General features: G+C 35.0%; 2 protein-coding genes across 7 annotated transcripts; both read right to left on the reverse strand.

Annotated features, from left to right (window-relative positions):
- Window positions 1-6319: 6319 nt before the first annotated feature.
- On the reverse strand, window positions 6320-89596 carry LOC149533062 (autophagy-related protein 18g-like). Of its 6 annotated transcripts, XM_089807194.1 has the most exons (12): window positions 89442-89551; window positions 89242-89334; window positions 87760-87999; window positions 84738-85202; window positions 84188-84631; window positions 83504-83749; window positions 82571-83401; window positions 82305-82480; window positions 8195-8379; window positions 7679-8068; window positions 7364-7531; window positions 6320-7265 (listed from the first exon to the last, which is right to left on the reverse strand). In XM_089807194.1, exons 3-12 carry the CDS (start codon window positions 87952-87954, stop codon window positions 7261-7263), a joined length of 3105 nt encoding a protein of 1034 aa, XP_089663320.1. In that variant the 5' UTR covers window positions 87955-87999; window positions 89242-89334; window positions 89442-89551; the 3' UTR covers window positions 6320-7260. The 6 variants fall into 6 exon arrangements, with proteins under 6 accessions (XP_089663320.1, XP_089663318.1, XP_089663321.1 ...); XM_089807192.1 differs by having other exon boundaries at window positions 7364-8068; window positions 89471-89596; XM_089807195.1 differs by lacking the exons at window positions 89242-89334; window positions 89442-89551 and adding an exon at window positions 88375-88529.
- On the reverse strand, window positions 46544-50518 carry LOC149533063 (uncharacterized). The gene is made up of 6 exons (XM_089806914.1): window positions 50048-50518; window positions 49051-49813; window positions 48607-48905; window positions 47719-48457; window positions 47421-47608; window positions 46544-47325 (listed from the first exon to the last, which is right to left on the reverse strand). Exons 2-4 carry the CDS (start codon window positions 49149-49151, stop codon window positions 48162-48164), a joined length of 696 nt encoding a protein of 231 aa, XP_089663040.1. The 5' UTR covers window positions 49152-49813; window positions 50048-50518; the 3' UTR covers window positions 46544-47325; window positions 47421-47608; window positions 47719-48161.
- Window positions 89597-144179: the final 54583 nt, after the last annotated feature.

Raw genomic sequence — 144179 nt, forward strand, 5'->3', positions numbered from 1 at the left:
ATGCCTAAACTATAGATGGACACATGGAATACTATTCATTCAAAGTAAATTATCACTGAAGATCTGGCAACTAATATTTTCTCCAAGACTTCTACCAAAGTGAAGTTTGTAAGTTACTAAAGAAAAACACTTTAGTGAGAGAGAGCCTCATCATCAATGGTTACCTGAGATGTACTATAATGCATCCTTCTCTATGAGAGAGAAATTTGAGTTGAGAGATTTTGTTCTACCCTCTGAAAATGCTCATGGCGGATGTCATGTGAGTTACTACATGACTTTGTGGAAACATCATGGAAGGTGGTGATCTTTCATTGATGTTTGTTTATGGTTGCTATAATAAGGTGATGATCTTACAATAGTCTAACCTTCTATCATGATGCATATCATATGGTTGATATCTAAGCAAATCACGATAGATTATATCTTGTAAATCAATATCAACTAAGAGATAGATGTCCCCATATAGATATCTATGAGTTGTAATGTATAGATATGTCATGGTGGATTTAATATTTGTGGAGAAGCCATGACTTTAATATTCTTATGATAAGTATAACAGGGTGATATGTGTGCACATACCTTATGAACAGATAAATACTTGGTAAATATCATGAAACTTGATATTTGGAGGCCATACTTGATGAATACAACAAGTCTTGTTACTTTCAGGTCACTGCTCTTAACATCATTAGATAATGGTAGATGCCTTGTAATAAGATATATGTGGATATACCATTCCATCTAATGATCAGTATGATGGATATGTCAAGATATTTGTGGATATGCCATACATTGTGGTAGATATCTTGCAGTAAGATATTCGTGGATATGCCACACTATGTTGGATATCTTGTAGAAGATATCTGTGGACATACCATATTATCTAATATCACATTAAGATTGATATATTTATTACCTTCCTTAGCTAAGAGGGAGTGTTAGTGATTTGCAACTTTAGTCAGATAAATATAATATGTAAATATTGATGAGACATAATAAAGAATATTTATTTATTATGTGTTTGTGTTAGTAAAGAAGTTGATATTAATAATTATGGAAATTAATTGTGTGTGTGTGTGTGTGTGTTAATCAATTAATAACTAGGTGGTCACATGTCTTGGAAAGGATAGTAAGGAGGCACACACAGGAATAAGGCACATCCATTCATGGGCATTTCTCCCCATGTCCAATCTCCCTATCAATATATGGTCAGAAGAAGAGTAATATCCACCATCGAACACATAACACTACTACATGAAACTTCACACACACACACACACACACACACACAATCTTCTTTCAAGTTCAATATAGTTAGAGAACTTCTCTAAGATTATTGTGAGACTTTTAAATATATTCTCACACTAGTTAAATAAGATTGTAATTCTAATACAAATCTAGTCACTAAGATTTAAGAGTTCCAAATAAAGTTGTAAGAATGCTAAGCACAATTTAGTGTAAAACCCCTAAAATATGAGGACATATATCTATATTTCTTTTCATCCATATGTAACAATGAAAGATGGTTATTGACTCAATAATACTTATCTCAAAATATACAAGTCAAAACATTATTAAAAGATATAGATGTTCATTTACTAAATATCATAGCTATAATATCTAGACAACTCATTGGAAATGTGCCTTGGATTTCTCAAGTCAATTATTGCTCTTGTAATTATTATAATTATTTGTATGATGTCAAACTCACAACTTGTTAAATGAAAATTACAATAAAAAAATCTACAATCAATAATTGGTGATAGATCTAATATCATACTACAGATATGTTATTAGTGATTAATGAACACTATAGTGGTACTACAAGAATAGTAGAAGTGTGGTTGGCATGAATAATAGTTGAACCTTCTTGTGGGAACTTGTGGCAAAATGGTATTTAAAGTCAATTTATTTTCCCTTTTCAAATTCAATATACTTGCAAATTTATTTAATTTTTAGCTCTATCATTGTACTAGTGGACGTACTCAAGGCTACAATCTTTTGAAAATCATAATTTAGAGAATTAAAAAGCCTTTCAATGTAATGGAAAAATTAAAATCTTCTTGTCTCTTCTTTTGTTGTGCCAAAATAAGAAATATAGAGTTTAATGTCTATTCTGATAAAGAACAATCAACAAAATTCTGAAAGATAACTATTAATAGAACATTCAATAAGAATTGTATAAAAAATTGCATCTACAATATGATGGTTTATGATGTAAATTACTACACATGGCATGGATAATGCATATGCAAAAGAAAAAATGTGGGTGAATAAACATTTCCATTGAACTTACAAAATCTTGCACAATATACAAGATGATGGTCCATTGAAGTATGGTATTTAGTAATCTTAGTTGAATGCAGGTATGGATATGGGTACCAGGTATGCCCATATAGGAAATGCTTTTGCCCTTGGTTACTATATGTTTCAAAATATAATATATATAATTTGAAAAATACCATAATCAAGGGTGAAACAAGGACGCAAAGCGTCTAGTTCCTGCCATAGTGTATTGAAGCTTGTAGTGTTAAGATAAAGTTACTTGTTACAGCTTATTTGTTTGCAAGGATTATTTTTCCACCATTGAGATGCCAATTTAAGTGTTAAGTAATAGTGTGGTAGAGGCATTTTGCAAGAATTTGACATTAGGAATTACTTACAGCCCTCATAAGCAACATAGATAAGATATTAAAAAATGGAAAATAAACTCAAAGAAGGGCAACAAAAAATGTCCAATAAAAATTAGATATAATAGTAATTTGTAGCTGTTTGTATCAAATTTCTTGTAAGAAATAGAAGTATAATTTAGAGTGTAAACTTTAAGATTTTATAATTACCATAGCATTTATGTCACTATAATTTTAATACGTAGTCATTGCACATTTTTTACACTGATATTCACAAATAGTCTTCTAACATCTCAACATCATTTCATATTCTGCTGAACTATGTTCCTCGCCAAGTTTTTCAAATTTTGGGAGCAGATCCGCAAAAAACAATTGATGGTAGACACACTGTTTTTTAAAGAGGAACCAAAATTCTTTACAGAATTGAATGTCTATTAGAAATCTGTAAATATGTCAGACAATATTTGGATTCTTCAAATCTCAACTATGCTGATTGGTGATATTTTCCAAAATAAATGTAATAATATTATTGTGAAGGCAATAGGATCTGTCAGAGAAGTACTCTTTAATCGCCAAGTTTTGAAGGACAAAAAAAAACTGGAAAGATGTGAACGATTTGATGAAATGGGACAGCTGGTTTGATGTGGGGAAGTGACGAAAATATGCAGACTACTTGGAAGGGGACATGCAGTTGTGATAGGCAAGGTATTTAAATTTTTGTAAAAACCTTAGGAAAAGTGTAATATGCATCATCATCAAGTTTTCAACGAGGCAAAGTGCTTTCCTTGATTGATGAGAAGATGTCTGAAGATAGAGATCACCAAGTCTGTGTGCAATGAAGATGAAGATGAAGAAATAAATCGAAATGATATAATAGTAGAAAACTAATATCTAGTCAGATCTCTGTTCAGTTAACACAAAACATTCCTACCTTCCTGCACCTTCTTATTCTTACTATGATAAGTAGATTTAAAAACTGTCAACGTAAACGTACTGATGTGAGAGCAATTTAACCATAAAACAATAGAAAACAAAACATAAGCTACAATAAATCTCTCATGATTTACTATTGGATTTCGGAGGTTCATTTCATGCACTTAGATGAGGTGCTTGGTATACTTGAGCAATATTCCGAATGAGAGTTTTGATTTCCTGAAATTTTATATTTGGGATATAGTGTCCAAAATGTTAATGCAGATGAGGAGAATCACTACAATCCAAAATTAGGCCAGGAAATTTGACACATCTAAGAGGATTTGTAGGACTTTGCAGCTATTATAGAATATTTGTAAAAGGGATCTCACAACTTGCAGATCCTTTGACAAATTTGACAAAGGTAGGAACATTGTCTTGGAATGCAACAGCCCAACAATCTTTTGATAAGGTTAAAGATGTAGCAAGTTCATGTCTTGTCTTAGCAATTCCAAATTTCACACTGCCTTTTGTTCTAGAGTGCAATGCTTCAGGAGAAGGTGTTGGGGCTGTCTTGATGTAACATTAATAATCCCATAGCATATGAGAGTAGGAAACTCAAGGAGGCTGAACAAAAATTTCTCTAATTAAAACAAAGATGTTGGCTATTATGCATGATTTAGCCAAATCTCAAGAATGCTTGGTTTGTGCGAAGTTTGTAATCAAAGACTCAAAACATATCATAAAAGTCTGAAATTCTTCCTTGACCAAAGGTATTATAAAGATAGGCAGCAAAAACGAGTAGCCAAAATTCAAGTCCATGAATTTGATATAGAATATGTAAAGGGGAATAATAATGTGGTGGATGATGCACTTTCTAGGAAGCCTTATCTTAATTCTATAAATGATATATCTATTGATTGGAAGTATTTTATAGTGGCTGAAAACGTGAAGAAACTAATGACTAACAATCTTTTGGAATGACAATTGCAAGATTATAGGTTTAAGGTGGTCAATATGTTCATTTTTTACAAAGACCAGGTGTATCTCATACCTGAATCTAAGATGGAGACGATTTTGAAGGTATGCCATAACATGACTTGCTGGTCATCTGGATTTCTAGAAGAAATACAATGAAGTGAGAGAATGTTTCTCATGGAAAGAGCTTAAAATGATGAGCTGCAACATGTGAGAATGTAAGGGAAGCCAACAAAACAAAGCAGAACATGTCTTCTCAGCTGGTTTATTGCAGCCCCTACCAATCCTAAATCTTAAAGATATAGAATACAAGGAAAGCAGATACGAAGCAGAAAACCATCTAAATCATGATGATATATACTGGAAATCTAAAAAGAGAATCAATGTTCATTTGAGATCATAAAGCAAAAATTAGAGATAATAAATAAGTGCATGCGACTGCCAAATACAGTAAAATAACAATAAAGTTGTATATTAAAATTACCTGAATACTCGAGGGTCGCAGCTATCCTCCCTACAAATTGTACAGTTGAATAATTTTCGAAAAATCGAAAACATCATGGATTTTTCTGAAAATTTCAGCATTTGATCTTCATGATGAGCATAGTTTGTCGTCAAAAACAACAACAAAATTGGAAAAAAAATCACTATGTTTTCGTGAATCTGGAAAAAAATAAAAATTGGACTTTGTTTTGTCTTTATTGCATTTTCTCTGGAGATCAGCCTGTCCCATACTTGAGTGCCGAGGGCTGACCAACTTCTCATCCCTCCGAATTCTTGCTATTTTTAATGTCATTCAAAGGCCCCTAGACAAGTCCAATATGTAATCTCCAATTCCGACTGCTGGTGCACATTCAATGCGGATAGATTTTCGTAGAACACTATATTAAATTTTGACACTGATAACTGCACAAAGTAGCAAATATCTCCTGTCAAGGCACATCGATGGAAGCAACAAATCTCCAGTACAGATCTTTCCTAACCCTTTCAAATTACGTGTCCCCATACTGCATTGTGCTATACGTGGGCGCAATAAAGTTCAAAATAAATACTTCATTGTCTGACCAATCAAAAGTTTTGAAAAAAAGTGTTCACGGTACAAATTTATATATTCACAAAGTTCATATATATAAACAAACATTATATCGGAACAGGAACAGATAAAAATTCAGAAATTTGATTGGCTGAATAAAAGTTAAGTAAAAGCATCTAGTGGATGCTATAGTATCCTGCCCGTGGGCAGGAACTAAATACTTGCACCAATAACTAAGATAATAAAGTACCATGATTTGCATAATAGACCATCATCTTGTATATTGTGCAAAATTTTGTGAAACAATAGTGGAGGGATATTGTAGTTCAGCACATATTTAATCTCACAAACTATATATATTAGGAAAAAGAAAGTGAAAAGAGGAGAATGGTCTTTGTATTTGATGAAATGATGCTTTTAGGAGCATTTGTTTCTGGAGAAAAAGGTCAAAAAATGTCTTTATTTTTTTGTTACTTTTTGGCATTCAGTACCTATGGCTATGTCTGACTATGCCTGGCACACATCCAGACGTACCCTATCCCCCGGGCCAATCCGGGGCAGATATGGGTGCAAGTGCCCAAATCACCAGAAGCGCGTACCCTGCAACTTACCAACTTCATGAATACATAAAAGTTTTCTCTGAATAAATATTTCCATTAAACAAGAATATTGCAGTACTTTTAGAAGTATTTATTTGCACTGATGTCTCATCATCCGTGTTCAGATATTCCTGCAATTAGCTATGCTTAAAAATTTATAGAAATAATTTAGCTTCAAAAGAAAATTGCTGATTGCACTTTAAAACATACAATGTCATGGCTCCACTTCAAATGAACTGTCTTAATTCAGCAATGTAACTGCAGCTCCAAGGATAATCATCTCATCCCCATAGAGGCAAAGCACATGAAAATGTGTGCAGTTGCCTAATACGCCACTTGAACTACTAATCACACTTGTTTTGGATGCCGTTTGTTCAATTACATGAATAGGTTTGGCTTATAATAAATGCACAAATCTTATATATAATTGACGCTAAATATAATTTAGGCAATGATGAGTCATTTTGCAAGTGCCATGAATGTCCAAAAAATCACTGCACAATTAAATTATTTACAATATACAAGCAATAAAGTTCACAAAGGTCATTGGTTTCCCTTTGTAATATATAATCGGAGCATCATTTTCTTGCTTTGCTCTTCAACTAGTATGAACTTGTTTAATTTTTTTTTTTTTAGATGCTTCCAATGATGATTTGAGCTTGAAGTATTCAGTACAAGCTGAAAACCAATTTGATGAGAAGGATCTATACAAATAATTAGCCCTTCCATATGACACACATCTTTCTCCCATATTCTTCTCCACAGTATAAACTCTCAAGTCATTTCCAACACAGATCCGATTATATAGAGAAGCTAGTCTCCAGAAAATGAAATATCAAAACAGCTTGGTTGGAATTAAGACCCAAAGGTAGAATTATGCCAAAATATGAACCACGGTACCCATAAGAGGTATTCTTCGAGATGAAGTCAAAGATGATCCCAAAACACTAAGTTGACAATCATCTTCATGCTGTTACGAGAATATTTTTCCAGTTTTCAGTTGTTCTATAGATTGAAACCTCTTCTCTTTAGAGTATTATCAGTTACAAAATAACAGCCTGCCATTAATTGCATAGATGCCAGCACAAATTCTTTCACAACCATGTGCTCAATCTGCTCAGAAAAGATAAAATTTATCAGGTGCATTACAATTAGCCTACAAGACGAATTAACAATAAAATATAAAGCTCAAGTTTCAATCAAAAGATTACCTTCTTCACAGAAAGGGAAAATGCTTCCTTCCCAGCCAATTTCATCCTGTTCCTTTATAGGATTGACCATCCTGCTACTGAATTCAGTACCCTTGATGGTCAGAAAAGGATCTTTCTTATTTACTGGCTCAATACCTAAATGTCCATTTTGCATAGGGTACCTACAGTCTGCATTTACACCATGCATTGGGATACTAGTATCATATAAATTGGGAGATAGAGAATAAGTTTTCCCCTCTGAATTTACAGCCCAATCATTTTTCTTAAAAAGCATTGAACTACTGTCACAAGTCAAGTGTGGTTTAATAAGCAAACCTCCTTGGGAAACTCTGCTATTTGCTATATGTCCCCCAGAAATAAGCCAAGGATAATCATTGACATCATGTTTGGTTGGATGTTTCTTGTTGATACCAGGCTCGTGCATGGAAAAACTCTTCAAGCTACCAGCCACTCTGACTTCTTCAGATATCTGCATGTTGAACACAACCTCATTTCCACCCACAGCAATGTCCATGGGTGGAGACCCCATACTTTTAAGTTTTCCTGTTTGAGAATGGTATTTCCCATTAAATTCCCGATTTGGGAGCTTTAGCTTCCTTAAAGATATAGATATTTCTTCTATGTCTGTTGATGTTGGACCATGTTTCAGATAGTGTCCAGATAGAGAATCTAAAAAAACCATGCCTTTCATATGTTCTTCAAAATCTGAACAAATGCATCAACTAGCTTAAATGATAAAACAATTCCAGATATACAACTTGAAAAATAAATTAGATACAAAATAGCACAAACTAATATTAAATCTTGATAAATTTCAGTTAAAGCATGGACCTGGATTAGCATGAAAAAAGCCATTCCTCGTCATTGGGTTCTCATGAAAACCACCTTGAGAATCATAACTACTTCCACTGCTTGAAACTTGTAAATGATCATCTATGCTATCTTGTATGGATCCATCTTTCACCCACTGGAATTGCAAAGGTGAAACAACTGAATAGACTTCTGACTCAGGTTCTCTGCAACACACGAAAATATTGGTCAGAAATCCACATATAAATCTGAAAGACAATATCATACTACTGTCTATTCTCATAAAATATCTAATTAGAGTAATAAATTTTCATTCTCATCATCAACATGGTGGAACAATTTTCTTTTTAAAATTCTCACACAAAAAATTCAAAGCCTTTGTGATTTTCAAAACACATTGAAAGTTTGAACATGATTATCAAATGAGTAGAAGGCTCCCCTCTAAAAAAAAAAAGTTCATAATCTATTTTAAAGCATAACAAAATCCAAATGGTCTGAGAGACTGCAAATCCCAATGGAGTTTTGTTCAATACGTCCTTACTGGTGACTTTGAATTTCAAGAATACAACCCCAAATGATACTATCTTCAGAATTTGAGAGGTCAGAAATTTCAGGTCATTCTACATATCATGCCATTTTCATAGGAAAATATTTTACTTAAGAAAAAGCTATTGTTCTTCTTACTTGAGAGTAGATGAATGATAAATTACACTCTTGACCTAACTCAAATATAGTTCACAATTCTTTATCACAAATATAGTTCACAGTTCTTTATCATATATTAAGTTCCATAAGTCATTTTTCCTTAATAGAAGTACTACATTTTTGTTGTAGAGTTTGCAAAGGGAAGTAATTCTTAAATTCTGAGTAAATAAGTTTATTTCTGTTTTATATTGACATAGTGGTGGACCTTTTCAACCAGCACACAAATAATAATTTGTTTAGCTAGAAAAAATATAAATATTCATATATTTGGCAAAATGGCAAAGCCCTTTCCTCAGAAACATTGAACTAAAGAGTCATATAATGATGAAAAGATACTTATCAATACTCCATCCAGATAGCAGAAAGAAATACATGAGACCAACTTTGCTTGTTATAACTCATATTGAGTGTTCTTCATAGGCCCAGAAAATTTGGATTATAGCTACAAAAGTAACTAGATTTGGTCATCACTCAGACTAAGCAAGGCAAAGCAAATGAGACAGACTTAGACACAACAAGATGGTGACCTAATAGATGTACAACCTAACTAAACAAAATTTGCATGTGTTTTGATTCTTAAAACCAAAACATGGTTGCAGTTCCCTTATTTCCCTTGTGTGTGTTTGGGTTTTTGTAATAAATACCCTATAATTTTTTAAAATATTACAATGAAATGAATTGTATGTAACGTCCTTATCACATTTTGATCACCTAGTTCCTGAGATGGGCAAGGTGAGACCGTGAGACAAAACACACTTAGCAGAAAACAACTTCCTTTCTAGGGCAATTCCTGATTGGGCTTCCTGCATAGGTGCAATTCAATAAGTAGGCTACAGGGAGGCTTCAGAAACAAAAAGACCCTGCAACAGCTTTAAAGAATCACAGGTCATTATAAGTTCATGGTGTTGAAGCAAGTTGGTACCAGGTCGACAGATGCTCAGAAGTGGAATTGAGATCATATAAGTTGAAGACACAAAGTTGCAGAAATTTCTTGTGCCTCTAAATGCATGCCCATAATAGATTCATTACCATCAATACATATCAGACAAAGGGACTGGGTGTGGAGATTAATCATTTTCACCCTCACATTCTACAGAGATTGATACACAGCTCAGTCAATGCTACATAAGTTCATCCCATATATTCTAGGTAGTTAAAAGTGTCTGTGAACTCTGATTGTTTTCCATAAGTTTGAACACCTGAGCCATGTACAGATTTTCTTTTTCGTATTAGAGATTACAACTGGAAAATGAAAGGATTGGATTGCATCTGAAAAAACCATACTGTAACTTCTGTTTGTCTCCTGTACTGATACATTGATGATCCAAGGAATTATTTATGAGTTTATGATTTTATTCCTAATTTTAAAAACCCTATTCTAAACTCTGTTGTTATTAAATATGCAAGTTATTTTTAATAAGGAAAAGGTATGAAGACAGAAAAGATATTCAGAGCACCATTTCAAGAAGATCGTTATCCCAACTTTTGATGGATCTGTCAGATCATCAGCAAGGGCTTCATTGCAGAAATTAGACACACTTCTCATTGAATCTTGTGTTAGTAGAAGAGGCTATCGAATTAGCCACCTTACATCTTGAAGGGATAGCTCATGAATGGTGGTGGCTGTTGGTCTTGAGTGATTCGATTACTGAAAGGGGGGGTGAATCAGTAATCGGCCAAACAATTAACTTTTTCAACTTCTTAAACCTTTAACAGATAAACAACTGAATAAAAGCAAATAATAACATCCATCATATGAAATCATTCACACATTTGACACAAATATTTTGGTTACATGGAAACTCAACTTAAATAAAAAACGCGGTGGGGATTAGTACCCACAAATAATGTACTCTTTTGAAGTATGCCCTATCAGGAGCTTTACCATGTTAGGAATTACAAAGACACTGTTAGGTGCCACCTTGTTACGAGATTTACCTCTAGCCTTGCTAAAAGACTTTGAACACTAGCTAAAGTGTCACCCTGTTAAAGGATTTACAATAAGGACCTATAAGGATCCACTTGATTAAGGGATTTCACTTGTTGCAACTATTAGGGAACAACAAAAAGAATGATCTACGTAACAACATTGCCTTTGCCTAGTCAGATCCACTTAAGCTCAAACTGACTTCTCAACACTCTTCACTTCTTCCTGGCTGGATTGCACCTTGCACTTCTTCACCGCACTTATTATTGGACCATGATCAACAACACAAAATTGTTCTTCTTTTATCTGTTTATACCAATTTACCATCTCCTTTGACTTAACTGAACCCTAAACATATTAATGTTATGAAATTCAAATATTCTGCTCAGATCCAACTACCATAAGACAATATCTTATGCTCTATAACACTTTACACGATTGTGCCAACTCATAGAATTTCGTGTTAGAGGTCAAATATATTTTGACCAACCACTTGCTTCCTCTAGAATCTTCTCCACAAGTGCTCTTGATCAATGTAATGCCAAATCATCACTTCCACATGTACAACCACATCATTGGATCATGACTGACTCATCCAAAGTCACTGCAACCTTCTTACCAGCTGCCAAACATCATCTAACTCACTGTCACTCAAAACTCATTCTTCTTTATCCTGTTCATTGAACCTTCATAGCTTCACTGATCACCTAACACTGCTTCACCAATCATCTTTCCCTCCTCAAAATGCTTTTACCGATAATAAGAATGAGTTCCTATCGTAACTACATCAACTTCACTAACTTCTTCACATCATCCTGTGATCACTTTACTTCATTCAACATGGATTTGACAAACCAATCAAATCACCTATCATTTCTCACTAATTGTTCTAGTAGTTGCACAGTTGCACTATGAATTCACCGATCAATTTACTCTTCTCTTCAACAATAACGCTCAAGATATACTCTTTAGGAAACATCCCCAATGCTCTCTTGACGATCGCATCCTTACTGCAACACTCTATTCACCATATTATGCTCAGCAATATACTAGGAACAATAGGTCAATAGTTGACATCAATGACAACACACTAACTAATCATCATGTGACCAAATTTGCACTAAGACATTACTAACCATCACTCATCACACCATTAGGTATGCCAACAATCTTCCCCTTTGGCATTGATGGCAACACATGCTATGCTTTGCATGCTACGCTTTGCTTGACTTCATGCACAAACCCGTTCAACAACATTCACTGAGAAATAAAATGTTTCCACTTCTATCTTCTACAAATGCTCCCTCTCACACTAAACGTCTCCCCCTTTAGGCATCCTTCTTGACCTAATTAATACATTCTCTCCCCCTTTGACAACAATGCCAAAGGTGCCAATACACACATGTCTTGATTCTACAAATCTTGCTTTTCCATTACTTACTTTCTCGACTGCAACTGCTCCTAAGGAGAGTCTCCAAACATCAATTCAAGGCATAAGAGATATTCGATGACTACAATTGAATTTATGCAATTGCATCTTCCTTTAATTCATCTTAGGTAAGGGAATGACCCCTAGCCTGCCCCTTAGATATTCAAACATATCCTTAGTTAATGGCTTTGTGAGTATGTCTACTACATTCCTTAGTCAGTTCATACTCCAATCTTACTTCCTTTGCCTAAACTTTTTCTCTAAGATAATGATACTTGATGGCTATGTGCTTAGTCTTAGAGTGCAAACCTGCCCCTTAGATATTCAAACAATCCTTAGGTAATGTTTGTCTGCTACCTGTTCCTTAGTCGATACATACTCCAACTTTACTTCCTTTTCCTGAAAATGTTCTCTAAGACGATGATACTTGATTACTATGTGCCTAGTCGTGGAGTGCATCACTAGATTCTTTGAGATATTTATGGCACTTGTGTTATCACAGTAGATAACCACTGATTCAACTATCTTATCCTATATTCCTTCCAAATTTTCTTGATCCATATCACTTATGTGCAATTGATTGCAGTAGCCACATACTCAGCTTCAATTGTTGATTGGGATATGCTATTTTGCATTTTACTTGTCGATGAAACTAGTCTATCACCTAGAAAGAATGCTCCACCACTTGCACTCTTTGTGGCATCCATATAATCTGCCCAATCACCTTCAGTATATGCATTTAATGAGAAATTTCATTTGTGTCCATACCATAATCCATACACTTTAGTTCCCTTGAGATATCTAAAGATTCTCTTAATTGCAACCAAATGTGATTCTTTGGGATTAGAGCAAAACCTTGCTACTAACCCAACTGCTTGTGATATATCTAGTCTATTGTGCACCACATACTGTAACTTACCAAACATAGATTTGTATAGTGCCTCATCCACATCCTTAGAATCATCTTCTTTGGATAGTTCACAACTTGTTACAATTGGAGTACCAACATGTTTTGAGTCTTCTAGCCCAAATGTCTTCAATATCGCTTTCACATATTTGGTTTGACTTATGTAGATCTCATCCTTGAGTTGATATATCTGTAAGCCAATGAAGACCTTGATGTCTCCGATCGTAGACATTTCAAATTATTTCTACATTTCTTCTACAAATGCAATACTCATTCCATCATTTCCTCCAAAGATAATATCATCAACAAATATCTCTACCATCAATAATTTGTTATCACTTTTTTCCTTTAAACACACATCATTGTTATCACTCATTCTTGAAAACCCAATCTTGATTAAGTATGAGTGCAACCTTTCATACCATGCCTTGGGTGCCTGTTTTAATCCATATAGAGCTTGTTGTAGCTTGCAAAACATGTTCTTGCCTTCTGAATTAGCAAACCCTTCAAGTTGTTCTATGCATACCTTTTCTTCTAAGATACCATTGCAATTTGATTTGGGTTTTACCAGCTATTCTCTCTTTTACTTAGGTTTATTGCCTTTCTCCTCTTATTGGTTTCAAATTGTAACTGAGATTACCCCTTTTTAAAACATCTTCCATACTTCCGACACTATTAAAAACCCATAGAATTGGCATCCACATTCTCCATCCTCTAATGTGGTGGTCTTATCTTGCTTTTCCTCCTTTTCGATCTTTATCCTTCTCTCTATATATGTATTGCTATGAAAATATCCTCCTCTATTTCGATGCCTCTATCTTTCTTGAAGGCTTTCTTATATCCTTAAAATAATAATAATTTTTTTCCTATGTATGCCATCTATTATTCCCTTATACGATAGCTTATTAATATAAGCCTTTCAAATGATGCAACATCCTTTTGTGGTGGGTCCCGACCCAAAAGAGTAGGTAGTATTATGTTTTATGACTTAGTATATTTTATTTACAGTAAATTTAAAGGGATGTTTAATACAATTAGCCATTTATCAATAAAATTAGTTAAAAATTTAATATTTGGATATAATAATAATGAATTACTAATATAAATGTCAATATATATTTATGTATGCTAATATTAATTTTAAATTTTCTTATATTTCTTTATCTTGACCATTCGATGTTGACTTCTTGTTTGATAATTTGAGAATGTAATGGTCCTATAGTATAGTTAAGGTGTTGTGATTATAAGGTTTTACTATTGTCTAACCATATTTGTAAGTTTATTGAGTCATTATTTTACATTTTAAATGACTCGATTGTCTCATATATTTAAATGGTATTAATAATTATATAAGATGGATTAATGATGTTATTATATATATTTCAAGGATATCTTAATCAGGCGTTATATTATTATTATATATTTATTTAGTTTTCAATGATTTATAATTGTGGGATTCCATTTAGGGCAGGTCGTGAAATCTGGTTTCTCTAGATTAGGCAATCCTCTTATTACTTTCATCTTACTTACTTTGACCATATTATCAAAGTTAACATAAAACCTTTTATGCCATAACCAACAATCAACAATTCTAGCAATCAAACAACTCTTAACAGTAAAGTTTAGTTGGAACAAATTACCTCTAGTTTGTTCACTGGTAGTGATCACATCTCCTCATTTCTCAACGATCCTGGACATTCCTTTGTTAAACTCCAATCTGTATTCTTTATTATTTAATTAAGAAACACTTAATTGTATTTTAATCTTTCAATGCAATAAACATCGTCACAGTTTGGTTTATTATTCAAAACAATAGAACCTTTACCTTTCACAACGCAAGAACCATTTTTTCCAAACTTTACCGATCCTCCATCACATTCTTCCATTCTGATGAATTTGTTTTTATCACCGGTCATGTGATGTGAGCAACCACTGTCACTTATTCAATCCTCATTATGACTCATATTGGGGACCAAAGCTTTATCATCACCATCAGTGGGATCTTCTTTGATTGCAACAAATACAATTTCTTCTTCTCTTCCATAAGACTCTTCATCAGTAACACAACCTTCTGCAATGTAGCAGGCCTTCTTGTTCTCCTGGAGTTATGTTCCCTTTTCCTTCTTTGCCTTGTTTGGGTATCTGAAAGCAAGATGCCCAATATTCTTTCATGAAAAACACTTCAAAGGTAGTATACCTTTGTATTTTCCATCCCCTCTAGCCATCTCCTAGCAAGTAATACCTCTAGTTCCTCCCTTTCGTTTTCTTGATTTAAAACAAATTCATAACCATTAGAAAATTAGAACCATAAATAGATGAACTATTTGAAACATCCTTTCCTCTTCTTGCAAGAGCAAGATTCACAGATGCCTTGAATGCAACTTCTATCTTAGGCATACTATTGTCAAAGTTACTTAGCTCAAAAGCTGTCAACTTGCCTATTAATGAATCCAAAGTGACTGCACTAGTGCTTAAAGATCTAAAACCCTTGAGTAGTTGAGACTCTAATAGCATACTAAGGAAATAGAGTTCAAAGTATCTTACTTACCACATCATCTTCTATAAGGATCCCACTAGCACCTCTGATAGAAGCAACCGCATCTTTGAATCTCTAGTTGTATTGCTCAATGTTATTGTTCTCCATCATCCTCATTTCATCAAACTTTCCCTTTAGATTGTCTAACTTTACCTTTTGCATGTGCAAGTCTCCTCCATAGACTTCTTTGGTTTTTGCCACATGTCATTAGCGATCTCTAGGTCTTCAACATCTATGTATTATGCATTCGAAAAGTTACATGCAATAGCATCCATAGTAGTTGTGTGTTCTTGTTGTGTCATCAACTGATCTACATCAAGAGTTCCACTAGGAGTAACATACTGTGTGACTACATGATTCCGATATAGCTCTCCCATTCCTCTAAGATAAAGCTTCATCCTCCCACATCGTACTGGGCAATTTCCTCTTGTGAACTTAGGAGTTTCCATCTTCATCATCTTGGATCTTTCACTCAAGCTGTTAAGCTTTGACCACAATAGAAGACCAGTGCTCTAATACCAATTGTTTGTCCTAAGTGATTCGATTATTGAGAGGGGTGAAAATTAGCCAAACAATTAACTTTTTCAACTTCTTAAACCTTTAACTGATAAACAACTTAATAGTAGTAAATAAAAGCATCCGTTAAATGAAATCATCCACAAAACTGACACAGATATTTTGGTTACACAAAAACCCAACTTAGATCAAAACTGCAGTGGGGATTAGTATACACAAATAATGTACTCTTCTAAAAACGCTCTATAGGGAACTTAACCTTGTTAGGAGTTACAAAGACATTGTTAGGTGTCACCCTAAAAATTTACCTCTAGTCTTGTTAGGAGTTTTACCTTGTTAGGGGTATCCTTGTTAAAGGACTTTGGACACTAGCTAAAATGTCATCCTATTAAAGGATTTGCAAAAAGGACCTATAAGGATCAACTCAGTTAAGGTATTCCACCTCTTACAACTATTAGGGAACAACAAAAAGAATGATCTGTATGACAACACTACCTCTGCTTAATCAAATCCACTTAAGCTCAAATTCACTTCTCAACACTCTTCACTTCTTCCTGGTTGAATCACACCTTGCACTTCTTCATCACACTTATTGGACCACAATCAGCAACACAAAATTGTTTTTCACCTATTTATGTTGGATTACCATCTCCACCGACTTAACCAAACCCTAAACATAATACTATTACGAAATTCAAATATCATGCTTGGATCCAACCTCCATAAGACAATATCTTATCCTCTATAACACTTTTACACAACTATGCCAACTAATTTATAGAATTATGTAGTAGTTGCACTATGAATCACTGATCAACTTACTCTTTCTCTTCAACAATAGCGCTCAACATATACACTTCAAGAAACATCCCCAATGCTCTCTTGATGGTCACACTCACTGATCCTTACCACAACACTCCGTTCACCATAATTATGCTTGACAACATACTAGGAACACTAGCTCCATAGTTGACATCAATGACAATAAAAAGACTGATCATCATGCAATTAAAATCTGCACTATGACATTACTAATCATCACTCATCACACCATTAATTATGCCAATAGTTGCATGGCATGATAACTCAAGAGCATGATTCAACAACCACCTTGGAATACTTCAACCTAAGGTTGATGGATATGTTTGATAGAACTAGAAGCGATTCAAAAAATTCATTTTAAGGAGCTAGCACATCCGAAGCAAGAGGGCAAGGTGGAGGCTATGTATTAGAATTTCAAAGGCTTATAGTGATGATCCTAGAGAGACGGAAATGAGACAAATAAATTTGTTTTTGGAAGGCTTAGTTGTGCTCCTCAATGGTCTAGTAAGGGTATTCAATCTAAGTTCATTGCAAGAACCCACCAAGAGAGCTCTTAGAAAATTTTGTGTCTAAATACAAACCTTACTCCAAGAGAGGCTCTTATGTTTCCATAGAGACCATTTAAAATAAGACACCACCATCCAAGGTATCATCTCCTAAGCCCAATCAAATGTAGGTACCAAAGAATGAACTATGAAGGAAGAAGTTATGCTTCACATGTCAAAAGCCTTGGCAACTTGGGCATAGGTGTTTGGAGAAAGGGCAATTACCTTAAAAAGAGATAGTTTCTGATGAAGATGCAAAATAATGAGCTTAACCTTAAAAGAGAGCTAGAAGAAGCTGAGCATGAGCACCATGGGGAAGAGCATATAGGAGCTACAGTTGCAGCACATTCACGGGCACTACAATGCAATGCTTTCCATGTTAAGGAGCCTTCAATAGATTATTGATAGTGAGGCTACTCATATTACATTGATGGAGGGCTAGCAAATAGATTTTGAAGGCTTTAATGTTACAGTTGAGTAGCACAATTCTTATTTTTAATAAGAAAATTCCACAAATGGAGTTAACTATGAGAGAATATATGATGAAAGATGATTTCTATATTACAGTTTGGGGATACAAAGTGGTACTAGGAGTGCTATGTTTGTACTCATTTGACTAATGTAAACAGAGTTATTGAACAACGATATTATCATTCCAACACAATGGGAAGAAGGTAGTTCTACATAGCCTATCTAATAGTGGACCCATGATAATTTCTGCCAAAAGGATGGAGCGATCTTTTTGCTAAAGACCAAGTGGCATGGGTAGAATGTTTAATTACAAACACGTCCTACAAAGGACGGGATATCTTATAACATGGAAATTCAGTCTATTTTGGAGAGTATGGAAAAGTTTTCCAAGACATTCCTCCTGAACTAACACCAAATAGAGGTCTTCAAATGTAATTAAGCTGAGGAAGCAGCAAAACCAGTGATGTCTACGCCATATTGTCATCCTATGGTATACGAGGCAGATATTAATAAGGTAGCCAAGGATCTATTGGATTTGGTGTGCACGAGGCCTAATTCTAGCCCATTTGTATCATCTATCGTTTTGGTCAGAAAGAAGGATGGGACCATGAGAACACGTATTTATTATTAAAAATTCAACAGAAGGACAATCAAGAACCTCTATCCTAAACCTAGGATTTATGAGCTTCATGGAGCAAGGTATTTCTTCAAGATTCATTTGAATTTAGGGCACCACCAAATTAAGGTAAGAGATGAAGATGTGCACAAAAAAGATTTTAGGTGCCATTATGGTCATTATAAGTTTCTAATCATGCACTTTTGCTTAACCAACGCACCTGCAACCTTTCAATCTAGCATGACCTGAGTATTTATTCTTCATTTTTCTTTGATAACATTTTGATTTACTATTGGATTTTAGAGGGTCATTTCAAGCAATTAGATGAGGTGCTTGGTATACTTGAGCAATAATCCGAATGAGAGTTTTGATTGCCTGAAATTTTATATTTGGGATTCGAGATTAGTGTCCAAAATGTTAATGCAGATGAGGAGAATCACTACAATCCAAAATTAGGCCAAGAAATTTGACGCATGTAAGAGGATTTGTAGGACTTTACAGCTATTATAGAATATTTGTAAAAGGGATCTCACAACTTGCAGCTCCTTTGACAAATTTGACAAACGTAGGAACATTCTCCTGGACTGCAACAGCCCAACAATCTTTTAATAAGGTTAAGGATGTAGCAAGTTCATGTCTTGTCGTGGCAATTCCAAATTTCACACTGCCTTTTGTTCTAGAGTGCAATGCTTCAAGAGAAGGTGTTGGGGCTGTCTTGATGTAATATTTATAATCCCATAGCATATGAGAGTAGGAAACTCAAGGAGGCTGAACAAAATTTCTCTAATTAAAACAAAGATGTTGGCTATTATGCATGATTTAGCCAAATCTCAAGAATACTTGGTTTGTGCGAAGTTTGTCATCAAAGACTCAAAACATATCATAAAAGTCTGAAATTTTTCCTTGACCAAAGGGATTATAAAGATAGGCAGCAAAAATGAGTAGCCAAAATTCAAGTCCATGAATTTGATAAAGAATATGTAAAAGGGAATAATAATATGGTGTGTTACATCCCAAATTTTGCCCTAATTTTTAATTTGATCATAATTGTTGCTTTAACGAATTATTTCTTTCATGATCATATGAAATTAATTAGTTATTTATATACGTTGTACCAATTGTTGATGAATTATTCTTTTCATGATCATGTGAAATGAGTTAGTTAATTATATACGTTGTACTAATTGTTAATGAAATAGTCGGTAACCTATAACTGTTATTAGATGATTAGCAGTTCTTTGATTTGAATTAACGATTAATATATTTTATTTTGAATTACTATGGAATTAATATTTTGGCGAGAATGTTTTACATGGGTGATTGCAGGAGAAGACTGAAGAGAGGGGAAGCATTGCTAAACGGGATCACCGGAATGGGATGTTCGTTTGGTTTAGTCATCAGGATCGACAGGTATGACCTTAGACTTCCTTGGAAGGGATACGATGACTTGTCCACAGGTTACATTATGAGACCCGCATAAGCTATTAAGGAAACAATATAGGAAAAGATATAAAATAATCTAAATTAAAATATAATACATATCTTAAGAGATTGTTTACTAATTCTTATCATATCATTATAATAAACACTTACATACGAACACATAAATATAAAAATGAAATGGCACCAATAAATTATAATAATATAATCTAATGATGTCACCTCATCAATATACTCATGTGAACGTATATAAGAACATATTATTATAATAAAATAAAAATTATAACTCTTCAACTCCTCCTTTCTCCTTATTTCTTTTCCCTCTTCATTTTTTTTTTTTTTTCCAAATCGAATTTATGTTTTTGAATTCGAATTGACATCTTGGAAACCGATAGAAGTTGAGGAGTCTTGGCAAGCCTTTAAAGAAGCCGTGAAATGACCACGGAAGCATCAACCTATTTCCATGTATGCTACGTTTTCCATCCAAGCCGTGAGTTTCCTTCTCAATTGAATCATTCATTCTATCAGCACACCCCATATCATACTGTCTCTTCCTTACTCCGCCAACGTTTGTATCCCACAAACCAAGTCTCAGAGCCAGCGGGTGAAACAATTTTCCAAACAGGGGATTCGGCCAAGGACGGGAGGAGCCACGTCCAGACCAACTTCAATCCCAATCATAGGTCATGATTAAATGCAATTGTATTTTATAAGTCCTTTTTCTGAGTATATGACCGATTGTAGTTGGCTACACATTGCTAGGGCTGAAAGAAATATAACATATGCATTCATAATTCATAGTTTCTTCCTTCTCTGCTTGTTGTCGGCTACTTATTGTTAGAACTGAGAATAATGCAAAATATGTTTTCATATTCATAACTTCTTCCTTTCCTGAATTGAATGTCCGACTGTAGCTGGCTATGCATTGTAGACTGAGATTGATTCACAAACCATGTTGTTGGTCTCTTACATTACATAGAGTTCATTGAAGATCTGCATGACTAAACATCATTTATAAATTCGAATGATAGTTGTTGATACTTAAATGATTGTATGAACCAAATTCAATAAACATGCTGATATAATTTCTGAAACAAAGATCAGAGTACTCAGATTCTCCAACACTTAGGATTCACCGGTGATGAAGCCATTGAAATGGTGATGAGGTGTAAATAAAACAGAATGATCATAATCTTTCAGGCACCTAGGATTCACCGTCAAAGAAGTCATTGAAATGTTGAAGAGGTGGACTTGCAAGAACCAAGAATGAAATCAGCTATGAATAACTATGTAATGAAACACTTAATAGTTCATGCTGCCCCTATAATGGAATCTGTTGTCAAGTTGAGTGGTGGTGATCAGGTAGTCGGACCCAAACAGAAATCCTTGGCCAAGGTAGTTTATAGGCATATGTGCCAATCTTATGATCACATGATGTCCGTAGACATCAGTTATATAGGTATAACCAATTGGGCACTCAAAACCACCCGGTAACTCGAATGGTTGGACTTAAGAACATCCCAAGCTCGATCTCAAGGTAGGAGGGCCATTCTAATATGTTAGGACATGTGGGGATAAGTATGGTCCGAGGTTGGGAGGTTAAGCCTATGTCAGTACTTCTCCTCACCCCAATGCCAAAGCTTGCACAACCAGATAAAGGATCCTCCGTTATTACTATATGTTTTTCACTCTTTTACTTGTTAATCATCTAGCATGAATATTAGATAGCCTTTTTATTTCAATTAGGGTAATTAATTGCCATCTAAATTTGAGTAAGAATATGTATGCTTTCAATTAAGCATGATTTCAGTTAAGGAAGATAGTCGTTGCTTTCAGCTGAATATGTTAGAAATGGTTAAATTATTTACAATGAATATGTTTCTCGTTATTTCAGCTGAACATGAAAATACAGTTGGATTAGTACTAGTCGTTTAACCAAATATTGATACAGTTATTGTTAAAAGAAGTCTTTGTCATGTGAAATGGAATCAGTTACTTTGTAATTGTTAGAAGATATAGATCTTAAGATGTCTTTGAATTGGTTATAAAAATTCATTTGTTACATGGTGGATGATGCATTTTCTAGGAAGCCTTATCTTAATTCTATAAATGATATATCTATTGATTGGAAGTCTTCTATTGTGGCTGAAAACGTGAAGAAACTAATGACTAACAATCTTTTGGAAGGACAATTGCAAGATTATAGGTTTAAGGTGGTCAATATGTTCATTTTTTACAAAGACCAGGTGTATCTCATACCTTAATCTAAGATGGAGACGATTTTGGAGGTATGCCATAACGCATGACTTGCTGGTCATCTGGGTTTCTAGAAGAGATACAAAGAAGTGAGAGAATGTTTCTCATGGAAACAGCTTAAAATGATGAGCTGCAACATGTGACAATGTAAGGGAAGCCAACAAAACAAAGCAGAACATGTCTTCTCAGCTGATTTATTGCAGCCCCTACCAATCCTAAATCAGAAATGGGAAAGTATATCCATGGATCTCATCACAGGGTTGCCATAAGCTCAATGAAAGGATCGCATGTATGTGCTTCTTAATAGACTTACTCAATATGCAAAATTTCATGCCATATTTTCATAATTTATAGCTCCACAAGTGGTGGAATTGTTCTTTTAGAGAGCTTTCAAACGTCATGATTTACTAAAGAATAGTAAGTGACATGGACAGCAGGTTTCTCATATTGTTTTTGCGTGAGTTCTTTCATTTAACAAGTACTGATTTGACACCAAGCGATAAATATCATCCTCAAATTGATGGAAATATGGAGATAGTGAACAAATGTAGAGTGCTACTTAAGGAACTATGTTATAGGGCAGAAGACAACTTGGATCAAGTGGTTACCTCTAAGAGAATAGTGCTACAACACATCATATGCCAATTGGTAGGTATGCCACTTTATCGCTGCGATGCTACTTCACATATCAATTCAATTCTTATGGATAGTATAATGCCAAGAGAGAGAGATGTAATACAACACAGTATGAATATCTTGGAATCTCTCAAAGAAAATTTGCAGCAAGCCCTAAATAGAAAAAGATAAATGCTGATAAAAACTGAAACGAGAGGGTTTTTGAGATTGCTGACATGGTGTCCACAGGGAATCTTCTATCAAAGGGAGAGGAGTTTCTGAAGCCAAGTTTTTATGGGCCCTAGGTACTAGTAAGGAAGAATAGTGAGGTAGCTTATGAGCTGGAACTTCCAGCTAACAATAAAATTCATAACACCTTCCATGTTTCATGCTTTAAGAAAGCCTTGGACAGCAGGTCATTCCTTCACAAGAGATACCACCACTAGACTATGAAGGCAAATTGATTCTAGAACTTGAAAATGTGTTTAATGTGAGGGAGGAGATTGAGAAACTAAATCATTCCTGAGTATTTGGTAAAATAGGAGGGGGTTGATATTTTTTAACATCTTAGCTTGAAATTACTTGAGGACAAGTAATTACAGGACCGAAGGACTGTAGTGAACTTAATTTAAGGATTGGTTGGCCATCCAAACACATCAAGTGGTGTTGACTAATACCTGGTTTGATGTTCTCTGTCTTTACCAAACAATTAATATATTGGAATTATAAATAAAAGATAACTATTAATAATGTCAATAAAAATGGCTTTAGAGGTTGACTTTTTGCTTGTGTCAGGTTTCCATTAGATGTTGACTTAGTTGGAAGAAAATATATATAGGTGTTGTCGAGCTGAGGCATCGTAGATTTTATACTACTCATGCATTAAATGAATGCAACAAAGTGCTTGGTTGGATGGCTAAGCCTCTCAACATTGTAAAGACCATAAGGTCTGTCAGATGTGAATTTCTACTTTTCTTGAACTATAAAATTCAAAACCAGATTGCTTACCAAATATTGAAACAAGAAAAGAAACTGAACTCCAAATTTCTTTTAGACCTTTCAAACATTTAATTGTGCTTACACAGATTTAATAGAAGCTAAAAATTCTGAAATTCTGATTATTAATAGAAAACTGACACAAACTTTCAACAGCAGCAGCTAGCTTACAGAACATAGAATCCTTTAAAGAAGATTTCAAACTACATATATTGCAGACCCAAAATAAAGTTTGCAAAATACACAATAGAGCAGAGGTGATTCGTGGGAGTTTTGTCCCTTCACCAGAAATGCCTAACAGCAACATAATTATTTAGCATAACAAAGAAAACATCGCTGAGTCATCTATATATACCAACTTGGGGCAGTTATTAACTTGTCATGCAAGGAAATAAAAAAATCTGATTTAGCCCCTTCCTAGAAGTCAGTAGAAGATGCAAAAGAAGATAAAACAAAGCAAAAATCTGATTTTCTGCAAGGAGTCAAAATTTTACGGTTGGCAGCAATCTAATCTTTTCTTCTAGGAGACAGCTGTCACTAAAAGACAAAACTGAGTTTCTTGAAGAAATAGGTGGTTCTTACTTGAAGATTCAAGACCAAAATTGGATACTTTTCTTCCTATACAAGATCAGGCAGCACATCTGGCAGCAATCAGATATGTTCCTAAATTTTCTAGGAGACAATACTTCAGCCAACACTGTACCAAGTATTAGTCAAACTTAGTTATTAATTTCTTGCCACTTGCATTCTAGGGGTGATTCTTGATTGGACTTACTGCCTCCATTTGATTCAATAGGTATGCTTTGAAGGGTTTCAGAAGCAACAAGATCCCATGACAACTTTAATGAGAGTTGCAGGTCATTCTAAGGTCATGGAATTGAAGCAAGTTGGTACTAAGTTGGCATATGCTCAAAAGTGGAAGAGAATCATATATAAGTTGCAACATCAATACACAACTCAGTCAATGCTACGCAGATTCATCCAATAATATCTGAGGTATAAAAGTGTCTAGGAACTCAGATTGTTACCTGTAAGTTTGAACACTTGAGTTGTGCATAGATGTGCTTTCTTGTATTAGTGATTAAAACTGGAAATTAAAAGAATTTGATTCCATTGGAAAAAACCATCTTGTAACTATTGATTGTCTCATGTTGATTCATTGATGACGGTACGAATTATTTGAGTTGTATGATTTCATTTTTAATTGCACGAACACCATTGTGAACTATTTTTATGTTATATAGCCATGAAGTCCGGTTCAACTGTCTGGGACCTTGATTCAGCCAGGATTCGAAGTGGTTCCCGTTAAGGTCTGGTTTGCCTATGGGTTCAGTCAAGCTTCGAACCCAAGTAGGCTGATTCATCTATGCCGAACCAAGGGAGAACCAGGCAGACCCACTGAGAAACATTCTACGATTTAGTACAGGAAACAATTATTACAGAATTTGAATAAGATCTTTAACATTACAAACAAAATTTACTAAAGTTCAGATTTTCATCACATCAAATCAAACTAGCCCTAAAGATTTCTCCCAATGAAATTCTTATATCCAGTTGCTGATAATCACTCTAGTCTAATATTGTTGGGTAATTACATATTGTTAGCACTTCTTAGTTTTCGAAGGGAATGTAGATAGGAATGGTCGTGATGATTGGCGCTCGTACCCCTTCGACCTTTATATACATCTTGTACTTGCTTCCGATGGAGAACATGATTATGTTGTTGGCATTGTTGTATTGCTATTGAGTACTCGGTGTCATACATTGTAAAACATTTGATGAATTATTACAGAAGTAATTGCGAGTTCTCTGACATATTGTGTTCAATTAAATTTTATATTATTCTCCTATTCATTAAAATCGTTTACCCAATGGGGCAAACATCCACTTGATTGCAAACTCTCTATAGTGATATTATTATACTTTCAAATATCTTCAATAGGTGAAGGGAGTTGCAAGCTACTTTTAAAACATTTTTCAACTACAATATTAATTACAAACAAACAAGCTCTCTATACTGTGAAAAAAGTAACAAGAATTTGAGGACCTGGAAAGTGTGAATATTATTGGTGCAGCTGATCCCATTGGCACTCACATTGTTTGTGCATCAACTAGTGTCTTTGATGAAGAGGGAGAAAAAGATTAAGATTATGACAATACATTATGATTAGATGATTGAAACTTAGTATAAAGATCCATTTTTTGTTGAAATTCAATATGATGATACGTGAACTCAATATTATTAATTTAATATTCTCTTTTTGATTAAGTGAAAGCAAGTTTTGAATGGATTCTCAAACCCTTTAAAAAACAGATTTGAAAGGGACCAGAAACACCATTATTAAAGATATTCAAGACTACTCGCTAGATAGAGCAGGCCAAAGCAAGACGGGACCAAACCAAGAACAGAGGGCAAGCCACACAAGCTTCCCCCACGAAGACAAGAAGCTGCATGAGAAAAGAATAAACAAAATAACCCTACATGCAGCTCAAGCCAGGAAAACATCGATAAGATTTCCCTTTGGACTTTCCCTTATGGGAACGAAGGGTCATATCAAATGAGGACTGAGAAGACTTAGATTTTTTACTTTTTGCCACTGTCCAGCCTTCTTCCACTCTAGCTGCAACATTCTACCAAGAAATTAAATCCAAAATAGAAATACCTCCATCCTAGGAGGGCATAGAAGACATCTGAGAAGGAACACAAACTCAGAAGATCTAGCAGGGTCAGTAGAAGTATCAGGGCCAGCAAGAGTCTGAGAAGGTAAAGAAGGAAGAATAGGAGAGCAAGCAGCAGAACCAGTAGACAACAAAGAGATAGCATCCACCCAATCAGGAACAACACTCTCAATGAGAGGAGCAACAGGAGAGACATCAACATCAGGAGAAGAATCAGTGACAACAGCACCAGGAACATAAGAAGATACAACAACATCAAGAATAGAAACATGATCAACATCAGGAGAAGATTTAGAGCCAAGAACACCACACCTAGAAGTAGAGACATTATCACCAGGAACAAAAACATGAGCAGAATCAAAGACAACAACACTAGGAGCAGAAGCAGAGACAACAACACGAGCATCAGCACATGGCACACTATAGGCAACCACCTGGGAGAAGAGTTTATTCCAAACTGTATAATGCTCAAAAGAGACCCCTTTCCACCAAGAAATAGATTTCTTCTTTTTTTTTATTTCGCATTGAGCTAAAACATGACCTATCTTAACACATCTACAACATCTAAAAGGGATTCCTTCCTAGTCAATTGGCTGAATCCAAGACCCCAAAGAAGAACGAATCCTTATCTTAGCAAGGAGACCTTTAGAAAGATCCAGATCAACCAAAACACGAGCATAAGTAGAATGCTTAATATCAAAAGATTCATTGTCAACCATCAGAAAATCCCCAAGAGCCTCACCAACTTCCTCAAGGACGGAATCCGCCCATAGATAAAGGGAAAGGTTGGGAAGCCTCACCCAGATAGGAATCTTACTAAATAGTACTGACAAAGGATTGAAATCAGAATGCTAGGGTTGAATCATCATCATATGTTTATCATCCCAACTAAAGAAGTAAACCCACAATATCTTAATTCTATCTTCCACAACCTCAAATTTAGCAATGAAGTAGCCCTTCATCCTTGGAAAGATTTGAACCCAACCTAATATGATTGGTTCCCAATTTTTGGAAATTGACTCATACAACTAAGGAAGGCTCAGCCACAAACCTCTGAATCTACAAATAACAACATGAGTCAAAAAAATTGAAGTGTTTTTCGCAACCTCCTTCTCAGCCTCTAAAGAAAGCTTAAGGGAGATAGAAGTGTAAACAAAAATAACCCCCTCAACCAAAGAGACCCCAACACACTGCGAGCCCCTAGAAGACAATCATGCCCTAGTAGATGGTAAGATCCTAGTAAACGGCGAAAACCAAGAACAAAGTGAAACCCTGGCAGATGATGAAGCCCTTAAAGACAATGAGACCCTAGCAGATGGTAAAACCTTAGCAAATAGTGAAACACCAATAGACGACAAAACTCTAGCAAACAGGGAAACCCCAACTGACAATGCAGAACCAATAGAACCACCCACAACAGCACAAGGTCCAAAACTCGAACTAGATCCACAAGAAAATGTCAAAAGTCCTTTAGATTGCAAAGCCCCATCAGAAGATGGAATCCTAGAGGACGAAGATACCCTAACAAGAGGCAAAACCCCAGCCAAAGACAAACCACACTGAAGAGCTCCAGTACCACAACCAAGAGAAGGCCTAACATCAAAAGACGACAAAGCACCACCCACCCGAACACCAAAAAGTGAAGCTCCTGAAGACAACAAAGCTCCAACAACCCTAGCATCAAGCAGCAAATCACCAACCATGTTACTGCTAGGAGACTACTATTAGTTACATTAGATATATCACCATTTATTTTCAATTGTTAGAGAAAATGTGCATGTATTGTCACCAAATGCTACCACATTACTTATTTTCATGAAAAAACATGAGTTTTTATTATTTTTAATATTTTGATGTTGATACTATGATTACAATTTATAGTGTTATTGCTGTTTATACTATGTGACATTCTAATTTTAATTCATGCTTCTAGGCTGCATATAAATGTGACTATATATTGCAAGTTATTTTAAGCTGGTATATTTCACAAAACCAATAAAAGAGACCACATGGCAGTAATTCTAGACCATATTGATATTTTAGATACAGCAGTTCTGAATAGTCTTAGGGGAAATTTCTTTGGTTGAGAATAAAGATGCAAAAGAAATTAATATTTTGGAACGCTCAAACCCCCATGTTGCTGAAAAACATGTGAAACAACAAGTTGATATGGTTAATAGCTCTAAAGAAGAGGTTAAAAGGAAAAGAAAGCTAGTAGGAGTGATAGAACTCAGAATCTTGGGATAAAAGGTAATCAGGAAAAACATCCCCAGATGCTAACAAGCTCTATCAGAACCAAAAGCTTGCTCATCCTGCTCTAAAATGAATTTCATTTATATCATCTGGAATATTAGAATGCATAAGCGCCCCCTAAAAGTAAGTAGACAATCAAAGAGTTTTGAAAAAAAAGAAGAAAGATTTAGACTGCTTGTTGCTTCAAGAGGTGAAGGTAGTTGGTTTTTTAGTTGGAAAATTCTCTGAGAATTAAATGGAATGATTCTATCATTTTCTTTTGGAACCACTATAGAGGGAAAGAAGGTAATACTATGTTAGTCATCCAAAAGTAGGCCAAATTTTTAATCCAAAATGGATTCTCTCCTTGCAATAGATGCTTCCAAGTCATCTTTGAAACAAATAATGTTGAGCTTGGGCTTTGTTCAATTTATGCTCCTAATATTATGGGGATAAAATTGAACTTTGGTAATGGATAGTTTCTGATCTCCCTAAAATCTCCTGGATTCTTCATAGGAATTTTGATGTTATTGAACATAAAGAGATAAGCTGGGGACTCTCTCTCCCTGAGCATGGAAAGTTAATGAATTTTTCTTCTAGTAGAGGATGAAAGAGTTGCTTAAACTCTTTGAGCTACATGAAAGGCGAGGGATCATAAGAGTATTTGGTTCACCTTGTGCAACAGCCAAGGGGATGGAAAAAGGATTTACTGTAGAATCAACAAATTTTATGCTCAAGAAAAATATTTATTTTGGTAATAGAAGGGCTGTTAATTGTGCTCAAAATTTCAAATGATGCCCATTATCTTACCTGATCACCATCCTATTGTGGCCCACATCTTTCTTGAAGATTGTAATAATGATAATAGCATAGGAAGGGATAACCTCTTCAAATTGAATGCATAGCTTTTGAAAAACAACAATTGCTTTGATGGAACTGCAACTCCTAGGAGAATATATAAGAAGATAGTCCTTAATATTTATGCTACCCAATTCTGGGGAAATCTCGTCAATAACTAATAGTCTTTATTGCAAACCATTGGCCAAAAAAGGCTATGGATAGTAGGAAATGTGATCTCTTGCTTCAAGAGGAATTTCTGAATGCCAAAGATAAAGCGCAAAGTGATAATAGCAATCAAGAATTTATCTAGATATTAGCAATGATTAAATACAAGGTTAGAAAATTCCAAACAAAAAAGAGCTCTAAGGGATAAAATATGAGCCAATATAATTTGGGTCAAAGAAATGGTTTCTAATATCTTTTTAATTTGTTGAGAATGAAAAATAGCAAGGAGCACATTGGTCCAATCCTGGAAATTTACATTTGTGTTAAAAATAATGATGATATCAAGAGGTTTTTAGTGTTAATGTGTGATGTCTTCAGTTGGATAAACCTATGAGATATAGTTATATATGTGTTTATTATTATATGAGATAATTTAATATAATAATAATATATATAACTATGATTATATATTAATTATAAATTAATATAATAATAAAAAGTAATAATGGTTATATTTATTATAATATTAATTATTAATTAACAAATAGACATGTCCCTTAAAGGGACATGTCTATTCCTATCTTAATATATATATATGTTAAGTGTTTTCTGCATTTGGAATACACATACCTCAAACATGGTAGTGCTTACTGCTTAGTACATTTGCAGTGATCCTTGAAAAACCAACATGGTATCAGAGCTTGGAAAACAAGTGTATTTAAAGAAAATCAAAGATTCTGAAACCAATTAGATATGTTACGCAGCGATAATGGTGAAATACGGCAAAGACTGATATATTTGGAAATACAAGAGTAATAAAGATGATAGTTTCCTGAAATAGCCCATTGACAGGTCATAGGCTAATAGTTGCAGCATATGACAACAAAAGCATCATTATATATAAACAGTGAACTTCTGAAGAAGTGGAGTCTGCCATTAAAACAGAGACAGGAAATGAGTATTGGTCAAAGAAAAGCTATAAAGAATGTTCCAATATGGAAATCATATAACATATACAATAAACATATTACAAGAGTCAATGTACAGTTTGAAAAGGTTCAGTAACCAACCATGGGAAGGCCGGCATATACTGTAAACATAAAATGTTTATAGACATCATCCACTGTCAACAAGTATCTAAACTTAGTGAAACAAACAAACTTAGAAGAAGAAAGTGTTGTACGTAGCCACTAACTCATCCACCTGGATACCTCCTAAAGGGTACCGAAAGATTTGTCTCAGCACGTTATTGCTGACAGAGACTAAACTCGTTCCTTGCATAATTCGGCGAAAGTGAAAATAGTGTCAATGATGGAAAATCAGATGATTAAGGAAGGGAAGAATCATCACGGGAAGTCTTCTTACACATGTGAGAAAAGAGAAATATCACATCAGTTTTTTATTGAAGCAATCGTATGGCATCGTGAGTGATATGGCACCGGTTGTGTCATGGCCGGCATCTTTGATGGCATGTCATTATACATGAGATGTCTTGAAGTCACGAAGGATATGTCTATAGCTGTCGATGGTTCGTGTCTTTGAAATTTGTTGTTGGTTTATGAATTAACTCATTGTATATGCTAATGATCTAGTGTCTGTGTTTGTAACCGTCAAACTCTCCACTATCTACGTGAATCTCTTTGTATTCAATGTTGCTAATGCACGTGATCTACCAACATGGAGGAACGAAGTGGAAAGGGCGCACAATAAATATAGTTCCAGAAGGTACTGCCAAGTAGGACTGATGATTGAGCCGAGCTATATGAGTTCAGCAACCTTTGTTACCGGACCCATAGTTTGGGTTTGAATCCTTACGTCATCTTAAGAGCATGGTAATGACTCTCAAATAAGGTATAAAGAAGCCCTCCAAATATAATGGTACAGGCTAATCTCCCACAAAAAAGTATGAAAGACAAAACAAAGTACACTTTTTTGTTTCCAAATTCATGAAAACATCGTGATTGTTTTCCAAAATTTTTTGTTGTTCTCAACTACAAACTATGCAGATCATGAAGATCAAATGCTGAAATTTTCAAAAAAATCCATGATGTTTTCAATCTTTTGAAAATTGGTCAACTATACATTTTTGTGGGAGGATAGCCACGTCCAAATATAATCATGCATCTCAGGGGAATATTCACCTAACCCCCTTCAAACATTGACATAACCAAGGTAAGTAGAAATATATGAAAGTTTACATTTATTTAAAAATTTAAATTGTTAGTGATATTGTGAATTTTCTAATATTTCCATTAGGAATACAAAGGAAATGAAATCTAATCATGAGCATTAAATTTTAATATATGAAGTAATTCTTATAGAATAGGGATTGTAGCCGACCTTATATAAATGGCTTCATGCCAGTGTAAGATTTGGGTTCGTCTCTATATAAATGACTAAGTTGAACATTATATTAGTCCCTCTCTTATTTAGTTTTGTATTTCTATATGTATTATAAGAGCTATGTTCCTTAATCTTTTCCAAGAATGTTCTTGTAGGAAAAAGAGGGAGATTGAGATTCAAAAGAGACTAACATTTCATTAGAGACAACCTTGAAAGAGGGAGCAAATAAAGGTTATGATTCAATCTACTCTCGATGATCTCAATCATATTGATTTAGATGGAGTAAACCCTGTTCTCCAATGATCAATAAATCGTAGCAGTCAAGAGGACTATGATTCATGAATATACATTGGGACCATGTGATTTTAATGGGCTTACCCCCTATGTACATCATGAGGAGGTGATGACTTCCAAATGATGTCACTTGAATTTGCAGAAATCATTGTAAGGTGACGATCTTACAATAGTTTGTATTATGAGATCAAACAAATTGAGTATATGGTGAATGTCTTGCATCTCAACATTACTCTAAGAGTACTTGGTGAATATCTTTGATATTCTGGGAGGCCAATACTCCTGATATCAAATGTGATATCAAACCTTATTGAGTATTTGGTGAATATCATTGATATTCTGAGAGGGCAATACTCTTGACATCATATGTGATATCAAACTTTTTAGTACTTGGTGGATATCGAATGTTGATATTCTGGGAGACCAAGACTCGTGATATCAAAATATTGAATATCTTCTGATTAAAGATATTTTTATATTGTGGTGATATATGATCTTGTGTTTATCCTCCCTAGCTAAGAGGGAGTGTTAATGTGTGATAGCTTTAGTTGGATAAACCTATGAGATATGGTTTTATATGTGTTTATTATTATATGAGATAAATTAATATAATAATAGAAATTAATAATGGTTATATTTATTATAATATTAATTATTAAATTAACAAATAGACATGTCTTAAAGGGACATCTCTCTCTCTCTCTCTCTCTCTCTCTCTCTCTCTCTCTATCTATATATATATATATGTTAAGTGTTTGTTGCATTTGGAATACACATACCTCAAACATGGCAGTGCTTAGTACATGTGCAGCAATCCTTGAAAAACCAACATTTAGAACATTTTATAAAAATATTTTTATTGCTAATGATAAGAGTAGTAGTTCCAAACAAGCTCGAGAACTTTCTAGAAAGATCATTCCGAAGAAAAATTAATTCTGAGATGACAGAGGTATTGAGGCAAGATGTTACTAGAGAATATATTGCCAATGCCATCATATCTTTTGAAAAGGAGAAATCTCCTGGTGCAGATGGGCTGCCATCAAATCTTTTTATTGCTAATGATAAGACTAGTAGTTCCAAACAAGCTCAAGAACTTTGTAGAAAGACCATTCTGAAGAAAAATTAATTCTGAGATGATAAGAGGTATTGAGGCAAGATTTAACTAGAGAATGAATTGCCAATGCCATCATTTCTTTTGAGCAGGAGAGATCTCCTGGTACAGATGGGCTGCCTATTGAATCCCAGAAGGCTATCATGGAATGGGTTGTCAGGAATCTGCATGCTTTGTATGCTCAACCTATTCAAAAAGGCACAATCGGTAGAAAAGTCTATGGTGGAATTATTGAGTTCCTACTGGAAGATGGTGACATAAGAAACTTGAAATATTGGAGGCTGGTAACTCTTTTAAATGCATCTTATTAAACCCTTGGTAAAGTCTTAGCTTTAAGACTAACTGACATTCTCTCCAGGAGTTTCAGTTTCAAGACAAGTTTCATGAAAGACATATATTCTAGAGGACCTTGTCACAAGCTGGGAAGCTATGGAGTGGGATAACAACACCAATTAGAATGTAGGCATTCTTCTACTGGATATTGAAATATCTAATGATAGAGTTGGATGGCCTTTTGTAATTGCCATTCTGCAGATCTTTGGGTTCTCAGATGAATTCTATTAGATAGTTAACATGTTGTTCTAAGATGCCACTGCATAGACTGATATTAATGGTTTTCTTTCTAACCCACTAATGATTGAGAAATCAATCAGACAATGGTGCCATTTGGCACCAACTTTATTTGTGAAGCCCTTCATTATTTGTTGGGAATTAATTTGATTGTAGGTAATATAAAAAGGGGCTATTCTGCCTAACAATGAGAGTCAGTTGAACATACAGTTTGCCAATGATACATCCTTATTTCTTGTTCTTGAGAAAGATAAATTCGATAATATGGATGAAAGATTGAAAGACATTTTCCTTAGAATAAGGTACTTAAATCTCCAAAACTAAATCTGTGCTTTTACGTTGGAAGGAGAAGCCTCCAGACTGGTTCAAAGGTGTCACCTGACAATGGTAGGATTCTACCAAGCAGGTAAGATTTCTGGTGATTCCTTTTGCTATCAAGCCTCTCAAATCTATGTAGGATGGGGTTGCAGAAATTAAAAAGAAGTTGAAAAGCTGAAATAATATTTTTGTCACTTGTGAGAAGAAATTAAGTTTGTCAGAAGATTCTCTCCTCTTACTGGAGTTATTGTGCTTTTGTGTTGTTATTTTCAAGTTATCAAATTGAGAGTATTTAGAAAATCGTTAGGGACTTCTTGTGGCCAGATGGAAATGGGAGGAAGAGGCCTGGTGTGAAAAGAGAATGGTGTGTTATGACAAGGTTGGGTGGTAATTGCTTACAGGACTTAAAAAATGGCAAGGGTAAGCTTGGCTGCAAAGTGGATCCTTAAAAACTTATAAGAAAATGGACCTTGGAAAATATTATTTAGCATAATACTGAAGAGTATTTTCCTAAACATGCTAGATTTTGGGAAAACTTGTATCGAGATAACATATTATTTGGGAATTTTCCAAGTAAACCTTCTTAATCAGTTGTATTTTACAGTATCTAGAGAGCCTGGGTGTCTGTTAAAGCATTTTGTGAGAAAGGAAGATATTATAAAAGATATATTGAATTGTTTAGCTTTAAGTCCATTCCATGGAACCTGTACTGTAACAACAAACCCCTTTCTTTGCTTCAAGGGTGTTCTACTAAGACTGGTTTAGTAAAAGTATTACAAATTTTCAAAATATTGTGAACAACAGCAGTCTGAAAAGTTGGATGCAACTGAAAATGACAAAAGGGTATGATTTGCCTATATCTCAAAAAAGAGTTTATTCTGTTTTAATGAAAGACCCGAAGCATGTAATTTTCCTGTCAATATGAAGTTTACTACTGAAAGCCTGGATAACTTCAAATGGCAGGTTATTTTTGGCTTCTTGAAAATGAATCCTTTTAATCTCTATAAGCTGCTAACAGATTCCCAGAGGTGTTTAAGCATGCCAGCCTTGCCTGGAATTTTGATCGAGATTCCTCTGAATGATCTAACTCCCTCTGTTAAAGTTGTAAATTGAAGCATATAGTAAATCACATTGGTATATATATTCATATATGTATGTATATGTATATGTATACACACACATACATACATACATACATATATACATATATATGTAATTTGTGATTAAGTTAACATAAGTTACTATTACAATTTCTTAATGAATCAGTCTCTTCCTTCTAATTCTCTTACCCGATATTATGCCTAATGTGTTCGGGCTCCAAACAAGAGACATCAGGTGTTTCTTATAACTCTATCAGCACTTATCAAAGAGTGGTTTTGTTATGTTTGAACGGCAGTCATGTCCACGTAGGGACTTATGACCCTACGTGGCAATAGCCACGTAGAGTCATGTCTCTACGTATACATGACTATTATCTCCCATATTTATATATCTATGCTGCTGTTGGGAAAGACACCAATCACCGGCACTGTTAAGTATCATCAGTAGAAAATCATATAATATTACATCTGCAGCCATTGAATTAATGCCTGGCACTATTATTATATCAAATCTGTCACTGTCAATATTTAAATTAGTTTCAAATCTGTCACTCTCAATATCAGTATTGAATATACAGTTTTCCTTATCAGACTTTCAGTTAAGCATCATTAGAATACTCTCACTGTTACTCTACCAGAGATCCTATAATCTTTTTCATGGTATCAGAACCTAACTGATAGAGTTGAAATAATTGTCTACCACTCAAATTTCAAACCTATCGAAATAAGTTCTAAGTTGCAACCATGGTGAACCATGTGAGGCTTGAGGACAGACTCGAAGGTGCTTCAAACTTCATGTCATAAAAAATTCGAATAATAATCATCCTTCAAGAACTTGAATTTGAATGATACGTGGAAGAAAACAAAACAATGCCTGAAAATGAACCAGATAAAACAATTTGGAAAAGGCATAATAACAAAGCTATGAAAATTATTATAGGTTCTGTTAAAGATCACATACTTCCATCCATATCAAATCTAAAAACTGCCAATGAGATGTTCATGACTATTCAAAACACATTTTAAATCAATAATACCAGCAGACTGCTCACCTTGTAACAACAACTACTATACATCAAGATGAGTAAAGGAGAGACTATTACATCTTACTTCATGAGAATTTGCAGAGTTCAAAGGTCTACTTTCAACCATTGGAAATAAGGTAGATGACAAGGAATTATCCCTAATAGCTCTTAAAGGGTTACCTATGTGTTGGGAGTCATTTATTCGAGGAATTGGTGCTCAACCTGAATTGCCAAATTTTGACCAACTTAAGAATGACTGTACACAAGAGGAATCAAGACTGATTACAATAGGAATCAGTCCAAATCAAGAGGAAGAGATGCAAGCCCTTCAAGTTAACACAAATAATAAAGGAAAGTAAAGAAAGTTCAAATGAAAAGGGGAAAGAATAATCAAACATACAAGAAAAGAGACATGTCTAAAGTTCAATGCTACAAATGTCATAAATTTGGTCGCACTCACAAATACTGCATGGAAAGAAAGAAATTTCAAGCTGCCCTAGCCAAAATCAAGGAAGAAAACTCCCTATTTTTTTTAGCTTTATCAAGTGAGCTAAACACTAACAAGAATACTTGGATAATAGATGGTGGAGCATCTCGAAACATATAGCTGGATTCAAAGACCAATTCAAAACCTTTGAAGGTCACTCCACTAAATAAGTCACAATAGGGGATAACTCCACCTATCCAGTGAAAGGAATTGAGACTTGTTCAATACAATTGAAAACCGAAGTCACTTCACAACTAAACTATGTTCCCCGGGGACGCGTACCCGGCCTAAAACCCAACGTTTTGGGGACGGGGGGACGGGTATGGGACGTCCCCCTTTTTTGTTTGCATAAAATTAAAAAAGTTTAACATAATTTTTTTTTTTTAAGCCTCCAACTTGGTCGGCCAAGTTGTCCCCACCCCTCCAAATGCCCTAAAAGGCAGTAGAGGCAGAATAGGAGCAGCCGGCTGCTTCATTTTTCTACGTTTTCTTTTTATGTTGAACATGAACATGATTATGATACATTGATACTTATGACTTTATGGCAGCCCTCTACCCTTTGGGCCTATAGCTTTGGGCATATTTTGATTTTGATTTTCAAATTTATCATATTTATCATTATGACATTATGATATTGACAATTGTTAATGTTCATTGTTCAGTGTTCACTGATATTGATATGCATTTTGACAATTGGGTACTAAAATCGGATATTATTTCCTAGATGGCATTCAAATGTTGTATTTTATGGTTCTATAATGTTTAAATGACATGATCATATGAATGACATGTATATTTGCAAATTTCAATATATATTTTAAAATTTCCCTATATATATATAGCTGTCCCCCCCCCCCCCCCCCGTCCCCAAAATCACCAAAAAAATTTGCCGTCCTGGAAACCCGTCCCCCGCCGTCCCCGTATCGGAAACTTGGGGGAACATAGCAACTAAAAGATGTCCTATTTGTACTTGGCATCAAGAGGAATTTGGTCTCCATTTTGGGCCAAGCAAATCAAGGGTATTGTGCCACCTTTCAAGAAGATAAAGTTCTATCTTGGCCTAAGAATTCCACTATTAAGAATGCAATTGCCATAGGTTTTATAGATGGAAGTTTGTATAAAATTTGCAACCGTCAAAACTATTGCCAAATTTTAGTTCTACCCTTATTAAGTTCAAAGTGACTGGTAGTTAATGGGCCTATGTCCAGTTTTATAATGTCTAAATATCCTCTAGGTTACTTCTCATCTTTCCCGAAGTACCTCACTTTCTATATTTTTCGGGTATCCTTGTATTACCTTTACCCATCATTCTAGGTATGGTTGGCATATGTTTGGGTGTTTTCCCGATGAGAAGTAGGTTGTATGTGTTTAATTATCTACTATCTTGCCTCATCATCCTTTTTCCTACAAATTTTGAGCAATCAAACTAGTTTTCCTCTTTGGTGAACTTAATTAAGTGTGTATCTGAAGGATGAAGTCATGACAATGATTAACAAGCAATGTAAATGATTATGTCATGATGGAAAGACCCACGAAGCTGCAAACCAAAGCCAGGAAGAAGGTTGTTCAAGTTGCAGAGGTAAATTGTACTTTCACAAAGAAAAGCAGGTATTAGGGTTTTCCTGTTGTGCACTAATAGAAGCGAAGGTGTTTTGTTATGCTTTTGAAGCTACAATGGTTTATGTCAAATCAAAATCTTTACATACAAGCAATGGGGGCATGATTGAGGTCTAGCTTTGAAGCCACCAAATTGAGATAAAGGGATAAGTGTTGTCTGCTTTACTCCATTCCAAGAAATGTTGTTGAGGGAAGGGTTTTCTATCCCCATGTAACGAAAAAGGCTACTTCTTTGAAGGCTTTAAAAATGGAAACACAAATGTCTTTAAAGTGTGAATATTCTTCAGAGATGCTTAAAAGACACTTCTAGAAAGATTAATGGTGAAGATGCGACCCTGACTCAATGAAAAGTAAGTGCTAAATGCTTAGGGCGGAAAGTGCAAATGAAGTGTGAAAGCTATCAAAGGATCACTCCCCACGCTGCGATTCCGAATGGAAGGAAAGTGGGTTTGCAAAAAAAGCTAAGTTTCTCTCTCTCCCCCGCATATGTTAATATTATCAAGTATGCCTAAATTCTAAATTCTGAAGCGAAATAAGACACTTCCTGCAGAACTTAAGCACTTGTTTTGTTGAGTGATTTTTAGGTAATATCACTTTAAGTAATAGAGCTTTTGAAAATACAAGTTTTTATGTGCAAGTGAACAGAAAGTTTAAATAGTCACTGATCATGGAATTAAATGCAAATCCTATCGTTATAATCATTGGCCAAACTTAATTTCGTTCATGTGGCGCCAACATTCAAATTCCTATACCTATTTCATCATAATTGCTTGAAATTGTTTTCTTCGAGTATTTTTTAAATGGCTATTTATCGAGAACTGCATCCTATGCAATCATAGCAAATGGCAATCAGAGATGCGGGTTATGATAAGTTAATAAGCTTGGAGAGTGAATTGAAAGAGTTGACAGATACATCATTTAAATTCTACGATTTGGGTGATCTTGATGCATGAACATCCAGAGGTATAAGGGCAATCCTGTGTCACCCAAAAAAATGTACTTAGACTTAGTTTCTGTTTCATGTGTTTTCATTTTTGGACACCCATTTGGGTCAAATAAAGGTTCCAACTCTCACAGTTCCACTATCAGTGTGCTAGAAAATCCCGAAAAAATAGGAGCATGTAATTGGGCCATCATTTTGGTAAACTAGGTGTGAATTGGCCAGATGAATGTAATTGTGATTTAGAACATTCCAGAAAAAGAATCAGGTCAAAAGGCCCCACGGTTTGAAAGTTATTGCAGTTTTTCGGGTTTTGGAGACCTCCTAAGAATGCTTCAAAGTCAAGTTAGGGGCATTAAATGACATCGAAAAGGGTCGAAAAATGGGAGACAAGCAAAGCTGTCCATAGGGCTATAGAGCGCTTCGAGAGCTTTCCGAAAATGTAAACGGTTCGTCAATCGGAGCTACGGTTCAAAAGTTATGCCTCCCAGAAGTTCGGTTACCGTTTCTGGAGTCTTCTAGATTTGCGCCGACTTCTAACGCAGCTTCTGGAGCCTTCTATTTGGTCGGTGGATGCCTACTAGCACTTTCTAGAATGTATTCCTAGTCCTTAACCCTCCGAGGTCTATTTAAGGAGATTCCTGGCATTGTAAAAGGTAGTTCGGAGTGGAGTTTGAGAGGAGGTACTGAAAAGGAGAAATTATCTCCACATTTATGCTATTGTAAGCCCTTAGGGCATGTTTTGAAGTTTATTTTCTCTGTACTGAATGTACTAGCTTATTTTTCAGCTAATACAATTTCCCTTTTCTGTTGTGTCCATTCTGTTCTTGGGTTGTGCCCCCATCAGATCTCCATTGGAGACTCAATTCTCAGCCTATTCACCCGATCACTCAAAAGCTTAAAGAGAGTAGATTGGTTGAGGCAGCTAGTTTTCCGATGGCAGTACATGCACAAGAGCTTGTGAGGAAATGTATCGAGAGATACGACCCGGAAACGAAGCAAATTTTGTTTCCTGATCAATCCATCCTCATCTCGATCAACAAGGCACCAATGCAGTCCGCATTCAGCATTCCCATAAAAGAGGAGTATTGTGATATTGACTTTGGCTCTTCTGCATCTATGTTCAATGAGAAGAAGACCCTCAGACAAGAAGACATGCAGAGAACATGGTTTTAGACTTCTCGCACAAAGAAGAGCAAAATGCCCAAGACCCTATTTGGCACAAATTTGAAGAGCGAGATAGTAGATATTCTTGCCCCGCTACTCAAACTAAAAGGAAAAGAGGAGATCTTAGAGCTCATCGAGCACCATTTCTTCCTAGTGCAAGCTATCCATGTTTAGGGTATGCAGATTGACTGGGCATAGATTATCTGTGATGAGCTTGCCTCGTGGATGAATTTGTTTGGCTAGAGGATTTAAACAATTTTACATGTCCTCCTATCTAATTTATGCCTTGGCCACTCACCACCTATGGCCTGACCTTCCTAGCATTCAAAACTATGATCAGCGTATGGAGGTATATGAGTTTTACTTCCATCTACAGCTACATAGAAGCTTTGAGGAGTATGTGGCAATAAATGATGCCTTCACAATAAGGCTATGTCATTAATTGTAAGGATTCCCTGAAAGGAGATTTTCACCAGAGGTAATTTTGGCTATCAGACAGTTTGGATGTTCATTCATCCAATTTCCAAGCTTCTCTTACTTGCGGATAGGTGCTTATGATGGTTTTCCCAAGAGACTTCTAAGGTATCCAGTAGACAAGGTAGTTCTAGTCGAATTATGTCAACAAATTCTTGAAGTGAACACCTTGTGATCTAATGTAAAGAAAATAGTCGGGATTCCCTTCCCCATACTGGTTGGACCCTATTCTTGTGATTACAAATCCGATGCTTGGAATCTGGTGAAGAGTTTTGAGAACAAAATCAAATTGGTGAACTATGTGGTACTCAGGCCTCAATATGATCCAGTCAACTTCGTAAGAGATCACTTGAAGCTGGGATATTCCTACAGGCACATTTCGCATATCAAGGACTTCTCGGTCGGGTGTCTCAATGAATACCAGACTCGGGAGAAATTCTGGTCACACCTAACAATTGATGAAATTAAGTTATATAACAATTATGTTGATGTTTTTGACCTTGCAAATGATGGAGCCTATATGCATCACACATCTTATGAGATGATCAAAGGCACCCCAATTTTGTCTACCCCACTTGCAGGTCACGTCATAGACACTATGGAGGCCCCCATGCATGGGATAATCAAGAGAATGGACAAATGGGTAGAATGGACCCAAGCAAGGAAGAAGAGGACAGGGAGCACTGGTTCTAAGGGTGGAGTATCTTTTGGTGCTGCCCAGCCAACTGCAGCAGCCACCACCACAGCTACCACTTCAACATCTGCAGGCCCATCACAGTCTATTGGTCAAGGTGGAGACCAGCCTGATGGAGCCCAAAAATTTTGTGCCTCCATTTATGAGATTTGTTGTAGGGTCAAAATGTAATGGGTCATTTTTATATCTTGATGAAGCAAAGAAAGCAAGTTACTACTGTTATACACAGAAGTTCCAGATCAGACATTGCACATGAGTATTATATTCGAAGAATACAGCAGAGACATGTACCTCGCTGTTTTGAAAGTTTCAAGCATATTATGATTATTCATATATTTTGATTCTTTGAACAGCAAGTTGTTCAATTATTTTACTTAGCATCGGCAGAGAGAGTCAGATCTTGTTTAATATGATAAGCCAGAATTATAAAAGCAAGCAAGTGCACTCAGCAAATATAAGGAGGACTTATGCAACCTTTATCAGTATTATCATTAATATAGATATGAAAGCACAAATTGCATGAATTGTTAAACATGAATTACCTCACAGAAAGGTTCGCAGAGATTTGTATCCGCGCTTACTCAGTTCAAAATTCAAGCAGCATATTGGTGGTTTGGGTTTGTTCCAAAAGGATGTATACTCTCATATCGGGGAGATAATAGAAATATCAAATATTCTCCAAAAAATGAATGCTTTTGATTCTAGAAGAACAGTTAGTCTAGACTGGTATCAGAATATTAAAATTAAGGCTTTGGACAAATGAGAGAAACTACTTTACCAGTCTATATTCAGGTCCATTCTGAAGATGTTTTCCCTGTCGTTTTTGATAAATTTTACCATGGAAATAAATATTCTGTTACAAAGCAAGAATCTAGATGTTTTAGCATCCTGTATAATTTGAAGAAAAGAGTGAACATATATATTAGTGGCTGACAGAGGGAACCATAGGATGGAAATCAAACCTTCTAATGATGAAGAGGGAAAATATTTTCCTCAATATACTTAACATACAAACAAGTTGAATCATGATAATTATAAAAAATGATCATCTACAAACCATTATTGGATCTTGAAACTTAAAGGCAGGTTGGATATATTCATACTGGTCATGAGTGCTTGGACTGACCTTTGCATCAAAATAAAGGATGTTTATGCTGTGGCCTCATAGAATACCCTATGTTCTGCAGGTTGTATCAATGTCAAAGCCTGTACCATCGTTTTTCATCCACGGGCAATGATTTCTAAAATTTGCTGCAGGTTACATAAGGAATTAATGTCTTTTAAAGATTTTGTGAAAAATGTAAAGTGGAACGATATATGTTCCCAGAAGTCATTCCCATTAAACATTATTGAACAGGAACTCTTATCTGAACTAAAGTGGACCATTCCATATGTATAGTTGGCGCCTTGATATATGTGTGGCAAGCAAATGTCTTATGGTCAAATTGAACACTCATAGCAACAGCCAGCATGAATTCTCCACCACCCGATGGCATAGGAGGATTCTATTTTATCATGCACATAACATAGCCGGCTGAGCAAGGAGATTATATTTCTAATAATTATTATTATTCGGTAATTTAAATCTAATGATTTCTTATTTTTCTGCAGGTTTACAAGATGTGCGATGGTGGAAAGAATAGATTATGTGTGATTCGGGTGCCAGATCATTAAAGTCATAATCAGAGTCTGGAGCCACGAAATGCTTGGGGCGAGAATTATGTTATTTGGAGATATTCATAGTGAACATGCATGGAAAATCCAAGACCTGTGTGAATATATATTGAAACAAAGCTCTTGTATAAGATAATGCACGCAGAAGCAAGGATTCAAAGCATCTAATCTGATACCCTATGAGAACATTTGCATTCCTACATCTAGTATTGTGTCAAAGAATAGCATCACATGTTCAAATCCCGAGCCTTTAAGGATTATTTATCAATGGTGCTAAACATAAAGAAGCATTAGTTTTTATTTGGACAAATTTAAGCATCTTAATTAAATATTGTAATTGATCAGTTACAGTGATTAGTTGCTCTAAAGGGATGTGTTGTTTCAGCAAGCACCTCTTCATCATTTATAAATATATGATGAGAAAATCACACAAGATACCATTCATATTGCTCTAAAAAAAGAACTCTGCATATTCTGAAGCATACATATTATTAAATTTCTTCATAGGGAGAGTCTGAAGTTTGAACCAAGTAGGTGGAAATTGAGATTTTTGGACATAAACTTTGATATTGTCTAAAGATCAAGTTGTGTTGAATAGAACATCGGCAATCTGAGTGTCTTCAATACAAACTCTCCTACGATATAATCAATAAGAGTTTTATTTGTTCTAGAGTTGAAATTTATATAATTCATCCTTTGTGATCATTCTATTCTTTATTTATTTATAATTCATTATTACAATAGGTGGATCGATTTGTTCACTGCTATTTAGATCTGATAAATACAAATATTGTAAAATATTATTGTATTCTTTATTTGTATCTATTTCGTCCATATAAGGGTTAAAACATCATAGATTGGTTTAAATACATGTAAAAGTGAAACAATTTGAGGCATTGTAATAACTGAATCATTTATAAATATAATATAACCAATATCATAAAGTTGTATGTGAGAATATATATTTTTGACTCTATTGCCCAATTAAACTTCGGCACTGATCATTTACTCATAATTTTCAATCCATATGCTGGCAATAATTTAGCCTCTTTCCTTTATGAGTTTGATACTTATTTGTTTTAGTAATTCGTTTTAAATTTTTCTTTCAGCAATTCTCAAATCTATTAAAGTAATCAAATTTTGAAGAATAATATTCACTAGTCACAATCCAGAAGCTTTCCTTAAAATCTTGCCACTTGAGGAAATTGTCTTTGCATTATAATCTATTTGCTATAAAACATCTTGGATCCAAATTTTGCTGTCTAGGATCAGGTGTACAGGCTTGGTTTTGCGAAGCCAAAAGCGCGGAGGATTTACATCAATTTGATTAATCCTGTCAAGTTGGCCAAAATCGATTAGATATCCTAGCATCGAGCAAGCAAGGCTCGAAGGTTTCTAATCAACGATTTTGATAACCAACACAACCTCCAAAGAAGAATGTGCCAATCACTCCTACTTGCGGAGGTGGCTCTCTTCTAGACACTGGAAAAGTTGGGGAGAAGGGAGGAGACAAGGACAAAGAGAAAGAACAAGAGAAATCAATGGCCAAGCCTACCTCCCCTGTCCAAATCATCAATTTGGATGGTGACACCAACCCCATAGACAGCCAAGAACAAGACACATCTCAGCAAGGGGATACCTTGGCCCTCTCAATGACTAAGATAACTTCCCTCCTTGTTGCATCCCAGAGCAAGAAAATTCCTCTAGTACTGAGGAAGTTATTCGATTATATTGCCTTGCAATCTGCTATCAATGTGCTCTCTACTGAGTCATGGCTTGAAGAGACCATTGATAGGAAGAAGAGGAGATATGAAGAAGCGGCTTCATCAAAAGACTTGATCACACATGCCACCTCTTCTTATCCATCCAAGAAAATGAAGAAGTAGAAAACAATTGCTGCATTGGCCACTGATTCAACTACCGGCCACATGTTGGTAGAGATTGCCGAGACACAAAAGGAAGGCAAATTCCATGAGCTTTCCAAAGACGACTTCTAGATCAGAATGGTGGATCTTGGTATCCCTGTTCACGAATCCATGGTGAACATATGGAAGTCCCCCAACAAGAAGATTGAAGATAAGTTGGAAGCGCTTAGAGCACAAAAGATCTTGAAGGCCTCGAACAGAGAATTGGTGGAGTACATTAGGTCTACACTCGGGAGCACTTCATCAAGCCAATTTGACCTAAATGTAGAGGAGAACAAAAATCTATTCCTAAAGCTGCAACAAGAGAGGCAATTTGGGCAGCTTGGCCGAACATGGGTAGACCAAATGAAGGCTCAAGGTCCCCCATTAATTGAAAATTTGGGAAGTCTAGTGTTAGATGCTCCAAAGCTAAGGGAGGCAACTTCCAATCATCAGACCACCATACAAAAGGCAGCAGAGAGAGTGACAGAGCAGTTGGCCCTACTGCAAGAAGTTATTGACATGAAGACCACTGTTGCCATTACCCATGGGATCCTTGAGATGGGCAAGGATTCATTGCTTCACTGGAAACAATCCTTGGAGTTTATTATAGAGAGCTCTATGAGGTCTATAAACGAGCTCAAGGATGTACATGACCTGGTGCAGAAGGTCATTGAGAAATTATTTGAATATCTAAAGATATTGCACACAGAATCCTACGTGTTTGCAAATGGTAAACTTGTGGATGTTGAGAGCATAGTTGGAAAACTCGCCAAATGTAAAAACTCGCCAAGCCCCCCAAAAGTTTAATCGGGAAAAACTCGGTGATTTAAAAAAAAAAATCAGGAAAAACTTGGGAACCTAAAAAACCGCTGAAATTTAATTAAAAATACATTTATTTTGAAAAATTTAACGAGAAGATGCATCTAATAAGTTAATTAAAGACAATACAAAAGAAAGAACGAAGTTTAGATATATATAAATGCATAATGCGTACAAAATTGCATTCTCATGCATAATGCTCATGGTAGGAAGCAAAATAGTAAATTACTAAATAGTTTCAATCTGTCAAACTAGAAGTAAATACTAAAAGTCTAAATACATCAATACAATGTGACAATGTCAATCACATCTTCCTCTTTCCACTTGCACTAGTAGGAAAGCGAGGGGGTCTAGTCTTAGAAGAAGTGCCCCGCACTGGGATAGGGCGTGAGCTGCATGACTGTGAACTCTATGGCTGTGCCCCCTCGCTCGATGTCCCTACTGACTGGCTCGGCATCCTAGAAGAGGATGCATCTCCTAATGGTAATGCCTGATCCTTGCCTGAATCATCATCATCCTCGTCCTCATCCTCAATGTCATCCATAGTGAACTAAAAATCAGTGTTAGTCTCCCCCTCCATGGCCTACCTCTCCAAATCAGAGATCTCATCTTGTGTAAACAATGGACTTGGCTCCTGTGCTGTCCAATCAGAATAAGAATCTATCTCATCTAGATCAAGCGGACCAGGTAGTTCTAAGAGCTATGCCTTTTTTATGCGCAACTTAAGATTATAGTGCACATAAACAAGGTCATTAAGCCGTTTTTGAGTTATTCTATTTCTTTTCTTTGTATGGATGGACTCAAATAAGCTCCAATTGCGCTCACAATGGGATGAGCTACAAGGTTGGGATAGTACTCTGAGAGCAAATTTCCTTAAATTGGGGGTATTGCCACCCCAACTTGCCCACCAAGCATCTGCAAAACAAAATTAAAAAAGTTATAAAGCAATAAAAAAAAAATCAGAAGCACAACTTATTAATTAGCAAAATTTTTAAAGTTTGACACTTTACCTAGTGCTTGAGTAGATCTTGCTCTCTTTGCTAGCATAGAAGAGAACAAAGGACCCCTTGATTCCACATAGATTTGTTGTTCGATCACAATAAGGTCTCTCTCCTCTTCACTTGATATCATTCTCTCAATGCATTTAGAGAGACCTTCCATGACCTCTCCATTAGGATCTGAGTAGGAATCATCAGCCCTAAAACAAATAGAAAATGATATCAAGTCTTACTACACAACCTTAAAAAGTAAAGTAAAATAAAGACTTATTAAAATCCCAACTTCAAGGACAATCAATTATCATAGTACCTGAATTTGGGATTGAGGAAGTAGCCTACTACATGAATAGGTTGGTGGAGCATATTGTTCCACCTCCTATCAATTATTTCCCAAATGGGGTCAAATTTGAGATTATCCCCATGATAGTAACTTCTAACAGCCTCTTTTGCCCTATCCATGGCCTCATAAAGACCTCCCATTGGGGATTGCTGCCCATCACATGTGCGCAAGACTAGAACCAGGGGCAGAGACATCTACATTTGAAATTTGAAAAATACAAATTAGTTTATAACATAGTAAGTTATGAATTGATAATGAAATTTGAATAAACTAAAAATATAATGAAGTTGCCTCCACAATCTCCTTAGCCTTTGCCAAAAAGCTATCATCAAAGACTATTCGTGCCACAGCCTCTCCTTCGGGCTTCTTTGAGTAAGGTGAAGCAACCCAATCAGCACACACAAACATTTGCTTCAAAGCCAATATGTGGTCAAGAAAGCCAATATGTGGTCAAGAATACTTTGCAACGTCAAGAAGACCGTTGCAAACCTTGTCATAGCAGGTCTCATCAAATCTTTGCCTTTAGTGGCTTTTCTCATCAAACTGAGAACCCATGGGTGATTATAGATATATTTCGTGACTCGCCTAGCATCTTCCACAATTGGACTCACCCAATCAAGTTTTCCTATGTCCTCCAAAAGAAGGTCAAAGACATGTGCTGCACAAGGTGACCAAAAAAGTGTGGGATGCCTCTCTTGGAGGATTCTACCTAAAAGATTAGCAAAAAATCAATAATCAGTAACAAACTTTCCATATTTAGTATTTGCAAATTACATCAAATCTAAATTGAATAATACCATTATCCATAGCATTACATTCATGATTCATATTGATTTAAATATAAAAAATTAAATCTACCTGCTGCCACATATGCTGTTGCATTATTTGTGATTATTTGCACCACATTCTCTATTCCCACCTCCATGACAACATTCTCCAACATTAAAGCTAATGTGGCTGCATTTTTCACTTTGTTGGAGGCATCGACAGATTTCCAAAACACCACATCATCTTTGCAAGCAATCAAGAAGTTAATAATGGTTCTACTTCTTCCATCTGTCCACCCATCAGATAAAATGGTGCAGCCATACTTCTTCCACTCTTTCTTTTGGTCTTCTATCAACGATGTTGCCCTACCAACCGCTTTGTCAAGCAACCTACAAAATTTAGGTGTAATATTAAATAAAGTGTAAGTGTTAGTAAAAAATTAGGAAATAACTTATAACAATTAAGATTTAAAATATAACAATGAACTAAAGTGAATCACAATTATTTACAATTACTAAATAGTAAAATACTAACCTTCCAGTCATATCCTTGCGATTAGGCGGCTTGTACCCTTTGCCTAATATTGTCATTGCATTCACCATATTGACCCAATAGGGACTATCAGCGGCATTCATTGAGATATTGTTGAAAAACCAAAAATCAGCTGCTGCAATATCAGTTTGCTAATGCACCTCCTTAAACCATGCAGTGCCCTCTAATGATGGGTGTGCTCCAGGTGTGTTCCTAGGCACAAAATAACCACCTATCCCTAATGGGGATCCGGATGGTGATGATGAAGAAGTAGGAGATGTAGAAGAAGTGGAACCGGTAAAAGAGAAATTTTGTTTGCGGATCCGTGGGCCACGAAGAGATCCTGGTATGTTCTCAAGTGCTTCTTCTTCCTCTTGCATATCAAAAGGAGCTCCTTCTAATTCAGCTATGGCTGCCCTCATAGCTAATTTTGCCCTCTCCCTATTCAATTTTTTCTCTTCAGCAGCTGCAAGTAGGGCATGGATGAATCTTTTTTCTTCATCAGTTACCTTGAGACAAGGATTTGAGTCATGTTTCTTTATGCCTGCAAGGTGGTATTTGAGGCGGTTTATGCCTCCAGAAATAATTCTCTCACAGGGAATGCATATCACCTTCCCAATATCATTTGGATTTGGAGCTTCATAGGCATACCGCCATGCCTTATCTCTTGCATTTTTAGGCCGAGTGCCTATATATCCAGATGGGCATGGTGTTTGTGGCCACTCTTCTTGCGGGTTTGTCATTTTTTTAATGGTTGACCGCTGCCCTACACATAAATATATAGAAAAATGAATAAACAAAGTTAGAACTTAGAAGCTAGGGTTTCCAATGATTCAAAGTTTCAAACTTCAAACTTCAACCATATCCTTAGAAGCTAGGGTTTCAAATGATTCAAAATGATTTTAAATGATTTGAAAACATTTACAAACAACAACAAAAACAAAAGAACATTTGTTATAAAACTATAAAAAGTTTTCAAACTATGATAAGATGAACATACCTGGAAAGAAATTTGTCTTCTAAAATCGGTTAGAATCCTCTACAATCCACTCAAATCCGCCTTGAATCACTTGCAATCAGCCAAGAATGCCTCCAAACTTTCTTCTCTTCACTCCTCAAGGCTCTAAACAATGCAAATACAAGAAAGAATGAGAAAAAACACATTCACTGCCGCTTTAATCCGTCATAGGCTGCGGGCGAAAATCTCACCAGTAAATCGTGAGTTTTTACGAAAAACTCGCCGAGTTTTTCACGATTACTCGCCGAATACTCGGCAAGTTTTTACCAGACTGCCCAGTTTTTAAATCGGCGAGTTAACTGGTGAAAAACTCGCCGAGTACTCGGCAAGTTTTCAATCTATGGTTGAGAGAATGAAGTCAAAATTCTTGGCATTTGTTGACGAAGCTGTTGATCCACTCAACTTCCAAATGTCAAAGATTCAAGAAAACTCATTTGCAGATTCAATCATAAGAAGAACTTCGGAAAAGTTCTAGTCAAAGGTTGCCAGAATTGATGAATTGATTGAGATGCATGACTACTGGATGATTCAAGCTAACAACATCATCATTCCAAATGTCAAGGAACTGGACAAAGTAACTGATGCTATGAAAGCTTACAGAGCCAGAGCAGTTACTTTTAAGAAGGCATGATGTTTTGATGTTCTTCCAAACATCTGTCATTCTCTCTCTTCTTTTTTTCTTGTAGCCATTCATGGCATTTTGTTTGTCTCTGTAACGGACAATGATTGAAGCTTGTCCTATTTTTAGCTTATTTTGTTCAAAGATTCTCTGCAAAGCAATCATCCAGTATAACTGGCCAATTTGAGAAGGCCTATATATGTAACTTTTTGGGAAGTTAATAAGATTGGCAAAATTACTTTTGGGCGAATCCCTGTAGCTGGAACTACTCTCTGAGTCCAATTTTAATTTTGTTGTTCATTTAGTTTCAATATAGTATGTGGAATGAATGTGCTCTTGTTGAAAATTGAATGAATGCAAATGAACTTGGTTTTATTTCCTCCATTTAATAGATTGTATGCCTTACTTTCCTCAGCATAAGCATCTTTTTGTTCTTTTTGTTGTACGTCGTAGTTTATGTGTGTAGTGTAGTTCATTGCATAAGGAGGTTGAAAATTGGTTGATGGAGTAGCTGAGAGATAGACAATCCGGGTATTGTCAAAACAGCAATTAACTTTGTAATCCGGGAATTACCCATTCTGCCATCTTTTCCTTTTCTCTTGTTGTCGTAGTTGGTTATGCATGTTTCCATTTCTTGCATTGAAGTCAAAATAGACTGCATGTTGTTAGTCCCCATTTTCCCTTGCCTAGGTTGTTTAAAGTGTTGAGCAATCTAGTACTTGCCTCTTCTGCTTTTTGGTTAAGAGCATACCCCCAAAATCCAAAAAAAAAAATTCATTGCAAATCTTGCATTTAAAAGGGAGTTGTACCTTTCAATTCAGGGGTCTTTGATAGATTACTAAACTGACCCATTTTGTTGTTAACTTCTTTGTCCTCCATAAGCCATTGGGTAGTTTAAGAGTCAAGGTATAAACCAAAAAGATAAGGGAGACAAACTATTAACCAACAAAAACCTAGCCTTAAACCATGAAGTTTCAAACTCTAATGAAATATGGCATAGAAGGCTAGGAAACCTTCATTTTTTTGCTCTAGCTCTCTAGAAAAGATTGTAACTGGTCTCACTAGTCTAAAATCTAATCATGTTGGAACTTGCAAGGGATGTGCTCTAGGAAAAAACACCAAAAGATCTTTCCCTCATAGCGAACATAAATAAAAAATTGTGCTTGAACTTATTCACACTAACTTGTGTGGTCCTATGTCAATACCTTCACTAGGAGGTTTCTTGTATTATGTAATTTTTATTGATGATTTCTCCAAGAAAACTTGGATTTATTTCCTAAAAATTAAGGAATCAAACGAGGCATTATCAAAATTCAAAGAGTTTAAAGCACTAGTCGAAAATTAAACTAAGAAAAAAATCAAGACTCTAAGATCTGACAATGAGGGTGAATACATTTCTAAGAACTTTAAAGATTTTTGCACTTCTATTGGGATTAAGAGGGAGTATATAGTACCTTATAATCCACAACAGAATGGAGTGTCAGAAAGGAAAAACAAAACTATCATTGAATCTGCTAAAGTCATGATGCCCGATCAAAATCTTCACATCTCATTCTAGGTTGACGCCTCAAATACAGAAGTATACATCCAAAATAGATGCCTTGATTCAATCTTAGAAAATATAACTCCTAAAGAAGCCTTTACAAGAAACAAGTAAGTCACTTGGTAATCTTTGGATAACCTGCATATATTCATGTCCCTAAAGAAAAGAGATCCAAAGTAGAACCCTCTGGAAAGAAAAATATATTTGTTGTATATAGTGAATCCTCCAAAGGTTGCAACGTTTACATTCTAGGACAAAGAACTATTGAAATCGGCAAAGATGTTAAATTTGAAGAAGATGCTGCATATAACCTCTCTAAATCTATTGAAGAATCAAATGAGGAATCAACTACAAAATTAGGTGAAAACTTTATAGTTGAGAATCAAAGGGAGAATTATTAAGCTTATCATGAACCCTTATCATCAAATACTGGAAATGTTGAAATCCCTAACAACAAGAAAAGACCACAATGGGCAGGAAGATGATTGAAGAAAACAATGTAGAACCTGATGAAATCTTTAGAGAAAGTAAGAAAACTAAAAGTCATTCATGCTATGTTGCCCTCGTATCTGAACTCACCAAATATGAACCATCAAGTGTTGAAGCGACCTTATTATGTCAAGCTTGGAAAGATGCAATGATGGAAGAATATCAATCTATATTAAAAAATGATGTCTAGGATATCATACCTAGACCTAAGGACAAATCAGTTGTCTCCTCTAAATGGTTATTCAAAATCAAACATGCACAAGATGGTAATATTAAAAAACACAAAAGTCAGATTTGTTGCCAGGGGATTCTCTCAAAAGGATGGAATTGATTATGAAAAGAAATTTCTCCGATTGCTTGATACACTTCTGTTAGAACCATTATTGCTATTGCAAATCCAAAGGATGGAAGATTCATCAAATGGACGTCAAGATTGCTTTTTTAAATGGTGTTATTGACATATCTAGAACAACTAGAAGGCTTTGTCACCCATAATAAGAACTTCTATGTGCGTGTATTAAAGAAGGTTCTCTACGGCCTTAAACAAGCCCCCGAGGCATGGTACGAAAGGATAGACAATTATCTTACCAAACTAGGATGCTCCAAAGATGAAGTTGATCCTAATATATATTTCAAAATATCAAATGTTGATATGCTAATTCTTGTTCTCTATGTTGTTGACTTACTAATAACAAGGGAAGATCATCTAATTGTAAAATGCAAATAGAATCTTACATCTGAGTTTGATATCAAAGATCTTGGACTTTTGCAATATTTTCTGAGTCTAGAAGTATGACAAAAGAAGAACTACATCTTCCTAAATCAAGGAAAATACATGATTGATATCTTAACCAAATTTGAAATGATGGACTATAAGCCTATCCACATCGATGGAAGCAAATCTTCATAAGCTAAAAAGTGATGCAATTGAATATGAACCTACAGATACAACATACTACAAACAAATAATTAGATCTCTAATGTACTTGGTGAATACTCACCTTGATATTTGTTATGCAACGAATGCATTAAGTCAATTTATATGTGAACCAAAGAAGATTCATCTCATGGCAGCCAAGCACATCTTGAGATACTTGTGTGGTACCATTGGACTTGGTCTAAAAAATGATCATGTTGAGATTCAACTACAAGGGTATTCAGGTTCTGACTGGGCTGGCAGTTCCATCGACCGTAAAAGTACTATAGGATGTTGTTTTGGCCTTGGATCTGCTATGATATCTTGGTTCGGCAGAAACCAGACAACTCTTGCTCAAAGTTCCACTAAAGTCGAATATATAGCAGCCTCTATAGGAGCCAGAGAAGCAATATGGTTAAGTTACTAGTTGGATTAATTGGAAAATCTCTGAACCCTACAGTTATGTATTGTTACAATCAGAGTTGTATAAGGCTATTAGTAAATCCATTTTTTCCACAACCGATAAAAGCACATCGAGATTCTCTACCACTACATTTGAGATATGGTGGACATAAACATCATCAAATTGATATACATCAGCACTGATGAGCAAATTGTCGATATATTCACTAAACCTCTCTCTAAACCAAACGTGGAGCATTTTAGAGGTAAACTTGGTATGATTAAAATGTAACGTGATTGTAACTCCTGAGAATGAATCTCAGTTATATTTAATTGTAATATATTTATATATTCAATTAAATTTTGATGTCAAAAGAGTTAGTGTCATTCATATGTGGATTATGTCATGAAAGGTGACGATCGTCCATTGATATATTTGTAAGGTCGCTATTGTAAGGTGACGATCTTAAAAATAGTTTGACTTGTTATCATGACAAACTCATTAAGTTGTTGTCCTGGTGTGCCAGAAGTCATGATAACGAATGTATCATGATAGACTACATTAAATTGTTGTCCCGGATTATCGGAGATCATGATACTTGTCCTGATAGAGATCATGACATTCTGATTACTTGTTATCTGATAGACTATATTGAGTTGCTGTCCTAGAGTGCTGGAAATTAGAGAACCTATTCTCTTGATAGGCATCAACGAGTTTGATGTCAGTGCACATATTGATGATTCGAATTAAAGCATATAGTAAATCAGATTGGTATATATATTCATATATGTATTGTGTGCATATACATATAACTGCACACACACACACACATATAAATACACCTATGTAATTTGTGATAAAGTTATTATGATTTACTATTGCAATTTCTTAATGAATCGGTTTCTTCCTTTAATTCAGATCTTACCCGATTATATGCCTAAAGTGTTCAGGCTCCAAACGGGTGTTTCTTATAACTCTATTGGCGCTTATCAAAGAGTGGTCTTGTTATGTCTAGACGGGCAGTCATGTCCATGTAGGGACATGACAGTACGTGGCAATAGCCACATAGAGTCATGTCTCATACATGAATATTACCTCCCATATTTATATATCTACACTGCTGTTGGGAAAGACACCAATCAATGGCATTGTTAAGTATCATCAGCAGCAAATCGTATAATATTACATCTCCAGTCATCAGTCTGAATTAATACCTGGCACTATTATTATATCAAATCTGTCAGAGTCATTATCAAATCTGTCACAGTCAATATTTGAATTAGTTTCAAATCTGTCACTGTCAATACCAGTATTTAATATACAGTTATTCATATCAGACTTTCAGTTAAGCATCATTAGAATACTCTTTCTGTTACTCTATCAGAGATCCTATAATCCTTTTCATCCTCAAGGTTTGTTGGTCCGACAACCTTGAACCCAATAAAAGATATTTCATTTGGTTTTTGTTTCTTAAAACACTTGTTGATAATTCTTGTAATATTTTCTGTTCTCTGTGCAAATATATTGAGAATTGTGAGCATATATTTTTGACCGTTTGTATGCCAAAGTTTTCTGATCTAAAGGTTGCGATACTAGGTATGTTGTGTGCATTTGTCAATGGTTATGATGCTAAGTTGAATACTTTACAGAATTATTTTGTCTATTGGGATCTTATGTTTTTTGTGGAAAAGGACAGACATGTAATTTTACCAAAAAAAGGAGGAACTTTACAGTATACTTCAGTAGACTCACTCTATTTACCATTGTTTAACAGGTTGAGATGGCACTAGAGTACCCGGCCGGAAGGTCAATGAACAATGTGGCTGAAGACTCTTAACTTGATGGAATGCTCAGACATGAAGATGGTTGTTTGGCCCTAGGACCTAAGAAAGTCAGAAAAGTTCTTTCAGATTCACTTTTGTAAACAACATTATTAGCTCAAAAGTGACATGGATTTGAGTTAGGACAATGGTATCAATGGCGGCAGCACTGTCATTTTTGGATAATAATGGTGACACATCTGAGCAGATTTATTACTAATTGAATTGAGTTTAGATGTGTTCCATTTATACAAAAGGTTATAAATCTACGATCCTTGATGCTATACTAAAATGTTTTAGATGGTGTAGTGCACCATATCTTTGACTGTCATAACTTGTTGGTTCTGGTGTTTTGGCTTGGTGGATGCCGTGCCCTCATTCTGCCACTTATATTGTAAGGTGACCTTTATTGGTAGTGGGTCATCAATTTAAAAAACAAACACTAGAATTTGCATATAAGTGTTAAAGGTCCCAACACAAGCACCTAACGATCAAATAGACAAATGAAAAACACCTTCCACAAGCAAGGTAGCAAGAAAGACTTGTTATGTTCCTCAAGTGTAAAATGATTACAATGTAGAAAGATGCATTACAATGAAGAGATCAACTGCTTTTATGGAAAGCAATAGTCCTAAAAGTATGCAAAAGTTATCTCAAAATAAAAAGAAAACTAGAGGCACATGATATGTACAATGTGCAAGCTAGAGCCCTACTAGAATAAACTAAACTAAATTAGGCTCAGCTAAGTGAACTCTAGCTAGACATTAATGTACAAACATGTGCTCAATTATGCATAAGAATATTCTTGAGTATGTGCATAATTAGTCAATACAATATATGTCAATATCCGTACTGCAACTAATATGCATGCTCTAATATGCCGAAGAGAGACTTAGGGAGACACAAAAGCCCTAAAAATGAAATGTATGAATGGGTCCCAACAACTAGGCCTGATTTGGTACCCATTTACAACGAAAGTCTGTCAAAATGGAGAAAAATGAGAAAACCACATGAGAGAAGATCCCTCTCCAAAAGCGAGAGATGCACTCCTTGAAAGAAACATGAAATGAAAATGGATTAAGAATGCTCCGACAAATGTCCCCAAAAGAATAGGAACATGAAGAACATCATCGAAGCACAAAAGTGGTAGACAACTATCAAATGAAAAACCTCCTTTGAAATAGATCAAGATCAAGATCAAGAAGACAACAATCTACATGAGTTCCCTCAACAATAGTACTCAAACAATGAACATATGGCAAACAAAGGGAAAACATATCACTTCAAAATACAATGGTGCATGAATTTGTCCAAGTGGCCCCAACAACACTACTCAAACAATGAACAGATGGCAAACAAAGGTCAGTTCACAATACAAATGGTGCATGAATTTGTACGAGTGACACCAACAACACTACTCAACCATGCAAGAGTAAATTGTTAGTCAAAATACAGGTGCATAGACTAAAGAACTGATCAATTGAGAATAAGTTGCCTCCACAAAACTAGAAAGCAAGAGTGTCTAAATGGTAAAAGCTCCATCTCATCGAAATATAGCCATTGCATCCAACTCCTATATAGGAATAAATAATGGATAGATAATTCACTCTAAAGTGAAACCATGATGATGACAAGGAAGATGCATGAGAGATCCACTGAAACTATGTCACCAAATAGTCCATGAAGGAGAAACTAAATGTGCTCAAGAAACTACCTACAACTCAAAAAGGGTATGCATCAGTGCACATGCATGGGGAAGGAATCACTAAGATTCAATATTGTTATAGAGAGACACTCACCAAACAAAGTTGTGATGGCAAAAACTTGGTAACTGTCTAAAAAATGCATGCTTCTCCAAGAAATTGGGAGAACTCCTGAAAGTCCGAAATTACAGTATGAAAGTATCAGGAAGCTTACCATGACCACCTAAACTCATTTCCAAGAACAAAACTGCGCGACCAATCCTCTACTCTCCAATAAGTTTCAATATCTCCCTTGCCCAACATAGGAAAACTTTTAAATAGGCTAATTGTCACAAATTCATTATGCTTGAGAATGAGACATTACAGTTTTTTTTGGTTTCGCTTGGACAGCTTAATCCTATAATATTAAATGTTGCCTCCCATTGATGAAATATATTGATTTTGCAGATCTGTGCTCTGAAACTTTGTGTTACCTATAGAAGCTTCAAAAACAAATATATTCATTTGCAATTATCTACTCTTCTTCCATTTTCTGCTATAGAAGGGCACAGAGAAGAAAAGCTTCACATCACCCGCTTTATTTTTTGTCACCACCTATCGAGATTTCTTTACCCCATTTGAAAATATCTGTAATGGCCTCCAATCTACAATTTCTTTTATAGGTCAAAATTCCCATTCAATCCTAATCAATTTACAGAAACTATGGAAGATATCTGATATCATAGAAATCTGATATGTATAGACAGTCTCTCAAACCATTTTTAAACAAGATTGCAAGCCTCACTTTTCCATTGCAAGGTCTTCACAAACACAAGTCCCTTGTTGATTCAAATTCAATCTAAGAGATATACCGCTATTCAGCTCTATGTTCCTCAGGTTGTTGTCTGCTTGGGCCTCCATTGGCAAAGTTTATATTCCAACACTGATTTGCTTCTTTATTCTATCATCACCGATGGCCGACTCCCTCATTATCCTCACTGAAAGTCACTTTGCATCTTCTCATGAAAGGTGTGATAAATAAGGATTTCAAAGAGTACATAAATGTGGTATTCATTGATCATAAAATGCTATTAGACATACATTTGATGTCATTCTAATAATTTCCTTGTCCTTAAAAGAAAACAATGGCAACACTGACTGTGTCTTTACAGGTTTTCCTACCATCTACGACAAATGACTTGAGTTAAATAATCAATCCCTTTTGTAATTACTAAATTCAGAGTGTTTGTATTTTTTCTATTTAATTTGCCTGGTGCTGCAATGTTCAGTGTTTGTGATAACATGTTCTGAAGGGATTCAAAAGTCTGGTCAGCCTGCCTTGTACCTTGATTCAGACAGCATTCAAACCGGATATTGGTTCAGGTCTAGTTCACCTGTGGATGTGGACATGGTTCAAAACCAGGCAGGCTGGTTCGTCTGGGCCGAACCCAGCTTGAACCAGAGCAGACCAAGTGCAAACCAGGTACAAATACACTGAGAAACATTCTATTATTTAGTGTGGGATTATTACAGAATTTGAATAAGATCTTTAACACTACAAGAGAAAATTTGTTGAAGTTCATCCATTTATTAGATCAAATAAAACTAGCCCTCAAGATTTCTTCCACTCAAACTTTTATATCCAATTTCTGATAATGATCCCTGTCCAATTAATTGGAAGCTCCTTTAGTGATAAATTGTATTTTAAAGTTTAAAAAAATCTTCAATAGGTGAAGGGAGTTGCAAGCTACTTTTAAAAATAAAACATCAAGTAGGATGTTAATTACAAACAAACAAGCTCTTTGTACTGTGAAAAAGTAATAAGCATTTTTAGACTTGGAAAACAAGAATGTTATTGGTGCATCTGATCCCATTGGTATTGGCACTACTTGTGAATTAACCAATGCCTTTGATGAAGAAGAAGATGAAGATCTAGATAATCCATTAGATGATTAAAAGTTGGTATAAAGTCCCAATAGTTGATGAAGATTTAGATAATCCATTAGATGATTAAAAGTTGGTATGAAGTCCCAATAGTTGAAAGTCAAAAAATTAATACGTTAACTCAATATTATTATTAATATTTTGATGTTGATATGATCCTATAATTACAATTTTATGGTGTTTTTGTTGTTTTTATGATACTATATGACATTCTAATTTTTAATTCATGCTTATAGGCTGCATGCATGCATACATACATACATAGAAATATATGTAAAAAAATTTGCATGCTTTTGTATTAATGAACACAAGGGAACCCAAACCCCATTTCAAAATTTTGCCGTACTGGCAAACCAGTTCTTCAAACCCAAACTTGAACCTGAAACTGAACCAGCAATTTAAAATAAAAGCCACTCGCTCAAATTTTCCATTAAAATGATAAAAATGCCTTTATGTATTCTTAATGTCCATAAATTTTTTGACTTGTGATATGATTTGCCACCCACTTTTGTGGAGAGAGTGGAAGAATGAGTAAGATGTTGACTTTAAAGCCTTGCCCCCTTTTTGGTTTGTAAGTTTTGTTAGTGGAATTATATGTAAGTTGTTAACATTTATTTCTCTTTTCCGAATTGGATCGTTTTTTTTTCACAAATTTCCTAATATGATTTATTTTAATATTGACTTATTTTAATACATGACATATGGGTACAAACTATGTCACAAGGTTCATGTTCAGGTTTGGGTAAGTCCAGCAAAGATAATATTCAAAATATCTAGATATGTATGAACAATATCAAATTTAATTATACAAAATTTATTTACATTTTTTTCTCAAAATGGGGCTATGAGAACCATGCTCTTTCGATAATCTAAGTCGCTGTATGGTGATAGGGTACCGGTACGTAGGTACAGAATGCCAGTATAATAGAATTTTTTAGGGAAGTTGGGTATGTTTTTGGTACCTTCATACATAATGTATGTATGTATGTATGTATGTATATGCAGCTAAAAAAGGAATTAACTTTAGAATGTCATATACCAATACATATACTAAACAAAACCATTACAATTTCTAAATTTTGAAACATATTATTCTAATTTCAATTCAGGTTTCTATACCAAAAAATCAAGCCACAATCTCATGAAATATAAGTTCAGAGATCGTTAATCAGCAATCTAGGTCTTAAAAATATCTAAAAGATCAAGCTAGAATCACTAAACATTTTGGCATTTAAAAACAAAGTCTTAGATGTGTAACCAGAGGAGATTCATTTCAGAATCTGATTTCAGTATGTTTAGTACCCTAAATCGCACAGAAAAGTCCCACGATTAGCAACTTAGTGTTTAATCAAACTAACAAAAGAAAATAAAATATTTGTGCTGCAACCCTACGAATGGAGGTGCTCAAGAGGAAGAGCATAATGCAATCCAGCACTATAGTGAGAAACTAATTAAGCTAAAACTATTTTTCACATGGCTTCTATTTTGTCATCTTATCATAGGAAAATAAGACACCACACACTTGTGATTTTCTACTTTGCATGAAAGCCTTCTTTCTCCACTTAATAGAAGTCCAATCATTTGCATTTCCATATAAAGATCCTTAATTTCTGATTTTTTGGCTTAGTGAGGACACCTCCTCCATGAATGACTCCAAGCCTTGTTCATTCCCTTTTGCAATCCTGATCTATTGATAAGTAGGAGATATTTTTTACAGCAAGTCAAATTGTGATATTGCTATCGAGCTGTAACTGTGTATTTTTTGAGTCAAACTCATTGACCCATATTTTATGAGTAGTGATTCACACGAATCCATCTCTCATGAGAATAAATGGAACACCAAAGAGTGCCAAATGTTCCATTTATTCTCATGAGAGATGGATTCATGTGAATCATTACTCATCTCAAAAACTACACAGTTAAATCCTAATAGCAATATCACAATCCTCATATATTCAACTATCACACCACTAGGAGCCAAAACAATATGCATGTCAGATTTTGCTTGAGTATTCTCCTCAACATCATCCTTTGAGACAGGGAAAATACGTCGACGACTGAGTTTAGCCCCTTTCCACCATGTTGCTTGCTTCAAAGGTTTATCTTTGTAAGTAAAGAAGAAGATTTTGAACAATTATCTACGTTATGTCTTCTAGCATAACATCTTCACCCAAAAGTGATGCCTTCACAGTCCACCATTTGGTTCTAAGTGTTGGAACCAGCTTTGATTCTAATTTCAATAAGTAGAGGTTTTGAAAGAGCTATTTCCACTGAAAACAATGCAAATTTGAAGGAAAGAAAAGAGTGAAGAAGTATTGTACTTAAAAGATGTTGGTCCTAAGGAAAGTTTCCCAACAAAATCTCCAATTGAGCAAAAAGGAGAACCTTGGAAACGCAAATGCAGACTTGTAGGTTTCACCCAAATTGGAATAGCAAAAAATGTTTTTGTAAGGAGGTCAAATTCTAGAAACTATAATTTCAAGCCTAAGTATTATTTATTGCAAACCAAAGCCCTTTTTGTAGCAGCATGGCTTTGTCCTTAGGGCCTTCAAAAATCACATAGAGGAAGCCTTTGGTACAAGGGCCAACATGTAATGCTAATGTTCTCTTATTGAATCTAGCTCAATATGAGTTTTCAATTAGCCTATTCCTAGGTTCATGCAGGCTAAGAGGATATGCTTAGGGGACTCAATGTCTTGATGTGAGCTCTAACGCTGATTTTCACAGTTTCCCAGCAAACTTTTTATTTTTGGCATGTTGCTATTTTTAGTAACTGCAATTTCTATCACTTGTTCTTGGTTTTCATCCTCTCTTAGTTTAGTATAGTGGTTTCCAAAATTGGCCTTGGTGAGTTCTAATGTTTTTAGAGATTATTCGATTTGTATGACTTAAGTCTATTCAAAAATTACTTTATGAATTTAGTGAGGGTGATGGGCTCACATAATATCCCCCTTCATTCCCCAGGAACATGGTAACTTAAATTATTTTTTAAAGGAACAGTTAGTCTTGCTTTGTGATGCTATAAAAGGAGGAGGTTATATATTTTAAAATATTATTTTAGGCATCTCAAAAGGTGACACCAAGATTGGAAAAGAGAGAAGGTATTTCAAAATAGACTAGATAGATGTGGTTGCAATTATCTCTTGAAAATTTGCAATCACTTTCTAGCTCGCCTCAAATGTTTCTACACTTTGCAAAACTTTGCCACAAGTTCTTAAAGGCGTATACTAAAACACCTCTTCACCTCTTGTAGTCATCTTTTCTTCCACTTAACACGATAGTCTAGGATCTGGAACAACACTCAAGACATGTACTCAACATGACACTTATTATAGAAGTATCCACCTTGTCACCACCTCTACAACAAATCGTAGAATAACAACAAACTTAACACTAAACATATGTTTTTAGATGTCATGAGAGCAAAAAATACCCAGAAAACCTAATCAAAAGGTGTTTTTAAAAAACCTTAGCCCTTTCCATAAAATTTTAAGGCAAACTAAAACAATTGTTTTTTATTTCTTTAGATTTTCTAAATTATGAACTTACTGGCTGAAATGCAACAAATCCTAACATAGGGTACAAGTATAGTTTGCAATGGTTGCTAGTTCTAGTTCTTTAAGCCAAGGGGCAAACTGCACTCTCAAACATGACCAAGCATTACCTCTTTGGCAACATATCAATACTTGAAAGTTGAACAACTTAGTGGAGGTGGTGTTATCAATGGTGATTGAGTGCCACAAAAAAGTGCAAGACCTTGTGTACTAAACTAAAAGCTTGCCTATGTGCAATTGCCAATCATAGTTTATACTTATAGTGGTTTAATATTAGAATATTATAGTGTTTCTTTAATGGTCATATTAGTTAATCTTTGGGTTATTAGATAGTTTCTATTTTTGTCTTTAGTTCACAATTGTTTCTTTTAGAAACATGGTCTTTGTAAATCTATATAAGGATTTTTCACTTTGTTACCCCATGTTTCTAGGACGAGGGGATGTTACCCCATGTTTCTAGGACGAGGGGATTGATTTCCAAAACGGATTTTTTTTCTCGGAGAAAGGGACAGTAGGGAACGGCAATGGGAAAAGCTATATGAAAACTAGGGAGAATATAAGATATATAGGGAAATTTTTTATATTCATATAAAAGCATGGATAAAGCAGCTTATATGAATTTTAGAAACTTAACATATAATGTTTGTGTTGAATAGTTTAACTTATGAGTTCAAACAAATTATCAAAATTGAAATATTAATTTTTTGGGACAGCCAAGGGAAAGGTTTCTAGAAGTTTCCAAGTTTCCAAGATGTCCCAAAAATGGGGATGAGTCAAATTTTGTCGGAAACACGTCCTCCAGTACCACTGAGTTCTCATCTCCTCTATTTAACACAACATCAATTTACCGTAACATGGTATTAGAGAAAGTTGATGGGACTTCATAAAATTTGGCGAATTTGTTAAGAAAAAATTGAGCCTCTTTTGATCTAGATTTTTTTCAAAAATTTGTTTTTCAAATTTTTGAAATAAAAATCGTTAAGAGCTATTTTATGAAAATCTTGTGGTTCATCTTCGAAAATTTTTCTTGTGGTTCATCTTCAAAGATTTTTGCTAAAAATTGCATGATTGGTTGAAACTTTTGATTGAGCAATTTCTTGGTTTGGGCAAAAATCTCTAATTTTTGAAGGTTGCATGCATTTGTATTTGAGTTGCATGTACTTGCATGTTGCTTGCATGTGCATTTTGTTACTTGCATGTACTATTTTACCATGTGAAGCCTCGTGTTTTGCCACAAAGATTTTTCTGATGGGTTTTCATAAATTTTTCTCTTAAAAAATTATTTGATGGATTTTCATAAATTTTTCCATTTATTCTGTAATTTGCAAAGTTGTGTGGATTCTTTCGTGGGTTTATAATTTTTTCTTCCAATTATCTAGTGGGTTTATAACTTTTTCTCAGAAATTTTATGTTGGGTTTTTACCATTTTATCCTCAAAAATGAAGCTTTGTATTCTCTGATTCATATCTCAAACTTTGTTTTCTGGTTTCGATTGATTTTTTGCATCAAATATCGTGTCTAGTCATGACTTTTTGCAATTCGTTTTGGGGCATCATGCTCATTTGCAATAGTTTGGAGAATTTGGTAGCTATTCTCAATATGCCTATGGGTACAAGGAAGGACAGATTCATTATCCAACATCATGTTGGACATTTTTGTGATAATTTCTAGTAAGATGTTATGCTGATTTTGGGAGGGTTATTGGCAGAGTCAATGGCATGCTCTTATCTCTTGTTGTAAAGCATTTTGAAGAAGGGGGCACCCTTCTCTATTTAGTTTTTTTGGATGGCTTCTTGGTCACTAGCACTTTGCAAATCCAAGGAGAGTCTCACTGGCAGCAAAATGTTTTGAAGAATTTGTGACCAAAAGACATCAATTAGACAATAACCATTAAGGTAGTATATTAGAATGGTAATTTGAGTTAATCTTCGGTTTATTAGAGAGTTTCTATTTTTTTCTTTAGTTCACAATTATTATTTTTACTATCATCTTTGTAAATCTATATAAGAGTTTTTCGCCTCCTCTATTTAAAACTACAACAACATCAATTTACCATAACAAAGACATGGGTTGCCAAAGAAGCGGGTTCTTACTTATATCAAATAGCAAGAAGAAGATAGTGCAAACAAGTGAACAATATTAAATTTCCATCCTTTGGTTAGAAAAGATCATGCAAACCTCCTATAGAGCCACTTTCCACTTCGCGAATAGGTGGTTTCCACACATTCTCTCATTGCAACAAACTCTTCACAAAAGATGGTAGCTCTCTTTTTCTCACTAGAGAACCATTCAAGACGCAAGACCTTTAGAAGTGCACTTAAAGCTAAGGTAAGGTCATTGCAAATGAGCACATTATAAGTTGCATTGACATCGATGGGATTCCTTTTGAACATTTGAAATCGCCATATTAGTGGGAAATAGTGATAGGACAATGCAAGTTCTAGCTATTACAAGGTGCCCACCACCATATTGGCCCAAGAAAAAAAAATTTAGAAAGATCACTATAACCAGCCAAAGATTCACACACTAAAATGAGAATCTCTATTGGTTTGGATGGAAAGATTGTACAAGCAAGCCTCTAAGTAATTCCATTGCAATGTACCCTAATGTGTTCAATATGTGGACCCCTTTTACGCATATGACCATCTAACCAAACAATGAACACTTGCATACCCAAAGTCTCACCCAAGGTGCACTTGGATTCATATTCCTATATATTCTCTTATTTTCTTCTCTCTCACCGATATTATATTAATGTTCCTCATTTATGTGCTTCTAAACTTCTCATCTTTCTCTTATGTTATTTTCTTCTTATCACACCTCATGTTTTTGGCCCATGCTCTTATGTCACATCATTCTCTTCCTTATTCACAATGTCTTCTCATACTACTCCATTCGTTTCTCTCTCTTTGTTTATTATTTTATCACTTATTCCTTTATTTAATGAGTGATTAACAGTACTTAATCACTTTATGATTACCTACAATTCCAAAACATCCTACAACATAATGTGTCTTATCACATAATTTTTTCTATGTCATTTACTTAACCATTAACTTTCTTTAAGGTGTAACTAATCACCCTACAACACATGAATGTCACATTTGATAATAAATCTTCAAACATTATCTCTAAAGTGAAATGATAATTGATTGATTGATTGAGAATAATGTAATTACAAAGTAGGTAATGTCTCCTTATTAAATAAGAAAATACAAAGGCTATGTTTGTAAAATAAACAATCGTTGACTGAGAACAGATATAGAAAGAATGCTAACTTAAATAAAGATACAATCAAATACATTAAGTGACCATTAAATATAAAAAATGACTTATTCTAAAATGAAGTTGAATTGTCCCATCCTCAAAACAAACTGGTGAAATATCTTGCAAATTTTATTCTCATCTAAGTGTTTCTACACCATCACACTCATCTCTATGCAACATATGTGTCCAAACTCCACAAAGCTAGCCATAAAATGTATGAGTCTATGATCTTATCAAGTTTCTCTCTCAATGTTATCTTCCTTTATTACTATTATATTTTTACCAAATCGCATATAGGATATGGTGATTGGTTTGGGTAGTTCATTTCCTTACGAAATATTTTTGTGCTTGGAATCGCTTCCTTAATAATCTTATTGGTTATCTTTAACTCTCATTTATCTCTTTTAGAGAATAGCATCTAGGATATGGTGATAAGTTTGGGTAATTCATTTCCTTATGGAATATTTCGGTGCTTGGAATCACTTCCTTCAAAATCTCATTAGCTATCTCTAACTCTTCTTTATCTCCTAAATTCTACTTTCTACGAGTATTAAGGAATTCATGTTAGCATTCACATGGGTTATAATAATGTGTGAACAGATGAGGTAAAATGAGTTGTAGCAACTTACATATTTATAATGGTTGTGGGAATATTACACCATTCCTGTAAATTTTAGTACAATAAATTTTAGGATTGTTTGTGAGTTTTAAAACAACTCATGTATTGAGGGGAGTGGTTTTAGGAAGTTGAACAAACTTCCTATGATTTAGGATATAAAAGTTTTACTATTAAATAGATATGAGATACAGAAGCATAATTTTATTATGCACACAATTTTTTTTTACTTATCTCCTATAACATCAACCAAAATCTCTCATACTTTCTTCCTCTTCTAAACTCGTATTTGTATTCTCATTTCTATCTCTTTTCTTATATTATTACCTTTCCCTAATAACCAATCAGTAGCACATGTTGTGTAATTCAAATTTTTTATTACAATATAAGATTTTTCCTCTCCTTAAGGTGTTTTCCACAATTTTCCACCTAGCCATCAATTTCAATGACCAAACCTCTCTATCTTCTACTTCTAAATGTTAGCAACCCATATTGGTTCTTTACCTAACCATCCCATTCTCTTCATCATTTTCCTCTCTTACTACCTCTCCCCTACTTTTACTTCTTCCTCTCACTCTCCCTCTAGCTATAAATTTTCTCTTTACATTTGTTGCTGCCCTTCAGTACTCTTGCCTAGTTCTTCTCTATTCTCTTTTCTATTTGACTACTGCGACTTCATTCATGTGTTACCATGTTTTCTACTTTATTTCTCCTACTATCCTTCCATCTTATTCTTTCTCATTTGTCTTAGTAGTTGTACAATCAGATATTTTCAAGAATTTCTACCTTTTCTGATGCCAGAATGTTTTATGCATTATTATTGACTTTTCCACACAAGTGGCTAACTAGGTTCTAACAGTATAACCAAACATCGATTGAGAATTCTCCTTTTATACACAATGGTCACCTAATCAAACATTGAACACTTGCACATTGTCTTACAAATGGTAACAACCACAAAGGGAAGTCTCACTCAATGTGCACTTCAATTTGAAAAATCAATATTAGTTCATGATATGAATGAGGACATACATAAAAACATATTATACATTCATTCATTCATATAACTATATATTATATCATCAAGTATAACCACATCCATTATTCCTCTAACTTATCTCCTTCTAACTTGTATTTTGTTCAAGTTCCTAAGTTATTTTCTTCTATAGTTCTTATGCCTCATATCGTCCAACCAAATCTAACCATACCAAGACCAGAGAAACAAATTGTTGTATCATCAAACTGGAAAACATTGTTCAGGTGTTCATCTTTCAACTTTTATCTACACACCTTTTCAAGATTCAACTATATCCAATTTCACTATTACTATCTCATTATTCACCTATTTGCTTCCTCTTTAGGGACTCTCAAGTCTCAAGATACGTAAATTATAAGTAACATGCCATCATTTTTGCTATGTCCAAATTTAAACTAATATTATCTCGTTGTATATTAATTATTCATGGGTTTATAAATCATTTTCTCGTTTATTCGTTTTATTACGTAGGGCATTCATGAAAGACATATGCATGTAGTGGCAAATATTAATGCCAATTTCAATGCTAGCATTTGATGGAAGGATGCTCTTCAAAATTTTATGCCTTTTTCATATCTTATTGTCCATCAATGTGCAAATTTGCCAACTGTCATTCTGAGGGCATTAAAGTATGTTTCAGAACAATTAAAGTTTTTGAAAATTTTCAATCCATCTTATCTTCATTAAGAAATTTGCTTACTTACCAGCTCGAGATTGATTCAAAATTTGAGTTCAAAGAGCTAGTTTACTAGTACAAATTTTTTTTGGAAAGGGGTTTAGGTCCGTGTTACATCCCAATTTTTGACCTAATTTAAAATGTTCATAACCGTTGAGGTTCACATGAAGTCAGTTGACAGTTAAATTTGTTATAATCCTATGAAATGGTAAGATGGTTAGTCGTTATAATTTCATGTGAAGATAACATGCTAGTTGATTATTTATCACAAATTCATGGAATTGAAAAGGCAGTTAGCTGTAATGATTATTTATGATTAAATAACTTGCTATGGTAATATAAATTAACTGCGGAGAATTTCATAAATAACTTGCTATGGTAATATGAATTAATCGCAGAGAATTTCATTGTAGGAAGCATGACGAAAGGGTGGAAGCATTGTCAGAAAAGAATTGGGCACAGGAGCATCACCATCACTAGGCAAATGGGTATGAATTGTGAATCACCATGGTTGAGGACCTAGCAACTTGAACTTCAAGATACGATCAACGGAAGCACATGAGCTACTAAATAAACAATTTAAAACGTAAATTAACTTAATTAAATATAATGCGTACCTCAAAGGTTTTTTATTGATCTTTTCTCCACATCATCATAATATATACCTATGTACGTACACATAGATATAAGAATAAAGTGACACCATAATATTATTTTCTTTATAATAAAATGATGTCACCTAATATCTACATGCCTATAAATAGATATAAACCATAATTACTTTCAATTTATAACCTTCAAATCTTTTTCCATCTTTTTATTCATTTTTTTACTTGAAACCAATTGAAACACTTGGCATATTTATTTGGCGTCCATGAGCCAAGACACTTCTTTTATGTTATGGCTTCTTGGAAGCCAGAGAGACATATTATCTCTTTTTATTGAGAAGTCGAGAGAGGCGGAAGACATCTATATTTTCTAGCACTCGACTTCCATTCTCAAGCACCTAATTCCTTCTTCACCTCTGAACCGAATACTTCTACATTCTTTTACACGCTATTCCTACTATATACTCCCTGATTTCTAATGCATTTTCCTTGCAACAAATGCCTTTTTATTGATTTTCACTGAAGATGTGATTGTGATTTACATTGAAAATCGCGGTTGAAGATTCATTCCGTGGAGAAGCTGATTATTAGCACCCAGCAAGACTCCATCTTATTCCAGATTTCTACCAGGTTATGTGGATGTCCAAATCCCAAGTATTGAAATATGTTTTATAACAATTATTACTGCAAACTAATTTTTATAGTAGTTTGATACAAATTGATATTATGAAGCAAATCATCCTTGTTTATAATATCATCGGTTAAGATGAATAAAAGCCAAGTATCCATGACATGATTTTATATTTTATTTATGCTATTGAAAGTCAGAATCAAATAATGTTTATTCTACAAGTCTTGAAGATTACATTTCTTGCAATCATAGATTTTCATGAGCTGGAAACATATAATATTCTTATATCCATTGAGGATTAGTAGAAAGAGCTGGTTGCTCTGAGATTCAATCACCTGGGACTCAACCGGTTGTACAGCCAAGGAAAAGGGTGAAGAGGTGAGAGAAAGGAATCTGCAATAACATGAAATAGAATCAGATGTGATACAACAATGTTTATTATTTTTAAAAGGAATCATTTAATAGCTCATGTATGATCATGTTTATTGTTTTCTCCTGTTGTCAAGTCAAGTGGTGTGATTAGATACCAAGATGCTCAATGGCTGACAATGTGTTCCATGTCTATTCTGGGTAGGGAGGGCCTTTCTAGATAAAGAAAGTGTGGAAATAAGTTAAGGTTTGTGGTTGGGAAGTTAAGCCCCTAACAATGTTTTCCCTCTCCACAAGATGACAAGACGTGCATCAGATAAAGATAAGATGAGCATTCAAACATTTATTGAAAACAAGTATTTTACTTTTATGATATTTATACAAATAGAAGATATGATGGATTAATTTATATCATTGAATTCAATTATCTCCTTTGATGTAAGAAACCTTTCTCGTCAATGTAATTGGTAACTAGTTAAATCGTTTGACCTTCCAATTGAATATGGAATATATCTATAGGATTATTATTTCAGTCTTTCATTTAAAAGAATAATGATTATGAGCATACCGTCTAATCTTAGGTTATTGCCACAGTTATCAATAAGAAGAAAATGAATGAAATAGAGGTATCTGACGCCCTAAATGATCCAATGGTAATTGATGCCCTAATGAACACAATGGTATGTGATGCCCTAAATGATCCAATGATAATAGATGCCCTAATTGATATAGTGGTATTTAATGGTAATCGTCATTTGATTTTGATATAGTGGTATTGGATGGTAATTGTCATTTGATCCTAAGTGGTATTTGTGGAATAACCTGAGTGTTTGCCGAAGCATCCCTAGATTGATTTTCGTTTTCGAATTCCATGGTATGCAGATTTTAAATTCCATAGTAAATTCATTGATGGTGTTTTTCAAATGTTAGTTATGGAATTTCGTTTAATAGATGTAACCATTAATTTCATTCATATGAAAGTAACTCATATAACTGTCTTCCTATGAAAATGAAGTAATAATTGTAATACTGTGATATGTTAGTTATTAGTTAACACCTGGGAAAAAGTGGTTGTTACAGTTCGTTTGGGTTCATTCATACAAAAACATGTAAAAATTATTAAAAAAATCATATACATACACATATATGAAGCCTAGAAGCATAAGTTAAAATTAGAATGTCACATAGTAATAGTATCATAAAATTGTAAGATTTAATCATTTAAACAACAAAAACACCAATTTTTCAACTCCTTGCATAAAAAAACTCTTGCTCAACCACTCATTTGCTCTTGCTCAAGACAAACAACCTACCTGCACACCACATATGAGTGTTAGAAGCCAACATTAGCTATTTACATTCACCTTTAGGATTTAGGAACTCAAAAAATTATAAAATATGTGCAAAAAAAAGACTTAAACACCATCCACGAGGCCCATATTGACGCTGTTCGCTGCAAATTCAATCTATTTTTTACCCATTCACTCGGGTTTTTTTTACTTGGGACCAGTTCAAACTTGATTGCCTCAAATTGAACCCTAGTCGTATTTTTGACGAATTGGGCCTAAACCATGTACTAGTTCGAACCCAAACCGGTCCGGAGGCCATACTAGTAAACCAAGGTAAATAAGGAAAATTGTTTTGTTCCACTACCAATTTCATATTTGTACACTTTTTCAATGTTTTTTATATAATTTGTATCTCCAAGGACAAGATGAATTGGGGGTTGGAAAGCACATTAATTTGATTTAAAACTCTGCAATATCACATCTCCTCTCCATCCAATGTCCAACTATAGCACATTCCACCTTCCATGTCAAATCATTCTTCATAATTTTTCCCTGCAATCACACATCCTTCATGTCACTCTCTGACTTGTGCTATGAATGCAGACTGCTTTGTTGTCTCTTGTTTTACCTCTTTAGCCCATTTGGCAACAAAGATGCAGCAAACAAAATCGTTCCAATCACTTGTCTCTGCAATAGCAACCCAAGTTAGATAACATCTTTCATCTTTTCCCTCTAACCACTAGTTCTCACCATCATTTCTTCGTGTTCACTCTCATCTTTAAAGACAATGTTCTATTTTGTACTAAACAAACTCATTTAATAAATCTTGCACTCTACAAGTTCTCTCAATACATAGACTATATTTGCATGTCTTGACAGTGTTATGTGAAAACAAAGAGGACTAACTGATTGGTAGTGAACTAAGAGTTTCAAGTGTAAATTGATGGTTGCATATTGCATAACAACACTCAGGTATTTGGTCATTTGTTGATGTGAAGTCAATAAAAATAAGGGATCTATTGATTGTTGGAGTACAATGCTCCTCAGTTATTTAATTTAATTTTGGAGTATCGCATCAACAAGTTCTTCAAAAGACCCGGGATGGAATTTTTTGATTTGTCAAAATATCATTTTAGGATCAAAATCCCTTTAAGCTTTTATGCATATCACTTTTTGAAACATACGGGATGGTTTTATCTCATATCAAGGACACCAACTCACAATAGGATTGAGATATCATAAAAATCATATTTAAGGGTGAATTCTTCAAACACTAGAACAACTTGGTCAATATTATTCATGGTAGATTTAAAGAGCATGCACCATGTTTAGCACCAAATGACATAAATTTGGGTACTTGGGTAGAGCTCTACAATTGCAACGAGATTGTTAATTTTAAAGGACCAAGATTGATATAGGAGGCTACGGCACATTTTCCGTAAATGGATCCTGCAGGTTGAAAAAGATTTTGCATTCAATTAGCTTAAGTGAATGGTTATTGCCCTCCAGTGTATTTCATCCTTAGACAACACAAAAGAAGATTTTTAGTAGAATTCAGATTCTAATACTGACATCATATTTAAAGCAGGTTTTAATTTTCAATATCAAATTCAATTTAAGATTTAGTCCTATCTGGCAAGTAAAAATGACTAAGCTCCTTGGAAACACATATCCACCCATGGTTCCACTCTTGTCCCCACATTATTTCCCTACTTAAGCATTGGTTTAGGAATGTGTAGGTAACTTCCACTCATCCTTTTTTCATATTCCTGCATTTCCATAACCCTCCTAGGGAGAGGGAGTCAAATGGAACATAGGGAATCACACAATAATAATTGTTAATTTTCTGTGAGGTTTTCATAAAGGTGTTTTCATGCTTTTTGCATGTACTCAAAAGTCTGCTCGCATATTGGATGCTTGATGAAACTCATAGATTAAGACACATGAAGTCACCAGTATTTATAACTTAAGCGCAATCATAGTTAAAAAATTCAAGACACTGCAATTACTATGCTAAAGCAAAGTACTAAAAAAATCAAGACATAACTGGCATTTTTTGTTAACAAAAAAAAACATATAAATTTGTAAAATTGTTTATCAAAAATATGCATATTACTAAATCTAGGGAACATATTACAGATTAATTTTCTATATAGATCAAAGGTATAGTTCAAAACATAATACCGACTAACCATATCTATAAATTAGTATTAGAGTTAAACACATATCATAAACCAAAAAGCAAGTTCAACATTTTCACCACCTATAGTATTACCATTTAACTTGAGCCCCTGAATTCCAAACTACAAAGAAATAAGTTAAATATTTTTAAAATCAATGTCAAAAGTAAACAGTTTATAATCTTATTAAAATGATTTTGGATAAGTAGCATTGAGAAGAGGTAGAAAGGAAATATTTTAATAAGAAAATTAATATTGATCCATATAGTATTGTGAACAATCTCATCACAAAATGGAGAATTGATTGAAGTGTCAAATTACTAATTTAGTCATGTTTAACAGAAAAAATGTCAATGGGTACTCTTTTTGCAAATGGTTTGGTTGTTATCTCCCTCCAAATATTTGCCAACATTTTTGCAGTGTCGTATTTGGTGGCATCCAGCTTACAGCACTCTTGTCTAAATAGAAGCTGATATATTCCAGTCACGTTTTCAACAATTCCTTCACACAATTTCCAATTGCAGACCGCAAACCTGTAACATGTTACCTGCAATTTCATGGGAGAATGCAGACTAACAGCCTCTCTCAAGCCCTGAATACTGTAAACACAGCTCATACAAGTGTCATCTACAAGTAACTAGAAATCACACCTTAGGGTGCAATGGGTACGCTTAGGAGATATTGAAGGTTTTCCTTCGCACATTTTCCAATTGCAGACTGAAAACCTGTAACATGTTACCTGTAATTTCATGGGAGAATGCCGACTAACAACCTCGCTCAAGCCCTGAAAACTGTAAACAAAGCTCATACAAGTGCCATCTACAAGTAACTAGCAATCGCACCTTAGGGTGCAATAGTACGCTTAAGAGATATTGAAGGTCAATTAGAGAAAAAAATAAATCGGTCTATTCTTTTTGCATATATTTGTGCAACTAATAAGGTCAAAAACCTCTCAATTAGGAAGATTATCAATCTCTATTAGTATAAACCTTAAACTTAAACCTTTTCTCAAACATTAAATCATAATCATAAACAAGATCATAATACAAAATCTTAACACAACCCTAACCCTAATCATGACATAGAACTAAACCATTATCCTAACCCTAACCCTAATAGAAGTCATAACTTCATCCATAAAACTAACTATATTCCTAAGTCTAACCTTAACCCTAATCAAAATCTAGACCTTTAACATAATACTAGCTATAATAACACCTCACCCTAACAATAATGTTAACTCTAAACCCTATTCACAACTCTAAACCCAACCCCAACTCTAACGCTAACCCTTACTAAAACCCAAATCCTAACTATCATAAACCAAACTCTAAACCCAATCCTAACACTAACCATGGCATAAACCTAAATTTTTAATCTTGAATATTAACTTAGGAAAACCCAACTCTAACCTTAAAACATAATCATAACCCTAACCCTAATTAAAAACCTAACTCTAATCATGATACCAACCATCAAATGGAATAGCTTTGCAATTGTATAAAATGTATTATTGGATATTTTAAATTTGTTGATGTTTATGAAGTAGGAAAAAAATGAAACAAAACAATAAATTGTTGATCATTGTGAATAACTAGTGGGAATAAGTCATTTTTCTCTTTCAAATCAACTGTATTGCAATCTAAAAATAAAATTAAACCACAAATATATTTTTAAATATAATTTCATGCCATCCAAAATTGAATATATATTTAATATTTATATTGTTAAAATGTGATATAACATAATAAATATATTTTTAAATAACAAATTTTAAATTTCAAAATTATAAATACTTTTGATATAAATATCTAGTAAATAAAAGTCAAAATCCAATACCGTTGATCATGAATATAAATTAAATAAAATTTAGAATCTAATATACTTGATAAAAATACAAAATAATTAAAACTAAAATTCAATACATTTGAAATTGTAATAAAAATGCTTAAAAACCGATAAAAAATTTCAGAATCCAACACATAGGGGTCAATATTAACTAGTTAAAACTCATGTCAACTACACTTTTATTTCACCTACCTAATGTTAACTAAACTTGAATGTCCAAATGACAGATTAGAGGCTTGAGATATTATCTCCTCGCCTAATGGGAGATTAGAGGATCTTTTGCCTTTCATGTCAAGTCACCAAGTGTCCCTAAACTCGTCCATAAAGTATGCTTGTTGCACACTTAGAGAGACAGTGAGAGTTTGACTCCTACCTTCTTACCTCTCCTTAGTTGGCTTTATATGAAAGACAATTCTTTGTACATTTAAGTGACAAACATGACAATTGACTATAATACTTCTCATTTTGCATCTTGTTTACTGAAAGTATTTGTGTTTGCAAGAACTCTTGGACATCTCAATCATCTTGCACATTTGATTCAAATAATAAAATGCCTTATAAACATAAACATAATCAGCTTATAATTATAATTAAAATATTAAATTCATATTACTTTAAATATTTTTCTACTAAAAATGTGCACCCTTGTCACATTCTAAAGTAGAGCTCAATGTCCACTTTTCCTCATCATTGTATACTCAAGCTTGGGAAAAATAAAATAAAATATCTAAAAATATATCTCACATATTCTAAATAGAGTTTTCTTAGAAATTGATATACCCATAGTAAAAAATTATTTTGTTTAACTCTAAAGAAAGTTTATTGATAGAATCTCATTTCATCTACTTTATGTGTATAACTTCACTAATAATTATAATGTATAATGGTTTCATTTAAAATCAATAAAATAAAAACTCCATCAAGCTCCCTGCTACTTTATCATCATATCATGTCCTTGCCTAATAAAATGACAAAAGGAACACATAAAAAAGTTAATATTAAATTGATGTTTATGATGGAGCCAAAAATGTAGTACAAAAGGTTTTTTGTACGACAAATAGAGTAATAAGTGCTTTACATGTTTGTGCTTTCAATGTAATTTGTACGTGCGATCACCAATACAAAGGAGAAAGAATGAATGTCAGAATGAGTATTTATTCTGAACGCAAGCGGATAATTGAAAGCAGATCGTTGAAAGCGGATAGTAAAAGAAACAGAAGAATGGATGATAATTATGTATTGTCATAAAAGAAAAATGCATACAGTTGAGATTGTTTCAATCGTCTTATATCCTCTAGGGAAAACGACCTAGTAGCTGCCTAGGCTAACTTCCGGCACCTACAGTTCCTAATCTGCATATCGAAATTTGCCAATTTTTTCAACAAGCCTCTGTAGGTGAGTGAGGAGCTTCAAGCTAACCTTTCGGCTTTCCTGCATTTATAGAGCTCTTTCTAGAACTCTAGAGTGCGAGGTGGTCTAAAAGTGCCATTTTAAAACATCCACGCGATACTAGCCACTAAGACACCCCAATAGCTCTTCACCCAAAAATAGTACTTTTTGCACAAATGGACCAATCAGCAATCAAGAAAACTAAAAAATGATCAACTATTAGTACATGTGTGATCGGCTATTAATTCATGTGCAATCATTATTTGGGGCTTTTTATGGCGGTAATTGGGGGGAAAGGTAGCGGTGATTGGGGGTTTAGACGTGGCGGCAATGCATACATGGGCAACAGTTGGCTTGTTTGCCCTGATAGACATTTTCAACCTTCAATGTAATTTTTAAGTTCTAAAACTTCAGAAAAAAGGTTCACCTTCAGTGTAAAATTTCCAAGAAAAAGCAGAACAGGTCTTGGAATGAGCCTTCTATCAGCAATCAATTTTTTCCCAAGTTGCAAGTAATGATAGTTTTCCTGCAAGTCAGGCAAGTTATCCACAAAGCTAAAGGTGATTTTTTGCAATAACAAAGTGACGAGTAATACTTGCAAGTACTTAATTTTTTACACAACAGTTGGTGAGTGTTAAATAACTCTAATGAAGAACATAATGAGCATGGATAACTCACCATTTGGTTTAACACTTAAAACTTGCACGAACAACTCAGTCAACATAATGGTTACAAATGATCTACAATTCAAAGTATCGATCATAATTAACGTTGGAACATTTTCTGCTTAAAGATTTCTAATATTTGTTGGTTCTTTCACTACTCATGATACTCGTACTCTTTGGCTGTGGCAAGTTGATTCTGAGTACAATTTTGGCACTCTATAACTTGAAGTAAACAAAAAGGATATTTTAATATGAATAAGGTTTAGAGGCATATCAACCCAAATACAATATATCATACACATCTCAATATTATGCATGTCATTACACAACAATTTGCCACGAAAATTGCTTGAAGATTTATTAATTTCAATTTTGTTTTAGTTCTTTGAAGACCAAATGCATAGACAAGGCTAATACAAAGAAAATCATGCTATCTTTTATCAAAAAAAAAAGTGAAGATCACCAAGAAAGTACACCACGAGATAAGTTCGTGCATTTATAAACATGCCCTAATACAACAGAAACATGTTTATTTTGGCATAAAAGCTAGCAACTTGTTCATACTTGTGTGTTAAATACAGTTTTGCCAACAATGCCTTAGAATAATCGGGGCCCTCATGCACAAACTGCATGGAGATAGGCTAGCAACTATATCTCCCACCCAAACCAAGAGGGAATTGGCACATTTATAATTATACATATTTGCAGCCTACATCATAAGAATTAAGTTCAGAATACCATCAATCATAACATAGTTCAAATCGCGCAGATATAGTGCCGATATAGAGGATTCTCATGAGAAGTCTCAGCAATAAATTTGCAACTTCTCAGCGTTTTCTCACCACTTCTCGGCAATAATTAACTGACTTCCCATGGGCTTTACCGGTAAAACTGGGACGCCCAGCAAGATGCAAATACAGTTATCATTTGCAGCGTTCAGCATTTTGGAGGGTGAAGGTTTTAGGAGGAAAATAGTGTTTGGCAGCGATCTAGAGTGATTGCAAGTGGATTAGGAGCAATCTAATACCCATAGTTTTTACTAGAACAACTAGGAGGGGAAGAGGAAGATGTAGACTAGTTTCATATTGTACTTGACATTTGTATTTTCTTATCTTTTTACAAAGATAATTTGGTATTTGTAGTTTGCTTCAAAGTTCAGTGTCTCTGACTACATAGGCATTCCACATGTGGATGTGATTTTGTTACTTATTGCATTCATTTATATCTAGATCAGCTTGTTTGGTTTGTTTACTCATTTATTGACTCATTAGATGCATCTACATATTGAATTTTGCATAAAAGTTGCATTTTTAATTAAATTTAAGGCATTTTTCAAATTCCTGATATTTTCCCAAAAAGTTACCGATTTATCTCCAATAATTACTAAGAAAACGTTTTTTTCCCTTGCCAATTAGTGGCAGAGAACGAGATTTTGAACTATGAATCATACATTTGTTAAACAAAACAAAATGTTAGAAATACAAAATAAATCAACAATAAATCTTGGCTGATTACTTATTAAAAAAAAATGAAATAATATTTTAAATGAAAAATAAATATTTTTATTTATTAAAAGTAAATATTTATTTTTTATCTTTTATTTTTTAGATAAACTTTAAACATATTAAAATCAGAACATTAAAATAAGTGAGGTAATTTGTTTCAATTGAAAACAATATGCTGTTTGCTATAAATAGGAATGAAGTGTCAATAATAGCAACAGTGATCTCCATTTGTCTCCTTCGGAATAAGGCCGCAAAGGATTAGAACCCAAGCTTTGACCTAACAATATATGCCTTCCTATACAAAACCTCTGTCTTCACATACACCAAACTTTTCAAAGTTGCTGCACTTTACACAAAAAATAGGTAAATATGCCTTGAGAAATTTTGCTTATATAGTGTTACTGTTAGGCATAGTTTAGTGATTAATCATTAATAATATTTCAATTTTTGGGTTTTTATAGAAATGTAATTACAAATGGTTTTCAGAAAGTTATAGGAACCAACGGTTGGTATGCTCAACCAACCGTCAGGTGTTTTATATATGTAAGACTGCTACTGAGAACAGGTTAATTTTGGACAGACATTACATGTTATAGGAATTACATCATTCTGCCAATATTATGTGCAATCTGTTAATGCTGAAATATTGTCTATTCATGTTCTGGTTGAATTTCTGTGTACTCTGTGCAGAAAACTAGATATCCTGTAGTGAGTAAACAATAGATATCCTGTAGTGAGTAAACACTAGTATTTGGTGACAATTCTCAGGGCTTCATGGGTCAGAAAGGGAACAAAAAATGACTTGATATTTTTGTTGACTTCTTGAATCTTGTTGGATTTGTCATAGCAATTTCAGAATCAGCTGGGTTTGACCTGCAACTTTTCCAGATGATTCAATTATGAGCCATACCCTGTGCAAAACCAAAGTCAATTCAGCTGTAGCTGATTCCTAAATAAATCATGCCTAGAAACATCCAATTTCCCACCTGAATTAGTAATATAGCTCTTTCATTTGAACTTATTAAATTAGTACTTTGTCACAGATGCGTGGCAGCAACAATCCCAAACACTTTGACCTAACCTGCCCAGTTGAAGATAACAACATTGTTTGTTTCTACCTTTCTCTTTCTTTCATACTTGAGAAACTAGATTGAATCGCCCCTCAAGTAGATAAAATCCTTCATAGATGTACTGCATGAACTTTCCCCTTTCCTTCAAATTCTCTCCAGAAAGAAAATGCCACATCCACAAAAAACCAAAGGAAACTCCAAATATGAGGGCTCCCCTAGTTTAACAAAATCCCTTCCTCAGGGACATGAAGATCATTAGAAAAATCTGCAAGATTTATGTCACACAGTTAGGCCAACAGCCATTGGATTCTTCTTAGGATATCTTAGGTTAACAATAGAAAAATAAATCCAAGTGAACAATGCAAAACACCAGCAACACAGAATGTGAGGAGACCTCCAATTATGTTAATGTCACTGTACCCATAAAAGATAAAGTCTTTCAAAATGTCAGGTGCTCCACATCATCCTTCCCTATAATTGGAGAGTCAAAAAAACCAGTGTTACACAGGGACTTGCAACCCCCCTCCCAAACCTCGGAGAACCCGTCCCCAAGACGTCCCCGCACCGGGTACTCACATACCCAAGTACCCCTACCTCTGTCATTTCACAACCATGTTGCCACTAGAATGGGGACTTGGATTTCTATTTGATTTTTGATTTTTGAATGTTACTATTGGGTATGTAACGTGTTACTATGTTGAATGTTCAATGGTTCTAGTTCATGTTGCAATTTTGCTATGTTCAAGTATTTTAATTTGGTATGCTCCACTGAAACATCATTTCATAACAAGCATATTAAATTCTATATGTATACTATACAACACCCCTCCCTGCCCATCCTCCCCTTGCTGTCATCCCCGGGCCGTCCCCCTGCCATCCCGAAAATGAGACCCATTTTCGCCCCGTCCCGGAAACTTGTCCTGATGTACCCCAGTACGGTGTTACATTGGAAAAAACCATTGGTTATTGACACAATTCATCTATAACTGCTCGAAGATTAATGATTACATGTAAATCTCTTGTTGCAGAGAAAAGAGAGATTTCATTGCACCTGGTTTCAACATATCAACATTTTGTGAGGATTCCATGAACATACCATGATCCATCCAATGTTTTACAGTGCATACCAGCTCAACATTGAGATAAGGCTATACATCACATTGAGTTATGATATAAGGTACTCTACACTATATCCAAACCAAACAGTCCCGGTTTCAACTACTTTTGTCAACAGAACTTCTTTGGTCGAGAGAAATGTGGTGCATGGGAATGTATGAATATGTGATCAAAGGGCAGCAGCAGGACAATTATATGTTGTTCCTTCCTAGAGAAGGAAGAAACAATTTGCTGTATCTCCTTCCATAATTGAGAAGAAACAATGATCTGTTTTCTATCTAAAAATGAGGGAGGAATGCAACTAATGAAGCAGGAATCAGATTGCAACCATGATGAGTATCTATGTTATTTCTGCATACTTCATTTGTAATCTATATCCCATTTACTACATAATATACATGGGAGGCAATTGCCACTGCAGTCTGGTTTTTCTTTCTTTGGAGAGTATCCAGGATAATATGATGTTTAGTTCTCTTTTCCTCTCTTTAAATTACTAAAACTGGCATAATTTCCAATTGGTATCACCAGTATTAATTCTTGAATCTATAGATGCTAGAATGAAATTTTATAGATCACATGTACAGTTAAATTCACATTGCCCTCTCTCTGTTCTTGTCTAATATGTTACAATTCTAATCTTACTTCATTCACTGTTCAACTGTACAAGTCATTTTTATATTACCTCCGTTCAAAACGCATCTATCTCAACAATTTATAGTATAGTCTATACTCCTGGGATTCAAATCATGTGACTTTAGCTTAGCATTGTTGGCTCTTCATAAAATCTTGAAGAATTTCTTATTCATAGAAGCAACCACTACAGAAATCTCAGAAAAATATATTGCAATCTGCATTGAAACATAAAAATAGTTTTCTGCTTGTAATTTTGACAGCTGAAACTATATCAATAATTTTGACCTATCTAACACGGGCAAGCATTGTTATGTGTGTCAAAAGTAATAAAAACAATTATCCCTTGTCACTATTAAAGGTCTAAAATGTACCTTTTCTCCTGTAAATTTTTGAAGTTCTGATGAGGCTCAAACACAGGCACTAAGTCTGTTTTCCTTGCTTCAACTATACGAGTTTCGATATTCTCAATATCTATTTCCCCACTAGAACCGACTACATCAGAACTTTCCTGATGTGCACTCTTTGATATCATTGAATAAAAGCATATCTGAAATTCAACCACACATTACTGCAAACTTGTGATTATATAAGGTGATTACTATTCAGCAAATACAAGATTAAAAGGGTATATTTCTACCTCAGATTTCGCCCAAACTGGAGGCCACCTCTGGTGTGTCTGCATTTCCGCATTTGAGATGTACTCACAATGCCTCTCTTTAAGTATTAATTCTTCATTCTCAGATCTTCCATTGTAAGTAAAGTTAGAAATGGCTGCTGAATTTCCATAACCCTCCAAACCTCTCTGATTTATTTCCCCAGCAAGAGTTTCACAACAAAGATTATCAACATTTTCTTCCCTCTCCACCCAGTTTAATTTTCGAGCTACATCCCACTTTTGAAGTGGCTCAACAAAAACTCCAAAGTTCTGTGTATGGTTTGGCCCAGAAGGGTGAACCCCAATTCCACCGTTACTGCTATATGGGACGAATTCGTGCCCAGAAGTATGAAAAGCATATCGTATAAGATGACCAGAGGAAGAGAATACCCATAGCTGATCCTTTGCGGAGTTTCCAGGATTTTTTTCATCACTACCACTACTATTGTGGAAAAGTACAGCACCAGCGGGAGATTTGATCCTGCCTGTGGCAACAGCTGCAGCGCTACTTACAGGATTATGCCACATGCCATTACCATTCTTTATCCTAGTCACAACAGACAGGTTGATAGGATGTGGTGGCGGTGAAAAAGCTTGTTGATTTATCTTCAATGGCTCATTGTTTGACCACCAGGGGAGTGTAGAACTTGGTGCTAAAACACACCTTGTACTTCCATTCATGCTATCATCCCCATGGGTATGTGCACCAACAACCCCACCATATGGTGATATAGCAAACAGATGAGTTGTTCCTTTCAATGTGCTAATGGCAATCCAACGACTGTCATAACTGAAGCTGATATCCTGTATAACCTGCTCATAATAAATGAAATTAAACTCCAACCAAATGCTTTTACCTCTCAATTCTTGAGACAACTTAGAATAATGAATTACTGTTAAAAGCTAATCACTCACTGCATTTGTCAGCCCTCGATTGAGTTTGTACAGATGTACATGTGACATATTCAGATCACCTACAGTATGCCACGTGCCACTTTCTATTGAAGGAGTCATAATGCGATATACATTAAGACTATGCCCATGTATGGATGCAGTAACAAGAAGTGTACCACTGGGATCAAAGCACAATGCAGAAAGAGGGCTGTTATGAGCTCTAAATTGGGCAACAATCGATTTGCTTACAAAATCTCTAACAACCACCTGCAGAAAAGGATTGTAATTTAGAAAACTGGTCTCTATCGTTATCCAGTATTTGACAGAAAAGTTGCAACCTATGAACTCATTGGGACTTCCACTGTTCCAAAAATGATTATCTCTATCCTCATCTTATACTTTTTGTATAGATAAAAAGCTTTAGAACACACAGGATTACACCACAAATACACAGAGATGATAAAATTACAATGCAAAAAAGTTTCCACGTGAAGATCTGCATCAGTTCTTATTTCATGATCTTATTAGGGGCCTAAAGAATTCATAAATTACTACAACATGTGTATAAGAAGGGAGAGAGACTTTCAGTTTGTAATTGTTATATAAGGATTGACAAATGCATTGTCCAATATCCAATTCAGATGACTAATTACTCACGCTCTTGTGGAAAATTGAGATGACCTGAAAAATATTAAAAATACATACCATGCCTGCATATTCTGGCTCACATGTATGGCCTGCAAAATTACTTTTATTTTTCCAGTTTGTGCTTCCTGGTACTGGAGAGCTAGCATCATCAGGAAGAAGCTCAGAACAGTACCTAGTCAATTTCTTAAATCCCATGTCTCCAATGGTCACTATACCAGCAGCAATTTGCTTGCTAGATTCTTTTGCATAATGTGCTACCAAGCTTCCATTTCCAGGAGAGGATGATGGACTTACACCCGGTGATGGAGAAAGATGTTGGGGACTAACACGACCAGTATTTTGAACCATTGCATGATTAGCAGCATATGCCAACCACCTTGGGCCCACATCCATTGGACCATAGCCTATATTTACACCCAACGGTCCTTGTCCACCTTGTGGTATAGGATATGTAAGCAAACTAAATTTGGTATCGAGGGTTGCTGCATCGTAACAGTATATCTGTAAAGTTTGAAAGCAAAGAAATCAGAACATCTCAAATGCAAATGACCAACAAAAAGCTGACCTCGACACTTATTTGAAGGTAATTGAATTTCATCTGTCTTACTTGTGTAGCAAGGGCTACAGCAATGATATTTGTGCTGCAACGAACCACATAAATAGCAGACCGAAATTTCAATTCATGCACATAAGTGTGTGATCTGAAGGAATAAAACTGAATAACTGTGGGAACAGGATAACTGCTTCCTGTTTGGGTAGGGCCACCTTCATCACCATTATATACAGTGCCAAACCCACCTTGAACACTATCTCCACCAGTAGTTTCATCTTCTGTAACAACTAATAATAGAGGCCGAGAATCTTGGAAACATTCAACTTCTGGCTCCAGTTTACTTGGTTCAGGCAGCATTCGTAAGAATGCAACTGGACCGTCCCGTTTCGAGACCAATTCCTGTACATTATCGGCATTCTCAACATCCCAAACTTGGAAACCATTTTTATATGTCAGCAAGAGCACATGTCGAACATTCCCTGCACCAAGCTCTAGTTTATCAAAACCAGCCCACTGCACCTGTCTCCACAGAAGATGTTAGACTGCAGCTTTCAGCTAAATATACACTCTACAACACAAATGAACACTATGAAAATTTTAATGCAATTTACCCCCATCTTTTCCGTTTCTCCTTGGCACAGAAAATGGAAGCAGAGGGAAGACAGTCACATCTTTACAAGTTGACAAACAGAAAGATATGGTGAAAACAATGCAGATAACTTTATATTCAATGAGACTGGAAATAAAAGATTAAACAGAATAGCTGCAAAGCATACATAGTAAATTATAGTTCTCACTGGAGTAGATATTTCTTGAGCTCTTAATGGTACTGAGTTCCCTTTCATATACAAGTAAAATACTGTTAGCAAGCTTGCAAGCTTGGCAATCTATAACAAGAGAAAATTCTACACACTCTTTTGTTTGACCTCAGCTCTAGTCAAAATGATACATACGCAGTGACCTCAATCGTAGTCTCTGAAAACCAGGACTGAGGTCAAATAAAGTAATTCCTACACCAAACAGATTTCAGATACTGTACAGTGAATCTTATTGTTTGCAAGAAAATTGTCAGAAGAAAATGAATCGGAACTGATTTTCAGTAGTCATTACAGAGAAGGTTTTCACTGACACAAAGGGAAAAATTTAAACCTTTCTTTTTGCTTTTGAAATTTAAAAAAAGAATCTTCAAATTCACTTGTGAGTACGATTACTGTAAGCTTGCCTTTCTTGTTTCCTGCAATTAATAGACAACTTAACAACCACTCACATATAATTCTCAAGTCAATATATTATACAAGGTCAATGCAACCATCAACCTCTCAAATTGAAGGCACAAAAGAAAATACAATTTAGAGAGCAATGTTGTCATGCTTTCATATCTTTCTCTTCAAGAAGGATGCCTGTCAAATTTGATAATCAGGAGCAATATATTCTGTACACACAGGCAGATACCAATGCATTTTATTTTTTTCACGTCAAATTTGAAGGTCATTGAGCTAGCTATCAAGCAAACAAGGAATTCCATATGATCTTTTCTTAGTCTTGTCAATGTAACCTGCTGCTTATTCTCAAAAGCATGCTATCAGAATCCAATTATAATAAACTAAATTCTAAAGGCTGCCTATTAAATTTTATGATCTTTACAGAAGTGGCATACTATCCACTTGCATTATGATATTGATACTTGCACTTTTATGTCCAGCAAAGCACTTCCCAGCCATCTAACACACCAAAATAGAAGTACTACCAAAATAGATGATCAGTTGAATCTCATTTCCAGTACATTTAAGACGTTAATAACTAGAGTTTGACCTGTTACTGCCGAAAAACAGCCATCACAGACATCATATCGTAACAGAAACCATATTATTTATTACACGATTAATGCTTTGGTCCATACAACTCCATTGAGAATCTCATTTCTTTGACAGCTATAAAGTCTAATTGATGAGTGGAATCCACAGTGCTTTTCTGATTTGACCTGCTTGAGGATGCTCAATAATAACAAAAAATTGAAAACCAGAAAATGGGAAAGAACGGGAGAATATAAAATTTTAAAGGCCCCTCACAAGCAAAATGAAGAGAACATTCATTCTTTTGCCAAAATTTTGATTGAAACTGAAAGCATGTATATTCTTTGAAAAACATAAAGTAATAGCATCCGGTTGTTCAAAGTATTTGATTTAACAAGTTACTGTATAGACTCTCGAAGAAAAATTCTGAAGGTAAACTAACACAACATTAAGAAAATGTAATAGCAATTACTATATACTTGTAAAAATGCAAAACAACAAAATCTAGTATGATTAAATAATTCAAAGCTCATCTGGATTTCTAATCACAAGGTCTTAAGAGAAAATAACCACATCACAAAACCATCCATACGATATAGTAACATACATTGTCAGCCTAATCAATTCATTTAAAACAAGGTAAGTCAAGTAAAGGAATTCTTTTCGTCCATCCTAACAATTCCTTAAACTATCTTTTCGTCCATCCTAACAATTCCTTGAACTAACTACTGGCCACATTATCTTAGATTTCACCTTCAATGGCTACATATGCCATTAAAGTGAGATAGTGAATATTTCTCTATGTGGTCATTTATATATAGATGATTTTTCTGAATGGTACCCCATGAACAATATTTCAAGTTCTACACATTTACATTGTTTCATACTACTTCAAACTAACAAATTTATTTAGATCCCTCTATCGGCTTATCTCACTCTTTAAAGATTCAAACTAAATTTTTTTCATTCTGAATTGTTCAATTTCTAATTTTATACATTCTGAATTGTTCAATCTCTGAAATAATAAGTTAAGACATAAAAGCATTGATGTCATTTGATTTAAATGATAATGCGCATAGGTGCTTGCCAAATAGGATAAGCCAAATCCACAAATACTGTTATGTGATAAAACTGGTTAGCATACTGCACTTCTGGCTGTAATGTGCATCAACCCAAATCTTACCTATTGGAAACGCTCATAAAGATTTTAGTAACAAGAACTATTTGATGATTATGCACTGCAGTAATCTCAAATTGAAATATTTAACCAAACAATGACTTGCCTGTTCTCGCTCAAGGTCATCTTCAGTTTGGGTGACTGAAGATGCAACGGAGGCCCCTGCAGAACAGACAGTAGAGGCAATGGAACTTGCGTTTCCAGAGACAGTCTTGAGGTAGCTAGAAATAACACGGAATGAAGTAGGGAAGAAGCTGCCCTTCCTGCTGCTCCTGCTTCTAACCCCAACTTCATTCCTCATCCCCTCCAATTCTCATTCAATTACACGTATATTTGCAGCTATGGCCTGATACATAGAATTTCACATTCAATTACATGTATGTTTGCTTTCATCATCTATTCCATGACACTTTTTATTCAAACATGCATATCTGCATATACTTGCACACATAAACTAATATATAAAAGCTTAAAGCCACACATATACAGTCATAACCTAATATTTTAATTTTTTAATTCAATTAAACACATTTACAATCATACCAAGACATTTATATTGAATTGCGCATACATTTGTACTGCTCACTTTGTAAATATACTCTTCAGACTTTAATTCAATTATACATAGAATTTCAGTCATAAACTACTATACAAAGTTTATATTCGATTACACATACATTTGCAGTCATTACTTGGCATATGAAATTTTAAATCCAATTACCACTCATGCCCTGACCCCTGTTGCTCTTGTATCCGATAGCAGCAATGCAGACCTGTCAGGTAGATACATATGGGGACATCTCCATGTATTATCAGAGACTTCAGATGTCTGTTTCCTAGCATCTCTACGCATTTTCCAACGGCGTCCCTTGAAAACTAGGAAATTTCCTATTGAAGCTTATTAATAAATTCCATTACTGTATCTTCAAGCACTAGTAAACAGCTGAACACAGTTAAAAGGATTCGGCGTAAAAGCTACCAGTATTTCGACTATTCTTATATTTGGCAGATAAGTTAATGTATTATTTTTCGAATTTTTTTTTGTCTAATCAAAACGAAAATTAGTAATGATTGAAAAAGGAAAGAGGGGCACGCGGTGGCAGTACCTTCCACCAAATATAGTTTATATTTATACTCAACTGTAAAACTAAATTTTATGGATTCAAAATTTCTAATTTATTTCAAATAGTTTTTCGAGCACCCCTGTACCAAGGATTTTAAAATGCTGTATCTATCCAAACCAAATATAGCATCCAATTTTGAGTCAATTATACATAAACTTGCAGGAATATCCTGGTAAATGAAATCATATATTCAATTGTACATATCTGTCATCATAACCTAACCTGACCCATTACAACATACTTCAAATTCAATTACGGAAATATTTTCAATCATAACCTGAAACTTTAATTCAATTACAATTACATGTGCATTTATAGACAGAACCTGGTGCATAATTTTAAGTATGTGCAATCGGAGAATTGAATTGAAGAAAGTTAGTTCCACGGATTCTAAGAAAAAAATTTCAGAATCGTCCTTCCAAAAATTTAAAACAAATAAGCACAGTTGCAGGATTTCCTCGTACCAAATTGGGCTGAAGCACTCTTAAAAATTGTCTCGGTTCAACTTGATTCAGCAGAGCGTATACTCAATCAACTATGATTTCTTCGAATGAAAGCTAAATTGTTAAAAGAAAAACATAAAAGAAGAAAAAGTCAGTAAAATTAAAGTGGACGTGTCAGATCCCAAGACCCCTGGCTTCAGAATAAATGAAAGCTCGAGTACCACAAATAATTCAGTTTCTTGCACGTAACTAATAACCACGGCTGGAAAAACCGCTTCGTTCTTACATAGGCGGGAAACCCAAGTAAACCGGTTTACTAAAAACCGCTCAATCAATATTTTTGGGGGAGTGTAAATCACGCATTTTCCCCTCCTCCCGGATGCCGTGCACTGCAAGACAAACTTACCGAAGTAAATTTACGAAGCGAGGGAAAAATAATTATGATTTACCAGCCCGTTTTGACCTCTCTCCCGTCAGCTTGGGTGACGTGGCACGATTAGAGTGACATGGCACGATTAGAGTGACGTGGCATGCGATATTTCCGTTGACAGGGTTTTTACTTTTGCGGTTGGAAATAAGGCATCGGTTGGTTTCCCACTTGTTATGATTTTGGTATAGATTTTATTTGTCCTTGGATTGTCTCTCCACACCCCATTTTTGGGGGGACGTGAAGGGAAAATAAGTACAGCTCTATGACTGCAAAATCGAAGAGAGAAAACACGCTGATTGGAGTTTGATTTCGCTCTATATTGGTTTTATTACTTTCAACAATTTTATATTGTTGTTGTTGTTGGTTACCTGGTCAGTGATTAGTTTTTTGTTGCAGTAGCTTTATGCGAGTTTGTTGGACCTCTTCAAGCTTAAAATTTTTGTATGTCTGTCTGTCTAGAAATTCATTTCAAATTTGACAGGGGATTGAGAAGGTGTGATGACTTAATCAATCATTTTAGAAAGATATTCAAATGGTCCTTATACTCGTAGAACATTAAAATTATTCTTTAATTCTTCTAAGATGATGTCTAGTGACAATTAATTGTGGGCTTAAGAAAATAAGATCATAAATTTTTGTTTCCCTATAATAAAAATGTAATTGTCAAGCCTTTACAAAGAAAATGTTATCGACCAGACTAATTGAAAACTTTCCTCGAACTTTTTGTCTCTCTCCAAATAAAGTGTAGGTTGCATGTGACATTTGAAGATCATCAACAAGATAATTAAAATGTCTTGTCAAGATAAGATGTCTCCTTGATGGACTAATAAAAGGAGGAGGCATATAATGTTTCATCAATAAGACTTACATGATCAATGAGACAAATAAATAGACTCATCGATTCTTGTGTATCTTTGATGAGCACTTGCAAAACTCCAGTTTGTTTTATAAATGTCTACAAATGAGTATGTTTGATGGATTTCCTCATAGTTTTAGTATATGCAGGATTGTAGTTATTGTACGAATTATTATGAACATACATAAAATGTTATTTTATATCAATGTATCTAGATATTACATTTGCTAGGCATTTTATAAAGTGGTGGAGATGGAAAAAAAGAAGTTAAATAGGTTAATCATGCATAAATTGCCTCTCTAATTATCTACCCTAATCAATATATTACATTCATTAACAATGTAATACATTATCCTAACAATCCCCCTTATTACATTGTATGTACAACTGAATCCCTATAAACGTACAATCCATCTTTTGAGAAACCCCCCTTAAGGTTACATGTTAAAATTTGATGAATGCAAGATGTATACATGTCTTTGTGAAAATCTTCTTTGAAGAAGAAAAATCCTAAATCAAGTGGAATTCCATCGAATTGTCTAATGTAGGAGCATCATGGGGTAGTTCACAATCTTGTATGTTGGTGTTGTAGGAGCATCGGGCTTGGATTTTGAGGGTCTTATGTTTCACATCATTAGCATTATGTTTGAGGCATATTGTTGGACCTTGTCTTATGTGCGCATAATCATTAGATGGATTGTGTTGGAGTTAGAGCTTTTTTGGTGGTTACTAGTAATGTGTTCTTATTTCCTGGGCAGACTTTGGAGATTGTTTTTGCTAGCTTCAACCATAGGATTTATCTTGGACGCTCTTAGCTATGGATCGTTGGATGGTGTGTGGTCCTATGTCTAAGGCCACTTAATGTCATTTTATCTTATGAGTTAGTTATGCAATGTAAACTTGGGGCTTGTCCTAAGCATTATTTAATCTACCAGGTTGAATTGTGGCTTGAGAGTTTATTTAATGTGAGTGTTTATTTAATGTAACATGCTAGGCCGGCCTATGGCTTGGTTTAATATAAGTAGAAGGTCTTGTGATGTCTAGAGTCATCATTCATGAGGGAGTTGAGCAAGAATAGAGGAAAGAAAGAAGTTTACCAGAGCTAGTAGCTAAGTGTGGGCTTAGAAAACAAGGAGATTGCTTGGTGGCTTGTGAGCTCAAGTTGAGATCTTTCTTGGGGTTTCTACCATATTTTTGTGTTGATGTAGGTCTAGGCTAGCTAGGAGTTATTTGTATCTTGTGGGATCTTGTAGGACTGTTACTATAATTACTTTGTATTTGGCCATAACTAGGAAGGCCTTATAGCCCAACACATTTCATGTAATTGGTTATTTGACGAATAAAGACTTGGATTTTCTATCAAATCTTGTTTGTTATTTGTTAGGATTAACCATAGACAGAAATAACAATTACATGCAAATATAACCAATATCAAAAAATAATAAATCACACAAAAGAGAACACAATACACAAAGATTTAACGTGGTTCACCTAATCCCTAGGCTACACCCACCAAATAGCGGGTCCAATATTCCTATTATACAATGATTACAACACGATTACAATATGTAATCCCTTACATCTCAATATTGTTGCAAGAAGCTACAATCTCAATATTACATTATGAAATCCCTAACCCTAAGCCATTTTATACAAGATTTTGTCGCTTACAAAATAAGCACAAGAATAAGATGCCTAATAGAAAAATAACACCTGGTGTCTTTTACAATAATAAAGTCATTTGAGCTTTCGATGGTGTTGCCCCTGAAAAACCCTCATAGGGGTGTTGCCTCTTGGCCCCACCATACTACGACAGGAAGCACACCTAGGGCACTGCCCCCAAACCCCCATAATAATAATCTAGGGGGGAAGCACGTTGAATCAAGTGGGAAAAAAAGTTAACCTCTGAGTCTGATTAGGTTCCACATCATCTCCCACTTGGAGATTGATTAGACTCCACAACAATAACCTCCCACTTGGAGACTGATCATAGCACTACTAAACCTATAGCTCCCACTAGAATATCAAACCACCCTCGACTCTATTGTTCTTTTATCTATTCATTCTAGAAGACCAACCAAAGTGGAAGAGGAGTTCAGCTTCTCCCTTGTCACTGCCTTGGTAAACATTTCTGCTAGATTATCATCTGTATGTATCTTCTCCATCTTTAACAGTCTGTCATCCAAAACTGATTGAATGAAATGGTACGACAATTGTATGTGCTTTTTCTTTGAATGTGGGGCAAAATTCTTGGCAAGATGAATGGCACTCTAGCTATATATAAACAAAAAATTGTCTATTTGTGTGTGCCCCAACTCTTCCATGAAGAATTGAAGCCATATCATCTCCTTGGTTGCTTCTGTAGCAACAACATACTCTACCTTTGTAATGGATAAAGCATTAGCCTTCTACAACCAAGAAATCCAACTCACTATTGTCCCACTAATAGTAAATACATAACATGTAGTACTCCACCTGGTATCAATGTCCCCTACCAAGTCTGAGTCAATATAGCCCTACAAATCAGTAGTAGAGCCCCCAAAATGTAAACACTTACTGGATGTTCCTCTCAAACATTTGAGAATCCATTTGACTACATTCCAATGCTCAGTTCTAGGATAACTCATATACCTGCTAACAACTCCCATTGCATGTACAATATCAGGCCTAGTACATACCATGACATACATTGAGCTCCTTATAGCTTAAGTATAAGGTAGCTTGAACATCTTAACCTCCTCTTTTGATGTCTTTGGACACATCTCCTTAGTCATTTTAAATGACCAGGTAAAGGTGTGCTAACAACTTTAGCATTTTCCATAGAGAAAAGTTGCAACACCTTCTCAATATAATCAGCCTAAGATTATCTCAATTTTTTATTCTTCCTATCTTTGCAAATTTTCATACCAAGGATTTTTTTTTTATGCCCCCAAATCCTTCATAGCAAATGAATGTGCTAATTATTGTTTTAACCCCTTAATGTGATCCATGTTAGACCTAGCTACAAGCATATCATCAATGTATAAACATAAAATAATGTAGTTGTCATCATCTAACCTCTTAAAATAAATGCAATGGTCAGAATGACACCGAGCATAGCCATGCTCATTCATAAAACTATCAAATTTAAGATACCATTTCTGAGGTGCTTTCTTTAAGCCATATAAACTTTTCTTTAATTTTCACACTAAATTCTCCTTACCTTTGACCTCAAATCTTTTTTATTATGTCATATTTTAGGATTAACCTCAGATATAAATAATAGTTACATGCAAATATAACTAATATAAAAATAATTAGATCAAACAGAAGAGAACACAAGACACCAAGATTTAATATGGTTCACCCAATCCCTAGGTTATGTCCACCAACGGCAAGTCCAATATTATTATTATCTAGTGACTATAATCTGCAATCCCTTACAGCTTAATATAGCCACAAGAAGCTACAATATCACCATTACATTATGAAATTCCTAATCCTAAGCCTTTTTATACAAGCTTTTGTCGCTTACAAAATTAGGGCTAGAATAAGTCTTCAAATAAGAAAATAATAGCCAATGCCTTTTATAATATAAGGACATTTTTGGCTTTAGGGGTGTTGCCTCCCAAAACCCCTACAACCCTCAACCCCACCCTGTACTACAATAGGGAGCGCACTTGGGGCACTGCCCCTTGACCTCGTCTTGGGGGCGCTACCCCTAAATCCCTGTAGAAATAATATGGGGAAAAAAACCGCACCAAATAAACCTCCAAGTTTGATTAGGTTCCACATCACAACAATCTCCCACTTGGAGACTGATCAGGATCCACAACAATAACCTCCCACTTGGAGATTGATCATAGCACTACCAAACCTGTGGCTCCCACTAGAATATAAAACCACACTAGACTTTATTGTTCTTTTATTCTGCTCAGTCTAGAAGATCAAACCTTGGTAAAAATATCTATTAAATTATCATCTGTATGTATCTTCTCCAAGTTTAATTGTCCATCATCCAAAACTAACTGAATGAAATGGTACCACAACTATATGTGTTTTGTCTTTGAATGTAGAGCTGAATTCTTTGTAAAATGAATGCAACTTTGACTATCTATAAACAAATAATTATCCCTCTGAGGGTGTTCCAATTCTTTCAAGAAGAATTGAAGTCATATCATCTCCTTGATTGCCTCTGTAGTAGCAACATATTGTGCCTTTGTAGTGGATAAAGCATTAACCTTCTATAATCAAGAAACTCGGTTCATTGTTGCCCCACCAACAATAAATACATAACCTAAAGTACTCTACCTTCTATCAATATCCCCTACCAAATCTGAGTCAACATAGCCTTGTAAATCAATATTAGAGCCCCCAAAATGTAAACACTTACTCGATGTACCTCTTAAATATCTAAGAATCCATTTAATTGCATTCCAATGCTCAATTCCTGAATGACTCATATACCTGCTAACAACTCGCACTACATGTGCAATATCTGGCCTAGTACATACCATAGCATACATCAAGCTTTCTACAACTAAAGCATATGGTACCTTAGACATCTTATCATCCTCTTCTTGTGTCGTTGAACACATCTCCTTAGTCAACTTCAAATGACCAGGTAAAGATGTGTTGACAGCTTTAGCATTCTCCATAGAGAAACATTACAACACCTTTACAATATAATCAGCCTAAGATAATGTCAATTTCTTGTTCTTCCTATCTTTGCAAATCTTCCTACCAAAGATTTGGTTTTTTGCCCCCAAACCCTTCATAGCAAATGCATGTGCTAACTGGCATTTTAGCCCCTTAATGTGATCCATGTTAGACCTAGCTACAAGCATATCATCAATATATAAACATAAAATAATGTAGTTGTCATCATCCAACATCTTAAAATAAACACAATGATCTGAATGACACCTACTATATCCATGCTCATGCATAAAATTGTCAAATTTTAGATACCATTATCGAGGTGCTTGCTTCAAGCCATATAAACTTTTCTTCAATCTGCACATTAAGTTTTCCTTACCTTTGACTTCTAATCCCTGTGGTTATGCCATATATATCTTTTCATCCAAATCACCATGAAGAAATGTTGTTTTAACATCAATTTTCTCCAAATGCAAATCTCTAGTAGCCACAATACTTAAAATAATATGAATAGAAGTCATTTTTACAACAGGAGAGAATATCTCATCAAAATCAATGTCTCTTTTCTATGCAAATCATTTTACCACTAACCTGGCTTTAAATCTTTTCTTACCTCCATCCTCTTTTATCAACCTATAAACCCATTTATTCTATAAATCCCTTTTACCTGCAGACAACTTGCATAAATCTCATATCTTATTTTGTAGCAAAGAGTCCATTTCGTCTTTCATTGCAGACTCACACTGAAACTTAGTATCCACCTGTATAGCTTTATCATAACATTCAGGTTCACTAGCATCAGTAAGTAAAATAGAATACAAAGATGGAGAAAATCTTTTTGGAGGTCTATTTAGCCTCGTTGACCATCTAACATTCACTGGTGTGTGTGGTATTTGTTGTTGCAAATCATGAGGAATTTTTAGAACATCATCTTTTGGAGTATCATCTAGCACTACATAATCATCTTCTTTCTTCTCATGTTGCTGGAAGAGATCTTTGTACGAAACTTTCTCATTGAATATGACATCCTACTTCTTACAATTTTATGATTTTCAAAATCCTAAATCCTATAACCAAATTCAGCAATGCCATATCCAAAAAATACACATTTCTTTGACTTAGCTTCTAGCTTGGTTCTATTTTCAGAATCTATATTAGCAAATGCTTCACAACCGAAGGTTTTGAGAAAAGAATAACTCACCTTCTTACCAGTCAATGCTTCCCTTAGAATATCACAACCCAATGGAGTAGAGGGACCTCTATTAATCAAATATACAACAGTATTGATAGCCTCTGCCCACATGTTTAAGGTCAACCCAACATATAACCTCATGCTCCTTGTACACTTCATTATAGTCATGTTTATGCATTTAGCCACTCCATTTTCTTGTGGAGTCCTTCTAATAGTTTTATGTCTACAAATACCATTAGTGGAGCAATAATCTTCAAATTCATGACTATAATACTCACCACCATTATCACATTTGAGACATTTTAATTTCTTACCAGTCTCATTTTCAACCAAGCATTTCCATTTCTTAAAAGTTTGAAATACATCATATTTCTATTTAAGGAAATAAATCCATACTTTTCTAGTTGCATCATCAATAAATGTAACATAATAATGAGATCCACCAAGGGTAGATACCTGAGCTAGTCCCCATACATTTGTATGCACAAGCTCTAATATCTCACTTTTTTTTTCCTTCCCAGTCTTCACAAAACTCACTCTCTTTTGTTTTTCATACACACAACTTTCACAGAAATCCATATTAACACATTTCAGACTTGGTAAAACTTGTTTTGAATGAAGTAATTTCATACCTTTCTCACTCGTGTGCCCAAGTCTATTGTGCCATAGTGTTGTATCATAGTTTACAACAATTGTTTGTTCTCCCTACTCAACTACAATAACTATTCCTAAACATTTATTTTTCTTTGAAACAATCAAAGTAGAAGGAATAGTATGACTTGTACAAATATATAAGGTGCCTATTTTCACACCTTTTGCCACTACAAGGGAACCTTTTGAAACCTTCCAATTTTTATCATTAAAAGTAACTACACAACCCTCATCACCACGTTGCCCTACTGAAATTAAATTCCTACCCAACCTTGGAACATGTCTAACCTCATGTAGTAGCCAATGATTCTAATTCTGCAACTTAATCTTAACTTTTCCTTTGTTAACAATCTGATAGGGTTCATTATCCCCCAAATAAACAAGCCCAAAATTCCCTTGGACATAATCAATAAAATAACCTCTATGAGGTGTAGCATGAAATGAAGCACCATAATCTAAAACCCTCGAATCATCAACACTTGCTAAAGAAAGAAGCAAAGCATCCTCTTTGGATTTGTTACTTACCACATTTGCCTCCTTGTTCCCTTCTGGTTTATCTCCTTCATTTTTCTTTCAAGTCCAACAATATTTATTCTTATGCCCTAGTTTTTCCATAGTACCAACAATCATTTGGTCCTCTCAATTGAGACCTATTTCCCTTTGACTTTCCTCTTGATTTCTCACAATTTCTAAAATTGTTTCCCCTCTCAATCGTTTTGCCTTTTCTTTGTGCATTCAAAATGCTTCCTGATGTAGATCCACCTAAGGTTTTCCTATGAGTTTCCTCACTTAGAATAACACCAATCACATCATCAAATTTTAGGGTATTAGATCCAGGAACACAATTACTCACAACCATTACCAAGCCATTCCAACTTTCAGACAAAGAACACAAAATCAAGAGAGCCCTAATTTCTTCATCAAAATTAATACCCATAGAAGATAATTAACTAGTAATAGTATTAAACTCTTTTAAATGATCTGCAACAGATCCACCTTCTGTCATTTTCATATTAAATAAATGTTTCATGAGAAATACCTTGTTAGAAGTAGAGGTCTTTTCATACAATTTTGCTAGGGTTTGCATCAACTCTTCTGTCATCTTCACTTTTGTAATGTTAAATGTCACCGATGGTGCCAAGCATAGTCAAATTCTTCCAAGTTCCTTCCTATCTAAAATCTCACAGTCCTCATTTGACATAGTTCCTTGTTTCTTAGATTTTTCTTCCAATGGCTTCCATAAATCCTTCTGATAAAGAGAGTCCTTTATTTGCATCTTTCATTTAACTGAAAGTTCTACACATTAAAATTCTCCACCTTTAGCTTACCCTCATCTGCCATTGCTCCTAGTCAACTGTGAGACTCCCAATCAACCATGAGCCCTTCTTGCAGATGATCGCTAAAAAAAATGATGATGATTTGGCCCAAAAAAATGATGATAGTGTGAGCGAAAAAAATAATGACGACCATTTGGCTCTAATACCACTTGTACTATGAACGTAGACTACTTTTTTGTCTCGTTTTTTACCTCTTTAGCCCATTTGGCAACTAAGATGCAGCAAGCAAAATTGTTCCAATCACTTGTCTCTGCAATAGCAACCCAAGTTAGATAACATCTTTCATCTTTTCCCTCTAAGGAGTAGTTTTTACCATCCTTTCTTCGTGTTCGCTCGCATCTTTAAAGATAATGTTCTATTTTTTACTAAACAAACTCATTTAGTGAATCTTGCACTCTACAAGTTCTCTCAATACATAGACTATACTTGCATGTCTTGACAGTGTTATGTGAAAACAAAGAGGACTAATTGATCGACAGTGAACTAAGAGTTTCAAGTGTGAATTGATGGTTGCAAATTGCATAACAAAACTCATAGGTATTTGGTCATTTGTTGATGTAAAGTCAATAAAAATAAGGGATCTACTGATTATTGGAGTGCAATGCTCCTCAATTGTTTTATTTCATTTTGGAGTATCACATCAACAAGTTCTTTAAAAGACCCAGGATGGAATTTTTTGATTTGTCAAAATACCATTTTAGGATCAAAATCCCTTTAAGCTTTTATGCATATCACTTTTTGAAATGTATAGGATGGTTTTATCTCATATCAAGAACACCAACTCACAATAGGATTGAGATATCATAAAAATCATATTTAAGGGTGAATTCTTCAAACACTAGAACAACTTGGTCAATATTATATATATAGATGATTTTTCTGAATCATACCCCATGAACAATATTTCAAGTTCTAATTAATACTGGCCAGTAGCATAAAATAACTGTTACATGTAATGTGTCAGGCTATAAGGCCTTCTAGGTTATGGCCAAATACAAAGCAAGTGATAGTTCTACAAGATCCCTCAAATCCAATCCAAACCTAGCTAGTCCAGATCCACACTCTAGTAGAAACCTCCAAGGAAGATCTCAACTTGTGCTCGCAAGCCCACAAAGAAATCTCCTTGTTTTCCAGCCAAAGCCCTAGCTTAGCTCCAACTTTATCCAAGATCCAAGTGTAAACTACCTCACATTCAATAATCTATCCACACACTCACAACTCCATCACAATCTTGTTGTAAACTACCTCACATTCAACACTCTATCCACAGACTCGGGAAAACTTGCTCTTCAACTACTCTCCACACTCACTCCTCTTCTAAATGAATGAATGAATCATCCTCTTCATGAATGAATGCCTAAAAGATTCCACAAGACCCCTTACTTATACCAATCTATTCCACAAGTTGGCCACAACACAAATTAAATACCCATACATAAATTAAATGCCAAAAGTCAGTCTCCAACAAAAATTAAATGTCCAAAAATTGATACTTGAGAAAAATCGTGATATCTCCTAGTCCCGATTGGATTAGAACTTGTTCTTCGAACTAAAGTAAGAACTTTAGGTCCTCTACAACCTGTTAAAGGTACAAAGGCTAATTTTATTAAGGATATCTATGCATCCATCCCAAAAGTCACACAAAGAAATCTGTCGTGCAAACTACTAGAAATTGATACTCCAGGAGAATTGCCATTTCTCCCAACTTGTAAAGAATTAGGACTTGTGCCTTTAATTAGAGCTAGTACTATAGCCCTCTTCAATCCCTAAAATTTTTATCCTATAACTCATTGCACAAAATTAGTTACACAACCTACAATAGGCACCTAGAAACCAAAAAAACATAGTTCTAGCAACAAGGTAGAAACAACTCAAACTTTAACATGATAACTCCAATCTCTATACACACATAGGAAAAGGTTCCCCAATGTGTCTCAAACACATCCCTAACCATGAAAATCGTAACTCCACCAAAATCTAAGCTCAATGCTCCTGCATCATTAAGCGTACATGCACACCTTAGCTAAGTGCGCTATGAGCACCTCCCCCACATCTGCACCTATAAATAATAGGTTTCTCCCCTTTTATGCACTCATTCACACTCATAGTCTCTAGTTTGGTGCACCATCACCATAGAGATTTATGCTACCTCTGCTTCCCAACACTAAGATAAGCGCTCAATGCACTAGTGCACCCTAGAGGGTGTACTAGGTGCTCTATATGCACAACATGCATCTGATACCCCTTTGTCAAGGCAAAAAGAAGCCCCATTCTATGCATGTTGTGGATCTTGCACATGTGTGAAACTACAAAAAATGTGCATAAAACCCACATGGACCTTTTACTACAAACACATTATGTGCACCCGTGCTAGGTGCACCAAACTTAGTCTTCTGCCTATTTTTATAATCTTTTATTAGTTTTTATCAATTTTTTGCTAGTATGGCTTACTTGTTAAGTTCCATTTGACCTACCATCATTGATATATTTTTTTATGTCTTTTATGTAGTTTGAAATGACATCTCTATCATCATCTATGGCACCAAAGGTCGCACTAAACCCTGTGATCTTTAAGTTCCAAGGTGCACCAAGAAAGTGGTTCGTGACACAGAGCAAGGTCTCATAGATTGGAATGAATTCTTGGTCCTCTACAAAAAGCCATGTGAGAGATCAAAGATGATCTTATAGCTCATCTTGAGTGGCTTGGTCAATGCATCATCACATCTGGTGGTAGTGCAATCCTCTAAATTGATTATGGTGTTGGCTCAATGTTATATACTCGAGGAGAAGGTTGCAAAGAGTGTTATTGGGGAAAGTATCCTTGATATATGAGTAGACTAAATTGAGAGGATTTTCCACCTATTGATCATAGATCAATACCAGAAGATAACCTATAACATATCTGATAGGTGTTATTGGGAGCATGAGCAAGAACATAAAGAACTAGTGCAAGAGAAGTACCTTCTCACTAGGACCCCTCCTAATAGAAGATCAGGGAAAGTTTATATGACCCATGGATACATGATAGATGAGATAGGATACTATATAGTCCTTTTGGGTAGATTCATGAGGCTCCTAGTGGCAAGTCATTTGGAGACTTGAATGGTCCAGTTTATAGAGACCATTAAGAGGAGAGGCATATAGATTGACTGGGGCATTATTATCAAAAACTCCCTTGATGAGCAACTCATCTTGGTGATATTGAACCCTTAGTTCTATATGACCTCTTATGTGGTCTACTTGTTGGTAGCTTGACCAACAAACTATCATGGATTGGTAAAGATGGGAAATATGTAGGATCCTAATGTGTGGCCCTATGTAGTGTACCCCCAACTGGTACGAAAGAAACTTCCAAATAAGATTATGAAATACATAATGGTGAATGATGCTTTTTTTTCTATAATTTGATTCCTTGAAGGGGATTATGTGAAGAGGATATTGGTGGAAGCTACTGACAAGATAACACAAGTGGGTGTTGACTTCATACAGTTCAATACATTTACATACATCTAAGTAGTTAGGACCCTCTTATGCTTCAAGAAGCTTTCATGTTTTCCTTTGCATAGACTTAAACTATTGGAGACCACTAGAAAATTGGCTATGATTTACGATAGAGTGAGGAAGATGCACAAGAATACATGGGTGTGGCCAATTACCATTGGGTCTTTCGAGGTGTAGTAAAAGCATGACATTACCATGTACAAAATAGAGTGAGATCAATACCCTTTACATGATTATTGGTGCCCTACCCCTACTTTGACAACATTGGGATGACCCAATATCTCGTGGGAAAGGATTTCATACATGATGTAGCTATTGAAGATCATTGGATGAACTACATAGACAAATACAAGGTTTAAATTAATAACTTAGTTGGATGTTTTTTTGCTAGCAGAGAGGGAACTCAACGTGAGTATAACCCTAAAGGTATGGAAGAAAGACAACCTTGATGTATTGGACCCTCTCTATAATAGGGATAGAATCTTTGAGCACCCTATAATAAATGTAGAGATAGGCAGAGAAGAGAATGATGACATCCAACATTAGGCAAGGCATGTCATTCAACTTACAAAAGATTAGGTTAAGAAGCCTTTCCACTTCGCTAATGCACCAACCCTATAGGCGCTTATGAGGCCCAAGAATGGAAAAGGGACCAAGGTTACTATTCCTACATATCAGAAAAGTCCTTGGTTAAGCCAAAGACAATGTATACATACGAGAAAGAGGTGGTATACTTTCACAGTGACAAGGTAAAGGAGAAGAAGAAAACAAAGTCTACTAAAGTAGAGGAAGCACTATTAGAGTAAAGAGTTAATTTAATTTAATTTATTAAATTACCTTTGCTCCCTTCTTAAGATTTCACTTTATGCACTTTACATTCCCATTTAATAATTAATTAGTAATTATTAAATATTATATACCTCTTAGGGTTTCCCTTTTAGGGTTTCGATCTCCTTCTATAAGGATTGATCTTTTTTAATTATCTCTCAATTCTTTTTATTTCTGATAATACAGTTTGTATATTTTCAGAGGAAAACCTTTGCCTCTTCTTTGATTTTTCTTCTCTGTGACAAGTTCTTGCATGCAGGTATTCTTCGAGCTTTGTGGATTTGTATTCTCAAATCATTCATGGTATAAGATCTAGATATGTTGTAGCTTATTCAGTATTTGGAGAAAAAGAAGAATGAGGATTTGATAGAAGAGATCTAACATTTTTGGGTATTTTCTGTGAAAATTGGGGAGTCTCTAATTTTTGGAGCATTTTGAGGCCAAATAGATGTCACAGTTGGATTCAAAGGGCGTCAAAACCCTCATTTTTATATAAAGTTTGTCAATTTTGGACAATATTGACCTGTGATGTGAAAATAATTTGCATACCATGGTTGTACAGCTTGTGACACACAAAATGAGACCAAAATCACAAAAAATATATCAAAATTTGTGCACTTTGGCCTTTTTGGCATGTTGACGATTTAAAAAACTATAGTTGTTACCAAAACCACTAAGGGTCCCAAAAATCACTGTGGTGACCACAAGCAGTCATCTTGATTTTTGCGGACTTCCAACCATAATATGCCCAAGTTTAGTTCTGGGTCCACCAAGTTGCTATGTTTGCTCAGCTTTGGGACCATTGCCACCTCTGCTCCATCGCTGGGCCACTCAGTTCCTTCACACCCAGCCCATGATCATGGAGGGGGGGTGAGGTGAGGGCCAATTTTTAGCCCCTAAGAAATTTTTTTGGGGGGTTTAAAAAAAAAAATTTATCATTTTGCAGGCCCTAACTTGACCATACAGGGTTCTTTTTTTGATCTGGAAGAAGCATCTGAAAGCTTATTTAGAGACAAAGACAATGGTGAGGGTGGTTTTTGGAATTTTTTCTATTTTGGTAACTAATTTTTCACTTGAAGTCCAATGATGTCTTCAATCTTCTGGGGGTGTAACTTCTTCATAATAGCTCCATTTTTCAACCCAAAAAAGTTCTGGAAAGCTCATCTCAAGAAATTTCCAGATTCTCTATCATTTCACCAGTACTTTATGCCAAGTTTTTTTTGATATATATTTGAATCTTTTTTTCCTCTTTTCTTGTATGTGCATTCCTTCTACAAGATGGGGTTCAATTTTTTGCATTGTGGGGTTTTTTTTTTTATTACTTTCTATTATAATATCAACATATCAGAAAACTTCAAAACCCCTTCTTAAAACAATGGTCAAGACTTCTTCTTGTCTAGTACTTCTAAATCCACACAATTATCATACATGGAAATCCCATATGCAGCAACTTCTCTGCTCAAAGGATTTGTGGTCTTGTCTAGATGTTGTGTAACTAGTTTTTTAGAGTCAATACCAAACTTTACATCATAGGAATATGATGGATGAAGCCATGGGTTTGATTTTGTTGAGTGTTTCAAATATTTTATAGTTTCATCTTGATGAGTGTTCTACTCCTCAATAAATGTGGGACAAGTTTGACAACTTGTTTGGCACCATTAACAAGTTCAAAGCACTTTAGATTGAGGTAGAGCTTACTTCTCTCATATCCAATGTTTTCCCTTCTATTGAGGACTTTCTTATGAGGTTCAAATAACATAGGAATTTGTTACAAGGATACAAGAAAGAGAAGACAAATAAGGAGTGCATCTACCTTATTCTCTCCAAGCTTTTAGGAAAATTCCAAATTTTCTCTTATACCTTCCATTCCACTATAGGTTCTAGATTTTTCATGCCCACTTTTGAGGTCTTTTGTGATCCCTTGACTAGAAAGAATTCCAAGATTACATAGTTGGATACTATCATAGGCTCAAAGACATAGGCATTGGTTTCTTAGACATCTACAGGGAAGTTGAAGTAGAAGCCAATGCATAAGAAAAATTCAGCAGGTAGTGAGAGTCTCTCCAAGCCCACTCCTAAATTAGATGCTTGGAAACCCTCTCAGAAGGGTATATCTTCTAAGTCTAGTTAGTCTTCCTCCAAGACTAAGAAGTACATAGATGATCTTTTTAGTTTTTGTGGCAAGGAAGGACATCCAATTTCTAGGCATTGGAAACATCTTGAGGCTTTATAGGAGGCCATGCAACAACATAGTATTACTTCTCTGAAGACACCACTCACTCCTTCAGGGAAAGGACACACTCCTTCTACATGAGCTTTTTCTTCTATAGCTACTTGGATTCTTGATTCAAGAGCTTGACACATATAACACACTCACCTGATTTGGTTACCTCACTTGCTTAGAGTGTTACTACAAATATTGTAGTTGGTGATTCTACATAGCTTCTAGTCATAAGTTCGGGAGCTATCTCTCTAGAAGGTGGTTTAATAAGGATGTTCTCTTGGTTCCTACCATTTCTATGAACCTCTTGTCTGTCTTTTAGATTTATCATTCTAGCTTTGGAAAGATAGTTGAGTTCTCCCCACATGATGTGGTAACTCGAGACCTCCATGATCCTGACTTGGTTGTTGCTACTAGGAGTGTTGATCTTCAATCTCACTTATATCAGTTTGATGGCTTTGAGAGTTCTGATTCTATAGGGTTTTCTCTTATTACTCATGTAGACATAATGAGAAAACTTTGGTATGAGAATTTTTGTCATGTCAACTACAGATATCTACAGCATATGAGTATACAAGAGCTAGTGATTGGGCTACCTCGGATCTCTTGTACTGACAGTGTGTGTTATGGTTGTGCACTTGGCAAACATCACATAGATCCTTTTCTGGTAGGTAGATGCACACATGCTAAGGTACCATTAGAGTTGATGCATAGTGATCTAATGTCATTTTCCACTCCATCTTCTTCGTGTGGTCAATATGTGCTCACCTTCATAGATGACTTATCTAGACACAAATGGGTGTACTTTTGAAGTACAAGTCTGATGTCTTTGATTCATTTCAAATATTTAAGACATTTGTGGAGAAGTAGTCTAGTCTTTCTATTAGGTGTATATGCACTAAAAATGGGGTGAATATGTGAATTGGTCTTTCAAAGATTTATGCACTGAGCATGGTTTACAAAATTAGTTCATAGTTCCCCATACCCCTCAATAGAATGGGGTTGTAGAGAGAAAGAACATGACATTATAGGAGATGGCCAATTGTATGATACAGTCTCAAGCTATGAGCTTTTAATTTTGGGATAAGGCTATCAATTGCTCCAATTATATTCATAATTAGATGCCTCATAAGGCATTATGACACATGACTCCTAAGGAGGCTTAGACTCATGTCAAGCCAGATGTTTCTACTTTCCATATTTTTGGTAGTGAGGCTTGGGAATTTATTCCATATGCTCAGAGGAAAGCCATGGAGAAGAAGAGCCAACCACTTATTTTTTTGGCCACTATAAGGATATGAAGATGTACAGTTTGTTTGATCCTGATTCCAGAGATGTCTTGTTTCAGTGAGATGTTCAAGTTGATGAGTGTTATCCTTAGATGGATCCACCATCACCAGCTTCTCCTTCACTACCTAGTACCTCCTATACTCCTCCATAGGATTATGCATCTTGTGAGGAAGATCTTGATATTAATCCCCCTTCACCGCCTCCATAGTTGTTTAGCAAGTGCCCAAGTGGGATTAGGCTACTATTGACGCAACAGGACCTATGGCAAGTAATCATACAGAATCTCGCCACACTCATGCTCATACTTTTGGTACCAGACTCTTGAGTCATGCAATTTCTGATGATCCACATATTTTTTCATAGGCAACATGACACTTAGAGTGGGATAGGGCTATGGATAAGGAGTACTCTTCTTTAATGAAGAACCACACATGGGATCTTTGTCCTCTTTTTAAGGGAAGAGAGTTGGTTTAGTGTCAGTAAGTGTATCATACCAAGTATGTTGTAGATGTTTCTATTGATAGGTACAAGGCACATCTTGTTACAAAGGTCTTTTCATAGGTTGAAGGCATTGATTACTCCAAGACCTTTGTTCCTATTGCCAAGATGAATTCTATTTCCCTTATACTCTCTCTCATAGCTTCATGAGGATGGAGAGTTTTTTAGATGGACATGAAGAGTATCTTTTTGCATAGAGACCTTCATGAGGAGATCTATATGGGACAACCTCATTTTTTTGTGTAGGAATCTTCATTGGTATGCAAGATTTAGAGGTCTTTATACGGTTTCAAATAGGCCCCTTAGGCTTGGTATGAGAAGATGGATTCCTTCTTCTTGCTTCATAGTTCACTCGATGTCATTCTGATCCTACAATTTACATTCAACATCATGGGGTGACTTATTGATACTTGTGCTTTATGTAGATGGTCTCATCATTATAGGTAGCTCAACCTCCATAATACAAAGTATTCAATGAGCATTGAGAGAGTAGTTTGAGATGATAAACCTTGGACTTTTGCACTATTTTTTAGGCCTAAAGGTTGTTCAGTCTTCAAATGGGATAACCATACTCTAGTAGAAGTATGCTCTTGATAAGTTTCCAAGATTCAACATACTTGATTGAAAGCCTACTCCCACACCTTTTCAGTTAGGTGTTGTTTTATCTACCACTTGCACTACTCCTGTAGTGGATTCCACTTTATATAGATAGATTGTGGGTAGTTTGTTGTACTTGACACACACACATCCTAATATTTTTTTGCAGTTAGACTTGTCTCTCGATTCTCCCATGATCCACATGAGAGTCATTAGTAGGATTCCAAATGTAGCTTGAGGTACATTAGGGGTACGACATGTTATGGTATTCACTACAGATCAGGTTATCCTTAATTATTGGTTACACAAACTTAGATTGGGATGGCGATATTGATGGTCACAATTCTACTTCTAGATTTTCCTTCTGTCTTGGTTTTGGTCCTATCACATGACACTACAACATTTGGGGTCAAATTGTGATGGTGGTGTAATTTGTGGTGATTTTTATATTTATTTTGCAATTGCCCAAGATGTCATCACAATACCAACATTGGTGTCATAATTGTGACACCCTCATGAGTATAAACAAAAAAAAGAATGCATGACATAAATCATTCCTAATTTGTTTTTATTATGGAGAGTTGCATGTGAAAGAGGGTGAAGAGCTCTGAATGAGGTTCGAGAGCTCTAAAATTTTTCATGCCCTTGTGATCAATGCAATTCATTGCTATGATTTCTACATTTCATTGTTGTGCCCTTGCTCTACAATTTTGTTGTTGTGATCTCTACATTTTCTAGTCATACCCTTCCTCTATGATTTAATTGAATTATGCCCTTGTAATCTCTGCATTTCATCATGCCCTTGTTCTGTGGTTTTGTTGTTGTGCTCTTGCTCTGTGATCTTGTTGCAATGTCATGCCCTTCTGATTTTTGTGCCCTTGCTCTATGATTTTCTTCAAGAGCTATGTAAATGTTCATTTATTTTACTTCTAAATAGGTATCTCTTTGTATTTACTTCTAAACATGTATATCTTATAGATATTATTAAGGTGCTTATTACATCTTAGCACGATAGAAAAATTGATCGAGTTGCATACATATTCTAGAATCCAAAAAAAAGAAAAAAAAAAAACTCACTCAACCTATGCTAAGTGACTTACCTCAAGATCCTACACAAAAATAATGTAGACTAAGAAAAATGGATAGACTTTGCGTTAAATTTTACAAAAACATATCATAGTAAATATTTTTAGAAAGAAACTAGCCATAACCCAGTTAAATTGGTCTAGTTGTTGATTAGATGGGTTGATTTCAAATTCATATAGAACTGTCATCAGATTAGGTACAATAAAACAAACACTCATTTTTTCTTAGCTAGCAGGATGAAATACAGTTTTCCAAGGTGATAAAATTGCATATGTAGATGCATCACTTGCATGCCAGACATGAAGCACATTCCCCAATTAATAATGAATGGTTGGATACAAAGGCTCCATATGCTAGCCAAATAATGGAAGTCAAGGATGTAACCATGCATATATTAGCACACTCTCCCTATAAGGATCCCAAGTATCTAATACTACAGTTAATTTGGGCATCACTATATGATCCATAATTTTATGAAGTTCTAAAGCCAATAGTAAATTATCCCATGTCTCTAGAAAATGTTGCATAGGTTCAAGGTCCCTTGGCTCCCAAGAATTTGTAGCAACTATTATCACTACTGGAAGAATAACTTCAGTGAAGAGTTGAGTGTAAGGAGTTGAAGAAGCAAGTTCTACTTCTATGTAAATGCCATAATCACAAGGTTCATTCCCTTGTAGAAGCCTCTTCCACAATGACATTACCTCTAAACCATGCAAAGGATGTTGAAGTGTTTCCCTACCTTGAAACACTCTATAAGCATTTGATACTTGGGATTATCGCAGGGAGATTGTGCTAATACTTGAGACACTCTTATAAGAAAATGCAGATGCAATACATGACAAATTGCACAACTTGTAGTCCTCTCGATATTTGGACTATAAATTATCAAAGACACTTTCAAGTAATTCCAATGTCATAGTACCTACCACAACACTTTCTTGGGTTCTATCCAATGGCTCCCATAATATCGTCTATTTTGTCTATTTGTTGTTTCTGTTGTGCAGTCTCTTCCTAAAGCCACTCCTTCTCATTCTCTTTCTAAATCCACTCCTTCTCCTTCTCTCTTGTGCCTTAAATTTTGATTATCAAACTTCTAAATATCCACCTATACCATATCTAAAATCAACTTCACATTGTGTTATAACTCTGACATAGGTGTTTGATCATTGATATGTTTCACTTCAGTTTTCCAGTTTTCAAGATTGGTCAAAACCCTCACTTGTGGACTTCTCATGTCAAGAACTTTTTGTATTGTTTCAACACCATGTTCTTGCTTTTGAGCTAAAGTTCTTCAGGTGCATTTTATTGTAAAAAAATAATTTTGTTGAAGAATTTTAAACTCTTAGAAAGTGCATTGTTGTTTTCATGTATGTATATATATATATATATATATATATATATATATATATATATATATATATATATATATATATATATATATATATATATGTATGTATGTATGTATGTATGTATGTATGTATGTATGTATGTATGTATGTATGTATGTATGTATGTATGTATGTATGTATGTATGCATGCATATACATATATACATATGTATATGTATATATATGTGTCTACATATGTATGTATATATACAGAGAGATCTTATGGATTTTGGATTATGGACTATAAAAAAGAAAGAAAAGAAAATATGACATTAATCATTCCCCATCTATTTTGATTGATTGTGGAGAGCTGCACACAAAAGACTGTGGAGAGCTTCATTCCATTGTGATCTTCGTGCCCTTTATCTAGAATTTTCTTCAAGGGGAGAAGAGGTACCTATGTAAATGTTCTTTTTTTTCCACTTCTAAACATGTATCTCTTGTTCATATATAATAGCTTTTGCTAGATTCAAAGATAACTGATTATGATGATTGTATCCATATGTGCATGCATGTATGTATATTAGTTCACTATGTAAATTTCCTTACATGCATATATTCACACTCGCATAGTACTTGTGCTAAATTAAATTTATCATTCATGTCTTGAATTCACACAAGCAATTATCCTTGCATTCAATTGAAACTATTCATACCAAACTAAGCATGTAGAAATTTGTACTTACATACTATATTATCTCTTGGTGATTGAGTAAAGATCTCATGCATAATATCATCCAGGTAATGATCATATGTATTCACATTAAGTCATAATAGGATCAAGCAGATGATCCATTTATGTTACTTCATACTTGTTTTATTGAACATTTTGTTTAGCATAGTCAGTAATACTAGAATTATATAGCTGCAACTAGTACTCTTGTTTATTTTATTAAATCATATACATTTAGGATTGTTATTTTTCTTAAAATTAGGCTGTATATTTGTAATAGACCATATAGAGGACTGCATAAGGATACTCAAGTTTCCTCTTCATTATTGTTAGAGTAATTAGATATATCCTAATGAACTCTAGTTGCTTAAGCTAAACTTTAGGCATCTAATAATTTATTTCTTTTATTAATTATTATGATGCAACCTAGGTTAGACCTTTTTAGGGTTTTGATCTCCTTTATAAGGATGATCTCTCATTGTATTCATTCATTCATTTTTTATTATAGCAACCTCATTTTTGCTCATCAAGAATGTCTCATTTATGGATCTAGCAATTCCTACCTCCATAGTTTTTGCCTCTCTCTTCTGTAATAGGTGTTTACATGCAAGTGATTCTTGGGAGCTATGGGGTTGATCTTTCATCAACTTCAACATGGTATTAGAGCTCTAGATCTTCATCTCGTTGTTCTATTCATGAGAGATTTGGCATTAGATCTAACATTGTTTTTTAGATTTGAGCTTTCAGAGGATTTCTTTTATTAGATTTGGGGGGTTACTAATTTTTGTGGCACTTTGAGAAAAAATGGACATCACTGTTGAGCTCAAAACACTCGAAAACCCCCATTTCCACACAAAATACATCCAGTTTGGACGCTGTTGAAATTTGAGGCAAAATTTTTTTGCACCCAGATCATTTTTGACTTGGGCATGCAAAACATGGTGGTAGTCATGCTTGGCATCGTACTCCTTCGGCTCTGTTGTGACAGACCTGTCAAGCTTTGTTGGCTATTTGCGATATCTAAGATAGACTCTAGCGCATGCAAAGCTTTTGGGTGGGAAGTTTCTTTTACTGGTGCACCTTTGTCCATGCGCCCTTGGAATCTACATTTGTGAGGGATTGCATTGATATTTTTCAGGTCACACCTCTTGGGCTTAGCACCACCAATTTTGGCCTCATCTCTTAATAATAGTGCATGTATTCACCTGACATCAGTCTCTCAAGGCATAATTTTTATAGGCATGAAATTTCTGGCTTTGTTTATGGTGTTTGTGTTTTTGCATGGGTTGTTCAGCAGTGATATGAATGGGTTTGACTATTTGTGGGAGGTCATCATCCATTTTGACAAGAATTTGAGATTACCCTAGCTTGGATGGCTTAGACTCTGATTAGAAGATTTTTCATTTTATTTGGAGCACTCCATGGGAGTTGAAAGGTTAGTAGTTTTAGGAGGAGAGTGGCGTGCTTTTTAGACATGTAGGCCTAGATTTTTTTTGGTGGTGGGTTTCATGCCACATATTATTGGTGGCTCCTTTTCTGGAAAAATCTGTAAAGCCACCCACACGACCTCTACCCTTTAGTGATTTTGTATTCCATGCAACCTCCATGGCATCTCTTTAGAACAAGCCCAGTGTCACTGACAACCTTTTGGTGGTGATTTTGGCGGGCCTGCCCTTCTTTCTTTCGCTTCATGTGGCTTTGTGGTGAGCGGTGTTAATGGAAACGCTGAGACAATTCACTTTTGATTCCTTGCAGTTTTGATGCTACCTCATTGCAAATTTTTTAGGCTTGGCATGATCAATTTTGGTAGATTTATGTGTCGATGTGCTTCATAAGGTGGTTTGCAGTATTTGATAGTGGATTTCAGTGACTTATTATTTCTCTTATCCTTGGTAGTTTATTATAGATTGCACCATGGACTTAGCAGTTTACCTATGTAGTTGGGCATGATTTTTATTTGTTGTATCATTGGAGACAACAAATTTTGTGCCCCATGTCTCCCTCTTGAAGCTGTATCTCCCACACATTTTTGGAGAGCCATGCGAGTTTTTTTCCCATGCTATCCAAGGGAGATGGATATTGCAGTCTCAATATGGATTTGAATTTGAAACAAGAAGTTCTCTTTTGTATGGGCACTTGGAAGTTATCCGACCCACATTGGCCACTGGATTTTCTCTCTGGCACTGACTCTTTTACCAACTACATTGTTTTTCACATTGTCTTGTTTCTGGCTACTGGATTTTTTCCAGTAGGGGTCATTTTTATGGCATCTTTTTGTCTCAATGGTCGTTTGATTGTCAAATTTGTTCTCATCACTTGTTGACATCAATGCCATGTCAGCATTGCATCACCACTTCCTATCACCTCCTCAGCCTCTGTTTGGACCTACCTTCACTTTCTTGCTCATATCTTGGGCATACAAACTCCATTTTTTACAAATGAGATATCACTGGAAAGCTGGTTCCGAGCCTATTGTAGTGGTATGGTTAATTGTTAGTTTTGATGCTATTTTGATGGCTTTTTATACTATCAAAGTTTGGAGTTCATTTTTGCACTCTAGGGGGACATATCTTGAGCATTTGATCTCTAATTTGGGAATTTTGTATATCGTTGGAAAGGTCTTTCTGAGCTCTTTCTAGTGATGCTGGTTATTTTTCTAGATTATGCTCTAGGTGTATTCTATTCAGTCTTCTAATTTTTTGCATTATGGTGGATAACTTGGTTGTTTCAGGTTTGGGGATCGATTTCTTTGCTTCAGATGATTCATCATGACTTGTATTATCTATTGTATTTGTCTTATGTCTCTTATGTTCTATTTAGAGATCATTTGTACGTATTCTTGCAAACACATTGAGATAAAGTGCCATATCACATCTATATTTTTGTTTCAGTTGTTTTGCCTTCTGATTTGAACAATGTCATCTGAGGATAGTTATGCAGATTATTGTGTTCTTGGGATTCGCCATATCTTGTGCCTTATTATACATGCACTACTCTAATAAAGTTCCATGGAGGGTTAATGTTTTTCCTTGGTTTTCCATCTTCCTTTATCTAGTGAGTGTCTCTTTTGTGACATTAGCCTCATGACGCATATGAGATTGATCACCTCAGTACACACATATGTACTCTTTTGTGCATCTTGATTGTGGTTCCTTGATATGTAGTTCTTTTGGCCCACTTTTCCAATTGCCTGTCATGTCACCCTTGTCTGCATTAGGGGGTTCTTCTATTTTTTCTCATGCTTCCTTTGTTTGATTGATCAATTCTTGAGGCTCTGGTGTTTCATGCCATCTATATCTTTGAGTTTAGCTGTTTGCCTTTGTGTGCCTCCTGATTTGATGTAGATTACAATCTTCTCTACCTGGTCAAGTTCTATTTTAATGAAGGTTCTTTAGATCAAAAACTACTTTCAATAGAGCTTTGCATCTTCTACATTCTTTAATGGTGTTCTTCATGATCATCTTTTGTTCCTATCTTCTAGGACATTCCCTAGTTTGGATGCTTCTTCAGTCCTTCACTAGTTATTTTTAGCACTTTTTCCATCTCTTTTTGGAGTAGGGTTTTTCCCATGTGGTTTTCTTTATTTCTTCTCTTTTTTAGAGATTTGGTTGTGCTTGGGTACCTCATCAGGCCTTGTTTGCAAGACCCATTTCTACTTCCAGTAGTAGTTTCTAGGTTCTTAGCTACTCCCTAAGTTTATCTTAATGGGGGGTGTTAGAGTAATTAGATATTTCCTAGTTAACTCTAGTTTCTTAAGCTAAACTTTAGTAATAATTTATTTGTTTTATTAATTATTATAATGCAACCTAGGTTAGAACTTTTTAGGGTTTCAATCTCCTTTATAAGGATGATCTCTCATTGTTTTCATTCATTTAGTTTTGATTATAGCAAACTCTTTTTTGCTCATTAAGAATGTCTTATCTATGGATCTGGCAATTCATGCCTCCATAGTTTTTGCCTCTCTCTTCTGTAATAGGTGTTTGTATACAGGTGATTCTTGGGAGCTGTGGGGTTGATCTTTCATCAACTTCAATAATTATATGTTTGGTTTATCAATTATTTCCTCTAGTTTGATTATAGTGCATCTCAACTAGTTGTTCCAATGATGCAATCATCCATCTATCTCCAAATTATGCAAGCACTTGTTGTTTTACAAAATCTAGATAGATACTAAGAGTTCCAAAGCCATAAACCTGAAGACCATCATGTGTGTGTCCCACTTTAGGGAAAATTGAATGTCATATTCTTGTGCATATATTTCAATCACTTCCTTCAAACTCAACTGAGGCACACCCATGGAATTATCCAGGTGAATCCCACGACCCATGGAAGTTGAGGCTTGATATTGAGCATATGCTATCATTAAAGTCCCTCAAATTGGCGATGCTTCGTCACCCTAAGATAGCTTGAATTCTCTCTAGCTCCAAGTTGTTCCATAGTCATAGTTCTACAACTTGATTTATCATTTCAAGGGCTACATTTAGCTAACTTCTTATCCTCTCATTAGCAAGAATCTTGAAGAAAAAAAGTCATTTCCACCCTAAAAACCACTTTTTTACTTCATTAAAATCAGGACTTGAACAAAGCCAATGATCAAATACAATTTTCCAAGGTTATAAAATTGCATATGCAGATGCATCACTTGCATGCAAGACATGAAGCACATTCCCCAATTTATAATGAATGGTTGGATATAAAGGCTCCATACGATAGCCCAAAAATGGAAGCCAAGAATGTAACCATGCATGTATTGGCACAGTTTCCCTATGAGGATCCCAAGTATCTACTATTGTTGTTAATTTGGGCATCACTATATGATCCAAAATGTTATTCAGAGTACTAAAGTCGGTAGTAACTTCTCTCATGTCTCTAGAAAATGTAGCATAGGTTCAAGGTCCCTTGGCTCCCAAGAATTTGTAGCAACTATTCTCATTGTTCAAAGAATAACTTCAGTGAAGAGTTGAGTGTAAGGAGTTGAAGAAGCAAGTTTTGCTTTTGTGTAAATGCCATAATCACGAGGTTGATTCCATTGCAGAAGCCTCTGCCACAATGATATTACCTCTAAACCATGCAAAGGATACATTATATATATATATATATATATATATATATTCTACATTATTTGTGTGCAAGATTTTGAGGTAAGTAACTTAGCACAGGTTGAGTGAGTTTTATTATTTTATTATTTGGATTTTGGAATATATATGTAGCTGGATCAATTTTTCTGTTGTGCTAAGATGTAATAAGCACCTTAAAAGGGGATGGGTCAAGTGTGTTTGATCTCTTAGAGTTTGAATTCATGCCTGCAAGGACTCATTTAGAGGGAAAGCAATAAAGAATACATCATGTGAGGAGCTGTTAGGAAATGATTGGAATTAGTTTCCTACACTTACATAAGGGCCATAACAGATACCATCTCCATCTTTGGGAAATTTGACATCACTGCCTCCACCTCCGTAAGAATAAGATTCCACTCCATTGCCTTCTTCGATATAAAGCTTGAGATTCAAATAATAGACAGGGATGTCTTTGTTCAATTACATATAGAGGAACTTTTAGAGGAAGGGAAAATTGTTGGTCAAGAGAATAGAAACCACATATGAAAGAATTGGGGTCCTCTCATCCAAGAACAATAATGACCACCCTAATGGTGGAACTACCTCCAATAGAAAAGACCCCGAAGAGGAGCGATAAGGGAAAATGACTTGCTTTAGAGACAAACTCATCATATGATTAGTATATGTATCCTATGGGTACTACTCCAACATGTTTGAAATGAGAAGTATTAACTCATCAAAAGAGGTATGTAGAATATAGTGAAGACAAAGGATTGATTGCCTTGATAGAACTAGTGAGATCACTGAAACCTAATAAAAAAGATCATAAGAAATTGAATTTCATGATGAAGAATAAGAATGATGATTTGATTTCACATATTTCCATCCCTCTTCCTCTAAAAGATATCAAAGACATGAACCCCCTAGACTACCAAATGCAAGAAGTATTGAGGAAGGCCACCAAAGATACAACCAATGTTTTGACCACCATGGGCCTCAAGCAAGTATTTGAACACTTGGACCATGATGAGGTAGAGATTTTGAAATTGAGGAAACAAAATGATCTATTATGTGAGTATTTAAAGGAGATTTTTAGTCCTATTAACCCTAATCATCCTAAGATCACCTTAGTGGTTTCCCTCGAGAAACAAGCTCTAGCCTTGGCACAAAGTGATTTGTTTTTAGATTCATGTAAGAGATGGCATCATAGTTTTGAGGATAGGGGTGTGCATATAATTGAAGTGGACATTAACCTACTAAATAATATACAAAATAATGTTGATAGGTTAGTTACAGTGGTTGATCAAGATTTTGGGTTGATGGATGAAGTGTCCACTTGGACCAATGACTTGGAAGCATTGCAAACCATTAAGGGTCAAAGATACAAAATGTTGTTGGATGTATATATAATGGAGGAATTAGATAAACTAGATGATTAGATAGAAAAGATAGTTTCCAACAATAGGGTTATGATTGAAGTCTATAAATATATTTAAGATATGAAGAAGAGGAATCTCAATTAGTTTTGGGAAGAAGACATATATAACACTATCAAGTTAGAGATTTTTGGAGATGACTCTAGATCATAATTGTTCTTAGATAAAATGGTTGTATAACTATTTTGGGCATTATTTGAATTAGTGTCCTTTGAAGATGACATGAAAGGAATCTTCAAAGATGATGAGATACTAAAATAGTTGGACTCTAAGCTGGAGGATTTTGCAAAAAGAAAAGAAGAGGTCAGTGAGTTTTGGAGAGAAGTAAGAACTAAGTATGAATCTCTAGACTTGCTAGATACTTAGGAGATCACTATTTTCATCCAAAAGTTCAAGGATGTGCATCAGAACATCATTTTGGTAGAGGGTCAAGAGGACCTAGATGTTGGAAACTAAAAATATTGGACTCAGACAAATCCAACCAATTTTGGTCCTGTCACCTCCAAAGGTACACGGGTGTGCCAGTGCCCTAGGTGTGCAATTTTGCAAGGTGTGCAAGTGCACCAACAATTTTGGATCAGTTACAGTGGTGTTGACAGTTAATTTCCTATTCTTTTTTTTGAGTTTTTTACGCATCAAACAAATATTATTCCAATGGTTTAACTAGTAGAGATACACAATGAAGATCAAGTGCACATCTAAAGAAGTGTTGGAGACTCTTAGATCATCACAAGCATTCTCCCTTCTTATATTTTTCTTCTTTATGAGTCGTTGATTCATGTAAAGGCTCATACACCATGTAATTAATAAAAGAAAGATTGTAGGCCTACTTAGCATCCAGTTAGGAGTTTGTTTTTACATAATTTGCTTGGAAGTAGTGATTTTAGCATGCTTTTTGCAAGGAAAATCCTAGATCCAAAAATTTTATTAAGGATGGGGTTTCCTATAAGTACAGAGATGTATTATGTATTCAAGGTTAGTATTTTGATGCAATAAAGTATGCTATTGGTGCTCTCATTCTATGTGTAGTGTTTCTTGTCTAAATGTGCATTTCCTTTATGATTTTCTATTCATGAATAGTGATGGAGCTAATGGTTTTAGTGGATGTTAATGCTCATCCGATCATTTAGTTCTGGTGTTTATTATATTGCTAATAAATTTCTCTATTGTGACAAATTAGAGAAAGGATCACCTTCAAGTTCTTGCATAACAACTTGTATCATGTGTGCACACTTTATGTGGCTATACGATTTGATAAATTGTGAAGATCCTTTAGTTTCCATTAATTTCCTTCAAATATTGCATCAATGAAATCGAGGACACATTGCTCCTAACTTCATTAATTTTCTACTAGATCCTTTTGAAGATTTAATTTGTAGATGCATTGTGAATATGACTTATGTCCATAAAAGTTTCATTTTCAACACTTTCCTTTAATTTATGGTCACCCTAACTTTGTTGTTTTCTTTGAACACGTGGTTAGAATAGGATTTTCATATAATTGCATTTTTAGTACTTTTATTCATCATAAAATCCAAAAATTACATTGGTTTTTCATTGCATTACTTTAGGGTTTTGCAAGATTTATAGATACGAGAAACAATTTTTTTTGTGAACATTCACATTTATTTTCAATTGAACTATCTCAATAGGTTGAAAAACAACCATCCAAAACCTTGGACTTGTATAATTTGGTCATCTTTTCAAGAGATAAATTTGAAAGGATTACAATCATTTTTGTTGTGTAAAATGACTTTTCAACAGAAGTGGCGCTACAGGGAGGGTCAATTCTATATTTTTTTACAAGTTTGAAGTTTTATAGTTATGAAGGCGCACCTGTGCAAAAGTGCAAAGGTGCACATGTGTGCAAGTGAAAAAGTGCACATGTGCATTGATCCAAAGGCATGAAAATTGGAAAATATTGATCCAACATCTCTCTTTCAGAGAGCATTAAGGTCTTTACCCAGTAAATGTGAGTTCTTGGAACTCAACCATTTTTCTTAGCCTCACAGTGGCAATGGGATACCTAAAATTTTCCCATTCATGCCGCAAATTCCACAATCATCATCCTCCTCCTCACATTCTATTATTTCCATTCACATAATTTCACAAAACCCTTTTCAACAACTAAGTTAGTCACCCCCCCCCCCTTTCCACTTATGACTTTCTTTGCAAACACACATGATTCACTAATCAACTTGCAAGGTCAACTTCATGACCTCCTTAAGAATCCTGAAAACCTATGTCCCAAGTTCATCTATGGTGATACCTGAATGGAAGAAGACCATATCAAGGTTTTTAAAGATATATGCAATGGATAGAAAATTTGGGTCGAATACATAATTCTTTGCTTGTTCCCATAAACTTTAGGGGATATCACATTTACCTAGTATATCAATTTACCGCTACCATCTATCACAACATGGGAAATTTTTGAGATTTTTTGGACCAATTCAATACATTCACCAACCGAACCATCTTGCACCACAATTTTTTATCTATCAAGAGGGAACCAATAGAAACCATCGCTCAATTTAATCATCATTTTCATATGACATACTGAAGATTAGAGTCCCACTACACTGTACCACTAGGAGTTATGATACATATTTATTTGAACTTGATGGATCAACTCACCTCTATTTTCATGTGGGAATATGTAAAGGATATAGTAGGTCCTAGAGACCCTAATCATCCCAAAATCACCTTAGCAGTTTCCCTTGAGAAATAAGCTCTAGGCCTGGCATAAAGTGATTCATTTGTGGATGTGTGTAAGAGGTGGTGTCATTGTTTTGAGGATAATGGTATGTAGATAATTAAGCTAAACATGAACCTACTACATAATATAAAAAAGAATGTTGACATGTTAGTTATAGTGGTAAATCAAGATTTTGGGTTGATGGATGAAATGTCCACTTGGACCAATGACTTGGATGCATTGCTTACCATTAAGGGTAAAAGATACATAATGTTGTTGGATGTATCTATGATAGAGGAATTAGATAAACTAGATGATTTGATAGAAAAGATAGTGACTAACAATAGGGTCATGATTAGAGTCTATGGAGATATTCAAGATATGAAGAGGACGAATCTCAAATAGTTTTGGGAAGAAGGCAAATTTTATACTACAACTAGCTTAGAGATTTTTGGAGATGACTCTAGATCATAGGGTTTCTCAGTTGAAATGGTTGTATAATAGTTTTAGGAATTATTTGAAGTAGTTTCTTTTAAAGATCACATCAAAGGCATCTTCAAAGCCAAGGTAACACTAAAAGAGTTGGACTCTAAGATTGAAGATTTTCCAAAAATTAGATAGGACCTCCATCTAGTGAGTTCCAAAGATAAGTAAATACTAAGTATGAATCTCTAGACTTGTTAGATACTTAGGAGATCACTGATGTTATCCAAAAGCTCAAGGATAATCATCTATACATAATTTTGGTAGAGGGTCAAGAAGATCTAGATGCTAGAAACTAAAGATTTTGGACTTAGAAAAATCCTACCAATTTTGGTCATGTCAGCTCCAAAGGTGTATAGATGTGCACTTTTACAAGGTGCACAAGCGCACCAACAATTTTGGATAAGTTGCAATGGTGTTGATAGTTAACTACTATTTCTATTTTTTTTGTGTTTCATGCTCCGAAAACACATTTTGATAGTGATTTAACTAGTAGAGACATATAGTGAAGCTCAAGTTGGCATCTAAAGAAGTGCTAGAGAATCCTAGATCACCCCGAGTCTTCTCCCTTCTTATCTTCTTCTTCTTTGAGATTTTTTGAGTTATGTAAAGGCCCATACACTATATAATTAATAAAATAAAGAGTGTAGGCCTACTTAGCACCTAATTAGGGATTTTTTGTACACAATTTACTTAAAATTAGTGATTTTGTATGCTTTTTGCAAGAAAAAACTTCTCAATCTAAAAAGTATATTAAGGATAAGGTTTTTTATAAATAAAAAGATGTATTATGTATTCAAGGTCCATATTTTGATGCTATGAAGTATGCTATTGGTACTCTGATTCTATGTGTAGTGTTTCTTGTTAGAATGCACATTTCCTTTATGAAATTTATGCTCATGAATAGCAATGGAGCTAATGGTTTTATTGTATGCTAATGTTCATACAATTAATTAGCTCTAGTATTTGACATATTTTTCTAACAAATTCCTCTGTTATGACAAATTGGAGAAAGAATCACCTTCAAGTTCTTGTGTACTAATTTGTCTCATATGCACTTAATTTCTGTGCCTATATGATTTGATGAGTTATGAAATATCCTTTAGCTTCATCAATTTCCTTCAAATATTGCATCAAAGGAGTTGAGGATGTGCTTCTCCTAATTTGATTGGTTTTCTACTCAATCCTTTTGTACATTTAATTCATAGACGAGTTATGGTTATGACTTATGTCCATTAGGAGTTTCATTTTTAGCACTTTCCTTTAAGCTCTTGTTACCCTAACTCTGATATTTTCTTTGAACATGTGACCTTAAAAAGCATTCAAATAGTTGTATTTTTAGTAATTTTTTCATCATAAAAAAAAAAAAAAAAAATATTGGTTTGTGGTTGTGTTTTTTTCATAATTTTGTAGGATTTACAGATACCAACAAAGGCCTCCTTGTAAACATTCACATTTATCTTCAATTGAGCTATCTAGTGGGTTGAAAAAAAAACCATATAGAGTCTTGGAGTTGGTCAATTTTTTCATATTTTCAAGAGATAAATTTTTGACGATTCATATTGTTGTCATCTTGTAAAATGACTGCTAAAAAATTATGAACAAGCTGCTAAATATTTTGAGGTTGTTGGTATTGGAAATATAAGAAGAGTAACTATGAGGGGAGGGGTGAATTAGTTACCACTAAAATAAATCCCAGATCCCTTAGATGTCAGTAAATAACATAAACTTCAACAAAAATACTGATGCTCGATAAATACAAATGCACTTGGTTTACACTAGTAAATGTTGTAACTCAACAAACAGTGGAATAACAGTAGTAACTTGGCAAATGAAAATCTTAACATATTATAAGAAATTAACTTTATTTAAATTAGTTGCATACACATAAAAGAAACAACATGAACACAAGTGACACCAAGATTTAATGTGGAAACCCAATTTGGGAAAAAGCACCAATTGTAACTAGTTACCGATTTTCACTCTTCTGAAGTGAACCCTGTTAAAGGTTACAAAACATACTATTAGGTGTGACCAATATAGAATTTAATCACCCTATTAGGAGTGGCCTTTTTAGAGGTCTTTAGACACTTCAATCTAGAAATGACACCTTGTTAGAGGATTTACAAATAGATATTAAGCTAACTTTTTAAAGAGATTTAGATCACTGCTAAAATGGTTAGAAAACAATAATGAGATGACTTGATTTCTAATGCAACCAAATTTTTTATTATAGATCTCAATTCTAGCTTTTGTACTTGATCTTTTCTGATTGAATGTATCTTTGCAACTCCACAAGGATATTTTGCATGTCCTTCTAATTCATTTCCTCTAAGCATCTTCAAATCTTCTATTACCTACACACATTCAATCCTCAACTTGACCTTATATTTATATCATACACATTGTCAAGTTAGCTTGAATACAACTTAGAATACTTAATATCCATCTCCTTAGTCAGCTAAAACCAACAAAAAAAACTATTGAATTCAATATGTCAAAACAAGAAAATCCTTCATTAGCCAACCTTGCTCGGTAGATACTAACTCATAAATGATTTTCTTATATTAACCAAGTGTACTTGGTTAACACTACATGTTCACAAAGTTTCTTTGGTAACCGAGTGAGCTTGGTTAACACTGGTTCCATCCAACTTTTCCTTTATTAACTGAGTGAGCTTGGTTAACACTCAACTTCTGTGAGCTTCTCTTTGTCACCTGAGTGAACTCATTAGTCACTATCTTCTGAACTTGGCAAACTCTAGAATACTCTATAGAGATAGGATACTACCTTTATCATGTGAGTGATCTTGGCATACATTGGTTGGCAATGCTATGACATTTTGTGTAACATCAAAGACAATACACAATCAACCAATTATTTTCAACAATCTCCCTCTTTGGCATTGATGGAAACACAATATGTCATAATACAATGAAATTTTAGAGTAAGAATAAAGTAAGGAACATATGCTTGTTAGAATTCTTTAGAATAAATGAGAGGGGGGGGGGGGGGGGGGGCTGAATCAGTTATTCAAGGTCTAAATGCCCTAATAATACTTTTTCTCAAATTATAGTGAGCCCATAAACTTTTCATCCATTCAAACTTAAATCAATCAAATTACAGTAAATCAATCTGCAGGGATAAAACATGCAAGATCAACACATGAAACAATGATTTACGTGGAAACCCAATTTGGGAAAAACCACCAGTAACATGCTACTTAATTCTGACTCTTCTAAAGTGATGCCTTGTTAAAAGCCTACCCCGTTAAAGGCTTACAACACACTGTTAAATGTGACCTTGTTAGAGGATTTCACCATACTATTAGGAATGGGCCTGGTCAAAGGACTTTAGAACATTCACTTGGAATGTCACCCTGTTAAAGGGTTTATAACATGGCTATTAAACCAACCTAAGTCCATAGGATTTAAACTATCTGTTACAATTGCTAGAGAGTAACAATAATGGCTTTCTGATCTGATACAACTTACAACATATTTTACAGATTTCAAATCACACTTCAATTCAATCCTTTTGCTTGGCTTTTAATCACTTCAGCTTTGACGACTTGTCATCTCAAGCTTCGTCTCCTTGAGTCTTCTTACTCATCATACCAATGCAACCATATCTGTGGTCATTTGTTGAAGCACAGTAACTATTCTCTCTTACTCCTTAGCACCTCCTTCAGCACTTTATGCTTTCATGCTTGACCTCCTCTCACACTTTTCTTTGTGACCTTATGACTCCTTAAATAGAAATTTGGAGTTCCTTTCCCGCTCGGTTCTTCCTCTCCAATTTTTAGGGTTTCAGGTGGATTAGGTAGGGTACAATGTATCTACCCCATATCTTGCTCTTATCTAGAAACTTCGTCTAAAGTCCAGTTGTATTCTCCAAAAACATTTTACATGATGTTCTGTGCTACTAGCTCATCACTCTTATCTTTTATTTAATTCACAGAATTCTAGATAACAACCTTGTTGGTTTATATCTAGCGAATCTTCGATCTTTGAAATAATGCAGCAACTCGACATTATTAGTTTACTGATGCTCGACACCTCTATGTTACTCGATACTTGTATCTTGCTCGACACCTATATCTTCTCGACACTTGTTTCTTGACTCGGCACTTGTATCTGCTTGGCACTTGTTTCTTGAATCGACACTTGTATATGCTCGACACTTGTATCTGCTCGGCACTTGAAGATCACTCGGCACTTATTGAGGTTGAACTTTCTCGGCTTCAACTAGAAATTTGTTCAGCATTGACTAGCTTGCTCGGCTCCCTCTCTAATAGACTTAGTTAGGCTTCACAAATGACTTAGCTAAAAGCTTACATCTTTGATATGTTTCAATGTGCCCATTCTTTGTGTCTTAGAGCATATCATCAATACACTTTTTCATCAATGGCTTAGCTGATCCTTGTACTTCATTACAACATCATAACTTCAGCCTTTCTCTAGGTGTTCTAGTTACATCTTATTGATTGCCTCCTCCTTGTCAATCAACCAATTGATAGTATTTGGATCACTAAAGCAATTGTCATTCCTACAAGTAGCAAGTTTGACATTAATGACAAAACAATGATTGAGAACATTATTTACTATTTTCATTACTTTTTATGTATTATATATTTTCAATCATTTCCAACAATCTCCCTCTTTGGCATTGATGGCAAACCAAACTGATCAATTGATCAACTTTGTTACCACCAAAATTATATACATTTTTTGCTTCTTTCTGTGTCTTCCTCTTGACTCCTGCATCCTTACTATTGATCTCATATATCTCCCTCTCTCATATATATCTCCCTCTTACTTTGTATTGATCAATTTTCTGCATATTTCTCCCTCTTTGACATAAATGCCAAAGATGTAGCATCTTTAACATGCACAATATAAGCTTTGGCTCTTGATGTCTTCTCCCTCTGTCACCATGCTTGTGACTGATTTGGAGTTTCTACTCCTGCTGTCATACTCTACATCATTCTTCAGATATTTCAATAATTTTTTCCTATTGATGCAGGGTAGCTTCCTTGTTGCTTTACACTTCTTGAGTTAGGGGCATTACCCCCAACTTGCTTCTAAGATATTCATAAGCATCCTTGGACAATGGTTTGGTGAAGATATTTGCAGCTTGTTCCTTTGTGTGAATGTACTCCAACTTCACTTGTTTGTCTTCTACCAATTCTCTGACATAGTGATACTTGATTGCAATATGCTTGGTTTTTGCATGCATTACTGGATTTTTGGATATTTTTATAGCACTTGTATTATCACAATACAATATCACAGGTTTGGTTACCTCTTCTTTCATCCCTTTCAATAGATGTGTGAGCCACACAATGTTTGTGCAATTGATTGCTACTGCCACATATTCTAATTCTGTAGTGGACTGGGATGTGCATGTTTGTTTCTTGCTAGTCTAGGTAACTAGCCTTTTACCTAAAAATAACGCACCTCCACTTGTGCTTTTTCTGTCATCAATGTTGCCTCCCCAATCTGCATCTATATATGCATTGAGCTCAAACTTCTCATTCTTTTTGTAATATAGACCAAAGTTGTTAGTTCCTTTGAGATACCTCATTATTCTTTTTACTACTATGAGATGATTTTCTTTGGGATTAGCAGAGAATCTAGCCACTATTCCAACTGCTAATGCTATGTCTAGTCTGCTATGTACAACATATTGTAGTTTTCCAATCATGGATCTGTACATTGTTTGATTGACTTTAGCTGATACATCATTTTTGGATAACTTATTTCCTATTGCCATTGGTGTGCTAACTGGTTTGGATTCTTCCAATCCAAACATTTTAAGTATCTCTTTGATATACTTTGATTTTGTCACAAATATACCATGTTTTAGTTGATGTACTTTCAATCCAGCAAAAAATTTGGTTTCTCCAAACATAGACATTGCAAACTCATGTTTCATTTTATCAGCAAAGCCTTTGCAAAGCACTTCCTTTCCTCCAAAAACTATGTCATCCACAAAGATTTCAGATACAATAATATCCTTACCTTCTTCTGATTTGATGTACATGTTGCTGTTATCATCAGTTCTTTCAAATCCTATTTGCACTAGATACTTGTGAAGTCTCTCATACCATGCTCTGGGTGCTTGTTTTAGACCATAGAGTGTTTTATGTAATTTGCAAACCATGTCCCTGTTGTTCTCATCAACAAATCCCTCTAGTTGTTCAATATAGACTTCCTCTTCCAATGTACCATTTAAAAAAGCAGACTTTACATCCATCTGATAGACTTTAAGACCTTTATATGCAGCATATGCAAGTAAAGTTCTTACTCCTTCCATTCTAGCAACAGGGGTGAATGTTTCCCCATAGTCTAATCCTTCTTCTTGAGCATAACCCTTGCATACTAGTCTAGCTTTGTTTCTAGTAATCTTGTCATTCTCATCTAACTTGTTTCTAAATACCCACTTGGTGCCAATCACATTCTTGTCAACTGGTCTGGGAACCAAACTCCAAGTTTTGTTCTTCTTTATTTGATCAATCTCTTCTTCCATAGCTTTATACCAGTCATCATCTTGTAATGCACCATATACTATCTTAGGTTCAAGTTTGCTGATCAGACATGATTCATGTCTTAGTCTATTCCTTGTCATTGGTCTTGCATCTTTGTCACCAATTATTTGTTCAGCAGGGTGATGTCTTTTTACATATTTGGATAATCTTGGTTTTGTCCTTGTTTCCATGTTTGATCTTTTAGATTTAGGGTCACTATGCACTGACTTGTTAGGTTGTTCTTCATCTCTTTCATATGTACTATTTTCAAGATCAGTTGTGCATTTCTTTCATTCTGCAACTCGGCTTCTGAATGTAACTCGACATTCACTAGTTGTGACTCTGCTGAAACTAAAATTTTCTGTTGAATCCCAATTTGATTGACAGCATCCTCATCAACATGCATTACTTCATAATAATACACAAAGGTTCTGTATTCCTCCATTCTCTTTGGTTCTTCAGCTTGGACTTCTGTATGCTCATCAAAGTTTACATTTGCACTTTCCACAATTTTGTTAGTGTTAGTATTCAAACATTTATATGCCTTACTTCTAGTGGAGTAACCAAAGAATATGCCTTCATCACTTTTTGCATCAAATTTTCCATTTCTAGCATGTTTAAGGATAAAGCATTTGCAACCAAATACTTTGAAATGTTTTACATTGGGTGAGTGACCATACCATAATTCAAAAGGTGTTGTATTTGTACCTTTCTTGACTTGTACATGATTCAGTGTATGAACAACTACACTTATAGCTTCTCTCCAGTATTTTAGAGCAATAGTCTTTTTCATCATTAATGTTCTGGCACAGTCAATCACAGATTTATTTCTTCTCTCAGCAATTCCATTTTGTGGGGGAGTTCTAGGAGCTGACGTTTGTCTTTTGATTCCTTTGTCATGACAAAATATCTTAAATTTATTTGATGTGAATTCACCACCTTTGTTTGATCTCAAGCATTTCAAACTCTTTCCTGTTTCCTTTTCAACTCTAGCCACATACCACTTAAACATTTGAAAAGCATCAGATTTTTGTTTTAAGAACATAATAGTCATCATCCTGGAATAGTTATTCAAGGTCTAAATGCCCTAATAATGCTTTTTCTCAAATTATAGTGAGCCCATAAACTTTTCATCCATTCAAACTTAAATCAATCATCTTAGCAAATTACAATAAATCAATCTGCAGGGATAAAACATGCAAGATCAACACATGACACAATGATTTACGTGGAAACCTAATTTGGAAAAAACCACCAGTAACATGCTACTTAATTCTCACTCTTCTAAAGTGATGCCTTGTTGAAAGCCTGCCCTGTTAAAGGCTTACAACACATTGTTAAATGTGATCTTGTTAGAGAATTTCATCATATTGTTAGGAATGGGCCTGGTCAAAGGACTTTAGAACATTCACTTGGAATGTCACCCTGATAAAGGATTTATAACATGGCTATTAAACCAACCTAAGTCCATAGGATTTAAACTATCTGTTACAATTGCTAGAGAGTAACAATAATGGCTTTCTAATCTAATACAACTTACAATATATTTTGTAGATTTCAAATCACACATCAGTTCAGTCCTTTTGCTTGGCTTTTAATCACTTCAGCTTTGACAACTTGTCATCTCAAGCTTCGTCTCCTTGAGTATTCTTACTCATCATACCAATGCAACCATATCTGTGGTCATCTGTTGAAGCAGAGTAACTATGTTGTCTTACTCCTTAGCACCTCCTTCAGCACTTTATGCTTTCATGTTTGACCTCCTCTCACACTTTGCTTCATGACCTTATGACTCCTTAAATAGAAATCTAGAGTCCCTTTCCCGCTCGATTCTTCCTCTCCAATTTTTAGGGTTTCAAGTGGATTAGGTAGGGTACAATGTATCTACCCCATATCTTTCTCTTATCTAGAAACTTCGTCTAGAGTCCAGTTGTATTCTCCAAAAATGTTTTACATGATGTTTTGTGCCACCAGCTCATCACTCTTATCTTTTATTTAATTCATAGAATTCTTGATAACAACCTTGTCAGCTCAGATCTGGCAAATCTTCGATCTTTGAAATAATGTAGCAACTTGGCATTATTGGTTTATTGATGCTCGACACCTCTATGTTACTCGATACTTGTATCCTTCTCGACACTTGTATTTTCTCGGCACCTGTATCTAGTCAGCACTTGTTTCTTGACTCAGCACTTGTATCTGCTCAACACTTGTTTCTTGACTCGGCACTTGTATCTTCTCGGCACTTGTTTCTTGACTTGGCACTTGTATCTACTTGACACTTGAAGATCACTCAGCACTTACTAAGGTTGAACTTGCTTGGCTTCAACTAAGAATTTTTTCGGCACTGAATAGCTTGCTCGGCTCCCTCTCTAATAGACTTAGTTAGGCTTCACAAATGACTTAGCTAAAATCTTACATCTTTGATGTGTTTCAGTGTGCCCATTCTTTGTGTCTTAGAGTATGTCATCAATACACTTTTTCATCAATGGCTTAGCTAATCCTTGTACTTCATTACAACATCATAACTTCAACCTTTCTCTAGGTGTTCTAGTTACATCTTATTGATTACCTCCTCCTTGTCAATCAACCAATTGATAGTATTTGGATCACTAAAGCAATTGTTATTCCTGCAAGTAGCAAGTTTGACATCAATGACAGAACAATGATTGAGAACATTCTTTACTATTACCATTACTTTTTATGTATGATCTTTTCAATCATTTCAAACAATCCTTAGTTTCATTGTGATTCTCATCCATGAGAACTCCCTCTATTGGTGTGAACTCCCTCTACCTTCAATTCCTTCCTCTATCTTCAAACTTTGTTTATTGATATCATACAAAGTTCTCCCTCTTTGACATCTCTGCAAATAATTATTCCTTTATAAAACTTCTATGAAATATATACTCTCTCTCCTTAGAATTTTTTTGTGAGATATGACAACAAACTCTCCCTCTTTGATGCCGAAGACAATATTCAATGAGTATCAATATGCTTCATGTATTGATTCATATGTAATATGCCTTTTTCAATATTGCATCAACTGACTGATCTTCAACATGCTCTGGTTGATGCATCACTAAACTTCATCTTAGTGAGCTTTAGATAGGGGGATGATCCCTAACTTACCTCTTAGATAAAAAAATGCATCCTTAGGTAATAGCTTAGTGAATATGTCTACAATTTGTTCTTTAGTATTCACATATTCCAATCTTACCTCTTTATCTTGTACCAATTCTCTTAGAAAATGATATTTTATAGTAATATGCTTGGTTTTGGTGTGCATCATAGGATTCTTGGATATATTAATTGCATTGGTGTTATCACATAATATAACCACTGGATCCTTGATTTCTATCTTGATTGCTGCCAATAGTTGCTTGAACCAAACAAAATTGGAATAATTAACTATTACTACCACATATTCTACCTTTTCTGTAGATCAAGAAATAGACTTTTTCTTCTTTCTTGTCCAAGACACTAGTCTTTTACCAAGAAAGAACACTCTACCACTGGTGCTCTTCTTGTCATCAACACTTCCTGCCCAATCAACATTTGTGAATACTTTCAAATTCAAATTACCTCCTCTTTTGTACCATAATCTATAGTCTTCATTACCCTTTAGATACCTCATGATTCTCTTGATTGACATCGTGTGATTTTCTTTGGGATTTTATGTGAATCTTGCCACTATACCAACTACTAATGCAATATCAGGCCTCGTGTGCACTGCATATTGCAATTTTGCAATCATTGATATGTATGTGGTCTGATTTACCTCTTTGGAATCATCATTCTTGGAAAGCTTATGTCTAGTAGACATAGGTGTTCCAAATGGTCTTAAATATTCTATCCCAAACTTCTATAGTATCTCCTTGATATATTTGGATTGAATAATATAGATACTATCTTTCTTCTGCTGGATCTGCAATCCAATAAAGAACTTTATCTCTCCAAACTTAGACATATCAAATTCTTTACTCATCTCTTTTGAAAATTCCTTGCATAAATCATCATTTCCTATAAATAAAGTGTCATCCACAAAGATTTCAGCCAACACAACCTTCTTGTTTGATCTTTCTTTGATATATAGGTTTTCTATTATCATTTGTTCTTTGAAAACCAATCTTTATAAAGTAGTTATGAAGTCTTTCATACTAAGCTCTAGGAGCTTTCTTGAGACCATACAACAGTTTGTGTAGTTTATAGACCACATCTCTTTTGCTAGGATCCACAAAACCTTCAGATTATTCCATGTTAACTTCCTCTTCAAGAATCCCATTCAAGAGTGCAGATTTTACATCCTTTTGATAAACTTTAAATCCTTTATGTGCAACATAAGAAAGTGAATTTCTAACACCTTCTAATCTAGAAACAGGAGAAAAAGTTTCACCATAATCAATACCTTTGTCTTGAGAATAAACTTTGCATACTAACCTTGCTTTATTTTTGGAAACTTCTCCATCTTCATTCAACTTATTTCTGAAAACTCACTTAGTGCCAATTACATTTTTAACCTTGGGTCTAGGAAGAAGAGTCCAAGTCTTATTCCTCTTTATCTATTCTATTTATTCATTCATAGCTTCAATCCAACTTTCATTATCCAAAGCATCTTTTACTAATCTATTTTCAAATTTAGTAAGAAAATATGTACCTTTCAATTTATTTCTTGTCATTGTTCCATCTAACCTGTCTTTAATGATATGATCAAGTGTATGGTGCCTTCTGACATATCTTGCTAGTATAGGTATCTTAGATTTAGAATTTGTTCCACTTCACCATGATCTTCTGTATCAAGCGTGGGTCCCACTGTCTATGACTCAAGTTCATCAGACTCGACTTTCTCTAGCAACAACTTGATAGCTTCTAACTATGACTCAGGTCCTTTAGACTGTAACTTAGGCTATAGTGGTTACAACTCAGTAGTTTTATGAGATTTTAGGGACTTGGGAGATGAAGTTTTCTAACTTCCAATTTGATTTGGCAATGTATTAGGTTCATAGTAGACAAAATTTTTGTAATCCTCAAGTTCTTTGTTGCTTTTTTCTTCACTCTTTTTTGCAAACTCATCAATTCTTACATGTGCACTTTATATGATCTTAGGAGTTTACAAATTCAAACATTTATATGCTTTGCTTCTACAGGAGTATCCTTGGAATATGCCTTCATCACCTTTGACACCAAATTTACCTTTCCTATATTCCTTCAAGATATGACATTTGCTACCAAATACTTTCAAGTAACTTACATTAGGTATGTATCCATAGCATAGTTCATAAGGAGTTTGATTTTAGTCTTTCTTCAACTATACTTTGTTCAAGGTATGCACTGCAATATTAATTACTTCATTCAAATATTTGATTGCAACACTCTTTTCTATCATGAAAGTTCTTGCATAATCCATGATGGATGTGTCCCTTCTTTCAGCTATACCATGTTGTTGTGGTGTACTAGGAGCCGATACTTGTCTCTTAATTCCTCTTTCAATGGACAACTCATTGAACTCATTCAAAATGAATTCACCACCTCTATTTGATCTCAAACACCATCTTCTTTCTCATTTCTTTCTCTACTCTTGTCGAATACCACTTAAATTTTTAAAATGCTTCAGACTTCTCTTTTAGATACATTATAGTCACCATTCTAGAATAATCATTAAAAAAAAGAATAAAATACTTATCTCCATTGTAGCTTTCTATTCCAATAGGTCCACATAAGTCTATATGAATTAGCTCCGAGACTTCTTTAGAATGATAGTCCTTTCTTTTGAGACTTGTCTTTCCCATCTTACCAATTTTATAATTTTTGCATAGGCCCATATCATGTTTCCTCATACTAGGAATACCTCTTACTCTTTTCTTCTTACTTATCTTGATTAGATTATCAAATTTCACATGACATAACCTTCTATACCATAACAAACTTTCTTCTACTTGGGCAATAAAATGAGAACTTTCACTGAGATCTAGGTAGAATAGGTTACCTTTTTTTTTTTTTGCAAACCCAAACTAGATTTCCTTTTCCATCTAGTAGCTTGGCCTTCCCATTCATGAATTCTACCTTGAATCCAATGTTATTCAACTATGTTACATTTAGTAGATTATGCTTTAGTCTTTCAACCTAATAAGCATTATCACATCTAAGTTCATTGGTTAGTGAGATACAACCTTTTCTCTTTATGCAACATGGTTCATTATTTCCAAATCTCACACTTCCACCATCATAATGTTCCATATGTTCAAAATTTATTTTGTCACTAGTCATATGATGTGAGCAACCACTATCAATAATCCAAGTATCATTTTTTCTAACATGAGAGACAAGTATCATTTTATCTCCTTCATAATCATATTCATATTTTACATCAATATATACCATTTCATCATCTTCACTACTATCTAAATCCTTAGCCATAAAATGAGATTTTTTACTTTTGTCCTTGTAGTCTTTGAAGTTCTTGAAATCCTTCTTTCTTCTATGCTTGTTGTGCTTCTTTTCATCTTTGTCTACTCTATTTGGACATCTTGTAGCAATGTGTCCAACTTCTTTACAAGAGAAATAGATTAAAGGGATTTTACCTTTATATTTTCCTTTTCCTTTGGGATACCTTCTTGCAAGCAATGCTTCAATGGCTTCAAGATCATTGTCAGAACTATCTTCCTAGATTCACTTTCAGATTGTTTTTTTTTAGACCTTTTAGCTTTCTTCTTGAGTGATACCTTGGCTTCAAATGTAACTCAAGTTTTCTAGAACTAGGAGTATAATTATCATATTTATCTAGCTCAAATATAGTCAATCTTCCAACTAGAGCATCCAAATCTATCTTTTTTATTTGGATCACATCTTATCTCTTGAATAGAAAACACTCTGATTGCATAGATAGAAAGAAGGGCTCTAAGTGCCTTACTTACCACTATCACATCTTCAATTTTTCCTCTAGAGACTTTGATAGCATTGACATTGGCTTTGATTCTATCAACATATTTTACAATATCTTCATCTTCTCTCATTTTCATCTGATCAAATTGACCTCTCAAGCTTTCTACTTGAGCTCTTTTCACATTACCATCACCTCCATAGATATCCTTTAGTTTGGTCCACATGTCATCAGTAGTAGCAAATATTTTGACCTCATCAAACTCAACATAGTTGAGAGTTGATGCAATGTCAATCATCATGATGTTATGATCTTTCTTTTCAGAAATCTATTCCACAATCAATGTTCTAGTAGGAGCCTTGTAAGAATTTTCTAAGTATTTCAAACTTGAATCACTAATGGTTACTAAGTGCAACTTTATAAGGTCTTTCCATGCCTCAAAATTATCTCTATTCAGCTTGGGAATTTCTCTTCTTCTATAAGACATCTTGATCTTTTTAGCTTAGGTCCTTGAAACCTTTATCCGTAAGCACCAAGAAGCACTGATACCAATTGTTATAAATATAAGGGAGTAACTAAGAGGGGAGGGATGAATTATTTACCACTAAAATAAATCCCAAATCCCTTAGATGTTAGAGCATAACATAACTTCACTAGAAATACAGATGCTCAGTAAATACACAAGCACTTAATTTACACTAGTAAATGCTGTAACTCGACAAACACTAAAATAGCATCAGTAACTTAGCAAATGCAAATCTTAAGATATTATTAGTAATTAACCTTATTTAACTTAGTTGCATAGACATAAAAGAAATAGCATGAACACAAGTGACACCAAGATTTAACATGGAAACCCAATTTGGAAAAAACCATTAATTGTAACTAGTTACTGATTTTCACTATTTTGAAGTGAGCCCTGTTAGGAGCCAACCCTGCTAAAGATTACATAACACACTTTTAGGTGTGACCCTATTAAAGGATTTAATCACCCTATTAGGAGTGGCCTTGTTAGAGGTCTTTAGACACTTCAATTTAGAAATTCCACCTTGTTAGAGGATTTACAAATAGTTGTTAAGCCAACTCTATTAAGAGATTTAGATCACTGCTACAATGGTTAGAGAGAAACAATGAGATGACTTGATTTCTGATGCAATGAAATTTCTTATTATAGATCTAAATTATGGCTTGTGTACTTGATACTTTATGATCAAATGCATCTTTGTAGCTCCATAAGGATATTCTTCTTATCCTTCTAATTCACTTCCTCTAAGCATCTTCAAATCTTCTATTACTTGCACACATTCAATCCTCAAATTGACCTTATATTTATATCATACACATTGTCAAGTCGGCTTGAATAAAACTTAGAATACTTAATATTCATCTTCTTAATTGGCTAGAACCAAAAAACAAAACTATTGAATTAAATATGCCAAAATAAGAAAATTCTTCCTTAACCAACCCTGCTCGGTAGACACTAACTAAAAAACAATTTTCTTGTGTTAACCAAGTGAACTTAGTTAACACTGCATATTCACAAAGTTCCTTTGGTAACCAAGTGAGCTTGTTTAACATTGGTTCCATCCAAATTTTCCTTCATTAACTAAGTGAGCTCAGTTAATATTGGTTCCATCCAACTTTTCCTTCATTAACCGAGCGAGCTCAATTAACACTCAACTTCTACGAACTTCTCTTTGTCACCTGAGTGAATTCATTAGTCACTGTCTTCTAAACTTGAAAAACTCTGGAATGCTAGGTAGACATAGGAAACTGTCTTTATCACTTGAGTGATCTCGGTGTACATTGACTAGTAATGATACAACACTTTATGTAACATCAAAGACAATACACAATTAACCAATTTTTTTCAATAGCTGGATCTATTAGAGATGATAGAACTAATCACATTGAGAGATCTACAAGGGATAGAAATTTTGAAATTTTGGTTAAGAGGTAAGTATGGAAGTGTGTTAAGGTTATCATTTATGACAATATATTATTTGTATTAAGTCAACATGTTATGAAGATAGAGTTTTGGCTTGAAGACTTAGAAAATTGTCTAAGTATCATACAGTTTATCTGTGAGCACATACACCTTTTTGGTTGGGATACTTTAGACATGAATTTTTTTCACTTATGATGTTATCTAGAGGAAGTACAGAGTGTTAGGTTTTTATACCTATGTGTGTGAGTCATTATGATCAGTACAAATGAAGATATTAAAGGTTTAACAATCACATGTTTGCATAGGAAGGACATGACAAAGTTAAGGAAATGTTTTTTAACTAGAAAAATTATTTCACTAATGAGGGAAAACATCCTATATCCTAAACCTAAGTGGACAAGAGTTAGTTTTGCATTTTAAGACTCGTATGGAGACATAAAGGCTAATGGGTCATAATAACTTGGTACAAATGATAGAGTTTTGGATGCAAAGTTATGTAAAGTTTTTGTCATGTACTTGACATTTAAAAAATTGTATTATGATGCAAACTTGATGTTAGAGAAGATAAAGATCAATATATGTGAATTTGTGTACAGAGAGCTACAAAGGAAAAAATAGATATTACAGATACTAGCATTGTCAAAAGGTTAATGTATTTATTCCTTTTGTGCACAACATATATCATTTTAATTACATGTTTGAGAATTTGGCTCATCTTGCATAACTTTTGTAATTGTAATAACAAATCCTAATAGGGTTGAGGATTTTAATAAGGCCTATTCCTCTAACAAGGATCAAGACACTATATGAATGTAATAGACTCCTAACAATGTCAATATCTTTCACAAGATACTTTTTATTAGTGGATCATTTTGTGGGTACCATCCCTACTAGGGTTTTCCCTTAGCCAAGGTTTCTCTATTTAAAAAAATAATGGTGTTATGAGTTGCATTGTGTTATTTATATCTTTACTTTTTAGTTTTACCACATGTGCATGTTTTAAGGTTGTAAAGGATATCCATAGTTGGGAAAAATATTATGGAATATTGACTCACCCCACCTCTTAGTATCTCCTATTTCTAATAATTGGTATCAGAGATTAATCACTCAGAAGAGGCCTAATAACTTGAGTAAGATTAGTATGGGTGTGGATCAATTTCAAAAGAGTCTAGAAGAAGCTCTTAAGGAACTTGATGTGATCACTCAAGAAAGAGAGGTTCTGAAGAAGAAATATAATGAGGCAAAAGATACCATTCAAAAGTTTAAAGATAAGATTGAATCCACTAACTCCAAGAAGAATGATTCTAATGACCATATCAAGGATAGTGATGTATTTTCTAAATTTAAAAATGGAAATGAGATCCTGAAGCATGAGCTTGAGATTGCCAATCTTAAGATAAGTTTTATGGAAGATGAGAAAAAATGTCAATCAGATTTGAGATCTTAGAATGCAAATCTTAAATCCAAACTTACCAAGATGACATCTGAACTTGAGAATTCAAATTTGTAATATATATAAGTTGAGAAGTACAAGTCTATTATGAAAGGAGAGCTTACACAAACAAAGAAACATCTTAAGCAGTTGTATTCCAGTGCTAAGTAGCTTGATGATTAGATCATGTCACAAAGTCCTAATTATGATAAGTCTTGTATTGGTTACTATGAAGGAGAATCATCTAAGAGATTCAAAGATGTCAAGGAACTAAATCTTGTGATCCAACAACCTAAAAAACTACAAGAAGATCTAAACAAGGATGAACCTAATCAATCTAAAGATGCACTTGAGCAGCCTAAAGGAGTGAGAAAGCAATTTACAAGAAAATGGTTTGCATGCAATGAAATTGGTCACATGAAGAAGAAATGTATAGATAAGTATACGAACTATATTTTTGGTTATTTTTATAATTGTAATTCTTATGGACATAGAGATAGTGAATGCAGGAGATCTAGATTTAGTAATAATATGTATCAAGGTACTAATCATGTAGCTAGTAGAACCATAATGTCATAAGAAATAGAATATTGTGTTATAAGTGCAACAAATTTGGACATATTGCTAGAGATTGTAGATTATAGATCAATTGGTCATGACCTAGATATGGAAATAATGTTATTGCATGTTAGATTTGTAACAATATGGGACATACAATAAGATTTTGTAGGATGTACAATATGAGAATTCCAAACAATGTGAGGAGAACTAACTTTAGAAGGACTGTAAGCAATGTTAGAAGGAATGTGAATACCATTGATAGATAGAAAGAGGATGTGAAAGAACATGTAGAGAATTTCAATGAAACATTTGTTAAAGCCAAGACACCAACTAGCACACAAATTTGGGTAGAGAAGAAGACAAGTGGTAGTACTTTTATACATGAAAATTTTTTAGAAACCCCTTCTCACAATCCATGGTGAATTACCCAAAGAAATATATGACATATTAAGTGAGGAAAGGTTGAGGATATAGAAAGAAGAAGAAACTTTAAGAAAATAAATCATAAGAAAGTGTTATTATGTGAAGAATGATGCATAAATGGAAAGAATACTGCATTTACTAAACCCACATGTGTGAGATAAGATGAGAGCAATAAGAATCATGGGAGGACAAAAATAATTGATTAAGGAGACAAAAATGCTTATTGATAAGATATTGTATGAGCTAGTAAGAAGAGCCTACATATAAGAGGCTGTAAAAGAATTTGTAACATCTCCATATACTATAGAACCACCTAGAACATTAGAGAAAGACATACCTATGAGTGAAATTGAGAAGAATTTTGAAGACAAAATAATGTTAGATACACCTGTGATTAGTCAAGAGGAAGGAAACATAGTGATTGGGGGAGAAAAGAAATCCCATTTACTATTGCTACTATATAGACATAAGAAAAGGTAGAAGAAGACACTGTAATGTTAGAATCAAGAGTAAGCAAGGAGGTAGAAGTAAACATTTGAAGGAAAAAATTTTGAGACTCTGTGGATCACAACTAACAATGAAACAATGAATATTGATAGCACATACATAACAATGGATGAGATAAAGAATTGTTGTGGTTCCACGATGCACACCCCATTCCCTACTAGGAATGGGGACCTCCTATTTTTTTTTTCAGATCCTTGGACTCACAATTTAGGATCCTAGAAATTTAAAGAGTCAAACAAGTAAAAATTGAAAAAGTTGCAAAAAAGAGAGTCAAAGTGTGCACTTGCGCACCTCACATGGTGCATGCATTGTGCATCCCACCCTTGGTGGTGCGCAATGCATAGCTCCACACTTATGCATTGGGCATTGCACACCACCAAAGGTGGGTGGGGCTATATAAGCCCTGGCCCCCTCCAAACTCCTCATTATGTTCATTCTCTTTCACAACCTCCAAGTTTATGTGCGCACTCACAACTCTCAAACTTTGGCCACTATGCTCCTCGCTCTGTACTTGCATTAAGGGACACAAAACACCCATTAAGTGCACTCACTACACCATGCACATCACTTCACATGCACTATTTCGTGTGCACCTCCACTTCGCAAAACTTGAACATAGAAAACACCTTTGCGCCATGTGCATGTCTGCACTGCGTGCACCCTACTCCTCTACATCTCACTTGCTGTGCATCTGTGTGCCCAAACTCCTCTCCGTGTCACATGCATTCGTATGTGCACCATGTCATTGTTACACTACATATCCACGTGTGCAACACCTTTCCCTTCCCTCCATTGCGAGAACCTCACAAGCTGCATGCACTTTGTTGCCACTATTTTGCCACTCGCTCATGCTATGCAGATCGCACTACGCATGCCTACTACCAAAAATCATGTCACCACACACCCATGCTATGCATACACATGTTGTACATCTATGCACCACAAAAGTGTGCACCTTTCGCGCGTCGTGCATCCGTGCACACAACATCACACATCCGCATGCATAACCTTGCACCGACCATGCCTCCCATGCATCGCACATTTGCTTGCACCTCCTTGCTTCACACACTTCACACTCATTTTCCTTTGCACACTCATTTCTTGCACTCGTGTGAACTCGTTTGTGCTACACTCATTTGCACTACACTCGTTTGTGCCGTGCTCATTTGTACAATGCGATGTGAGCACCACCATCCATGCACCTCATTGCACTGTGTGCACCTCACCATGTTGTGTGCACTACGCCGCGTGCTCATCCACCTCTATGCTTGCAAAAAATAAAAAAATATAAAAAAGTAAAAAAGTAAAAATAAAAATAAATAAATAAAAAATGTACCAAAATTGCGCACCTTATTTTATTTTTTATTTTTTATTTTTCATTAATAAATAATCAAAGAGGAATTAAATTTCTTTTGGTGCTTTTAATTTTTAGGTTTTTATTTTTTTGAACTAATAAACATCTTTCTTGTGTTGTGTAGATATAATGGCATCTACATCTGGCCAGAAGATGGCACCTAAGCTCGTGGTTTTCAAGTTCCAATGGGTCCCATCCAAGTCAAGGTTCTTAGATTAAAGACACTGACTTGGGACACATAGACTTGGGAGAGTTCCTCAAAATCTGCAAAAAGCCCATAGAGAGATCAACTTTGGTATCTTCTTTGATATGATCAGGGTTGGTGAGTGCAACTTCACACCCAACATCAGTGCAATTAGTGGAGTTGATATGACATTGCCTCAACACATTGTTCTTGAGGAAAGGGTGGTGAAGAGCATAACAAAAGAAATGGTTCTTGACCTCTAATTTGATAACATTGAAAGGGTCTTCCATCTCTCAAGGGTAGATAATTTCATTAGTCTTTCTTATGAGGCAGCTAAAAGGTGGTATAGAGAGCACTTGAAAGAGGCAATGGGCATCATTCAATCATCCTATCTTATTGAGAAGACTCCTCTAGGGAGGATAACAGGAAAGGTGGACATGACTAGGGGATACATGAAGGAGGATATTGGCTATTCTATCATTCTTTTGAGCAGAGTCATGGGTTTACCAGTAGTGGGACATTTGAGTGCTTTCATGGTCAATTTCATTGAGATAATCAAGATGACAAAGATGCCACTAGACTGGGCCACCACATTAAGTGAAAACTTGTGTGAATAGTTGGGGGTAGTCAAGGATAAGAAGAAGTTCTATATGACTTCCTACATGATGTATCTGCTAGTGGCTAGGGCCACAAATTATCCCAAACTATACAAAAAAGACAATATGTAGGATCCCAATGCCTGGCCCTACATCGTCTACCCTCAACTGGTAAGGAAGAAGCTCTCAGCACAAAGCAAGGAATACATGATCGTGAATGATGCTTTCATTTTCACAATTATCTGATTCATAGAGGGAGACTATGTGAATAGGTTATTTGATGAGGCAATAGCACAAATAATAGCTCTCGGGGCCTACTACATCCAAATTAAGATATTCATGTATCTAAGGGTAGCTAGAGCCTCTGTCAACCCTAAAAAACTCCCTAGATATCTAAGTGATAAATTGGTTAAGCTGGAGATTGCACGGTAGATCGAGTCTACCTATGATAGGTTAACGAAGCAATGGAGACCATGTTGGACACAACCCCTGGTCATAGGACCATATTAGGTAAAGCTGAAGCAAGATATTTTTTCTTTTGAGTGGGAGTGGGAACATTATCTCCTAGATGAATACAATTCTCCTCGACCCTATTTTGATAATATTGGGAAAGTTGAGAGTCTGGCGGGCAAAGAGTTCCATCATGGGTAGGCCATTGAACCACTGGATGAATGCAACAAATGACTATGATATCCATATTAGGGACTATTGTAGGATGAATTTGTATTTGGCGAAGAGGGCTCTCAATCTAAGCATTTTGGAGGAAATAAGGCAACAAGATTTTGGGGAACTACTGGACCCCCTCTTCAACTCGAACAAAATTAGAGAGAGACCCATCATGAATGTCGAGGTTGATAGGGAGGAAGGGGATGATATTAATCATTAGGTGAGGCATGCCATTAGAATGACAAAGGATTGGATCAAGAAATCCATTCAACTTGATCCAATACCTGACACCATGATCTTTCATGCTCAAGCCTGCCTAGAGAAAGATAGAGGGAAGAAAGTTACAATTCCTACCTTTGTAGCCTAATCTCCCATTAGGAAAGAGACAATATACCAACTTGATTGCCCGATTGGATACTATCACCTTCTAGAAAGGAAAGGAAAGAACAAGAGAAAAAGGATCTCTCCTGGAAGAGTCAAAATAGGAGAAGCTAAAGTGCAAGCACCTCCCCAACTACAAGAAGAAAGTGTACAAGGGTCTAAGGATACTGGAGTTGCTCAAGTCTAGGATGACCCTCAATTGCCTCCCTTTGTGCCCAACCAATCAGAAGAGGGAGAGAGTCAACAAATTTCCATTCCTCCTCCACAAGAAGAGCCAACATCCCCTTTTGCCTCTACGAAACAGAAAAGGATTAAGATCCAAATGAAGAAGAGGAAAAGGGTGACTAAAAGAATGTTCCCTTTTACATCTATTCCTAAAATCATTCTAGAGGGAGAAGAGGAGGAGGAAGAAGAACATGTACCCCTATAGAGAAGAACTCAACTAGCTAGAGTCGAAGAACAGGAAAGGAGAAGGAGTACCATGATGACATCACCATCCACCCAAGCAGGACCCCTAGAAGTCCCTTCTTCAAAAGATGAAGTACAATAGTGGGTGGATGAGCAAAGTGAAGAGGGCAATGACATTTTCAAAATGTCAGATTTTGTTTTTATTCCTATGGGGATAGAGTTGGTTGGGGATAAGATAAGGGATACTACTACAGGTGAATCCCAACAAGAAGACTAGACGTATATGCCACTCAATTCACAGGGTCCCGATCTTACTCCTCCATCTCCACCATAAGTCATGGTAGTAGATAAAGGCTCAGTTACTCCTCCAACCCAAAGTTCAAAAGAAGAATAGGTTCAAAAGGAACCTTCAATTGAGGAGCAACCATAAATGGTGACCAATGAGGTGTTGAAGGAGGAACAATTGGTAGAATATTCTCAACCACCTTCCCAAGACACCTAGGTGCAAGCTCTAGGGTCTACTAAAATAGAGGCCATAGAAGAAGAGCCTCACAAAGGGAAAGTACTCTGAGGAGGAGCAATAAGGGAAGAGAGGTATTAGAATATACTCCTTCATCCTCGAGAGGTCAGTCTATATCTAAGCACATCCTAAGATGGCTCCGAAAAGAAATAACGAGGAGCACAAAGCCTCAATTCCATGTTGACGAGGAAGACATTTTTGAGATTACTGAGATTTTGAACAAAGCTTAGTTTTCGTTACGTGAGGCAAGACTATTGGCATTCATCAACAATACACGGGACTAGGATTTATTTGCTCAAGTGACTGTCCCTCCTGAAGATACAGATGCAGAAATCCTTGGTCCCCAAGACTATCAAATTAAAGAGGTCATGCTTGGGAGGCCCACATGGGATACAACCCAATTGATGGTGACCATAGGGATCAAGGAAGTTTTCAGGAGCATGGAACAGGAAGAGGTCAAACTTCAAACACTTTGAAGTCATAATGAGATCCTAAAGGGATATTTAGCTGAAGTAGTTGGTCCTCTAGATCCTAAGCACCTTGAGGAGACATTGAATACCATACTCAGAGAAGGGGTAGCTATACATTTAGATCCACTTTTTAAAGTCTATCAAAAATGGTGGGAAAGTTTTGAGGATAAGGGAATTTTGATTATCCAGGGGAACTTGAAGTTAGTGCACGCTACATAGGAGAATGTGAATAAAATGGTGGCGAGTTTGAAGCAGGACTTTAGCATTATGGATGAGGTAAGGGCCTGGAGTAAGGACTTATAAATTTTGCAAGCAATAAAGGGGAAAAGATACAAAGTTTTGATAGATTTTTATATGGCAGAGGAATTAGATTTGATTGATGATTGGATAGAGAAAATTGTAGATAGCAATAAAGTAATGGAAACATTACATGTGGAGATCCACCAGCTCAAGGACCAAGCCTGAGAGTGAATTTTGGAAGTTGAGAGGCATTACAGTGATGCATGTTTAGATATTTTTGAAGATGAGGAATGGGAGAGGTTGTTTCCTGTAGAGGCAGTAGTGGAGAGTTTTAAGAATATTTTTGTGGAAGCTGCTAATGATGAAGATATTCAACAAGCTTTTAGAACTCAAGAAGCCTTCTTAGAATTGGATACCAAACTCAGGGATTTTTTTGACACTTAAATTGAGGTAGAAAATTATAGATAGAAGGTCAAGGGAAAATGTGAGGCTTTAGATATACCAAATGCGGCAACAATCACTGAGATTATAGCTTTGGGATGAAGGGAAATAAAACCCAAATGCTAGAATTTCAATTTTGACACTCAGTAAAATTTTGAGATTTTGGACCATTTTGATGTGTGCAGCTCCACTGGTTTGTAGGTGCACAAGTCTACAACTACACAAGTCTCCAAGTGCGCATTTCAGAAGCTCCACAAATAGTTAACTACCAGTTCCAAAAATAGAGCTTTTCATGCATTGGAAACACATTCTAATAGTAGTTTAACTTCGACAAATGCCTAGTGAAGGATCAACTTCCATTTTTGGCACTTCCAGACACTTCCACTTTGACTCAAAGCTTTCTCATTCTTTCTTCTCTTATAAGTTCTTTGTTTCTAACATGTAAAGGCTCATGCATCCAATTAATGAATAAAAATGGATGGAGTCCTACTTAGCACCAGATTGTTAGTTTGTATATAATTAGTTTGTTTTACTAAATTAAAAGCATTTTATTGCATGA

This window comes from Cupressus sempervirens, chromosome 10 (genome assembly GCF_028749045.1).
Source record: "Cupressus sempervirens isolate cs-2001-9-10 chromosome 10, ASM2874904v1, whole genome shotgun sequence".
Classification (NCBI taxonomy): Eukaryota; Viridiplantae; Streptophyta; class Pinopsida; order Cupressales; family Cupressaceae; genus Cupressus; species Cupressus sempervirens.

What these genes read in the sequence shown, in the direction of transcription:
- LOC149533063 (XM_089806914.1), bottom strand. Translation starts at nt 49,151, where the DNA reads ATGAATGCCGCTGATAGTCCCTATTGGGTCAATATGGTGAATGCAATG. An exon ending in CGCAAGGATATGACTGGAAG is followed by an intron (nt 48,906 to 49,050) that starts GTTAGTATTTTA and finishes TAAATTTTGTAG; the next exon opens with GTTGCTTGACAAAGCGGTTG. An exon ending in AACAGCATATGTGGCAGCAG is followed by an intron (nt 48,458 to 48,606) that starts GTAGATTTAATT and finishes CTAATCTTTTAG; the next exon opens with GTAGAATCCTCCAAGAGAGG.
- LOC149533062 (XM_089807192.1), bottom strand. Translation starts at nt 87,954, where the DNA reads ATGAGGAATGAAGTTGGGGTTAGAAGCAGGAGCAGCAGGAAGGGCAGC. An exon ending in ATGACCTTGAGCGAGAACAG is followed by an intron (nt 85,203 to 87,759) that starts GCAAGTCATTGT and finishes CTGTGGAGACAG; the next exon opens with GTGCAGTGGGCTGGTTTTGA. An exon ending in AGCCAGAATATGCAGGCATG is followed by an intron (nt 83,750 to 84,187) that starts GTATGTATTTTT and finishes CCTTTTCTGCAG; the next exon opens with GTGGTTGTTAGAGATTTTGT.